Source organism: Bos taurus, chromosome 10, assembly GCF_002263795.3.
Source record: "Bos taurus isolate L1 Dominette 01449 registration number 42190680 breed Hereford chromosome 10, ARS-UCD2.0, whole genome shotgun sequence".
NCBI classification, from domain to species: Eukaryota; Metazoa; Chordata; class Mammalia; order Artiodactyla; family Bovidae; genus Bos; species Bos taurus.
Window position 1 is genome coordinate 21748442 of NC_037337.1, and position 139007 is coordinate 21887448.

The 139007-nt window shown below is 47.2% G+C and overlaps 9 protein-coding genes, 2 long non-coding RNA genes and 1 pseudogene across 34 annotated transcripts in view; 8 read left to right on the plus strand and 4 right to left on the minus strand.

Moving 5' to 3' along the window:
• Nucleotides 1–4248: 4248 nt before the first annotated feature.
• Nucleotides 4249–8849, plus strand: CIROP (ciliated left-right organizer metallopeptidase). Its single transcript, XM_024998181.2, is given in 8 exon segments — nucleotides 4249–4280; nucleotides 5147–5227; nucleotides 5577–5628; nucleotides 7793–7879; nucleotides 8033–8124; nucleotides 8203–8302; nucleotides 8408–8587; nucleotides 8589–8849. Coding segments are annotated over 8 exon segments (885 nt in total).
• Nucleotides 8850–11008: 2159 nt separating this feature from the next.
• Nucleotides 11009–13575, minus strand: C10H14orf119 (chromosome 10 C14orf119 homolog). Its single transcript, XM_002690507.7, has 2 exons — nucleotides 13484–13575; nucleotides 11009–12111 (listed from the first exon to the last, which is right to left on the minus strand). The coding sequence occupies exon 2, from the start codon at nucleotides 12108–12110 to the stop codon at nucleotides 11682–11684; it is 429 nt and encodes a 142-aa protein (XP_002690553.1). The 5' UTR covers nucleotide 12111; nucleotides 13484–13575; the 3' UTR covers nucleotides 11009–11681.
• Nucleotides 13576–13782: 207 nt separating this feature from the next.
• On the plus strand, nucleotides 13783–52266 carry ACIN1 (apoptotic chromatin condensation inducer 1). 8 transcript variants are annotated; one of them, XM_003586511.6, is made up of 19 exons: nucleotides 13783–14132; nucleotides 15737–15802; nucleotides 17677–17788; nucleotides 18212–18331; nucleotides 32292–32380; nucleotides 33080–34324; nucleotides 34760–34975; nucleotides 35445–35560; nucleotides 43275–43416; nucleotides 46871–46913; nucleotides 47774–47904; nucleotides 48037–48153; nucleotides 48679–48820; nucleotides 49132–49277; nucleotides 49531–49638; nucleotides 49777–49884; nucleotides 50096–50420; nucleotides 50530–50630; nucleotides 51330–52266. In XM_003586511.6, exons 1-19 carry the CDS (start codon nucleotides 13821–13823, stop codon nucleotides 51654–51656), a joined length of 3966 nt encoding a protein of 1321 aa, XP_003586559.1. In that variant the 5' UTR covers nucleotides 13783–13820; the 3' UTR covers nucleotides 51657–52266. The 8 variants fall into 8 exon arrangements, with proteins under 8 accessions (XP_003586559.1, XP_010807345.1, XP_059746769.1 ...); XM_010809043.4 differs by having other exon boundaries at nucleotides 13784–14132; nucleotides 47771–47904; XM_059890786.1 differs by having other exon boundaries at nucleotides 13788–14132; nucleotides 48001–48153.
• LOC112448635 (uncharacterized) lies at nucleotides 28692–28776 on the plus strand (annotated as a pseudogene).
• On the minus strand, nucleotides 34323–41093 carry LOC112448395 (uncharacterized). Its single transcript, XR_009496156.1, has 3 exons — nucleotides 41007–41093; nucleotides 35098–35202; nucleotides 34323–34488 (listed from the first exon to the last, which is right to left on the minus strand). It is a non-coding gene; the product is annotated as an uncharacterized lncRNA (long non-coding RNA).
• A 996-nt stretch (nucleotides 52267–53262) lies between the features above and the next one.
• Nucleotides 53263–63872, plus strand: CDH24 (cadherin 24). The gene is made up of 13 exons (XM_002690508.7): nucleotides 53263–53344; nucleotides 54876–55184; nucleotides 55367–55661; nucleotides 55843–55962; nucleotides 56036–56203; nucleotides 56380–56567; nucleotides 56897–57150; nucleotides 58166–58302; nucleotides 60811–60932; nucleotides 61014–61125; nucleotides 61733–61981; nucleotides 62464–63480; nucleotides 63571–63872. The coding sequence occupies exons 2-12, from the start codon at nucleotides 54930–54932 to the stop codon at nucleotides 62961–62963; spliced, it is 2400 nt and encodes a 799-aa protein (XP_002690554.2). The 5' UTR covers nucleotides 53263–53344; nucleotides 54876–54929; the 3' UTR covers nucleotides 62964–63480; nucleotides 63571–63872.
• Nucleotides 63873–67521: 3649 nt separating this feature from the next.
• PSMB11 (proteasome subunit beta 11) lies at nucleotides 67522–73379 on the minus strand. 3 transcript variants are annotated; one of them, XM_059890565.1, is made up of 3 exons: nucleotides 73261–73379; nucleotides 70218–70553; nucleotides 67522–68636 (listed from the first exon to the last, which is right to left on the minus strand). In XM_059890565.1, the coding sequence occupies exon 3, from the start codon at nucleotides 68586–68588 to the stop codon at nucleotides 67719–67721; it is 870 nt and encodes a 289-aa protein (XP_059746548.1). In that variant the 5' UTR covers nucleotides 68589–68636; nucleotides 70218–70553; nucleotides 73261–73379; the 3' UTR covers nucleotides 67522–67718. The 3 variants fall into 3 exon arrangements, with proteins under 3 accessions (XP_059746548.1, XP_059746547.1, NP_001092856.1); XM_059890564.1 differs by having other exon boundaries at nucleotides 72719–73379; NM_001099386.2 differs by lacking the exons at nucleotides 70218–70553; nucleotides 73261–73379 and having other exon boundaries at nucleotides 67522–68695.
• On the plus strand, nucleotides 73066–78585 carry PSMB5 (proteasome 20S subunit beta 5). The gene is given in 3 exon segments (NM_001037612.2): nucleotides 73066–73616; nucleotides 74347–74653; nucleotides 78077–78585. Coding segments are annotated over 3 exon segments (792 nt in total). The 5' UTR covers nucleotides 73066–73418; the 3' UTR covers nucleotides 78364–78585.
• A 12299-nt stretch (nucleotides 78586–90884) lies between these two features.
• C10H14orf93 (chromosome 10 C14orf93 homolog) lies at nucleotides 90885–110173 on the plus strand. Of its 9 annotated transcripts, none has more exons than XM_010808890.4 (8): nucleotides 90885–91019; nucleotides 101105–101922; nucleotides 102699–102842; nucleotides 104238–104558; nucleotides 108001–108062; nucleotides 108289–108392; nucleotides 109056–109168; nucleotides 109437–110173. In XM_010808890.4, exons 2-8 carry the CDS (start codon nucleotides 101320–101322, stop codon nucleotides 109854–109856), a joined length of 1767 nt encoding a protein of 588 aa, XP_010807192.1. In that variant the 5' UTR covers nucleotides 90885–91019; nucleotides 101105–101319; the 3' UTR covers nucleotides 109857–110173.
• On the minus strand, nucleotides 105553–113823 carry LOC132346347 (uncharacterized). The gene is made up of 2 exons (XR_009496157.1): nucleotides 113733–113823; nucleotides 105553–106465 (listed from the first exon to the last, which is right to left on the minus strand). It is a non-coding gene; the product is annotated as an uncharacterized lncRNA (long non-coding RNA).
• A 310-nt stretch (nucleotides 113824–114133) lies between these two features.
• Nucleotides 114134–123586, plus strand: AJUBA (ajuba LIM protein). Of its 2 annotated transcripts, none has more exons than NM_001192517.1 (8): nucleotides 114134–115213; nucleotides 117991–118092; nucleotides 119737–119804; nucleotides 119926–119988; nucleotides 120687–120817; nucleotides 120901–120952; nucleotides 121772–121840; nucleotides 122288–122835. In NM_001192517.1, the coding sequence occupies exons 1-8, from the start codon at nucleotides 114178–114180 to the stop codon at nucleotides 122411–122413; spliced, it is 1647 nt and encodes a 548-aa protein (NP_001179446.1). In that variant the 5' UTR covers nucleotides 114134–114177; the 3' UTR covers nucleotides 122414–122835. The 2 variants fall into 2 exon arrangements, with proteins under 2 accessions (NP_001179446.1, XP_024853313.1); XM_024997545.2 differs by lacking the exon at nucleotides 114134–115213 and adding an exon at nucleotides 117406–117484 and having other exon boundaries at nucleotides 122288–123586.
• Nucleotides 123587–138470: 14884 nt separating this feature from the next.
• The window catches only part of HAUS4 (HAUS augmin like complex subunit 4), a 9286-nt gene continuing 8749 nt past the window's right edge, over nucleotides 138471–139007 (plus strand). Inside the window, exon 1 of one of the 6 annotated variants that reach the window (XM_005211388.4) lies at nucleotides 138471–138811. The gene's annotated coding sequence lies outside the window, so the exon portion shown is untranslated. The other 5 variants (XM_005211391.5, XM_059890628.1, XM_005211390.5 and 2 more) reach the window with 5 other exon arrangements.

A 139007-nucleotide genomic window follows, 5' to 3' on the forward strand; every position in this document is an offset into this window, starting at 1 on the left:
GTGTTCCCTTGGCTTTACAATCCACACTTTGGCCCACTTTTCCTTCATGAGCAAAACTGGGACCAGTGTAAGAGTCCTAAGTTGACAGCCCAGATCGGCCCCAGGGAAGGGGGAGAAGGGAGGATGTTGGACATACCACCAAGAGGGAGGAAGTTGTCCAAGGTGAGCCTGCCAAGGTCAGTCCGAGGTGGCGGTGGCAGCTGCTTGTGAAAGCTGCTCCCCCTGCTTGGTGCACACCTCCCCACCCCACCCCCCACGGATTGCCACATGCCCAGGCCCCCAGGGCCCCCATCCCAGTGTTGCAAGATCCCGGTTGGGGTTGTGGGGGTAGAAAGGGGCCTCTTCACCTCCACCCCCTATCCTACCCTGCCCCAAGCCAGTGAGGGGACCATGGGATGGAGGGGGCCATATGCGAGATGCTGAGGCAACAGTAGCCAGGGCCTGTGCACTCCTCCGGGACGGTCACTTCCTGTCACCACCAGTGGGCAGATCTTTCCTTTCAGGACTCAGCTGGGCTGGTCCCCAATGGGAAGGATCCAACCTGGACAGGACTCCAGGCTGGCCTGTCAGCTGCCCCCATAAGCAGACCTGGCTTGGCCCCAGAAAAGCACCAATGAGAAGTTCACTGAGGAGGCACATCAGAAACTCCCTGAGGCTACCTCATGGGAAATGATGGGTATTTTCAGAGGAAAATGGCTGCACCTGGCCATCAATTCTGACTTCATGGAGCAACAGAAGAGTTCGAGGACTTGGGAGAAGGAAGTCTTCCTACTAGGGAGAGACTCCCCATGCAGAGCTGGAACCTCCCCTTCTCTTTCAGAAACCCAGATCTGAGTTAGGTGGAGGCAAGCCGTACATAGCATGGATCCCCACACCCCACAAGCCAAGCTTCACGCTGAAGCCCCAAACTGTCCAGAACCCGACTGCTCCCCACACCTAGCACTGGCGCCCTGGCCAGACCATCCAGCCCTGCTGCAATCGGGACGGTTTGCAAAACGCCTGTAGCTCCCGCTTTGTCACCATCTGAGGTTAGGACTGCGCTCGGGAGATAAGCCCAGGCCCCACCCGCCGTCCCGAGTGAGACTGCTGGCCTGCTGCAATCGGGACGGTTTGCAAAACCCCTGCTGGCTCCAGCTCTGTCACCATCTGAGGTTAGGGCTGCGCCCCAAGATAAAGTCTAGTCCCGCCCACTGGCTCTGCCTTCAAACCTTACAGGCAGCAGGGCCAAGAGACAGAGCTCCAGGGAAGCCTACTCAGGGTCTGGAAGCCTTAACCACACCCAGTATGAGGACCCCTTCTGCCTGTCCTCTCCCTCCTCTTCTCCCCTTCATCCCCAGCCTCACTTTTGCACCCTGTCCTCATCACCATCCTTTCCCCTCACTCTCCATCTACCTTCCCACCTCCCTTCTCTCTCAGCACTCTCATTCATTCATTTGCTCAAACAATACTTACAACCCTCTGGGCATTTTGCTTGTTTTAGGAGCTATAGGATCAGCAAGGACAGTCCCTGCTCTTGTGGGGTTTACAGATTCACAAAGGGGACAGACAAACATACCCCCACCAATAAATAGATGGTTCTAAATTGCAGGCAGTGCTATGGGACAGAAATAAAGTGTGATTGTGACAGATGCTTATAAGAGAATCTGATTTAAAAGTGAGGGTCAGGAAAGGCTTTTGGAGGAAGTAACATGTAAGCAGACACCTCAAAGGTGAGTAGGAATCACTGTGGCCAAACCTGAGGGCTCCCAGCAGAGGCAGGAGCTCCCCAAGCAGGACCTTCCCACTCACTGGCAGACGCTGGGGTTGGAAACAGACTAGACTGATGGGGAGAGGTGAGGTCAGAGAAGAGCTGAGGCCAGATCTCGCTCTGAGGGGATGCAGAGCATCCCGGGGAGGAACCACCTTCCAAAGGAAGAAGACATTTCCTCTCTCCTAAGGTCAAAGAGGAGAAACACAGCAGCAGACACAGACCCAAACAGGTCTGGAGTCCGCCGAGGTTGTTCCCCTCTCAGCGCTTCTGTCTTCACTATGAAAGAAGAGGTGATTGCAAGTGACTTAGTAGGAAGCTTCAAGGAAGAGGCTTAAAGGTGTAAAATCCCATTTGCTGACAGTGGAAGCGGGAGCTGAGATCTCTGATCTTGGGAGTGGCCAGTTGAAGTCAATGATGACAATTTTAGGTGACAATAGTCTGTCCTCTGGAGGGACTTCCTTCAGGGGTCCTTACTTACTTGGGAGCAAGTGTGGACAAGACAGATGTTGGGTTCATCTGGTCATGGGGCTCACCCAGGGAGGCAGGATGGATGGGACAGACAGGGAAGGGGAGGGATTTTGTTTTGAATCTGGAACCTAAGGCGAATAAGAAGAGGTGAAGAGACAAGAAGGGCCATGGTTCTTCAGTGAGCTTTAGAACAGCGGCAGTAAGCCGGCTTGAGCAAACAAACCATAAGGAAAGGAGATCATATCAGAGAGTGGGATGTTTGATTCAGTTATTTCATAGGTACTGCAGTTTCTAGTGATAAGGCCTGGGTCTGACCCTGGGTGGGAGTGGGGAGGGCTTGCTAAGGTGGATGGACAGGCATGTTAAGATGAGAGGATTCAGGAACTGAGAGGTGACCGCACTGGACGGAGCGCCCAGCTGGATGACACTACCTAGGATGACTTCTGTGCTCAACCTCACTTTCTGTCCACAACCCATGACCCACATCCCACCTCCACCCTCCATTAATGTCCCTTCCCATCCAGTTTCCCACCTCCATGCCCTCTTTCTCATCTCCATCCTCATCCTCTCCAACTCCATCCTGTCTCAACACTTTCATCCTCTCCTTACCCCTTTCTCTTTCTGCACCCTTATCTTTCTCATCCTCTTCCTTTCAGCACTTTATTTCTCCTCCACACTGGGCACCTGAAAAGCTACTACATGGTGGATTAAAGCCTGTGCTGAGGAGCCTAAATACATGGATTCAAATCCCATGGATACCACCTACCCATGTTGCCTCGGTTGTAAAAATGGGGTAATAATAACAGCTACCTCATAAGGTTGTCAAAAGGATTACCTGAGTCTAAAGTGCTTGAAACAATGTCTGGGCACAAAGGAAGTGTCAATCACAGGATTGTTGCCCTCCTCCTCTCCTTGCTTCATTACACTTTCCTTCCTCCATCTTGGGCTTCCCCAGTGGCTCAACCCAATGGCTCAGCAGGTAAAGAATCCACTTGCAATGCGGAAGACAACAGGAGACATGGGTTCGATTCCTGGGTCAAAGATCCCCTGGAAAAGGAGGTGGCAACCCACTCCAGTATTCTTGCCTGAAAAAATCCCATGGACAGAGGTGCCTGGCAGGCTATGTCCATGGGGTCACAAAGATTCGGACATGACTGAATAACCAAGCACGCACACACCCTCCATTTTCTCACCTCCATTATCCCTCCGCACCTACTTCATATTTCTTCTGAGATGCAGAGATGAATCAGCCTCAGCCCCTACCCACAGTCTGATAGGGAAACAAGCACAAAAAGAAATGTCAGGAGAATATAATAATAAGCACTACTTCAAAGATGCGAAGGAAATGCCCTTGGAGAATAGAGGATATGCAAACTAACACTGCCTGGGGAACTAAAGAAAAGTCTCAACAGGCAAATAAACCTCTCAGCTGGATCTTGAAAGATGAGGAAGGATTTGCCAAGCAAAGGCAGGATGAAGTTATTCCAGCCAAAGGAATATGACGTGTTTCCTGTGCGGCTTGTGTTAGAATGTCTGAAGTTGTGCAAGCTTATGAGAAGTCAGGATGAAGCCCTTCCCTGGAGAGGGCACGCCCTATCCCAGTAAGGCCAGAAGGGGGCAGCAAAGCTTTAGGAGCTGTGGCAGCCAGAGCCCAGAAAACCTCCAGAGCTGCAGAGACCTTGAACCCTTCCACAAGCCCTGACACTGAGGATTTTCCCCAGACTGGGCCAGCCAGGCCAGGGTGGTGGGAGAGGGGGGAAACAAAAACAAGATTTCTGACATTTGGAGAAAAAAGACTAGGTGTGTCTCAAAGGAAGAACTGAAGTCCTCTAAATATGCCCTCTAATACATGTTGAACATCTTTGAACATCTATTAGTGTTTTTTGAGAGTTTACTTTTCCTCTGGGCAGGCCTCTAAGCAGCTTCTATGAAGCCTCACAAAGCTAACACAACAGCCTCTCATAGGTGATGTTAGTCAACCTACATGTGTTTAAATGGCAAGCACCATGCGCTCTACATAGGTGGAGGAGATGCCTAAGTCCTACAGCTTAGAGTTCACCCTGTACTGACCTGGGAGCTAGTGGAGTGCAGGAGCCTTGTTTGTCCAACTCCAATGAAACAGGCAAGCATCTATGGAGCAAAGAATGCCCCTCCCCCCACCCCATATACACCATTATAGTAATCCCAGTTTTTTGTTTCTGAGGTTTCAAGGTTGTTCACTCAGAATGACAGGAACTTAGGCTGAGATGAAAGAGGGTTAGGAGAGAATTAGGAAGTAGGCTTCTCTTTGGAAAGGTCAGTTGAGGCCTCAGGAATTAACACTGCTCCACTCCAGCTCTGCTTCTGGAACCCCAGCGGGGAAGGGTGGGGGCTGCTGCTTGGCCCTCGTAGTTCACATTGGATCTCCTAGCAGTAATTACAGACTTAGTCAACAACACTCAAATCTTGAAAAAAAAAATAACTCAAGCTTGGTGGAGGGGATTTTGAGATGGTAAAGAGAAGAAAGCCAGATGTAAGTGAGGCAGGGAAGAAGGGAACAGAAGGCTAGATCCAGAGCAGGCTATGGAGAGACGTTTATAAGATGTGGCTGCTGCCACTGCTCCTCCTGGGGATCTACTCCTCCTGGGAGCTGCTCCTCCTGGGGATCTACTCCTCCTGGGAGCTGCTCCTCTTGGGGATCTACTCCTCCTGGGAACTGCTCCTCCTAGGGGGCTTCTCCTTCTGAGGAGCTACTCCTCCTGGGGGGCTACTCCTCCATGGGCTACTCCTCCTAGGGCCTGCTCCTCCTGGGAGTCTACTCCTCCTGAGGGGCTGCCTCAGGCAGGTGTCTACATGATGAGACACAGAAGTCTGAGCCTTCTCGGGCCTCCTTTCTCCCAACTTCCCCCAAACTTATGTTCATCCTCCCTCACCTTCCCTGGTCCCCAGGATCCTCAACCCCTCCAAACCCAAACCTGCCATGGTGGAGATCCTGTATCAGAGGGAGCTTGGAATCCTGAAGGAGATGAGGTGAGAGGGGAATCCTGAGCCCTGGCAGCAAGGACAGAGGCTGGAGAGAGAAAGCTGAAGAGCACAGGAAGACTAAAGGGGCAGAGAAGGGTATGGCAGGGAGACCACACAGAAAAGGAACGGGATGTCTAGGATGTGGAGGTAAAACTGCCCATCTTGCTAAGTCCCTATAAGGCAAGGACCCCTGCTTCTGAAGCCAAACCCTGCACAATACTGCCATGCTGTCTGGGGAGACCCACACACCCCAAACTACCACAGTTAAGTTCATGTGATTGACAGTATATACAGTACTGCTTCAGGAACACCCAGAAATGTCTCCAGCTCACCTACAGCTGTTCATTCTTGTCAGGCACAGCCTCTTGAAACCAGGATATGAAGGAGAGACTTGCTTGGAGGTGAAGGTGAAAATGATTTCTCAGATTTGGGGAACTAAAGACCTCTAGACTATCTAGCGGAGAAGGCAATGGCACCCCACTCCAGTACTCTTGCCTGGAAAATCCCATGGATGGAGGAGCCTGGTGGACTGCCGTCTATGGGGTTTCACAGAGTCGGACACGACTGAAGCGACTTAGCAGCAGCAGCCTATCTAGACCTCTCCACACCACCAGCATCAGAATTACTTAATGCGCTTCCTACCAGGGCAGATTCCTGAGCCCCTCTCCTCTGGCAATTTATTAAATCAGAGACTGGTGGGGAGTTGGGGGGAAGACTCCCTGTTCTAACCATCTGCCTAGACGACATTCAGTTCATCAGACTAGAGACTGAACTGCTCCACCTCTGGCTCCTATCCTGGTACCCAGCTTCCTGTCATCCTCTCCCGAGCCCAACCGCTAAGCTAGATGAGACATTTCACTCCCTACTATACCCCTGACGCCCATCTCCATGGTTATGCCTTGTGATTAGGGCAGGAACCCCACTGCTGACCTATCCAGAAAGGGGGGCCAAGGATCCAAAACACTGATTTCTCCTGTATGTGTGGGTTGCCCACACTTCCAAGTGCCACCAAGAGGGGAGGATCAAATCAAATCCCTTTTCTTGGCTCTGCATCTCAATCTTAGATGTCATGGGAAAGAAAGGGAGCATACAAGCCGTTTTCATTAAATTGTGCTTAATTGGAGGAATTCCCTGGTGATTCAGTGGTTAGACCTCTGTGCTTTCACTGCTGAGGGCCTGGGTTCAATCCCTGGTGGAAGAACTAAAATCCCAGGAGTTGCATGGTACAGCCAAAAAAAAAAATCATGCTTATTTGGGGTAACTTGGGGGCATGCTGATGAAGTTTGGATGGGCACTGAAAACCTCCCACACCATCCCTTAGCACCACCTCTGCCAAGTTTCCTAGGCCTCCATTTTCAGGGACAGCTCTGCATTACCCTAGTCCCCTCCTTTCTGCCCCCACCTGACCTGGCCCATGAATATTCATCTATCAGAGCCCCCACTGCCTGCTGCCAGCTGGACTAAGAAGACAGGCCCCTTGCTGATACCACTGTCTACTGCACCCTGCATTTTCCAGCCTCAGCCACAGTGTCGTGGTCATGGTGACTGCTGCATGATGAACAGGAAGAAGCAGACAGGCTGAGGGAGGGGGCTCAGGTCACTCAGCTTCCCATGAAGTGGAAGGACCTCCTCAGGGTGGAACAGAAGGTGCCTCTCAAGCTCTAGGAAGACCCTATTGGGCAGAGGGGTGAGAGTGTGGGTCCATCCTGCTGCAGTCCCTTCACTTTGCCTGATGTGTCCTCAGGCCACACTCTGTGAACTGCTCCATGCCCTGGGTTTCTCTAGATGGCTCCTTGAGACATGGAAGGAGGGACTGTCTGAATGAGGGCAAGGTCCCCCCACCACGTCAGCCAGAGGGAATCACTGATATCTCACCAGCCCCTTCCTTCCAACTCTCCCTCACCCTTCTGAAGTTTCCCTCTCATGTACCATCTCTCCTTTCAGTCTTAGAGAGAACTGTTCTACAAAGCAAGTGACAAGGCGAGATGAGTAGGGACAGCTGCTTTCCACCACAGCCTGGCCAAGCACTTGGAACTGTAGGAAGCTCACTGGGTGCTTCCTTGGAAGAAGCGGTGAGAATAAGAACAGCTTAGGGTCATGGAAGGAAGAGGGAGCAGTCAAGTGCTACCTCCTCCCGTGGGGCCCTTTGTCTTTACACTGGGAGGTCCGACTATTCCAGGACTGTAAATGACTGCTACCTATGACAGCACCCAATGTCCTAGGCTTGACTCAATCACTTGCTGCCTTCAAAGACTCAGGCTGAGGGTTCCCTGGTGGTCCAGTGGTTAAGAATCCACGTTCCAATGCAAGGGAGACTGGTTCAAACCCTAGGACAGGAAGATCCCACATGGCACAGAGCAACTAAGCCAGTGCTCCACAACTACTGAACCAAAACTCTATAGAGCCTGCGAGCCACAGCTACTGAAGCCAGTGTGCCTAGAGCCTGCACTTCGAAAGAAGAGAAGCCACCACAGTGTGAAGCCTGAGCACAGCAACTAGAGAGTAGCTCCCGCTTGCTGCAACTAGAGAAAGCTGTGTAGCAACGAAGACCTACTACAATCAAAAGGTTAGATCAGTAAATTTTTGAAAAAAAAAAAAAAAGACTGGGGCTGGGACCAGGTCAACCACAGCACTGCAGAGGTGCTATTGTGGGGCCGGGTGAGAAATAAGGGAGAATTGTAGAGGGCACTCATGAGTCAAGTCATCTGGGGGGAAGTGGAGAGGTTGGAGGGGGTTATCTGCTGCTAAAGTGGAATGGAAACTGTAAGCATGGCTGTCCTTGAGGAATTTGGGGGATTCATTTGTTCTGAGGCCTCTTTGTCTTCCTGCCTCTCTGGGCCTGGCCCGGAATTTGGCCCCGTGGCCACCTGTGGGAATGGCGCCTCAGGCTTCTCCTGTACTGGCTGATGTGCATGTGCTGCGGGGCTGAGGGACTGCACAATTGGCTGTCCCCCTCGTGTCACTCTATGATCCCCCACACACAGCGGGCCGGGCTGCCAGTATCTGCACCCGGATGAATGAAGCTGCCCCCCAGACCCCATGCTGGGAGGCCCCTGCAGGTTCAAGCCCTTGGTCAGTGGGGTGGCTGGACTAGAGAAAGCGGAATGAAACAGAGGTGGCCCGGACAGAAGTCTCCTTCTGAGGCATCTGGACAAACACTACTCTACCCTCTGCCCTGCCCTTCAGAGTGAATACTCAAAGAAGGGAAATGGATTCCCACCTGGGGCCGAGAATCCCCATGGGGAGATCTACCATCCCTAGAGTCGGTGCTTCCTTGCCCACCTCACTTCACAGCTGCTACCTGGGGACGAGACCAGGCATCCCTCTCAGATGCCACATGTCAAGGAAGCAGAGCTCACTGGCTTGCTGCTGTTTACATCAATGCATAGAGAGGGCAGTGTACAAAGTGCAGGTGGAGGGAGCATCCTGGGCCCCATTCCTTCCAGGAAAGGCTATTCAGATGAGTATCAGAAGTGGGCTAGCTGTGGTACACTGGCAAAAAGTTTGGAAGTGCTCTTATGGTAGTACCACACAACGTGTTTTTATGTACATCTTTTTTTTTTTTAATCATTGGAGTATAGTTGTTTTACAATACTATTTTAGTTTCAGGTACATAGAGCAACATTGAAAACAGAGTGTTTCAATATTTTTATAGATTATACTCCATTTAAAGTTACTATACAATTTTGACTCTATACATTGTGCTGTACAATGTATCACTGTAGCTTATGTATTGATGTTCACTCATTTTTTACTAAGTACCCTGCTGAGTCCATGACTGATTTAGAATGAACATTTTCCTTAGAAGGAGGGCTTGAGTAAGTAACAGGCTGTAACTGTGCCCTGCTACGTATTTCCTTGCAGACACCTGGCTACTATGATCTTCTGTCCCTCGTGCTGGTTGTGTTAGACTAATGAAGTTACCAATGCTATCACTTACAAACCTGTAAGTCTTTCAATCCGAGACCTGGATTGAATTGGATTAGTTGGGCCTCCAGGAGACTCCCTGGGGAAGGAAGAGTGAGAAACACTGACAGAAACAGTACTACAGGCTCTAGTGAGCAGAGAAGGCACTAGCAGGTAAAGAGATGCTTCTGGCTAAGGATTTATACAGGAGGCCAAGGAGAATGCTTAAGTCCTTTACTTCATAACCCTCCTCTGAAGACCTTCCCGTTCATCGCACACCTGTTTCACGAGATATACTCTTTCAGGGACTATACTTCCATAAAAAGAGCCAAGTGTCCAGAAAAAAGAAAAAAAGATCAGTCCTTTTAGGTGCTATATCCACAGCCCCTTACCACTAGTCTGGTGTTCACTGCGCGTATGTGGAAATCTGGCTGCCAAGGGCCTTCAGTTGGTATGCTGCCTAGGGCTCTGACCTTGACTCTCCAGAAGAAACCTCTAGAAGTATCATTATGAAGGAGCCACCCTTACCATAAAATACAGCAAGTAACAGCAAATAAGGTAACATTCCAAGAAGTCTTCTTTCAAATTCCGGAATCTAGGTATTTGAAATTGTATTGATTACACATTCATAACACATACTGTCCTGTGGACTGCTGTGCTGTCATTTCAGTCATGTCCCACTTTGCAATCCCATCAACTGTAGCCCGCCAGGCTCCTCTGTCCATGGGATTCCCCAGGCAAGAATACAGGAGCGGGTCGCCATGCCCTCCTCCATGGGGACATCTGAGCCCAGGAATCAAACTCACATCTCCTGCATTTTCAGGCAGATTCTTTCCTGTTGAGCCACCAGTGATTATACAAAGCTGTATTTCTGAAAACAAGGATCCCTAACATGGGGCCTTTTACTGTGGGACACCTCTCCCCTCAACAATAATGGAGTTTACCCATCTCTAGGACATAGGGCTCCTAGTCCCCTTAATGGATTTTTTTTTTTTGCCTGCGCTGCCTAGCTTGTGGGATCTTAGTTCCCTGACCAGGGATCAAATGTGGGTCCCCTGTAGTGGAAACAGAGTCCTAACCACTGGAGCACCAGGTTGTCATCACCTCAAGCATGACCAATGCACCTTGCCTAAACACCATTGTCTAGCTCTTCCCCTAAGTCATTTCCCTTGCTGCCAAGTTCTCCTTCCAACAATATAAGTTCCTGGCAGTCTTGGATCTTGGTCTCATTCATTTCAGATTGTGTATACCCTTTTATTGATTTCCTGTTCAGCTTACCATTTAGAAGGAGATCTAAGGTAGGAAAAAAGAAAATAGCTGAGTGAGAGAGGGTCTGAGGGAGTTCTGAGTGAGGGAAGGTCTGAAAGAGTGTCGAGGGAGGAAAAGAAAAGAAACATAAATAGGAGTAATTTCGAAAAACCAGAAATAAAAATAAAACAAAGGTAAGACCCTCCACCACCTAGGCATTATTCCAGGCCACATTATCACCTCTGCGTTCCTAGGTTTTTGGCTACTTTGGACCACAATTCTTTCATGACCCACCAAGGTCTGTCTGTGGGATTCTGCCCCATGTTGTTTTTCCTGTGGATGCACTGGGAACCACAGCCTATCAGAAAGAAGCGACTCTTCAGGTGGGACCTCCTGCCCTTTCATCATTCACCAGAGCGCCAGTGCACAACAGGGGGCCCAGTGGAGGGATGAGAAGGTGTGATGCTACCTGGAGCATGACAAGGGTTACAGCAGAGATGATTTCTTAAGAGACACTCGATGGAAAGTTGATCTAATGTCTATACTTATGTTCTACTTTTCTCAGAATGTCTCTTTCTCTGTATATCAACATTACACTAGCCTTGCAATTAAAAAAAAAGTAGAGACTTATGGTTCTGAAAATTCGTTCTTTATTTTGATATAAAAAAATAAATCCTTCAGCCTATAAAGAATGTTACTTGTTTTCATATTGTTGTAAAGCAAACTTATAAGATAGGAACATCTACTACCAGTTCGAAAGATGCCACATATACTTTAGAAAAAAAGTCACTGCTATTTGGATTCAAACAAACATCAGAGTGAAGGGAACAAACATCTCTGTCTCCTGATTTTTCCATAATTTTACTAAATCATCAAGAGGAAAGCTAGTAGTGGGGATGTTACAAAATTATGCCAGAATTTGGTAATGATAGTGAAACCAGCCATTCAAATCCAGCTAGGTCATGACCTTGTACAAATGTTCTACTTGATACACTACAAGCCGGGCTGGTAATAGATTTGAGTTATAATGTATAGATTTCTTTCGGTTACAGTTGCAAAGGAAGTCTTTAAATTCTTGAAGTAAGCTAGGAAGCAGGCTGCTGATCTGGATTTGCTCAGATGGAAAACACTTCCAGCAGGAGTCCAGTTGATAGGCTGTTGGAATCACCAGGCCTGTACTTGTCAGGTAGTTTCAGTCAGCTGATCGGGACACCATCTCCAGATCTTTGAGATACGTTTGAAGTTCTCACAGTAAAGTTGTGGCCATGGCTACATTAGCTCTGCCTATCTTCTTTGATTTTTAATATCATTCTTTACCAGCTGTAGCAGCCACTGCTTGGTAAAACTTTGCCACAAAGTCTGGCTCACTGACCTCCAGCTGCCTGACAAATTCATTGCGTTCCTGCTCAGCCCAACCTCGAAACCACTGATCCCAAAGACGTAACTGGCACTCAAAGATACAAGGTGGTCGGTTTGCTCCAGACACACTAAGCTGCTCCAGACTTTCCAGCAATGGCTGTAATTTTCCTGGTACTGCCTTAGCTACCAGGTCCTGAAGGAAACGTTCACGCTGAGGACCTGACCAGCTGGCAAACCAGTGAAGAATACACTTCATCTCCTGGGAAGTGATGTAAGACATTGGGGGAGGAGAAGAGTTAGAAATATTGTCTGGTACTGGGGGTAAGGGAGAAGGGAAGGATAGCGGCATTGAAGATGAAGATGATTCCAGTGGCATCCTGAAACATAAAAGCACTGTTATGTACTCTCTGGATAGAGCAATGAAAATAAAGCTTCCCAACAACATGGAATCTTACCACACTTAACCAGCATCTATTACTTTTCACCGATTTGGTTTACAGAAAAACAGGGTCCTTTGTTTATTATCCAAATACCTTACAGAAAGCACCCAAGAATAACTTGATTTCATATCTACCAACTTTCCTCTTTTTCAAACCCATTACCCTCCCCAACCACTGCCTCCCTCCATCATTCCTACAAAGAATCTAAAAATAACCAAAGTATCCCTTGTTCATTCTTTCCCACCTAATTCTATGTTCCAGGTTGAGTAAAGAAAAAAACAATGATTAATACTGGTCCAATATATCTTCCCTAAAATGAAAAAAAGGTATACATTTTTAAATTTACCAAGCAGCTGGTCTGGACCCAGATGCTAATCATTCCTGAGCTATCAACAGTAGGTTAAAAAAAAAAAAAGAAGAAAAAATCTTATACAGTGAAAGAGCTTCTCTACAATGTGCATGTAGCCTCTGAAATAAGAACTTTATAACTGTATTATTTTCTTATATTTCCTGTAAAGCATCAGGAAAAATTGAAGAGCAGAGTTAGTGAGGGTGTCTTGTCCAAAATGAGATGACAGAGTAAGAAAAACAGGAAAAGCAGCCAATTGTTTTTTAAGGACTGAGAAAATGGCCTAGTTGGTTTGCTGTCTTAGGGACCTAACAAGTGTTATACTGCTGTGACAATCCATGTATGAACACTTTTCCTTCGTGTTTAATAGAATACCTATTGATGACCGGCCTTAGCATCACTAATGCAACTAGGAGGTCAACCAGCTTGAACAGTTCTCAAATCCCACAGTTTGAGTCTCAATGAAAACAAACTACTTGTTTACGACATATTTTACTGTTTGTGTTTCTTCTGCTCTAAGCTGGAGCGTTTCTACTGACAAAGGAACCCAGAAGCAATTAACATCAGTTCACTACCAAAACAACTCAAGGAGGTTGCTTTTTCACAGTGGCCCTACAAGAAGCAATTCCTCCTAAAGGAATTTTATTCTCTTATTCAGAGAAAGGGAGAACTTTCCCCGAGTCTTGCGACATAGCTTCAATGGCAAGTTCAATGATCAAGAATTGGTTCGTAGAACAGGTCCAAAGACACAATGCTGCCACCTCCCACTTTGGAGGCCACGGAACCTGGCATTCCGAGGTCCCAAACAGCAACGTAGCCCTAGATGGGAGTGGCGGAGATTCGGAGATGGGAGGCGGTAGCTGTATCCGTAGGAGAGTTGGAGGTTTGGCACACTAAGGGTAGCACGCAAACACTGAGTCTGACCCGGCCCAAGGAGGGAGGTACTTCTACCCCGCTTACCTCCCTTTTTCTCTCACAGGGCACCCGGAGACCGCCACAACAGGGTTTAAACTCCGACTATCACGGCTGCTTCCATGTTTCCTGAAAACCCTAAGGAGGGCCAACCCGGCAGCCCACGCACTTCCGGTCCCGGACCCGCCCCAAACACCCAAGCTCCACAGCGCCTCAGCCTTAGGGCCGGAGATAGCCGAATAATTCCGATTATGGCTAGCCCAGAGTCGACAGCTTCCGAACGGATTCGATTCAAAACCTCGGTAAGACGAAGAGAACCGAGCTCTGAAAGGAGGATGCGGGAGGAGGGAGAGGCTGGGAGGATGGAAAGAATCAATTGGTGCCGATGTGTAGACGGAAACACCCGAGCACTTCCGGAGGAACCCGGGGAGCTCTGAGTGGTAATCGAGGGGTTGACTATGGCAGTGGGCGGGGCCAACTCGGTACGTTCGAAGGGCGTTGGCGGAAATTACCGAAGATGCCCGAAGCCGTCGGGACGGACCCGAGTACCTCACGCAAGATGGCGGAGCTGGAGGAGGTGACTCTGGACGGGAAGCCTCTTCAGGCGCTGCGGGTGACCGACCTGAAGGCCGCACTGGAGCAGCGAGGCCTAGCCAAGAGCGGGCAGAAGAGTGCCCTGGTCAAGCGGCTCAAAGGGGTGAGGAGACGGCGTTGCCGGGGTGTCGGAGGGAAGCGGACCCGGTAGAGCCGAGTCTCTGCCGCGGCGCAGGCGCAGTGTCCGGGCTCGGCGCGAGCGAGCTCAGGCCGCCAGCGCGAGCCTCCGGATCCGCGCGCACGGTGGTTGGCGAGGCTCGCGCTGGAGTAGAAATAGCGCCGGTTCCCGCCTTAACGGTAGCGGCGCGAGCCCAAAATGGGAGGGTGCGCGCTACTCTCCTGGAGTGTCTTAAGCTCCTTCCTCGTTCCCCCACCCCCTCCTTGTTTGTGTCTGTGGTTTCGGCGCATGCGCTGCAGAAGGAGTTAAATCCCACTACAACCACCGGCGTTGCTGGCCTGAGGGGGGCGAGTTGGGCTGGGTCGGAGTTAGGGGTATAGTTGGCCGGAGGGGTTGATGGGGTTGGTTATCGGTATCCGAATGAATAGAATTGGGGTAGGGCAAAAATGTCTGTTTGACTAGGGTAGGAGGTGAGATGAAGAGAAGCCTTGATTTGAAGGACTTGGTTAGGCAGAGATGTATATTTTATAGAGCATCCAGAAGCAATTTGGGTGGATAAGAGTTTGGTGAATATTGATGAGAGAGGTGAGGTGGGCTGGTCTGTATTGGGGATTTTGAATCTGCTTAAGTAGATTAGGGTGGGATTGCCAAGAGGTAGACGGATGAATTGGTGTGTTTATTTGGTGTAAATGGAGGGAAGATGAGGATCTCTTGGTTTTAATTTGGTAACATTAGTTAGGATACGTGAGTAGTAGTACGGTTTTGGGGGCTTCCCTGGTGGCTCAGAGGTTAAAGCGTTTACCTCCAATGCGGGAGACCCGGGTTCGATCCCTGGATCGGGAAGATCCCCTGGCGAAGGAAATGGTAACCCACTCCAGTATTCTTGCCTGGAGAATTCTTGCCTGGTAGGCTACAGTCCACGGGGTCGCAAAGAGTTGGACACGACTGAGCGACTTTACTCACTCACTCAGTATGGTTTTGGGCTGGGTTGGCTCAAAGGTTAAGTTGGCAGACCGTTGCTTACACTGAAGCTGACAGTTTCATGTGTGTGTGTATTGGATCAGAACATGATTTATAGAGTCTATGGTCATTTTGTTCTGTAGCCTCCTCTTTGAAATTTTTATAAATTTGGTAAATCTAGTTGCCACTCTTTTGGAAACAAGACAGGTTCACTTGAGTAGATCTAATCCTGGGTAACTGATCAAATAATTCACTGAGGACAAAATCATGGTTTCATGTATTTGAACCTGGTTTGAGTATTTGAAGTGAAGGGCCAGATTTAGAAGGAACACTGGTCAGAAGTGCAGAAGACAATAGCGATTGTAGTACTGTCAGATTTTATTGCATAGCCAGATTTCCTCAATATGCCTGCATTTTACATCTGTACATTTGGTAGCAGTAACCGTGGCTACCTTTAAGGGTCTTCTGAAGATGAATGAGAACAGTATTAGTAAAGGGCATTTAGGTCCTTGGAAAAGTACAGTTTAAGTGTGTATGGTTAGTCATTGCATTTGATGAAGAGATTGGGGGAGGGGTATTTTTTGCTTTTGTTTTTCCTGGTTTCTGACTTTTGCCCTTCTCTGTACCAGGCTCTAATGCTAGAAAATTTACAAAAACACTCAACCCCGCATGCTGCATTCCAGCCAAATTCCCAGGTAAGAAAGAAGGTTCATTACCAGGGGTGGACTCTGAATGCACAGAGACATGGAAGGACATGATGTATGTGTGGTGCTTGGTTTCTCACCAGTATTTCCCTAAGTTCCTTGGGTTGAAAATGTTTTCATACTGGGACAATTGAATTCTAATAAAGAATTCAAGAATCAGAAGAGCTATAAGTTAATTTCTGATTCTTGAAATGGTGTGTGCAGAAAGATATGGTTCCAGTTGATTAAGTGGAGTGCAAGGGTCTGAAGTCATTTATTTGACATTGATTTGAGAGAAGTAGTTGATGTCCTTGTAGATATGAAGTAGACAGTCACCACGGCAGTATAGGAAAATACGTCCTGATCCAAGAAGAATTCTTGTGTTGACATAAATTTTCCAAGAAATCAGTCCTTTGGAGATCATCCACCATTATCAGTGTTAATATTAACTATGCAGTCATTCCTAAGCATTGTTAATTGCTCTGTTACTTAGGGCAAGAAACAACCTTTGGAGACCTTGATTTCCTCAGTTTCCCTGTATGTAAGATGAGAAAAGGTTGAACTATATCGATAGTTTTATAACTGCTGAGATTTTCTGGAGATGCTTTTGGAGGCTTCCTGTAGGAAATTTCTTTCCAAGTGAGCAGCAGTTCACATTCCCCTCCTAAGCTAGAATAGCATTGAGTTTCTGCATAAGATTTCTTTGAAAGAAACCATTCCCATTTTTTTTTTAAGTGTTAGACTAGGTAGTCTCAAGATTCTTTTCAGCTTTACCAATTCCTCATTATAGTGTGTCACGCACTTAAAGGAAGAATCCAGGTCTTTGTTAGTGCAATGGTGTGTAGGTCCAGTACTAGATGAAATCCCAAGATACTGTGGAAAAACAAGAGAGCTTTCCTACTCCCTTGTTATTAGCTTATTAAGCTGAAAGTATCATAATCTAACTAGCTTACAGAGGTTTAGTTAAATATTTTAGCAAACATAAGAAAATGCATGTTAATCAGTTTACCATTCTATTCCTTTTGCCCATTACATTTTTGTCTTTGAAGTTTTGCTTTTATTAACATAGGATTTTTGCAACAAATACGTATATTCTCTAATACTTGCAACCCACACTTGATTAATGTCCGATGACTACCAAGAGAACCTACCTCTATTAATTTAGGTGAAAATAAACTTTTACCATCTTTAGGAAAGATGACTAATGACAAAAAGTATTCAGGTTTTTTCCCTTTTCTGGAGTTCTAATAGGACTTGCTAAGCAAGAAGGTTCTTGAGAGGAGGACTTGTGAAGAAAAAGCTGAAGGGCTAAAGAGTGACATGGGAGTCCTGGATTTTAAATATTGTTACCAAAGATTTCTTCTCACCCAAAGAAGATGGAGTTAGAACTCTGTCTGAATGCTGAATGGACATCCCTTTTCTTAGTCCCTTGCTTTCAGGCTTTTTAAATCTGATACTGAATTTTGGAGATGTTTAAATGTTTCCTGAATAGGTGGAGATTGATCTTTTGTGTCAACTAAAGATGAATTAGTATGAACTAGTGTTTTTTCCTTCAGTTTTTAATATTAAAAGGAAAAATTAGATATATGGTTTAGAAAAGACATAGTTTTATAGGAGTTTATTTCTTTTTAGATTATTTGTGCATCACTGTTTGGTTGGGAACTGACTATTTAAAATAAAAGATTATGTGCAGCTCCTCTTTTTGCCATCTTTTGTGAATCATAGGGCTATATATTTTGGTCCTCAGCTTAGGAGTAGCTTAGAAAAGGGCCCTCCAGTATTATCTTTCTTTGATCCAGATATAATCCTTTGCTCCATGGAATTTTCTTCCTAGCGTTTTCCTGGTTTGCTTTTCTAGACTGTCTTTTTCCATTTCTTCTACACAGATTGGCGAGGAAATGAGCCAGAACAGTTTCATAAAGCAGTATCTGGAAAAGCAGCAGGAGCTGCTTAGGCAGCGTTTGGAACGTGAAGCTCGAGAAGCTGCAGAACTTGAAGGTAAGTTCAGACTGTTGCTTCTCACATGGAGTCCTTCCTTCTTATTCCTGTCACCGAGTAGATGGGCCTATTTCACTAGGCAGTTTCAGGAATATAAGTCAGGCTGAAACTGCCACTTACTTGCTTTGGTAGTTGGTGGATCCAAGTGAGTTACTCTTTATGTTTTGTCAGGGAAGAAGACACTTAATTTGACTTAATCTTGTTAGAAGAGGATTCCTGCCAACAGGAAGAGTTATATGTAAATTAAGCTATCCTTTGACATACTAGACTAGAAAAACCAGGGAGTTTTTCTCTATGTACAGTGCTCTCTTTAGTATATACTCTGTATCCATGACTTTGCCTGACCTCCTTCACTCCTCTACATATTCCCACATGCTGAGCCCTTCACTCCCTCCCTGCCCCGACCCAATCTGTACTTTGCAGAAGCTTCAGCTGAGTCGGAGGACGAGATGATCCATCCCGAGAGAGTGGCTTCCCTGCTGCCTCCTGACTTTCAGAGCAGCCTGGAGAGACCAGAGCTGGAGCTCAGCAGACATTCACCCAGTACGTATCTCCCTCCCCACTGCGCTGTTTTGACAGTCTTGCGTAGTTGGTGGGGGGAGGTAGTTACACCTCCTTTCATGCTAAGCTTCCATTAAAGTCTCAGGGCAGTTCTGTGACAGTGTTATTTGACATCTGTTTTTCATGGAAATTATGTCCTTTTTGAATTCTGCTTTCACCTCAATGTTGTGTTAACCTCTCAGAGTATTTTATAAGGCAGTCTGATTTTTCTTCTCACCTGTATACCTCTCTAACTTCCTCTACTGTACCTCTGAATTTAGCAGCAGTCACAACTCGTTTTCATCTCTTCACCAGTTGTATATATTCTGTGTCACACATCCAGTCAGTCATACTCCCAAATGGACATCTGCAGTTTATTAATTCATTCAGCAAGTTTTTACTGAGTGTCTATTATATGCTAGGCGTGTGCTAGGCACCAGAAATATAGTAAAAAGACAAGTCTCTGCTATAATGAAGCATACAGTTTAGTGAACAGATGGACATTAAACAAATTATTACATAATTAGAGTCATGCTGTGTGCTGAGAGGCAATGCAGAGTATTATGTGAGCATTATTACAAGGAATTCAGACCTAATGTGTGGAATTGGTTTAGGCAGGGTTAATTTTTTCACATTTTAGAAAGCATTAAGCACCCACTTCTGCATAGTATCTCAAACAAAAATCTGTAAATACAGCCTTTGTCTTCTAGAAACTACCTAAGTATACCTTTAGGAGAACGTGTATATAAGACATGTGGATAGTAGGTAGATAAAGGAAGCCAGTGTGTAAACTAACAAGTATTTTGAATAATTATTAATGTTAGTGGTAATGGGGAAGGTGATCATTCCATATTTTTAATATTTTTAGAATGCATGTTAGTTGTCAGTGTTCCTTCTCAAATAAAAATAAGCCAAAAAAATTATGTATTGAGTTCTGCTGTATACATGTCTCCATGCGGGAGTATGTGGTGGGGGGTCAGCACCTTGTACAGTCTGTTAGGGAGAGAGAAGACAATCACACATAAAGCTAACAATAGAAGATAGTATGTGTTAAGTAACATACGAGGAGTACAGACACAATGTACTGTCAGAATTCGAAAGACGAAAAATTCACTGAGGACCAGAAAGATTATAGAGAGCTTTATTAAAGGAGGTGTAGTATTTGAGCTGAGCCTTAGAAATAGGTAGGATTTGAGTTGGCACAGAGAGGACAAGAGGGTATTTTTAGAAAGGAACAGAGGCACAGGGATAGGAATGAAGGTGATATTTAATTTTAAAGGTAATGGAGGGACCACTGAAACTTCTTGATGGGAATATGATCTGATAAACTCTTTTGAAAAAGAGAGAACCTCTCTCTGGCTTAAATGTAATCTGAAGTGAAAATGAGGAATGTCCTGAAATAGATGTAGGTTTAAAAATCAAATAAAGATTTAGAATGAAGAAGGTGGCCAGTCTGTTCAGTGCTTTGAGTCATCAGTAGGACTATGCCTGTAGCTATAATTGATGAGGGGAAAGAGAGGGTAGGTGAAAGGAAAGAGGTGAAAAATTAGAAATGAATGTAGTAAATTGTAGAGTGGTTTGGTGATTTAGTTGCTAAGTTGTGTTTGACTCTTGTGATCCAATGGACTGTAGCCCGCCAAGCTCCTCTGTCCATGGGATTTTCCAGGCAAGAATACTAGAGTGGGTTAAAATTGTAGGGTACAACTAACAATTGCTCTGTGTCTTCTTCAGTGTACCCTGTCCATAAACTTTTCTACCTCTGATCTTGGCTAGAATATGAACTTTATTACAGATGTGGCATAAAATGTGGTAAGAGTCCTAAGTGGAGTGGTAGTTTTGGAGTTCTAGCAATGCTTGGTTGGATCAATAGCAATGCCTGGAATTTACCCAGAAGTTAGGTTTGTTTCAGGTATACAATGTCAGTCTGCCGTAGGCCAGTAAATTATTAGGATTCCAGTTTATTTGTTAGCTTTGGATGTTTGGGGTTCCTTGTTTCGTAACATTTTGATTAAGGTTCCTAGTAATATGTTGTTAATTAACAGTGGCACCTGAGGATTTTTGGGGGGGGGTATTGTTTTTTAAGAATATGAATTCCTGGTCCCTGCCCCAAGAACCTCAAGGAGTGTACGTCCTGAGACCTTTCGTTTTTTAAAAGTCTCCTGGTAGTTCTGTTGATGAACTCAGTTTATGAATGACTAAGTGAAAGAATAGCTTTTCAGTGTTAACAGTTAATCAGGATCCTTGTCTTATACTGCAGCAGCCTCCCATTAACGTCCTGTAGACACAGTCCCAAATAGGAAGGAAGGATTGGTTTATAAAATCCTCCCTGGCTCCCCTTCTTGACTTTTTACCTCTCTACCAGTTTCTTCAGATTTTTCTGCTCTCTATAATCAGGGGTTGCCTGGATTCCCTTCTAGGTCATAACTGGTTTTATGGAAGTCCTTATTATCTTCAGTTAATTCTTTTAAAAAAGAGACCACACTTGGACGATTAGGAAAAATACTAAAACATTAAAAAATGGGCAGTCAGAATATGGATTGATTAACAAAGGTATGAACCACCCCAGGGGGTTTTAACCAGCCTTTGGCTTACAAAGCATTTAGCCCTTATTCCTATTTCTTGTGTTAAATCTGGATGCTGAGATTCCACAGAAATGTTAGATAAGTTACTTATACAGCAGATACGAGTCAGATTTAGGTTTGGCATCCTTCTCTTAATTTCTGCTTCTTATTCATACCCAAGGATACTGTTTGGCCACAGGCTTTGCTGTGATCTCTATAGCTACCTAACTTGGGTCTTGTAGATCCTACCGAGGGATTTGTTTTCCAGATTGAAGAAACTTCCCTCCTATCTGGCCCTTAAACTTTCTTCACTTTAATACATTTTATACTATCTTTGCTCTCCTGAAGACTTCTGGCTTGGAATCTTAGAAATCTTACGTTCACCCTGGCTTACCTTTTAACACCTGAAATATTAACCTGTTACCAGCATTGGTTCCACCCTCTGCTAAAGGTGCTCATTTCCTTCACATATCAGTAACATCAGGCTGAAGACACTCATGTGGCCACGTGCACATAATAGATGGCACCTTTCGTAGAATCTTGTCTGCCTCACATCAGTTCCTTACGAGGAGCTCAAAAAAATGCCTCATCTCTTTCTTATAGTTTGTATTGTTTACTAGGTTCTTGTTTTCATGTCTGAAGGTCCCCTCCAGCTGTCGTTTTTGTTGTTGTTTTTTTTTTTGCAAAACAATGATGTCCAGAACTTTCTGAACAACTTTTCTCAGCTTTCCCACATCTCTTTGATGACTTACTAGGCAAGTGCTTCTGGAGAAGGGATTGTCTAGAATCCTGTCACTGCAGTTTTACAATATCAAAATAACATTACTGCCGGAGTCCAACTCCAGCAACCAGGGATTCAGCCTGAAGAGATGGACAGTGTCAGCGAGAGAAATGAGACAGCCTCTCAGTTTATTCCAAGTTTAAGATTCTCTTTTATACTTTTACAAAAACATTAGGCCAGAGGTTTGACATTTTCAGTTCCCCCTCTCCCAGATTTATCATCTCCATAAATCACTGTTGCTCTTCAAACAGAGTTCCTGCTTCAGTGATTCTCTGGGAATCAGCCTTATCATCTATTATCTACCTCTTGTAAGTGTCCCATAGTTAACTTGTGATTACATTGTAACTCATGCTACATTCCTCAGTTACTACTTATCTTCCTAAATCCTGTTTGCCCCTAACATCCTGAGCTCACTCTGTTTTAAAAAGGCTTCTAGCTATAGTGTCTCTAAAAATTCCTGACTTCTATAAGCTATAGTAAAATATGCTAACTTTACAACATTCCTCAAATCTTTAACTTCTAACTATTTTAATTATTTCTAAGCCCTAAATTCAGTAAACTCCTTTGCCATAAACTTTCTCCTCACAAATAGGCTTCAGATATCAATCCCTCCCATGGCCTCAAGCTACGGCCTATGTGCTCATCCTGGAACACTCTTTTCTAAAAGTCCTTGAACAAATGTCAGTGATTAACTTTATGAATTATTTTCTGAGCAATGCTGCAGAAGGCTTTGTGCCTTCTCATGCTCCTCTCAAGAACAATAAGCACCTTAATATTCCTTTTCAGTCAACTCAGCTGAGGAGAGGAAAAGACCAGTCAGAATTACAAGGCCTAACTCCTTCATCCCGGGATCTGTGCCTGCAGAATGAGGAGACGGGGCTGGGGGCTGTGCCTCCATTTTGTCAGTAATGCCTAACGCGGCTCCCGACATCTCCCCCTTTTTTATTTTTTAGAGCATAGGTATGAAACTCAGTAGATAGAGCAGAAACACTTTGGCTGAGTATCCTGAAAAGACACGGGGCTATTACACAAATCAGAACTAACAGGCATAAGCACATGGCAGCATTAATCATTATTGTAGAAAAGGATCCATGGGAAAGATACCCCTCCAGATTTTCAAAGACAGAATTAGAAAAGTCAGACTCCGCCTGCTTCATATTCTGAATATGCTGATGTAACTTAGAAATATCAATACTAAAGTCTGAATGATTCCAGACGCCTAAAATATGATTTCTAATGAGTTCCCAAGAGTGCATGGACTCATTCACTTGTAGAGGGGTAATGCACATCCATTTAAATTCAGCATGGCACCTTAAAGACAATTTAATTTTTAAATTTGTAATTTCTTGCCCCATAAACAGAACTGCTGCTTCTAAAGCATTGACCTTATATTCTATTTTCTTATCTATAATTTCCTGCGTAGTAAGAGCTGCGGAGACATTTTTGGACAGCTGATCGACAAACGAGGCCGTATGCACTTGTTTTGACAAGGCAACAGCAGAAACCATAACTGATGCAGTTATGGCAATCAAAGCTGTTATTCCCACAACCAGAGCTGCAATGAATTGCTTAGGTCGAGAAATTAAATTAAGTTCATATAAAACTTTCAGTGCATAATCTTCAAACCATTGTCCCTCTAATTTTACAGGAACCATCAAATATGGTGGTTGCTTTACAATCATCACAGCCTTATAATTATAATCATTCCCATCAACACAATTCTATATAAAACAATTCACACATATAACATTGTAAACAGTTTCTTCTTCAGAAACTTCCAAATCACTCTGATTTCTGGCCAACAAAAAGGCATAGGGAGAATGCATGCAGGCCCGTACAATATATCTTTGTTCATTTAAAGGTCTATGTAAAATCACAGGTGCCATAGCAGCCAATACTTTCCATAACTCAGGCTGCATGGGACCCGTTCCATCGAAGCTCACTAAAGGAGGAACCCATCCATTAGCATGCCACCTAGTAATTACTAAAGGCATAGGGAGAAATGAATTATTCCATGTGGACCTATAAGGTTCTACATAAATCAAGCCCCATCGTTGATTCAAAAGATTGGGGTACCCTCATTTGGTCAGAAAATGTCTGGTGGCAGCAATGGGAATAGATAACTTTATGGCGTACATGCATTCTTTCCAACTAGGAAAGCCAGAAATTCTGCTTATGCTTTCCCAGGCCTGTAGTCCTTGTTCATCAGAGTCTGAAGTTGGGAGTGCACAACTCGGATAGTCCTTTAAATGAGGGGCTGCTTTTTAAAGGCATCAAATAGTCTTTCTTGCGCCCCTGGCATCAGCAGCTGTAAAGACCAAAAGTCTCTCTTGCCATCGCTTCTTGGAGAATCAGTAAGCATGCCTTTCAAGGAAGTGCTAACGCATCCATTCAAAACTGGAGCTGCTTCTTGTAGAGAGGAAGGTATGGCAAAGCAAATAGGTGGATAAATGGACGCGCCCGAAAAATTGAAGGGAGTGCTGACCACTGTTTTAACATTATTAGGATAGATAGAAGCCCCGCCCAAAAGAAGAGTATCATTAACAAAAACACATTCATTCATCCAATCAGTAGGCTGGGAAGAAGGTGGATTAGGCAAATGAGCCCAATGAACTTTTTCTGTGCTGGAGGGCCTCAGCTGACAAGCTAACACAGCAAGCATAACCACAAACATTACCATAGGAGTGGCCTCATATGTCCCCCTTTCTATTAATTCTTCAGCCCGCTGAGCGAGATGTTTTAGCTGGCCCCAAGTTGGTACAGTGCTGGAGGTGATTGTTTAAGTACAATAACTGTGACGAGGTGGGGCAGAATATGGTTGAACTCAATCAGCATGTCTCTCCTGAAGCGCCAGGTGCCTGAAGCGATGTACTAGCAGTGAAGCCTCAGGCAAAGGGTCACTCGCCCTTTGGCGTTTCCTTGGCTCCCTCAGGTCTGGACTCTACGAGCTTCTGGTCTCTCCATCTTTCCTCGGTTCCGGACTCCAGGACCCCAGGGATTTTAGTAACCTCAGGGGTCCAAACAGTAGAAGTGGAATCCTGTGGAAACACAAAAGCATACCCTCTCCCACAAGTTAGCAGTATATCTGGCCTTCTCCATTCTCCTGTAAGGAGGTCTTTCAACTTAACCAGAGGCCAAGTCGTAGCCCCTTCAGGAGTCCAGTGTCTCGTCATTGCAGTCTGCCCCTGTGTGTCCACGTTTAAATGATTAATTACAAACAAAGCATAGTGTAAAACATGATGCGGAGAGGAATATTTAAATTCTCCCTGTCTTAATTTAGCTATCTGACTTTTTAAAGTCTGGTGCACCCTTTCCACTATGGCTTGGCTTTGGGGATTATAAAGTATTCCGGTTGAATGTAGTATGGAAAATTGTTGACAAATCTCTTAAAAGTGGCAGAATTATAAGCTGGGGCATTATCTGTTTTTATCTGTTCGGGGAGTCTTATTTGGGAAAAGCTTTGAAACAAGTGCTGAATTACATCTCTTGTTGCTTCACCTGATCTAGCAGAGGCTATAATAACACGAAAAAAGGTATCCACAGTAACATGCACTAAGGACAGTTTTCCAAAGGCCGCGATATGAGTTACATCCATTTGCCAGAGAGCATTAGGCCTAAGGCCTCTGGGATTTACTCCTAATGGTGGAGATGGATTAAATGTTGGGCAATTTGGACATAACTATTTGTCTAGCTGCTTCCCTAGGGATATGAAATTCGTACCTTAAACCAGCTGCATTTTGATGATGAATTTTGTGAGAATTTTTGGCCTTGTCAATCTTGTCATGTAAGTTTAAAGCAATGACTTTAGTTAATGCATCTGCCAAAGCACTTCCTTCATGCAAAGGGCCAGGCAAGCCGGAATGGGCTCTAATATGTCCCACAAAATATTTCTTATCTCTATGCTTAATCTCCTTCTGTAAATCAAATAACAGGGAGAATATAGTAATCTCATTTTCTAGAATATTAGTAGTCTCAGTATGAGGAAATAACCCTACAGTATATCGGGAGTCAGTCAAAAGATTGAAGGCGTGGTTTCTTAAATGTTGAAAAGCCCAAATAACCGCCCTCAACTCAGCTCTCTGGGCCGATGTCTCTTCAGTTACCTGAACATGGGATTTTCCATCAATAATTGTGACTGCTTAAACATTAGAGGAACCATCTGTGAAAACTAAAATTGCCCTTTCCAAAGGTTGAATAGAAAATTTCTTCGGAAAAAATCACTGGATGTGTTTTCAAAAAATGCAGTAGGGGGCTTGAGGGCAAATGAAACAAAATTTGACCCCTGAAATCTATCAGGGTAACTTGCCAATCATTACTATTTTGTAAAAGAAATTGCAGTTGATCCTTATTGAATGGAATCACTATATTTGCTACTTCTTTTTCAAAAAGTTCCACACTTCTTTTTCTACCTTTTATAATTAATTGTGCTACCAAGCTAGGATAAGATAAAATTATTTTTCTTGGGGTCACTGGTATATGGAGCCATTCCAATGGGCCTTCTTGCCACAAGCATCCTGTAGGTGTATGCTCTGTGGCGAGAATAATTAAATCTCATCCTCTGGTAATATTAATCCTAATTAACTGATCATTTAAAGCCTCATCCACTTTAACAAGAGCCGACTCTGCCTCACTAGTCAACTTTCTCTTAGAACTGGGATTAGGATCGCTTTTTAAGCAATCAAACAGAGGCTTTAAATCTGCAGTGGTCAGTTTTAAATGTGGGTGTATCCAATTAATATTTCCTAATAATTTCTGGAAATCATTTAAAGTTAGTAAAGGATTTCTCCGCATGACTCATGGTATGGGTATTTAATACCCTCCCTAAATAAGAAAAAGGATTTACTTGCATCTTATCTGGCACTATCTTTAAACCCCAGCTTTCCAAGGCCTCAATCAATTCAGATAAAATTTGTTGCAACAAGGCTCTATCCTTATGAGCTGCCAAAATATCATCCATATAATGTGTCACATATAGATCTTTATACTTTGTTCTAGCATTTTGTAGAGCTTGGTCTACAAAATTCTGACACAAGGTAGGGCTATTTTTCATTCCCTGAGGCAAAACCATCCGTTGAAACCTCCTGTAGGGCTGTTTAAAATTAGCTGAAGGGAGACTGAAACCAAACCGTTTATAATCTTGATCAGCCAGGGGAATGGCAAAGAAACAGTCCTGTAGACCTGTAACTATCACACTATACTGAGAAGGCACAGCCACTGGGGAAGGGAGGCCCGGCTGGAGGGCCCCCATGTCTTCCATAGTTGGGTTTATAGCTCTCAAATCTTGTAACAATCTCCATTTTCCTGATGTTTTCTTAATAACAAAAATAGGAGTATTCAGGGGCTATTAGAAGGCTCTATATGGCCGGCTGCCAGTTGTTCCATAACTAAATCCTCAGCTGCCTGTAACTTTTCAGCTGTTAATGGCCATTGCTCCACCCATACCGAGTCATCAGATTTCCAGGTAATAGGGTCGGCAGCAAGAGCAACAGGCCCTAGGATAAATTTGAATATCCCAGACCTTCTGTATTTTTGTTAAGAACCGTCTCTAATGGAGAAACAATTTCCTGCTGATCTTTACCAAGCCCTTTATCAGGATTATAGCTCATTTTCAGCATTTGATTAGTAACCTTTTCATCTGGGCTATATAAAAGCATTCCCATCTGAGATAATATATCTCTCCCCCATAAAGAAAAAGGTAGTGAAGGAACCACATATGGACAAAGTGCTTTATGCCCCCTTCTCATCTGACCATGTCAAAATTTGTGAGCCCTTAGCAACCGAGGGCACTGACCCTATTCCTACCAGGCCGGCACTGGTCAAGCGTGTCGGCCAGGATGAGGGACAGTCTTTTCCAGCAATGCAAGAGACATCTGCTCCAGTATCTAACAGCCCTGACATTTTATTTCCTTGAATTAAAAGATCTTTTAAAGGCCTAGAAGCTGTAGTTTCCTGCACCCAAAAAGTTAGATCACTAGATCCAAATCCTCTGGGGCCCCTAGCTTGAGAAGTCAAGGTTTTTCCTGTCTGATAATAAGGTGAAAGCAAAAGCTGTGCTATTCTTTGACCTTAATTAATTTGCACAGTTTTAGTAGGTGGCGAGATCAAAACTTTAATTTCCCCAGTATAATCAGAATCTACCACACTAGGCACCACCGAAGTTCCTTGAAAAGAAAGCAAGCTACGCCCCAGCACAAGTCCTACAATGCCCTCAGGTAGGGGGCCAGCCACTCAATGTCAGGGGTTAATATTGTTGCTGTGGTGGAACTGAGGTCCAGTCCTGCGCTACCTGGGGTTGATTGGCACAACTTGTTGTCCCTGCTTGGCGGGACATTGCTGGCAAAAATGCCCCATTTGGCCACAAGAGAAACATTTTTTATTTGTAGAATCGTTTCCATTACGATTAATTTTTTTTTTAAGCCTGGGTGAGGCCCCCTGAGGAGGTTTTCTCCAAGGAGCAGGCTCTGTATATTGTGCATGCATCTGCTTTAAAAGCTCCTTTGTTTCAAAAAAAACTCTATCTTTCTCAGCCTTAGGTAATACTCTGGGAGGCTTTGGAGGCAAAGTGGGGAACTCCTGGGCCCTGGGAGGCACAAGTGGAGGTGGCGGTAGTCACCTTAAATCAGTTGCGTAGAGGAAGAAGGGGCTCGCCAGGGCACCGGCCGCAGCGTCCTGTAAGCCCTCTCCTTCCTCGGGAGGCAGAGCACAGTCTCCCTCCTTTACTTCATCAATGGCAGAAAACATGATCTGCACAGAAGGTGGAGACCCACCACCATCCACCACTATAGCCTCCCCCATAGACTATCTTAACAGCCTCATGACGAGGGTCCAGGACATTTCTAATCATATTCCACAGAGCAAAACCATCTACGGGAACCTTTTCTGGCCTATGCAAAGTATAAAACAAATGTAGAAATTTAGACGGTCTTCCTGTGCTTGCTTTAACACCTCTATGGGCTAACATATGAAATAATATTTCAATAAACATTTGTCTATTCTTAGATGCAGAGAAACCCATTCTTCTAAGACTATACTTTCAGGGATCATTTCTATAGTTCGTTACTAGAGAAGTTTCTCTGATCGTGTAGAGCACCAAGATTAGCAAAGGCCTCAAAAAAAAAAAAAAAGAAACCCATTCTTCTAGAGAATATTCTTACTGATTCTATAGCCTCCTCACCCTGCCTAAACTGCAAAGGGGTGCCGGCCACCCACAGGTACAGTCCTAACCGTCCCGCGTTACATTCCCAGAATCACTTACTCTTCAGTGTCCCCTGTTCTGGGCGCCACTGGCCGGAGTCCAACTCCAGCAACCAGGGATTCAACCTGAAGAGATGGACGGTGTCGGCGAGAGAAATGAGGCAGCCTCTCAGTTTTCTATGGACTGCCTGTTTATTCCAAGTTTAAGATTCTCTTTTATACTTTTACAAAAACATTAGGCCAGAGGTTTGACATTTTCAGTTCCCCCTCTCCCAGATTTATCATCTCCATAAATCACTGTTGCTCTTCAAACAGAGTTCCTGCTTCAATGATTCTCTGGGAATCAGCCTTATCTATTATCTGCCTCTTGTAAGTGTCCCATAGTTAACTTGTGATTACATTGTAACTCATGCTACATTCTTCAGTTTACTACTTACCTTCCTAAATCCAGTTTGCCCCTAACATCCTGAGCTCACTCTCTCTTAAAAAGGCTTCTAGCTATAGTGTCTCTAAAAATTCCTGACTTCTATAAGCTATAGTAAAATATGCTAACTTTACAACATTCCTCAAATCTTTAACTTCTAACTATTTTAATTATTTCTAAGCCCTAAATTCAGTAAACTCCTTTGCCATAAACTTTCTCCTCACAAATAGGCTTCAGATATCAATCCCTCCCATGGCCTCAAGCTATGGCCTATGTGCTCATCCTGGAACACTCTTGTAAAAGTCCTTGAACAAATGTCAGTGATTAACTTTATGAATTATTTTCTGAGCAATGCTGCAGAAGGCTTTGTGCCTTCTCATGCTCCTCTCAAGAACAATAAGCACCTTAATATTCCTTTTCAGTCAACTCAGCCGAGGAGAGGAAAAGAGAAGTCAGAATTACAAGGCCTAACTCCTTCATCCCGGGATCTGTGCCTGCGGAATGAGGAGGGGGCTGGGGGCCGTGCCTCCATTTTGTCAGTAATGCCTAACATGGCTCCCGACACATTATGGTCTAATAGGATAGTATGTAGTTTATAATTGATGGAGATAAAGGCTATTTGCTTGTACATAATTTTAAAATCATAACTAAAAAACTATTTTTTTGACCTGTTTAGCACATTTATGACTAACTGTATGCATACCTTTCTCCGCCTCCCCTTAAAAATCACATTTATTTATTCAGAGCATATATGTGTTTATAACGCTCACTTTTTAAGTTGAAATAAAACAGCAGAGAATGTTTCTTATATAGAATTTGAAGTGATAAATGCAAGTATTTGGGATGGCTAGACCTGTGAATTTTTCCTGTTTATAGTATTTGAGGTGATTGGAGAATCTCTTCTGTAGGTTTTTCCTGCAGAGTATAGGATTTTATCATTTTAAAAATGATTGTTTTATTACAAAAAGTAGCATGTATTCTGTAGAAAAATTCTTGAAAAACTAGAAGAAAACAGGTGCTTTTATTTTATTTATTTGTTTGGCTGTGCTGCATGGCTTGTGGGATATTATTTCCCTGACCAGGGATCAAACCCCGGCCCCAGCGATGAAAATGCTGAGTCCTAACCACTGGACCACCAGGGAATTCCCTAGGGTTTTTTTTAAATTTGGAGTATAGTTGAATAACAATGCTGTGTTATGTTTCAGGTGCACAGTAGAAAGAATTGGTTATACATATATCCACTCTTTCTTAGATTCTTTTCTTGTAGAAGTGCATTAAACAGGTTTTTAAATCACCATAAGTCCCACAAACTAAAATAGCAGCAACTGATACTTTGGTGTAGGATTTTCTTTTCTTTGTCTGTAGATAAGTTTAAGAAATCTGCAATATTTAAGTTTTTACCTTCCTTCCAAATTTTTTTTTTTTTTTTAATTCTTGAGCATCTGGATAGTGTTTTTGTTGGGGGTTTTTTTAAGATTTTTTTTTTTTTGAGTAGTTTTAGGTTCACAGCAAAATTGCTAGGTACAGAAATTTCTCATGTGCCCTCTACTCCTCCCACCTATGTATAGCCTCTCTTATCAACATTGCACACCAGAGTGGTATACTTCTTACAGTGTGTGAATATTCACTGACACATCATAATCACTGAAGTCTGTAACTCGCTTTAGGGTTCACTTTTGATGTACTTTCTGTGGGTTTGGACAAATGTATAATGACACGTATCCATCATTAGAGTGTCATACCAGGGTGTTTTCACTGCCCTAAAACTCTTCTGTGCTCTACCTGTTTATCCCTCCCTCTACCTTCTGCCTTTTTAAAAATTTCTTGTTAAACTACAATAAATCAGCTTCTTTCTCCTATGTATGCAAAAAAGTCTTTTTTCTCTAACCTAGATATGAAATGTTTTATATATTCAGAGATCCTGTTAATCAAGTGATCATAGAATAAAGTTTTATAAAGTATATGCAGTCTTCTAGTTCATTTTGTAAGTTTCTTTTAGTTACAGAAGCCCAGACTAGTTCACTTTAGATTGCTGAAATATAGAAATAAGAGAAAACTTCTCTTTTCTCACACCATTTGCCATTATTTGCACTAGTTTAAATACTGTTAGTGTAGAACAGGTGTTTGTGCATCATTTAAACCTTTTGTACTGTATTGTACCTATTTGGAATGTAATTATCTTTAGGCTATTTTCTAAACTGTTTCTCATCAATATTTGCATTTCTGCTCCGTGTAATATTTTAATACTGGTAGGAAACATAGAGATCTTCCAGCCCCTCACTTCCATTTTCTGTCAAGACACTGAGACCCAAATTATTTAAGTGATTTACATGGAACGTAAGTGAACATTTTTTCCAGTTTTACTTGGAGTTATTAATTGGAATGACCTACATTGGTGATTTACAAGCTTTCTTTTAATAGTAGAACTTGTTTTTCTTTAATCTTACCTTGAGTTCCATATATAAAACATAATTGAGAGGCCTGTTTCCAGAGCCCTGTCCAGTTGGCTTGAAGAAGTTTTTAGGAACCTTAGGGCCCTGAAAATCATTTCTCTTAAGTAATCATGAGATTATTGTTTTACAAACCAGTGTGTTAATCATGAGGTTTTGGGCAAAAGTAGTGGCAATAGGCTGTCCAAAAAAATCAAATGAACACAATGAAGTCTTTAGCTTTGATTCAGTGACAAAACATTTAACAGAAATAAATGTACTTTGTGATAGACAATTTGAAGCTACTGGTAGTTATTTTACATTTGTTTGAATTACTTGTAATATGTGAATTGGCTTTGAGATAGTAAAACATTCCAGATGTGCATAGCAGGAATTATCAACATGTCCTGACCTTCTGGGCTTCATATGGTCTTTTCTTCTACATAGAGATCGGGGAAATTAATATAGGTGTGTGTTGACCAGCTCATATGCTTTGATTGATTGAATTTTAGAAAGCAGTATTGTATGAATGTTCGTGTTTTTAAGTCTGACTTGATTTTCTTTCATTTGATAGGAAAAAGCACCTCTGTTTCTGAAGAGAAAGGTGAATCTGATGATGAGAAACCAAGGAAAGGAGAAAGACGATCATCCAGAGTCAGACAGGTAACTCTGTTGTCTCTGAAAGCATCCTTCACTTCTTTGCGAAATGCTTTGGATATCTCCTCCTCCTCTTTTTCCTCAACTTATTTTCAGAGTTGAATTTTTCTAGTTTTCTGTATAGTCACCTTCTTTGCTTAACATTTTTCTCATTTTGTGTTTTCTAATTTATATCTACTTTGGCCTTCAGATTTCTAAATGAATATATAAAAATTAAAACTTAATTGTAAAAGTTAGCAGGCTGATCTGTATTTGGAAGGCAGCATATTATTAGAAAACAGACAATTCATTATTTAAAACCTTAAAGCTGTATGATATGGTGTTAAGTGAACAGAATACAAAAGTATATGAATGGTTAATTACGACCTTGGAAAAATAAATAATGGGGACAAATTAAATATATCCAAAAAATCAAAATAATCACATTTACTGAAAATAGGTCAGGCCCGCCTCCCCACACTTTCTAGATGTTCACTTCGTATTTTAAAGCTTGAAATTAGCAGATGAAGTACTAGCAGTTTCATTATTGTATTTGTTTTGATTCCCATGAAGTCCATATTAAGTCACACATGTCTGTTGTCATTCTGTGTTGCTGAACGCATATATCATCGAGTTTCTCCATCATGTGTATCCTGTGAGATACTTTTTCTCTTCTGTTGATAGTGAGCAAATATACCTTGAACTGTTGAATATCTTTTCTTTCAGGCAAGAGCAGCTAAACTCTCCGAGTGTAGCCAGGCTGCAGAGGAGGAAGAGGATCAAGAAACACCTTCTAGAAATCTGAGGGTCAGAGCAGATCGAAATTTGAAAACAGAGGAGGAAGAAGAAGAGGAGGAGGAAGAGGAAGAAGAGGAGGAAGAGGAAGATGATGATGATGAGGGACAAAAATCTAGAGATGCACCAGTCCTGAAACAGTTTAAGGAAGAGGGAGAAGAGATACCCATAGTAAAAGTGGAGGAGGTGACAGATGAGAGACCCCAAACTATAAGATCCCAGGAACAGGAGGGGTTAGAGAGAGGAGGGAGAGTTACAAGGTCCCAGGAAGAGGCCCGAAGAAGTCATCTAGCCAGACATCAGCAGGAGAAAGAGATGAAAACAGCTTCTCTTGAAGAAGAAAGAGAAATAAAATCTTCAAAAGGCTTGGAGGAAAAATCCAAGTCTCCTTCCCCTCCTCAATTGACTGAAGATGTGGCGAAGGCCCCGGTTGTGCTACAACCAGAACTAACTGCCAGTGAGGAGGAGACTCCCCCACCTTTACTTACCAAGGAAGCATCTTCTCCACCACCTAATACACAGCTCCAGAGTGAAGAAGAAATAGAGCCCATGGAAGGCCCGGCCCCTCCTGTCCTTATTCAGTTATCTCCTCCTAATGCAGATGCTGAGGCCAGGGAGCTATTACTATCTCAGCATACTGTGCAGTTGGTGGGAAGTTTGTCTCCTTTGTCAGGTCCTGCAGACACCAAAGTTGAATCTCCAGTAGAGAAAGTGCCAGAGGAGAGTGTCCTGCCTCTAGTTCAGAAAAGCGCACAAGCTGAATCCTCAGCCCAGAAAGGTCTTGAAACTGAATCAGAAAAATCCACTCAACCACTCCCTCTAAAAATTGAGGAATTCACGCTGGCCAAAGGGATCACTGAGGAATCTTTGGAACAGAAAGAAGGCAGGAGGGCTTCTCATGCCCTTCTTCCAAGCCACAGATTGAAACAGTCAGCTGACTCCTCCTCTAGCCGATCCTCCTCATCTTCATCCTCCAGTTCTAGGTCAAGATCTCGCTCTCCTGACAGTTCAGGCTCTCAGTCTCACTCACCTCCAAGATCCAAGCAGAGAGATGGATCTGGGGTACGTGCTCATGCCAACCCTCATGATAGATCCAAGGTGGGCTCCAGATCAACATCAGAGTCCAGGTCACGTTCCCGTTCTCGTTCCCGGTCAGCATCAAGCAACAGCAGAAAAGTAAGTGTGGGAGATGTTCTGTCTGTACTGCACTGTTTTCAACCCCTACAGAGCTTATGATTTCCAGCAGGAATAGAAAAAGGTTCCTTTAGTCCCCAGTTCAGTGATTACTTTTCATTTTGCAGTCTCGTTTTCAATTCACTGGTTCTTTTTCAGTTTGATTCCTATTGATTGTAAAGAAAGGTCAAGCCATCTACCCATTTCCTCCACTAGGCTATGAACTTCTTGAGGGTATGGTCATACCTTTTTATGTGTATATCCCAGTACCTTGCACCTAACTTGGAGTTAATAAATTTTTGGATAATCTAGGAAATAGGGAAATCACTAAGTCAAATCTAGGGATAAAAAGATCTGAAGTATTAAGTTGGAAAACTCAGTGATCTACTGAATACATACCAAATAAAATAATTTGGCTAATGTGTTTCATTTCTTTAGTCTTTGAGCCCTGGAGTCTCTAGGGACAGCAGCACCAGCTACACTGAAACCAAAGATCCCTCTTCTGGTCAGGAGGTTGCAGCTCCACCATTGCCACAACTGCAGGTCCTTGAGCCAAAGGAGAGGACTTCCACCCCATCCTCTGTCCAAGTGAGGCTTGTGAGCCAACCTGAGCCAGCTGCAAAGCATGTGACCCAGAGGTTACAGCCTGATCGGGTAGGGTATTATGCCCCCTCCCTAAAGGAAAACAGGATTAGGCATGATTTTCCCTTCTGTCTTAGCTAAAAAACTGAAAATGCAGTCTGGATAAAGCTCAGTAGAAATGTAGAAGGGGATACCTGTTAGATTCTCCTTTATTTCCCAATTCCTGGTTAATGGAAGTTCTCCATGAGGCTGAGCATCAGGGTTCTCATCTTCAGCGCTCTTGGGATCAGTTCTTCTTCCTGCCCAAAAGGAAGCCTCTTCTCAGTTCTCTCAAGAATTCTAATAAAATGTTTCCTACCATAGAAATTCTGTAAGCAGTATTCCATTCCACTTTTTAAAATTAAATAAATAATAGGGCCGTGTCTGGAGCTGGTACTATATATGTCGTACTCTGCCTTTTATCAGCTCCATGTTAAAGAAGAGGAATCAAGCAGACTTAAGTACGTTGGCTATGTTTGTTTTGGTGTGTTTGTCCTGACAGGGGAGCCCAAAGAAGTGTGAAGCTGAAGAGGCAGAGCCACCGGCTGCCACACAGCCCCAAACCTCAGAGACTCCGACCTCTCACCTACCAGAATCAGAAAGGATTCATCACACTGTGTAAGTGATACCTCTCAGTTGGGATATAACTCGATTTGTAGGATAGTTCTTGGCTCCCTGGGGTTTTTTGGCTAAATCTTCGTTGCGTTATAAAACACAAAGGCAGAGCTGTATCTGGTCTAAGGCTAGACTTCAGTTATACTATCTTGATAGCTGCCACCAGAACTCAATGTAGTCTGAAAAGCAGTGGTGGGAGTAAAAGGAAACCCATTTTCTGGGATCATCTGACCAAAACAGTCAATTCCTTTAAGGAGGAAGCAGAAATTGATTCAGGTATTTTAACTCACATTTGCCAGCTGCTTGTGAGCCTGGGAACACAGTTTAATAAAGGATGTTGAGGATCTAAAAAAAAACAAGGGTGCTGTTTTTTAGTTTTTGTGTTTTCTCTGGTTATTAGCTACAATTTTATTAGCCACAGTCTACCCTAGTTACTTCTCACAGTATACAGTACAGCAAAATATGAAGTCCATATCAAGTCAGAAGCTTCTCTCTTCTGAGACCCTTGGATTGATTTTACCATTTATGCAATTAATGTGAATTTTTTATTCCTTACAAATCTAGCTTTAGAATATACTCTTATATGAAATTAGTAATTGAAAATTGTCATTCATTTGTTGAGTGTATGTATTACAAATTAAGATGCCATTGAACCAGAATTCTTGGCTTTGAAGTCTCATGGGAAATGACAAAGCATTGTGGAAATAAGATTGCTTACCTTTTCAATGTCAGAAAATGTCTTGAGTAGACAGTTGGCCTAACTTTGTTCCATGATTGCTTTGATAGCATTAACACTAATACTAGCAATATGATTTTCATTTTTATGTATATGTCTAGTAATGTAAATTCTTAGAACTTCAGACTACCTTTTGCCTTTGATTTTGGAGGGTGGTGGGCAATGACATGATTGATTTATTATCTCTTTTTTTTTTTGAGACTTTTAACAATAGTTATGTAATCATTGGACTTCCCTGGTGGCTCAGACGGTAAAGCGTCTGTCTACAATGTGAGAGACGTGGGTTCAATCCCTGGGTTGGGAAGATTCCCTGGAGAAGGAAATGGCAACCCACTCCAGTACTCTTGCCTTGAAAATCCCATGGACAGAGGAGCTTGGTGCAGGCTACTGTCCATGGGGTTGCAAAGGGTCGGGCATGACTGAGCAACTTCACTTTCACTTTCATGTAATCATTATATAGCTTTTGCCTTAGGATATACCCTCGATACTGCCTATACTAATATTGTTGTCTCTGCTGCCATCTTGTGGCCATTACATTTTTGGTTTGAAAGCTAAAAGTTCACTCTATTGCCTTTGAAAAAAGTTTTTGTTTTTCCCTTTTGGAATTGGTACATTATCCTTTGGAAAGGGGTTTTTCTTCTAGGACCTTAAAGTGAAAACCCAGCGAATTCTGAACGTGTTCAGGATTTCCCAGCTACACCATCGATGAGGAAATGGGGTGACACCTTCCCTTTTCTATCTATCAATCAGAGATAATACCTGCCTTTCCCTCCTCCATCCCATGGAAGTACAATATGTCTTTTCTGTAATGGCAGTTTCAAAGTATGTATTGAAAACCTGCTACTAATTGGGTCTGAGGAACTGCTTCCTGTGCACCATGAGAAGCAAGTGATTTTATGAAAGGCTTCTTGCTTACCATAAAGTCCTATAGGTCTCTGAGATCCTGGCAACAGAGTGGCACTGTATGCTGTTTTAAAGCACCTTATTTCTGGATTTTTGCATGTAGGTCCAGGGCAAATGAACCTTGGAGTCTCATACAGAGTTTTTCTTCTCAGGTAAAGGGGGCTTTGACCTGTATTTTAAGACTGAGGTCATCTAGTCCCATTGATTCTGGCAAGGAGATAGCAAATGGCACCTGGGGCAAATCCTGAGATTGCCCATTATTGCCCAGGCAGATTTCCGTGGAGCAGCCCATAGATTAGGAATGCAGTCTCAGCTCAAGAGTGGCTCATACACATCCCTGGTTACCTGCTTTCCTTCTATCTGCCTTTCAGATGGTCTATTTGGCAGCCTAACAGAATTACATGCCCAAAACCTATAGGATATTCTGGCACTGGATTTGGTAAATGAGTCTTTGAGAAGTTTGGCTACATTTCTGGAGGCCCTGCTAAATTGATTCACAACACTCCTCCTGGTCTTTCACCCCTCTTGAGTGCTGGTGTTTAGCCTGGTAATCTCTGGAGCCTGGCCAATTTTAAAAGTGAGATGAAACAACAGTGAGTGCTAAATGAAAAAGACCATTTGTGGCTCAACCTTGGTTTTCCTCTCTGCCTCAACAAGAAGTCACATGACTTTTAAAAAATAGAGCTAGGGCCCATTGATTCAGTAAAGTGTTAAAAAAAAATTAGACTTCAAGGATCTCTCACCACTTGGAAGAGATGACCTAAATTTTTTTTTTGCTGTGGTTGGTTAAATCCATTGTGATTCTGATTGTTCCCTGAGGGATTCTAGATTTATGAGGTAAGGTATCTTTTTCATTTCTTGGGGCAGGAATTTGTGAGCCCTCAGTCCTGTTTAATTTGAGCCCTGTTCCAAAATCCGGCCCTGCCTGCTATAGATAGAACAAAAATTTACTCATACACAGGAAAAAAGGGTACTTTCTTTTTTACATTAAAAAAAAGGCGGGGGAGAGGAAAAAAGGAAAGGGAAAGGAAAAACTTTGTGTGGACAACTGTATCATCCAGTAGTAGTTAATTCAAACCCCAATTTTTCTAAATAAAACCTTCCTGTATATACAAACCTTGCAGGCAGTAGAATTGTTGGGTCCTTGACACTGTGTTTAGTTGTCCTTTTGCCTGAATAGCAGGAAGGAAATGGTCCTTTAAACCAATATGACAGTGTAATTGATAGGGGACCTACAGTGCCAGTATGCCTAATGATGCATAATTTTTAAAAAGTAGAATTTATTGTTATCAATAGAGTTCACTCACTGAGAAGTTGGTATCTAAGGACATATCCTCTTAAACCATACTCTCCTTGGTTATCTTGGAACTAGTATGCTCCTGAGGGTATGCTGTATTTAAATCTTACTACCAAAGGTAGTCAAATCCCACTATTATTTAAATTTCATATCAGTCCTCAGCTCTTTGTGAATTTTCTACAATAAAGTTCAAACATAAATGTCTATAGAAATTTCCCTTTTCCATTAGTTTCTTTGAATCTCATTCATATTCGGATACAAACTCTAATGTGATGTTATTAGCCCTCAACTAGTTCTGTCCTTTTCTTCTGGGCTGCAAATGCTTTGTTTGCTGTTTAATTATGGGTAGGTATCACCCTGGTGGCTCACTGGTAAAGAATCTGCCTGCCAGTGCAAGAGATAGGTTCCATCTCTGGGTCGGGAAAGATAACCCTGGAGAAGGAAATGGCAACCCTCTCCAGTATTCTTGCCTGAGAAATCCCATGGATAGAGGAGCCCGGCGGACTCCAGTTCATGGGGTACAAAAGACTCGAACGTGCCGTACTGACTAACAACAACATCACCCACCCCCAATCCCCATGCAGTTTCACTTTCTTTTCAAAGGTATCAGAAACATTTGTGCAAGAACTTAAATAGTGGAAAAGGAGATACCTTTTGTCTAAAAGGGACTACCAAGAAATGCTGCGTGGGGCTCTGACACATAGCTAAGAAGACTTTGGGACTAGTCCTGCAAGTAGATTGAGTCCCCTTTTTGGGGACAGTTTCGAAGTTTCCTCTTAGAAAAGTTTTGGTAATTCTTAGATCCCATAGGTTTGATCATGAGGGAATAGATGGCACAAACCCATATCTCATGAAGGCCAAGGATAGCATCATAAAATTCTTATGCTTGAAAAAAATGACGTAGAATTGCTATTAAAATTCTTCCTCCAAGAAAGCCACTTTTGGAGAGGCGTATTGGAAGCTGAAAGTATTTTAGGACAATTGATGGACAGGGAACATGTATTTGAGGATGTTTGAAGGTGATGTTTCTCTGTAGCGTAATGGTCTTTGTGGGAATTCTGTCTAAAAATATTAGGAAAACTTCTAATGTAGCAATCATTTATTAAAGTATCTTACTTGGACCCACAATGACAACCTAGTTTAGAAATATTTACTGAACATTTCTTTGTGTTAGGCTCCAGGCTAGGTGTCCCTGACCTTGAGGAACTCTGCAGGGTAAGGGGCAAGTAACCAGAGGGCACTAGACAGTGGGAGGGCATTAGTGGAACCCAGCAAACCAGTTATTGCCTTTACATCATAGAAAGAGCAGTCTACACTTAGAGGACACTCTTTTAAAAGCTCCATAGGTAGTCTCAGATGAGATAATGGCCTGTTAAACATACATGTGTTTTACGCATATCCTTGCCTTGACTTGGGGTGTCTTCCAAACCAGGTTCCTAAGAGCAAATCCTTATCACACTATTAGATGAGATAGATATTGTTATTACCCCAACTTTACAGATAAAGAAACTGATACACAGAGAGGATCAGAAACTCGCTCAGTATCACTTGTGTGCTCCTTGTGTGAGGTGGAGCTGGGGCCTGGATTGAGCCCTAGGCCATTGACTCTAGACTCTCAATCTTACTGAGCAGACAGGGACCGCTAAGGGAAAAGGAACTGTGTGATGTTAAATGCGACTGCTCTAGCATGCAGTTGGTGTGTACATTTAAGATTTTAAGCAGCAGGGAGGAAATTTCAGTCCTAGCTAAAAGCTCTGGTATCACGAATGAGATAATATTAAGCTTTTGGTTAAGAATCCAGAAGTTTGTTCTAATGTTAAACCTTTACTGCGACTAGGCTACGAAAGGAGCACTTTTGTAGTCAACAGATGAGCATTTTGAGCATCTACTGAGTGCTGTTTTGAATGGGTAGAGACAGCTTCACATTTTACATTAGTTCGGAGATGCCCATAATTAATCATTTCTGTTAAGTTCCCAATCACTTTTTGCCCAACAGATCTGCACACACACCCCCACCCCACCCCGTTCCCAGTAACAGCCCTCTCACTTCCCTTATGTACTCCGGAGCCCTCACTTGGGAGCCCTTGCTCCAAAACGCGGCCTTCATGCTTTAGGCAAGGTCCCCTTGCCCTGCTTATCCTTTTCTTTTTGGCTCCTGCAGACCCTGGGGCAGGGCGACCTTATTAAAGACTCTGTGAAACAAAGTTGTCTGTCTTCTCTTTAGAGATACCTCTCCCCTCCTCTACTGGTAATTCAGAAAGCACCTCTGCTTATCCTTTCCTTTCATCTCCTGAAGTAGTAACACGTGGTCATTGCTGCCGTAAGCGGCCAGTTACTATATAGTGATTAGATAGTGCCAAATCTTATCCTGCCTTCCCACCTTGAGCCTGCTGATCAGTTTTCAATGTTCCATGCCTGGCTTCTGGGATAGAGGAACATGGACACCTAAAAAATTGCTCATGACCCTCCCCCCTGTCTCTATTCAACTTTGGCCTTGTTATCTTCCTTCTTACCATTTTTTCACTTCCAGTTCTGCTGTTTCCTTTCTTTCTATTCTCTGGAATCTTCCAAGCAAACAGCTGTAACTTTGTCCTCTCCACCCAGCCCTCTCCCCCGCCCCCGGGAAGACAAGGAGAGAGCACCCTTCCCCTTTGGGGTTAGGCCTCGTTAGCTGCTGTAACCTGAGAAAAGAAGGGAAAGGGCCAGGCCTATCGAGCCAGCAGTGAGCTCGGAGTAGCTTGCCAGAGGATAAGAACCTTGCTCACTCAGCGCCCTCCCTCTCTCCTTTCCCCTCCCCTGCTGCAGCAGGGCCCTCCCCCATCCGCACACACGGGCTGCTGGGTAAGTGGCAAGATGGCTCCCCTGCATGTCTCCGGCTGATCGCCACCGCTCCGCCAGTACAATAGAGCCAGCCACTACCAGCAGCCTGGCCCTCCTCCTCCTCCTCCTCCAGAGAGACCAATCCAGCCGAATTCGGGGTTTGCCGTGAGGACTTAACGCTTATCTCTTAAAATCCAGATCTATTTTAGCCTCCCCTCACCACCACCACCTCTCCTTCCATTTACCATTTTTTGGATCCCTAGTTGCTGCATCTCGATTTTCTCTCTCTGGATCGGGTGGCCGGGGAGGAGGTGGTGGGATCTTGGGACAAGGAAGGTGTTTTGTTTTGTTTTTTTAAATTTTTTAGGATTTTTTTGTTTGGTTTTTGTTATTTCTTCCATTCCAGAAAGGGATAAACAGCACTTCCAGGGGGAGAAAAAAAATCATGTTATCAGAAAGCAAAGAAGGGTGAGAGCTTCACATTTCCATGTATCCTTTTTCCCTACCGCTCTAGCCCCCCTCATCTCCCTTCTCTTTCCCATGGCTTTCATTCCGTCTTTGGTTTTGGTTTGTTTTCAGTCATTCTGCTTTCCCCCTTTGTCCTTCCTGCCTGATTTCTAATTGGCCTCACTTGCCCTCTCTGTGTGGGAAATAGGTATTTTTTGGATGAGCCTTTTCTTTAGATTCAGGCAGTTGAATCTCGTGTTTCTGTGGGAGCCTATAAGCTGGGGGCACAGTTCCGATTTTCTCTCCCCCCCCCCCCCCACCCTTCCCGTGCATCCCTCCCATGCTCTGGGGAGGCTGTTCTGACCTCTGAGTGTCAGGCAGCCTGTCGAGAATGCCGAATTTTCGGTGCTGGTTATCAGCCTGTGGAGGCTTGGCTTCCCCTCTCTTGAGACTTAGAGAGGGGACCCTGTTCATCTTGATTTGTTCCCCGCCCTCCCCTCCCCACCTCGGTGTTTGGGTGGTAGTGGGGGTGAGATTAGAGATACAAGTTAGGGATGAAGACAGAAAAAAGAAGTTGGGAAGCTAGTTTATCTGAAGTGAACTCTGAGATTCATTGCCTGCAGTGGGACTCTACTTGTGTGATTCGGAGGGGTGGGGGAGTGGGTTCAGTGTTGTGGAGGGGCACCGGCGGGTGGGATGCGTGGTGTGGGGGAGGGTGTGTCCTGACTGGGAGGCCTGCTCTCTTTATCTCTTGGAAGTTGGAATAAGGGAGTGGGAGAAACTGGGCGAAAGCTGAATGTAAGAACAATTCCTACACCTCTGAGCAGGTAAAAGTGGCCTGGTTCTTCTCTGAGCTTTCATACTTTGGCAGTGTTAATTTTTCCTTTTGGATTAGAGTCCTTGAAGCTTGAACCCTCACCAGCCCTACTCTCCCTACAGCCCGCACCCCACCATTTCTCCATTCCTGGTGTCTCCAGATCTGTAGGTCATTAGGCTTTTACCCTAAGCAGTTGATTAAACAACAAGGTTGGGGTCATTTGCCACAGCCTTGGCTGCTCTTTCTCATCTTTTTAGGACTTGGGCTTCCCTTAGTTTCTCATGCAGTTTGGTTAAATAAGAGTGCCCGTGACCATGGGCTGGGGAGGCCCTGGGGTTGTGGGCAAATAACAGTCACTTTTGAGGGACTTTTCAGAGAGGGATGTTTCTCCTCTTCATATAAGAAGAGTACTCTGGTGAACTACCTAAGAGCATTGGAGTCCTGACCTTACACATCACAGCTTTATCCCATCTGGGCAGTGGGAGGACGTGGTTGGTGTGATCTGTGCTCTTTCCCCTAGGGAAAAGGTTGTCTGCATTTCCTGTGGGGGCAAGGTCTCTAGTTTGATCTGAAAAGCAGCCCTCCCAATCCCACCCAAGTATTGAGGCATGGAGGTTTCCTTGACCCAAAACCTAACATCTTGTTCTCTCTTCCCCTTGGTTCTTTCCTGCCCCCCAACCTATCCCCATACTGACAGTGAGGAGAAGGAGGAAGTGACCATGGACACAAGTGAAAACAGACCTGAAAATGAGGTTCCAGAGCCCCCCATGCCTATTGCAGACCAAGTCAGCAATGATGATCGCCCAGAGGGCAATGCTGAGGATGAGGAGAAGAAAGAGGTAAATATCCAAGCCACCTACTGGGGTGGGTGGGCAGGAGTGGATGTAGGGGAAAGAGTAGAACACTCCAGTGATCCCTCTTCCACAGTGGGATAGTTTAAAAAAGGGACTAGGCAAAGATTTGGATCAGGACAGGGCCAAGGGAGAATTCGCTGGTTTAGCCAGGGAGACCCCGTGTGATGGGACAGGGCTCCTTCATCCCCCTTTCCTTGTTGGGGAAGTAGTGCAGTTGGGGAAGTTTGTTACCACCCAGAAAGTCAGTTAATGGCCCTTTATCCAAGACCCAGGTTTAGCTTTCCCTGCTGCCTTCTCTAGCTTCTCCCTGTGGTAGCCCCCTAGCTTTCCCTCCTTTTTAAAAGCATGTTGGGGCTCAGCGCCATCTAGTGGGCTTTGGTGGATCTCCGCTGAGCACCATGCTGAGGAATTTTTGTTGCTGATCTGCCCCCAAGTGGTCTTGTTGCAAGATGAAGCTACTTAGAAGCCAGCTCCTGGGGTGATCCCAGAGGCCCCTTGGCTATTTTTGTGAGGCCTCAACTTACTTTTTGGGCATATATGTTATCTTGTGTCCTGCACCCAATTCAGGGGGCTCCTCCCATCAGAGCCAGCGAAGTCTTCTTGGCTCTTAAAGTAATTAGAGAAAGAATTAGCTGGGTTTGGGACGAGAGTAACAGGGTGGGAGGGACTGTTGTGTGTGTAGCCTTTCTTTGGTGTGTGTTGCGGGGGTGGGGGCCGGTGAAAGTGATTTGATGTGCAGAATATTATTTATTACAAGGTCCTTCTTCCCCGTAAAACTTTGTCCAAGTACCTCATGTACGGTAATCCGCCCGTAAAATATAACCCTGCCCAACTGGCCAATCGCTGATGCCGCCTCTTCCTCTGGACCCAACCGCTGCTACTGAGCTGCCCAGTCAGAGCCGAGTCTGCTATCCAGGTGTCTTGGCCAGAGGGGGGCATGTGTATGGGATCCTGTGATGGGCCCCCTTTTGCCTCCCTGCCTTGGCTTACATCAGGGGGCCAAGAAGAGCACTGTTCTGGAGAGACTTGTATTAAGAAAGCAAAAAGCATTTGGAAAGGGGTGGACTTGCATCATCTCCCTCTTTGGGACACCCCAAGAAGAGCTTGTGTCAGTGCTGGGGCGCCTGCCCACACACCCTTGCCCTTTTGAGGACTGTGGGTTGCCTTGTTTGCTGCAGACTGTTGGGATCCCCAACTAGGGCACCAAGACCTCCTAAAGAGTCAATGTTTGTGATCACAGTGCCAGCTGTAAAATACCAAGTGGGGCTCTCGGCTTAAGCTGTGACGACTAGGAACCCTGCAGAGAAGTCTAGGGTCTGAGCCCAGGGATTTAATGCTGATGACAGCCCAGCCATGTATCATCATTTGCTCATCAGATGGACTTTCCTTTGGTCCCTGTTGTCCATGGTGAAGGGCAGCATGTTGGTTGCTCCAACTTCTCCTCCATCCCTGGAGGCAGGGGCTCATCCATCCACCTGACTGGAACCACTGTCTCAGCTGGAGTCCCTGAGGAGATGCCACACACCACTCAGAAGAAAAGTATTCTGACCTTGCTGCTGAATGTGTGCCAGGTCCTGGGGCTATCCACCTACTACCCCCAGGCTGCCTTCAACAGAGGCTTCATGAACCCACTCGGTGAGAGGACCCCCTCCCCAGTTACAGGCAGAGGAGAAAGGGACTCTGAAGTCATCACCTGGATTCCAAGCACTGGGTGGTGGTGTTGCTGCAGCTTGCCACTGGTGGACATAGGGTCCTGCCTGCCTCTCACGATAAAAGGCCAGGACCATTCCTGCTACTCACAGGCCATCTCATCAGGGACTACAGGATGATGCCCCTGCAGGGCCAGAACTGATGTCTCTGCCCCTGTTCCCCCGGTACCCCTCGCTGAGCCTGGCCACCGCCAGTGAACTGTCTTGACATCATGGAAACTGGGCAGCGTCCCCCCACACGTTTCCCTCCCGCCCCCGTGCGCCCCTGGGAGGACTCTGGCAGTGCCGTGCCGACCACCACGCCGTGCGCCCACCTTTTTTGCCAACCCAACCCCCCACCAATTGCACAGCGCCTAGCAGGGAGGGCTCATTCTGATTGGACCGGCGGTTGACTAGATACAGTACACAGTGAGGTGCGATTGGCTGAACTGAAGATCCCAGGTGTGAGATGGTACCTGGAACATTTGTCATATTCCTAGTTTATTTTCCTCTTTATTTTCTTCTTTCTCCTCTTTTTTTAATCTTTTATTTTGATTTTTTTTCTTTATCTTTATTCTGATTTCTTTATTGGATTTATTTATTTGGTTCATGTTCTACCTGTTTTAATTAAGACTTTTTTTTTTTCTCACTAACTTACCCATCAAGAGCGGCCTGGCTAGGGGTCAGGCTGGCCCTTAAAGGAGACCAAGGAGACTTGGTTAGACAACACAAACGGGGCTGGGGGGCGGATGGGGGAAAGGGATTTCATCCAGAGGGCTCCTGCCCTACCCTTTAGAAGGGTGGTAGGTCTTAGTTTTTCCAGAAATAAGCACTTAAATCTGAAAATGCTCTATTCCCCTTTTTGCTCTCTCTTCCTCTTTTTGCTCTGTCCACAGTCTTCAACTGAGTGTTTGGGGGCAGAAACTTGCTCAAAAGCAAGTTGGAAAGTTTCTGGTCATTGATAGAGCCCCTAAGGCATAAGCCCTGTTTGGAGACAACGTAGTAGGGCTCTGCTAGAGCTTAGTACAGTGGTCAGAAAGTCTGAAACTCTTCCTGGGTACTGTCTGCCCTTCATAAAATCTTGTCTTTACCAAAGACACCTTTATATTCTTTGTGCTGGCACTTGGCTTGAGAGGCTCCTCTCCAGTGAGGCTGGTGCCGCCCTTTTCCACAGTGCGGCAGTGACCCAGGCAGCTCTAAGTCTGCTGTCCAAGCTGCTCGGATCTGCTGTCAGTGGATGCAGGCTGGGCACTGAGTGGAGGAGGGTTATACTGTCACAGTTGCCATCCCAAAGTTGGTTTTCCTTGTTTACTCATATTTTGCTCCAGTTAGCAAGGAAGACCTTAGAAGGACTAAATAACTCAGTTTTGGGCATAGCTTGTTGGGTTGGCATCCTCTCCATCCATAGAGACCAGTGGAAGAGGGCATGACCAATGCTTTTAAAGGGCTGGGAGGTTATTGAAATTCTTCTTCCAGCTTATTTCTGGTTAAGCTAATACATAGGTGTGGTATGGACTAGATGACTTTTCCCTGCTGTGATGTTTGGTTTTATTTTTTTCTCTAACTTGCATTGATTCTGCTTCGTTTTTGCCGTTTGCCGCTTCTGTTTTGGTCTCTGTCTGTCTCTGTGTCTCTATCTCTCTGTGTCTTTGGAACCTATGCTGAGACTGCCCCATCTAACCTCCTTTCCACCTCTCTGTGGGGTGTGTCTCTTTCTCTTTTTTCCCCCCACCCCTTTCTTCTCTATACAGAGCTTGCTGCCCAAATCATTCAAGAGGAAGATCTCCGTTGTCTGTAAGTCTAGCCCCAAATCCCTGATACAGGTCCAGAGTACCGTAAAACTCAGAGTTCATAGAGAAATAGACTCCCATTCTCTCTCAGTGGCATTCTTGGGTCACCCCTTGCCATCCCAGCAGCTCCACCCAGCAAATCTATGGCATAGTTAAGGCTCCAGTTTATAATTCAGAACTTCATAAACAATTCTTGTCATTTTTCCCCCATTTCTTTCTTAACCCTAATGAGATACACTGTGAAGTGTCTCACCATTACTTATCTATAGTCCTGCTTTTTTCAGGAGTAGGTTTGAGGGATTCCTATAAAATGCTTACCAGTTTATGCCTTATTATAAGAGCACATCTGAGAAAACGAGAGTTCCCACACCTCAAACAGTAACAACTTGAGCATTTTTCAGTGAGGAACTCTTTAAGTTGACAAAAGTGTAATATTTAATAGATCTTTATGACTTAAATATCAATCTATTAGTGTGAATATTAACCTAAAGCATAACCAGGTCATGTCATGATCTAAAACTAACTTGAATTTTATTTTCATACAGTCTTTTCTCATTCCCATGTCATCCTCAGTATGTCTTCCCCAGTGCTTTAGGGTTTTCTACCAGTAAAAGTTTAAATGCTCACCAGCCTAGTTACTTCTCCCTTTTTGCCTTCAGAGATCAGTAGTTTTAATCTTTCAGGAAGTGGCTCCAGGCCTTCTGTTTACTCTGAAACACGATTTCCCCAGTCCCCAAAAGTGATATCTTTAAGTTAACCTTTTACTAAAATTCCAGTTGAAGGCTACCTGTGGGTATTGTGGTGTGAACCAGCAGAGAGCCTGGGACCATCTAACTGTGGGGTCCTGTTTCTTGGGGACAGCAGCTACCAAGGGGGTGCCGGCTGGAAACAGTGACACAGAGGGGGGCCAGCCTAGTCGGAAGCGGCGTTGGGGAGCCAGCACAGCCACCACCCAGAAGAAACCCTCCATCAGTATCACCACTGAATCACTCAAGGTGAGGTGGGAGGGGCCGGGGAAGGGAGGACGAGACACATGCGGTGGGAGTAGACATGGGCCCAGTGTAACGGGGTGGGGGGTATCTGTGTCCCAGAGCCTCATCCCCGACATCAAACCCCTGGCGGGGCAGGAGGCTGTTGTGGATCTTCATGCTGACGACTCCCGAATCTCTGAGGATGAGACAGAGCGTAATGGTGATGATGGGACCCATGACAAGGGGCTGAAAATATGCCGGACTGTCACTCAGGTAAGGCTCCTGTGCCCCACTTTGGGGGAGGGGGGCCTGAATGCAAAGTGAGCAGCTAAGTAGGGAGCTAAGGTGGAGCTCTAGAAGGGAAATCTGTCTGTGCACAGGGTTGGCTTAATTGACCTTTGTATGGGTCAGGAGAATACAAAATCTAACCTGTTGCCTGTAACGAAGTTCTGTTAGAACAGTTATACCAGTTCATTTACTTTCTCTATGGCTGTTTATGTGCTATAATATCAAGAATTGGGTAGTTGGAACTGTATGGCTCACAAATTCTATAATGTTTACTGTCTTGCTCTATACAGAAAAAATTTGCCAATTTCTGCCTTAGTTTTCCTCATGGACGAGTTAAGGTATTACCAATCCCAGGACCTGGCGGAGGTGAACCTAATAATGAAATCTCCCCCACTAGTGGAAAGAACACTTCAGGCTGACTACCACCATCTCGCCCCAAGAAACCAGAGGCAGAAAAGAACATGCCAGTTTGGTGTTTAAGAATCCCTCTGTTAATCTGATACCTTACAGGTGGTACCTGCCGAGGGCCAGGAGAATGGGCAGAGGGAAGAGGAGGAAGAAGAGAAGGAGCCTGAAGCAGAAGCCCCTGTGCCTCCCCAGGTCTCAGTAGAGGTGGCCTTGCCCCCCCCTGTGGAACATGAAGTCAAGAAAGGTGGGTGCAGCACTGAGTGAAGCATGTGGCTCCCTGAGTTCCCAGAGCACCTGGTTTGGACCTCTTACAGCATCGAATGCCTTCTGCCTTGTGTTGTAGTATTTTACACATCTGTCTTGTCGTCGTCTTGTTACCAAGCTACTTGAGGGCTAGGTTTGAATCCGTTTAATCTTTGCGTCTCCATAATGAGGTGATCAGCCTGGACTGTACCTTGCACAGTGCAGGTGCTCAGCACATTTAGATGGAAGAGTGACTGCTGGTAGGGAATATAAAAGTCCTGCTGAAAACGATTCATGTGCTCTATTTGATAGTGACTTTAGGAGATACCTTAACTCGACGTTCCATTAGCCAGCAGAAGTCAGGAGTTTCCATTACGATTGATGACCCAGTCCGGACTGCTCAGGTGCCCTCCCCACCCCGGGGCAAGATCAGTAACATCGTCCACATCTCCAATTTGGTAAGTCATCGTTTCCAACAGTGCAGCTTGATGTAGAGTCAGAGCTGTGGACTTGTGTTTCTTAGGTTCACCTCCTACATCTGCTGGTTACTCACTCATTGACTATGAGTGAGTTACTTAACCTCACAACCTGTCTCATCTGAAAAATGAGAAAAAAGTATCACCTTGCAGGGTTGTCTCGAGTTTGTAGAGAGCCTGACCTGAGCATCTTCTTGTCTTCTTTGAGACCCTGAAGTTTCATTCTCGTTGGCAGGTTCGTCCCTTCACTTTAGGCCAACTGAAGGAGTTGTTGGGACGTACAGGAACTCTGGTAGAAGAGGCTTTTTGGATTGACAAGATCAAATCTCACTGCTTTGTAACGGTGAGGGGAAGAAGCCGGTTCTCTAGGTTGTGCCCTGTATCTCCTTTTGTGACCAACGTGGGCAGGTTTGAGGCCTTATGGCAAGTGGGAGGGAGGGAAGGCCCGTTGTGACCTTCTGCCTCTCCCTTCCTCCGTCAGTACTCAACAGTAGAGGAAGCAGTTGCCACCCGCACAGCTCTCCATGGGGTCAAATGGCCCCAGTCCAACCCCAAATTCCTTTGTGCTGACTATGCTGAGCAAGATGAGGTAAGAAACCAAGGGAGAGGAAAGAGGGGAGGGGCAGGGGAGGCCGCCATCTGCGAGACTCCAGCTGAGACCCTGGCGAAACCCTTGGTCTCTGAGGGTCCTCCTCCCTCCACTTCGGTTCCCTGAGTTGAGCCGTGAGTCTGTTCGCCAGCGCCTGGGCTCCTTCAGTGGGGTGATGTTGTCTCCACCCTTGTTCCTCCTCTGCCCGCAGCTGGACTATCACCGAGGCCTCTTGGTGGACCGTCCCTCTGAAACTAAGACAGAGGAGCAGGGGATGCCACGGCCACTGCACCCCCCGCCCCCACCCCCAGCCCAGCCACCACAGCACCCCAGAGCAGAGCAGCGGGAGCAGGAGCGGGCGGTACGGGAGCAGTGGGCAGAACGGGAACGGGAAATGGAGCGGCGGGAGCGGACTCGATCTGAGCGCGAATGGGATCGGGACAAAGTTCGAGAAGGGCCCCGATCCCGATCCCGGTCCCGTGATCGCCGCCGGAAGGAACGCGCAAAGTCTAAAGAAAAGAAGAGTGAGAAGAAAGGTACTTAGCTGCGGGGGCACAGTACCCACCTGTAAGTGGGAAAGGGACCCAGATGGGATGGGCCACAGGGTCACGTGTGTCAAGTCTGAACCACTTCCTTCCACCTCAGAGAAAGCTCAGGAGGAACCACCTGCCAAGCTGCTGGATGACCTTTTCCGCAAGACCAAGGCAGCTCCCTGCATCTATTGGCTCCCACTGACTGACAGCCAGGTGAGTGGCTGCCTTCCCGCCCTGCTCAGAAATTCATCAGGCTAGGGGGCACGGAGGGCAGAGTCATGTGACTGCGGGAGCGAATAGGCCTAGGTATCCTATCGGCTTAGGATAATAAGGCAGAAGAAGCTAAGCATCATGGAAAGAGGCAGTTTCAAGACCCAGTTGATTGTATGATAGAGAAGCCAGACCCCAAAAGGTAGAAGGTAGACATGGAGATTGGAACTTTGTGTGTGTATCCAAACTGGCTGTGCCAGCCACACTTCTTGGAAGTTGATTTTAGTTAGCTGAAAAATTTGTGTTTTATAAACTCAGCCATTTTTCTGCTTTTTCCTTTCTAGGGATTTTAGCTTTTTTAATGGGGCTTTTTTCTTAATGGGCCTTTTGGGAATTTTAGGCTTATGCTACTCCACTGAAGAAAATAGAGAATTTTTTCACCTCTAAGTAGCTTGGGAAATACAACAGGCCAGGCATGGATGGTGCTGCTACCTGTCATGGCTGTAACAGGTGAAAACTGGGAGGGCTTGGGGCTCTGAGACAAGGACAGGTGTGACTGCTGGGCCCTCCCCCTTCCTGCGTAATAGCAAGGCGGATGGTGATCCTGAGCTAGGTGTGCAGGGTCCAGGAGCAGGGGGACCAGGTGGGACTGGTGTGAACGGGTTTGAGATGCTTGTTCTCTGCCTTCCCTGCCTGCTACAGATTGTTCAGAAGGAGGCAGAGCGGGCTGAACGGGCCAAGGAGCGGGAGAAGCGGCGAAAGGAGCAAGAAGAAGAAGAGCAGAAGGAGAGGGAGAAGGAGGCAGAGCGGGAACGGACCCGGCAGCTGGAGCGAGAGAAGCGGCGAGAACACAGCCGAGAGAGGGACAGGGAGAGAGAGAGGGACCGGGAGCGGGACAGGGGGGATCGAGATCGGGAGCGGGACAGGGAGCGGGAACGAGGCAGGGAGAGGGACCGCAGAGACACCAAGCGCCACAGCAGGAGCCGGAGCAGGAGCACACCTGTGCGGGACCGGGGCGGGCGCCGCTAGCTAGCCGGGAAAACACTAGGGAGAGCTGCAGGTGTGAGCCACCCTCCCCCAGGGTGGGTTCAAGGCCACAGAGGGATAGGTACAATCTCCACCACCCTGGAACCAGGGTCGTTCACACCATTTGCCCAGTGCTGAAGTCTGGCTGCCACCTGTCCCCAAATACCAAATGGAGCAGTGGCCACCTTCCCACCCCTATCCCCCCTCCATAATGTATCTCGGGACTCAGCCCTTTCCTCTCATTTCCAGTGAAGTCTGTGAGAGGGAAGAGCTAAGTTAGGGAGGGAGGTATTGGCTGAGAAGTGGGGAACAGCCAGGAGCCCCAAACCTCCCTTGTTTTTTCCTCCATCCTGCTCACCACCTCTGGTACTCGAACCCCCCTTTTGGGAACAGCCGGGGCCAGGACTGGGTCACCTATGAGCTGAATCAGCATCTCCTCCTGAGTCCCAGGGCCCCTGCAGTTCCCAGTCTCTTCTGTCCTGCAGACCTTGCCTCCTGCCCACCGGTTCCACTTTATATCCACCTTTTCCTTTTGTTCAATTTTTATTTTTATTTTTTTTATTATTAAATGATGTGGTCTATGGAAAATAATAAAAATCTGACTTAGTTTTAACTAGTGTGTGATTGAGTGGCTTTCCTTGGCCAGGGCCTGGGTGAGAGCCAAATTGAAGTGGAGGCTGTCTCCTGTAAGTGCAGCCAGCATTACCTGCATTCCATATACTAGGCTGCTGCTTCCCGGAGAGGGGACTCCCCACCCTCCCTCCATCCCTGCCTCGGCTCTGACCACACCACAGCTGTGCGGCTTTCCCTCCCCGCAGTGAGGAAGACCCCCTGGGAAGATGACGGGCCTGTCCTGTTGCTAGAGGCAGTTGGTCACCTGCTCACCACCTTCAAGGTTTTCCCATAACTGCCACCAGGGGGCGGCAGCAGCTCGCTCAGTAGGCTTCTGTAAACGAGCTTCCCCAAAAGGCTCCGTGCCCTCCCGCGGATGTCTTACCTCGGTCCCTGACCTGTTTGTTCCCTGGGCCCAGCCCGCGGACTCCCTGGACCGGTCAGCCGTGCCTAAGGCCCCCAGCCGGCCTGCTACCCTGCCCTGCACAGGTTTCCAAAATGCCGCCGCCTCACGGCCGAGGTCCTCCGCAGTTCCCAAGGCCGGTCCGGGAGCGGCGAGCCGGGCCTCCGCAGTGGGTTCCAGGTTCCCGGGCTCACCGTGCGCTCGCCCTTCGTCCGGCTGCGGGCCGCTTCGCGCCCCGCGATGCGCCCTCCCCGCTAGCTTTTCGGGAACGGCCTGGCACCGAAGCGTGGACGCACCCACACCCGAGTGCCCCTCAGGGCGCTGCAGGCCCGGCCCGGGAGGGGCGCCGCATCTGTATGCGCCCGGCGGCCAGCAGCGCCGAGGGGGCGGGCACCAGGCGCCGCCCCCGCCCTCGCCGCGCGGCCCGGGCTGGCCGGGGAGGGTCGGAGGCTGGGCTCTCCTCTCCCGCGCGGCGCGGAGCCGCCTCGCTCCTCCGCAGGCGGAGCCTCCTTCCCCCGCCCCCTCCGTCTCGCTCCCTTGTTCTCGCCGGGGCCGCTCAGACCTGCAGCGGAGCCGCGGCGCCCGCTCCGATCGGCTCGGGGCTGCGCCCCCGGGACCCGGCGACGGGGGCGGGCGGGAGCGCTCCCCGCCAAGCTGGGCCCCTAGGCACTGCCAGGTAAGGGCGTCTGCCCTGGAGCCCACGGTCGGGAATCCGCGAAGGGGCAGCAGGGGGCCCGCAGCCTGCGGGTGTCTTCAGAGCGGTGAGCGGTGCGCTCCGCGGCTGGGAGCCACTGCCGGCTCCCTTCTCCCGCGCTCTACCGCTTTCCCTTTTTCCCTCGTACCTCTTTTCCTCTTTTTCCCATTTTCCTCTCCCTCGATTTCTCTTCATCCTGCCTCCTCTTCTGCCTGTTTGCTTTTTGTGCCCCTTCCCTGTCTCCCCAACCCTTCTCTCTCCCTCTTGTCTTGCTCCATCTCCTCTTCCTCTTTGCCTTTTTCTTCCTTCACCTTTCTCTCCTTTCCTGTCTTCCTTTTCCCGCTTTCCTTTCTCTCCCCGATCCTTCCCTCTCCCCTCCTCTCCTCTTCCCTTCCCGCTATCCTGTTTCCCACTCCTCTATCCCCTGCCTTCTCTTCGTCCCGCCTCCCTCCCAGGTCCCCGGCTTCCCTCCGGCTTCCCTCTTCCCTCGGGAAGGAAAGGACTGTCAGGTGTGTGTCTGCTCTGGGGGAGGAGGGGCGCAGCCACAGCCACTTGAGGGGTCCCCCCAGGAGGAGAAGGGGGAGACAGCGGTGGGAAGGGTCCTCTCTCTACCTTCCTTCCCTCATCCCCTCCCAGCTGCCCCCTCTCCCAGAATGAAGTTCTTAGCTGGGGCGGCCTGGTCTGACCCCCGCAGTTGCAGCCGCCCCTTTCTGCTTATCACAGTGCTGGCCGCCCTTCCACCCATTCTGGAGCCTGGTACCCAGGACTCCTCTCTGCCTTTCAGACACCCAGACTACCTCCTTTGATCTCTTTCCTCCTGTCTCTTGCTGCCATTCTTTCTCTGTCTCTGCGGACAGTCCCTGAGTCTTGTTCTCACTCTGCATCTCGCTGTGTCTCTAGCCTCTGGGTCTGCCTCCCGAGTCTGGCTTCTACCGCCCCCCTTTTTTCAGCTCCCCCCTCCCACTCTGTCTGTGAGCCCGGTCCCCCTTCAAGGACTTCAGCTAGCAGTGAGCCAGGGAGCAGATTCTGGAGAGGAGGGGTTCCTGTAGAGGACAGACTTTCACAGGTTCTCAACCCTGTCTGAGGCAGCCCTCCTTATCATTTCAGCCTGACCCTCGGCACCCTGAGACCACACCTCCATGAATCCCAATTCCTGGATTTTTAAGCCCTTTCCATGGTAGCCCCCATCTCCTCCATCACCTAGCTGCACACTCACCCTGGGAGCTCAGGGGCCAGATTTGTGCTTCCAAGCCCTCCCAGCATCCCCTCTCCTATTTTCTTCCCAAGCTTTCCTATTCAGAGTTGACTGGCCAAAGATTTATCAGCTTAGAGGGCCGGAGGTGAATACAGGCAGAGAGCCTGGGTGGAGGGAAAGATCAGACTGCTCTCGTTCTCATTCTGGGTTCTGGGCAGTAGGGTATCTGGTTCCTTGGAGGTCTGATCTTTGGAGCGTCTAACTTTGGGAGGAGATGGTAAAGGTTTCCTCAACCCTGATCAGCTGCCTATCCTGCAGGTGTGGATCCATGGGGTAGCCCCAACGCCTCTGCCCCTCTGCCCCAGCCAGCTCATGCATGCCTCAGCACCCAGGAGCAGTGAACAGAGCCTTGGCTGGAGCCCAAACATGTGGGGCCTGGTGAGGCTTCTGCTGGCCTGGCTGGGTGGCTGGGGCTGCATGGGGCGCCTGGCAGCCCCAGCCCGGGCTTGGGCAGGGTCCCGGGGGGGCCCAGAACCATCACTGCTTCGGACCCGAAGGAGCTGGGTGTGGAACCAATTCTTTGTCATTGAGGAGTACGCTGGACCAGAGCCTGTCCTTATTGGCAAGGTAAGGCTCAGCCCCTCCCACATCTCCCCTGACTCTCAAGGCTCTCCTCTGCAACTTCATCACTTCTGCAATGACCTTGGTCCCTGAGGATTCCCAACACTGTCCGCAATCCTAGAGGTAGACTCTTTAACTTTCTGTCACCATTCTTGGAACCTGCTGCCATCTTTCCCTGACCCCTGCAGCTGCACTCAGATGTGGACAGGGGTGAGGGCCGCACCAAGTACCTGCTGACCGGAGAGGGCGCAGGCACCGTATTTGTGATTGATGAGGCCACAGGCAATATCCATGTCACCAAGAGTCTGGACCGGGAGGAGAAGGCACAGTATGTGCTATTGGCCCAAGCCGTGGACCGAGCCTCCAACCGACCCCTGGAGCCCCCATCGGAGTTCATTATCAAGGTGCAAGATATCAACGACAACCCACCCATCTTTCCCCTCGGGCCCTACCATGCCACAGTGCCCGAGATGTCCAATGTGGGTGAGTACCCTAGGTCTGGACATCCTGGAGTGCCCTCACCTCTCCTTCCCCTACTGCTTTCTGCCCCAGAACCCATCTCCTTCAATTCAGCCAGCCCTGCTCGTGTCTAGGTCCCACTCATCTGCTTTTCTTCCCCACGTGGCTCTGTCCTGGCTGAGTGGGGTGCCGGAACCCCCTGCAGGGACATCAGTGATCCAGGTGACTGCTCACGACGCTGATGACCCCAGCTATGGGAACAGCGCCAAGTTGGTATACACCGTGTTGGATGGACTGCCTTTCTTCTCTGTGGACCCCCAGACTGGTGAGGCTAGAGCTCGGGAGCCAGGTGAGGCAGCTGTGGGATCAGGCAAGCCTGACCCATCGTCTCTCCCTAGGAGTGGTGCGGACTGCCATCCCCAACATGGACCGGGAGACGCAGGAGGAGTTCTTAGTGGTGATTCAAGCCAAGGACATGGGCGGCCACATGGGGGGGCTGTCGGGCAGCACCACGGTGACAGTCACCCTCAGCGATGTCAACGACAATCCCCCCAAGTTCCCTCAGAGTAAGGGGCCAGTGCCGCCACCTGAGCCATCCTTTGACCACCCCACCCCACCCCTGTCGCCTCTGGAGAAGCCTCCTCCCACCCCTTCCCCCAGCCAGGCCTGGGAGAAGGACGTGCTGGGGGAGGGAGGAGGGCTGGGAGCCTCTCTAAGAACATCTCCCTCCATCCACCCCAAGGCCTGTACCAGTTCTCTGTGGTGGAGACTGCTGGGCCGGGCACCCTGGTGGGCCGGTTGCGGGCCCAGGACCCAGACCTGGGGGACAACGCCCTCATGGCATACAGCATCCTTGACGGGGAGGGGTCGGAGGCCTTCAGCATCAGCACAGACTCCCAGGGTCGAGATGGGCTCCTCACTGTCCGCAAGGTGAGTGCTTCAGACCCACTCACACCTGCCTCCTGCCCCAGAGGACAGGCTTCTCACCAGGCTAGAGCAGACTTGGGATCTCTGTGTTGGAGCTCAGAGATTGTGGTCCTCTCCTCATCCTTCAGATGAGAGTCTGGGGCTCAGAATGGGCGAGTGACTGGCTCGAGGACTTTGCACAGGGCAAGTCTTTGATGGAACTGGGGGCAGACCTGGAGTTCTGACCAAGTAATCTGCCCCCCACCACCCTGACCACTGAGGCCACTGCCCCTCTGGTGCCCACCTCCCTGAGGCCTGCACCTCCCTCAGTAACTTCATCTCCCTCACCATAGCCCCTAGACTTTGAGACCCGTCGCGCCTACTCTTTTCGCGTGGAGGCCACCAATACGCTCATCGACCCAGCCTATCTGCGGCGAGGGCCCTTCAAGGATGTGGCCTCAGTGCGCGTGGCTGTGCAGGACGCGCCAGAGCCACCTGCCTTCACCCAGGCTGCCTACCACCTGGCAGTGCCTGAGAACAAGGCTCCTGGGACCCTGGTGGGCCAGGTGTCAGCCACGGACCTGGACTCCCCAGCCAGCCCCATCAGGTGAGCTGGTGGGGGCAGGGCGGGGCCTCAGGGAAAGGGCCCAGCCGCAGGCTATTCCCACCCAAGGATTCGCCCCCCCCACCCCACCCCCACCCCCCGTTCCCTGCCCATCACACTCCCCTCCTGGTAGAAGTCTTCCCCACTGCAGGCCTGGGAGCCAGGGGAGGGCTGGAGGACCTGCTAACCAGACTCTCCACCCATCCCTGCGTGGATGGCAGTGGCGCCTCCCAGTGGCCGTGAGAGCGGATATGGCGTTTCACCTGATGAGTGCGCCAGATCAGCTGATGGCTGTGGCTGTGGCTATTGATCACTCCCTCAGCGCCTCACATTTTACTCACTTGATAACATTTCATTTTCACAACAACCTGTGAGAGAATTGAAGATAAGGGTAGGAGTCTTCTCAGTTCCAGCTGCTTTAGAGGCTCAGCCCTGAGAGGTTGCGTTAAGGTGCCCCAGGTCACACTTTCAGTAAGCAGCAACGCTGGAATTCCAATCCAGACTTGTCAGCCTCAAGAAGACCCACTCTTTCCACCTCCCCAGCCTGCTGCCCAGCATCCCTGTCACAGCACTGAGGGAGGGGCCAGTGTCATTCTCCTTTGATAGTTGAGGGAACGGGTTAAAAGATTTGCCCAAGGTCACACAGCTAGTCTGAGACAGAGCAGAGACAGAACTCAGGTCCTCGGTCCCCAGAACAGAGCCCAAGAGTCAGAAAGACAGGCAGTGTTTGCGCCATGCCACCTCTGTCTCTCTTCCCACACCCCCATGAAACTCAGCACCCCATGTCATAGGATAGGTGTTTAATATTGGTGACTGCCCAGAGATATTTGTCTTTCGAGGGGACCCTAACGTGAATTATGGCTCCAGGTGCACAGGGCAGGCCCTGCCTGGTCAGCTCATGCAGGCCCTTTGCCCAGATGAGCCAGGAGGCCCAGCAAGGTGAACAGGTGGGAGGGAGGGGTGGCCGCTAGCTCGGCCCTGCCCCAGCTCAGCCCCGCACCTGGCTCCATCTCCCCAGATACTCCATCCTCCCGCACTCGGACCTGGAGCGCTGCTTCTCCATCGAGCCTGAAGACGGCACCATCCGCACAGCAGGGCCCCTGGACCGAGAGGCTCGTGTCTGGCACAACCTCACAGTGCTGGCCACAGAGCTTGGTGAGGAGTCCTGGGCCTCCAGGAGGGCCGGGAGGAGGCGGCAGCCTCCTGGCAGAGGGGCCGTCCCTGGGGATGGGGTGAGGGGGGTGTTAGTGCCACACACCCCCACCCAGGGCATAACGACTAGGTGCCCAGCCTGGATCCTTACCACCAGGCAGGCTCTCTGGTCTCCTGGGCTGGACTGGGCACGGTGGGTTGGCTTAAGCATTTCCCCTCACCTTTAATTTGCTCCCATAGCTGACTTTCCCCAAGTCAAAATAAATCTAACCTCAGATAGCTCTCAATCCCTAAGAACCCCGACATGCACCCTGGGACACCCTGCTTTGCCCAGTCTCTGCTTCAGGCTAAAGTGGGAACGGGGAGGAGCTGGGCCCTCCTCCGGGAGCTGACCGGGGAGTGCCAGCAGCCTCTCCCTGGGAAGCTTTGTGGGAAGCCCCCACGGGAGGAGAGAGGGGCCAGGTCCCTGCACTGCCCATGTCAGTCAGCAGTCATCAGCAGCATGGTTCAGCCGCCTCTGGGCAGCTGTGGCCCGCGGGGGCAGGGAGGCCTCCCCTCCTTCTGTGAACCTGTCCTTGCTGTGCCTGCTCATGCTTCAGCGTCTCCCACGTTTGCTGTCCATGTCCTGTCTGTGGAAGTTGTCCCTGTGTGCCTACATACTTACACCACGTCAATGAAGAGCTAAAGCGCAATGTGTACATATGGGTGCACACTTCATGTGTGTGAAAAATACATATACATACCTACACATATGCTTATGAGTATATGTCTATAGTTGCATATATATGTGTATGTAGTTGAGTGTATAGAGGTATATTATTTGTGGATATATGTAATTGGATATGTATAGTGAAACTTGGTAGCTCAGCTAGTAGAGTCTGCCTGCAATGCAGGAGACCCCGGTTCCATCCCTGGGTTGGGAAGATCCCCTGGAGGAGGGCATGGCAACCCACTCCAGTATTCTTGCCTGGAGAAAACCCCTGGACAGAGGAGCCTGGTGAGCTACAGTCCATGGGGTCACAAAGAGTCAGACACGACTGAGCGACTAAGCACAGCACAGTGATAGACGCAGTAGCTGTTTGTATACATTGTTTTGTGTATGTGAGTGTTTGTGGACAGGTAGTAATAATTTACTACTTACTGTATATCGGACACTGTTCTAAGTACCAAATGTAGATGCATTCACTTCATCATCACCACAACTTTATGAGGGATGTATGATTTTTTTTCTCCCATTTTAAAAGGAGGAAACTCAGACAAAGAGAAGTTAAGTAACTTCCTGAGGTCACGCAGACATTAAGTGGTGGGGCCTCAGTCGGGTTGCAGTCTCAGCAGTTATCTCCTCCACCATATGTGTTGAACTATATGTGGATAGGTTTATGTTTATGAGCGTGCAGCTGTGTGACAGTGCGTGCATGTCTGTCCATGTGAACATCCCTGTGTGTGCTTTGGCCGTCTGTTTACGTAGCCCTGTGTGTGTGTGTGTGTGTGTATTTCTCTCACTGCCTTCTTACCTCCTGTCAAATCCTGCTCCCTATGCCCCCAAATCCCAATATTGAGTAGCAGGCCCTGAGCCCTTACTGCAGTGAAGGACGGACCCCAGCCCTGTCCCATCTCCCAGACCCTTTAGCCAGGCAGTCCACTCCTCTGCCTGGGCTGTGACCTCAGCCCCTTCCCAAGAGCCAACCAGCTCTCCCTCAACTTGGCGGAAAGACTAAAGGAACCAAGACATTTAGCCTAGGGGAGATGAGCGCTGGGGAGGGCAGGGATGCACACTTTGCATTTTCTCTTGGATGCCATTGGCAGTGAGGAGCAAGGCAGGGTAATGATGGGGGCCACCCAATGACGAGGGGGCCTGTCTATGGCTGTGGTACCCAGGCTGGCCTGGCTCTGCGCCTGAGAATCAGGTAGCTCCTCCCTCCCTGAGGTCAATTCTAAGTGATACTCATTGCTATACCACAGCCTCCCAGACCTCTGATGGGGCGTGTGTGTGTGTGCACGAGTGCACGTGTGTGTATGTCTGTCCCACTGTTTTCATGCACGAAAATGCGTTCTCCACATCCTGGGGGTGGTGATGCTACATTCACTGTACATGTGGAACATTCCTTTTGTGTGTGTTGTATTCGTTTTAAACACTGAGCACATCGAATGTGTGGTATGAATGTGCTGCATCTTTCATGGCTGTTGTCTGGTTTGCATCGTCTGTCTACCTTTGCTTGACGGTGCCTGTGCCCTGCGTGTGGGTTATTGTTCATGTATGTCATGGGTGCTACACTCCTGTTGAATGTATATGGGGTATGTATTCCACATATTCTTGGGTACCGCATGGATGTTATATGCACTTGTTCCCTTCACTTCACAACATAGATGCTACCTGCATATCGCATGCATACCTCATGTGTCTCACATGCATGCCATGTTCTGGATGTGACATTCACACACCATATGTACTGTGTGTAACTGTGATGTGTGTGCTTGCGTGGGGTGCACGTGTTCGTGTTCTGGCTTCAGACAGCTCTGCACAGGCTTCCCGGGTGCAAGTGGCCATCCAGACCCTGGACGAGAATGACAACGCTCCCCAGCTGGCTGAGCCCTACGACACCTTTGTGTGCGATTCTGCAGCCCCCAGCCAGGTCAGCCACGGAGGCAGGCGGGTTAGGACCTCAGGACCTCCAGCTGCCCACTCCATACGAGGTTTCTCTTCTTCCTCTCAGCTGATTCAGGTCATCCGAGCCCTGGACAGAGATGAAGTCGGCAACAACAGCCGTGTCTCCTTTCATGGCCCTCTGGGCCCCGATGCCAACTTCACTGTCCGGGACAACCAAGGTGGGTAGCCTCCTACAGCTGTGCCCTTACCTGCTTCCCTCTCCTCCTCCACCATCCCTAACTCTACCCACCTATCTGGAGCTCCACCCTACAGAATGTACGTGCAGTTTTGGGAGTTCCTTGATGGCCTGGTGGGGTGGGGGCAGGGGGGATGTGTATGTGTTCAGTTGTATCCAACTCTGTGACCCCATGGACTGTAGCCCACCAGGCTCCTCTGTCCATGGGATTCTCCAGGCAAGAATAGTGGAATGGGTTGCCATTTCCCATTCCAGGAAATGGAGATGCCGACTTCATCTCCAGGGGATCTTCCTGACTGAGGGAGCAGACCCACATCTCTTGTGTTTCCTGCATTGGCAGGCAGGTTCTTTACCATTGATGCCAAAGGATTCTGGGATTTAGGGCTTTCACTACAGGGGCCTGGGTTCAGTCCCTGGTTGGGGAAATGAGATCCTGCCAGCCACGCAGTGTGGCCAAAATAAATAAAAGAAGGTGGCTGTAGTTTTGCTCTTTGCAAACCTTCCCCACAGATAGCTTTGTCTCCATGGGCTGCACCGACTGTAGTGGGAAGGTATCCCAGGGGGTGCCCAAAGACCTGTTTTTCCTACAGATGGCTCCGCCAGCCTGCTGCTGCCCTCTCGCCCCGCTCCACCCCGCCAGGCCCCCTACTTGGTTCCCATAGAACTGTGGGACTGGGGGCAGCCAGTACTGAGCAGTACAGCCACAGTAACTGTCAGTGTGTGCCGCTGCCGGCCTGATGGCTCCGTGGCGTCCTGCAGGCCCGAGGCTCAGCTCTCACCTGCTGGGCTCAGCACCGGGGCTCTGCTTGCCATCGTCACCTGCGTGGGCACGCTGCTGGGTGAGTCAAGCCATAGATGGGGTCATAGATGTGAGGTCCAGGCCTTCAGAGGGTGTGGAGAGAAGCAGGACCTTGGACATAGGGAAGTCCACCCTAGGTCATGAAGGAACCCTCATGCCTGGGTATTCCCACTGCCTGATACACCCAAGAGAAACACTCTGGCCTCATATCCCTGACCTGCCAGGCTAAGGACAGTCATGAACCATAAAAACTATTTACTGAGCCCCAACTCTGGGCCATATGTGGTGCTGAGCACATCACTTGGTATTTCATCCTTTCAACAACCTTAAGAGGTAGATATGTTTCCCCTCTTTTCCACACAAGGAATCCAAGGGCCAAAGAGGTTCAGAGAGCAACTCTCCTTGGTCACACAGCAAGTAAAGGGTTGAAGTCAGGAATTCGAAAGCATTTTGCCAAAGGTCAAAGCTAGGGCTTGCCATCCCTAGGCCTTTCCAAATGGAACTTGTGCGCCTCTCCCCCAGCCCTGGTGGTGCTCTTCGTGGCTCTGCGGCGCCAGAAGCAAGAAGCCCTGATGGTGCTCGAGGAGGAGGACGTGCGCGAGAACATCATCACCTACGACGACGAGGGCGGCGGTGAGGAGGACACGGAGGCCTTCGACATCAGCGCCCTGCAGAACCCTGACGGGGCGGCCCCGCCGGCGCCTGGCCCACCCGCGCGCCGCGATGTGCTGCCCTGGGCGCGGGCACCACGCCAGCCCCGGCCCCCCGGCCCTGCCGACGTGGCGCAGCTGCTGGCGCTGCGGCTGCGCGAGGCAGACGAGGACCCCAGCGTGCCACCCTACGACTCCGTGCAGGTGTACGGCTACGAGGGCCGCGGCTCTTCCTGCGGCTCCCTCAGCTCCCTGGGCTCCGGCAGCGAGATCGGCGGCGCCCCGGGCCCGGCTGAGCCGCTGGACGACTGGGGGCCGCTCTTTCGCACCCTGGCCGAGCTCTACGGGGCCAAGGAGCCCCCAGCCCCCTGAGACCGGCCTGGCCCTGCCCCCGCTTCCCCCATCGAAGCGGGGTGGCAGCGTAGGCCCTCTGAGTGAGCCCCCCGGGTCCAGGCAGGCAGCAGCAGCCCAGGGGCCCCCAGGCCTCCCCAGTCCCTGTGTCCCTCCTCCCCACCTCCCCAAGGCAACCGCCTCCTTACGTCCCTCCTCCCCAGTCGTCTGTTCGTCTCTGTCCAGGGATCTGTCTGTCTCTGACACGCTCCCTGTCTGGGTCTGGGTTGTGCGGCTCCGACTCTGAACCTCCCACTTCTCTCACTGTGATTCCACTCTTTCGTGGCTCTGTTTTGGTCTGCTCCATTCTGAATCTGTCACACAGATGTGTCTCCCTTGCACACACACATGCTGTCTGTCTGTCTCCTGCCCACATCTGCCCACATTCTCTGTGGGTCCCTGTGATTGGCTTTTTGGTTTTTTCTGTTGTCCATCCCGAAAGCAAGAGAAACGTCCAGCCACTGCTGCCCACCCTCCTGCAGGGGACGTTCTGCCCCAGGTCAGTGTGCCTAGACCTCGTGGAGCACCAGGCTGGCCCAAAGCCTTCCCCCACTCACCGCCTCTCACTCTGGCTCTCCTGTGTTTACAGACCTGCCCGCATGGTTCCATCCATCACTCATGGCCTCATCCTGGCTCCACTGGCCTCCAGCAGAGAGAGGGAGCCAGCCGACCTCCCAGGGCGAGAGCTCCAGCCCCCTACTGTGGCTGCCTCCCTGGAGCTCTGCCCAGCTGTCAACCGGCCTTGGGCATCCTGGCTCTGGGCATCGTCTTGTATGCTTCCCAGCCCCTGGGGGAGGGGAAGGAAAGAGGGAGGCTGCTGGGGAAGGGGAAAGAGGGCGGAAGGGGAGGGGCCTCCATCTCTAATTTCATAATAAACAAACACTTTATTTTGTAAAGCTGGAGCCCTGCTTTCCTTTCCACACTCAGGTGTCTCTCAGAGCGTGTCGCTGTGCTGAAGGGCTGGAAGAGAGGCCTAAGCCCACCCCCTTGGCTCATTCTCTTTTCTCCTTTGGGGGACAGTCTGCTTCAAGTCCCTTTCACAGAGGAGAGTTTGGGTTGATTCCATTCTGGGACTAAGGAGATAATGACTCGTTCCCCTGCTCTCACCACCTCTGGGTTCTCTGTTGGTCTCAAAGTGTCCAAGGAAATTAAAACGTGGGGCTTGGCCAGAGGGGAGAGCAGGAAGGAGAGTGTGGAGAGAAGGAGGAGCTATAAAGAGACTAAGGAGAGAGGAAGAGGGGTTCTAGACTAGGACAGTGGGCAGGGGACAGCAGAGGGGAGCAAGCCAGTGCCTCCTGGGGCCTGTGGTCCCAGCTGGAAAAAGGCTGGGTCGGGGTAAGGTGGCACAGTCACAGTGGATCTGCCACCTCCACCCTTCATTCTTCCCAGTCTGTGGTCTTGTTCTTCATGGGCACAAAGGAGGGGAGAGAGGGACTCCAGGAAGGTGGGCTGTTTTAGGGGTTGAACCAAAGTCAACCGGGACGGGAGCCCAGCGGGTGGCCAGCGTCTCTCACCGTGGGCTCCTTGAGTAGAGAAGGGGTCCACCCAGCAACAAACATTAGACTTGGCCCCGGTCTCGTAAGTCCAGCCACGGCTCCTGGGGAGTAGATAGGTCAGGACAGGTCCTTGTGACCTTCCCTTCCCAGTGCGAGGCGCGCATAGTCAGGGGAGGCTGCTCCAATGGGAAGGTGCCTTCTTGTACCTTACGTTCTGTGTGGTTAAGGCAACCAGGGAGGACAAAGACCCCACTCTGACGGGCCGCCTCCATCCTGTCAGATCCTTTGTACATGCAGCTCTGCTTGAAGAGGCCTTTGGCTTCAGCCAGAAAACAAACAATGAAGGGAAGGATGGAGGCAGGGAGGGATCAAATAGGTTAGTACAGGCCTCCATTTCTTGGACACAGTTTCTGAGAAGAGATTTGTTCAGTGAAACAGTTATAGTATCTTCTCCCAGGAAGCTGTGAAGTTGATGGGTTCCTCCAAACCAGGCCTCTGGAGCAAGCTTGGCATTGTCATTGACTCTGCTGAAGGCTGGAAACTGGGCCCTGCCTGCCTGAAGGCCTGTATGAGAGCAGTCTGTCTGCCCCAGAGGGAGACGCTTAGGAGGGCAGCACCGCAAGCAGGGCGTCAGGACAGGTCTTCCGGTTCAGGGCTAGATTGACCCCTATGGTCTCCCCTGATGTCTGAATCAAACCTTTAGGAATAAGGGGAGAAAAGAAGGGACTGATGCATGGGCTGCCCCTGGCTAGTGAGCGGTGCACTGAAGTGGGGTGCGGGCCTTCGCCTGCTCTGCCAGCCCTCCCTAACACCCTCCTGAGGTCCTTCCCAACTCATTCAGCTGCCAGGAAAACAGTGTAGGGAAACAGACTTTTCAGCTAGACCCTTAGGCTTATCTCTGGTCTTAAATATCTCACCACTGGAAAGAGAATTTGTCAAAGGAAGTGAAGAGGGCAGGACCAGAGAAGGAAAAGAGAAGAGAGAGAACAGAGAGCTGATGGGAGGAGATGCAAGAAGAGAGCCCTCCCTATCTGGGTTCAGTCCTTCTTCCCTGATTAATGGGAAGGGGAGGGGGCTGGTGGGGAGCTGCATGTGGTTCCCAGCTAGCCTGGGGGTCGGTTCAGGTGGCAACGTCGGGCTAGCCTGCCTTCCATTCCTGCCTTTTCTCACTCCCTGGTTGGGTGGGTGGGGGTGTTTGTGGGGGGCTGGGGGTGGGCAGTGAGGCTGCAGAAGTAGTGAACCCCTGGGATGAGCCCTGCCCCACCTCCTCTCTACTCTGGACTTTTTCTCCTTATCAAAAAAGTGATAAGGCCTTTCTCCCTGATAACTGGCCGTGCTCCTTACTCAGGCAGGGCTCTTTCTCTTGTAGCCCGTTTCCTGTCTCTGCACATGGGAACCACCACTTATCTGGGATCACTCGCTTACGATGTCACAGACCCACACTCATCTCCACACGTGGAGGTGCCCTTCTTATGTCTGAGTCAATCAAACACTTGAACCCTGGGCAAAAACTGCCCTTCCTCCTGTGTTCCTCCAGGAGAAACCTGGCCTAAGGATCCTTGACCTAGAGTTATCATTCCCGAGTCCTGCACCTCCTCACCTGAGGCTGAGGGGAGGGTGAAGGATGAAGGATTGCATAGAGGCCACCAGCCAGATTCCCAGACCCCAGCTCAAAGGCTTGTTCTCCTGTACTGGGCATCTTTCTGCAGCAACCCCCCTCATTTCCTTCCCTCCCCTACTGCTTTCCTTCCTGGGGCTCCCTCAGCTTTCCTGCCTTCTCCCCCATCATCCCCTGAAAGCCAGAGCCTACTGGGGCTCCTCTGTCTGGCCCAGCTCCTGCCTGGAGGAATTCTTAGCCTTACGTGCAGAGTCGGGGCTCAGGACTGGGCCAGAGGCTGGGAGGAGGGGGTCCAAAAGGGAGAAGAGATGCTGTTCATCTTGGGACTGGAAACAGTAGGAGTAGGACAAAGAAAGAAGGTTCAGGAAGCTTCCTTCCAGTCCCATCTCCTAGGTTGACCATGCCTTCCCCTCCGCTTGGCCTGGGGAGGGGGGCAGGGTGGCATCCCTCCTGGAGTTGTCAGCCTGCATCGCCAAGTCAGGGCTCACAGGGGAGCAGCAGCAAGCAGACAGGAGGGGCGGGAGAGGACACGCTAACCCAGTAGTTCCCCCTGGCACAGCCATCTCCCTCTCTTCTTTATGCCCAGAGGGAGCTACAGGAAGGAGAGGCTGGGGAGAAGGCAAAGGGACGGCAGGAGAAGTCTGGCAGCAGCCACGACAGGCCCAGAAGCCAGAGCGCACTGGTTGGGATTGCGGGGTACCGATGACTCAGGGCTTGGTAAGAAAGAACCCCTCAGAGGGGGCTCAACAGGGGATGCTTCTTGGGCTCAGCCCTCCAGGCCCTTGGGCTCCTCCAGGTTCCTTCTTCCCTGGCCAGCAGAAAGGCGCCCGGCCCAGCTGCTCTCTCCCCCACATCACTCCCCGGCCGCAGGAAGAGGCCCTGGGAGAGAAGCTGTGCCGAAGGAGCACAGCCCTGGAGTGGATGGCCTGGATCCCAGCCTCATCTCTGGACTGACCGCGTCACCTCGGGCAAGTCACACATCTCTGAACCTGTTTCGTCTTCTGTCAAGTGAGGATCACATTAACCTTAAACAGTTAATCATGAAAACTGCGTTCAGGAAAGGAGTCATCATCAGAGTCATTAGGGTCAGGTGGGGGGTGGTGGCAGAGGAGGAAAGCAGTAGTGGGAGCCCATCACTTACCCCCAGATGTTCATGCTGCACTGTCCCTGTCCCTTCCAGCCTGGGTCCCCAGGGCTACCATCCCCCCCTCACTCCCCTCCCACTGCTCCCCCATCCAGGTGAGAAAGTGGCAAAGACTCTGAAGCTGAGCTGAGGACTAAAATGAGAGGAAGAAGAGAGACTGGGGATAGGATGGAGGAAAGCAGAAAGGAAGACGGCAAGAAAAGAGGGTCTAGCACTTAGCACAGCATCTGGCGTGCAGCTGGTGCGCAGTATTTGCTGAAAGACGGACTCTGTGCTGAGAAGGAGGCTAGATCAATCTATTGGGTGCCAACAGGAACAAGTCGGACAGAGAGTTCAATAGCTTGGGGAAGAGAAAGGGGTAGAAACTTGGAACAAATGAAGCCAGCAACCCAGGAGAGCAGGACCCCGATGCTGGGAGTCTGCTTCCCCTGCGGCCCCATCTCCCACCCTGGGCTGAGCCCCCCAGATCCTGCTGCTGCTCACAGCCTCTCTGTGGGCACCTTCAAGTCCCCAGGTGCCAGCCCCACAGATGGTTCTCTGCCTTCGCCAGCTCTGTCGGGGGTGGCCTCCTCCTCCCATTCCTTCTCTGGCCCTGGAAGCTTCTGCAGTTCCGAGTACAGCACCCAGGCATCATGGCGGGACACATACTCCCATCCACTCTCCCGCACGTGGAAGAGGTCCACGGAACCCCCAGAGTAGGCATCGCGGCGGGTAGCATGGGCCACAGCACAGCGGGCCAGGGCGTAGGCTTCCTGGGTGCTCATGTCGTAGCGGTAGCCGCGATCTAGCACTCCATAGGCGTAGGGAGACCCAGAGCCCACCGAAAAGATGTTCCCCTGCAGGCAGGTGCCATCGCTATAGACATAGAAGAGGGCAGGGCCAGAGCGGTCCCAGCCACACAGGGCCGTGGCCACGCACAGATCCAGCCCCCTGTAGCGCGACATCATGACTGATAAAAGTTTGGCAGCACCGGCCACGCTGGGCAGCTGCCCCTCCCTCAGTGCCCGCAGTCGCAGCTCCCGCTGCAGCACCCGGTACCACGTGACACAGTCAGCCGAGGTGCCAGAGGTGGTGCCCAGGAGATGCTGGTGCACAGGGATGACCTTGCGTGAGGCTGGACACTCCACGTAGTTGCCACAGGAGGACCGCGTGTCGGCCGCAGCGATGACTCCATGACGGAAGCGGAAGGCCAGGGTGGTGGTACCATGTGCCAGCCTGGGGCCGTGGGTCTGCAGGAAGGCTTGAGGGTCCCAGCCTCGGGGCACAGCCCAGCTGCCAGCCTGAGGCAGGTGAGGGGACGTTTCCTGGGTGTCGGGGGCCTGCCACTTGCACACATCTTGCAGAGCCATCCCTGGGGTCCAGCGAAGGTTGGAAGGAGCAAGGCAGGGATCTGTGAGCTGGGTTGGGTGGAGGAAGAGAGATGGTAAGGAGAAGCCAGGCTGCAGCCAGACCATACAGGAAGGTGTGTGATCTGTGGCTTCTCCTAAAACCCAAACCAGGCTTTGGGACTGGCTGATGGAGCAGTGCCCTCCCCCTCGGAGGACTGCTCGGGTGGGGGCAGGATGAGGCCAGTGGAGTCTTCAGCGCTGGGGAGACGCTGCCATGACACACCTGAGCGTCACCGGAGGAGTCACCTGTCTGTCATCCTGCAGGCACCTGGAGTTGGGTGGGGGCTGGGTAACTGCAAAGGACAGGGGGCACCAGTGGAAGAAGCAGAGCTGGGTTCCTCTTGTTTTTCCTGTGGGGGGCACTGGGCACAGAGATAAATGAAGCCCTGTCCCTGCCCTGAAAGGGCCCCCAGCCTAGGGAAAGGTAAGACTAGTCAGTGTAATGGCATAGTCAGACTAGGTTCCCTGGGATGCCAGGCTTTCACTGCTATGGCCTGAGTTCGGTCCCTGGTCACAGAGCTGAGATCCCACAAGTCACAGGACATGGCCCCAAACCAAAACAAAACAGAATAGATTGCCATGGATCCCCTGTGGCAGGAGTCCCTGATGCTGGGTTCACTCTTCAGGGGCATGGGGTCAGGGAGCAATGACACTGAGCTTACTGGTTCACCTCATGATCAACGTGGGGAAAACGAAAGGGACTGGGACAAAGACAACAGAAAGAAGAGCAAGAGAGCCTTGTACGGGGCGCCCAGACACCTTCAGAATGACAGAGCACCGTGGGCCAGGTCAAGGGGAACTAAAACCTGGAGGTCGTCTTCTCTGCTTTGGGTGTGATCATGAACTTCCATCTGCATACAGTCTGGCACACCTGACGGCTCTCTGGCAGGACAGCTTCTCTGACTGGTGCTAAAGTTCTGAGGAAGTAGCTGAAAGGATCTATTGGTCTCCTTTCTGCCCAACAGTTCACAATGGCAAGAGATTGGTTTGCAGTTTCAAGGCAGGAGAAACAACTGACTTTGATACCATCATACTGAGTCCAAGTCTTAGACCAACGAGGGGTGGAGACTGACAGCTGGCCCTTCAGAAAGAGAAACTAGATTGGGGCGGAGTGACAAGCTACATCTACTTCTGGAACCATATGGAGTACATTTTTCTAAATATTACAGCTCCCCTTCTAACCTCATCCTCCAAGCTGATATGATTTCCTAAGGTATCACTCAAATCCCATGTCTCCTCTACTAAGAGAGCTTAAAGGGCTGTAAGATCAAATCCACCCCAGGTTGGCATTTAAGGCCCACTGTGACCCAATCCTAATCCATCCACCACAACCTCTTTTCATGTTATTCCCAGCACATCTCCCACCTCCCCTTCATCTTTTTGAATCTTATCCTCCCAAGTCTGGCTTACATATCACCCATTCTGAAAACCCTCCCCAGGTAGGGGCCGAGAGAGAAGAGGCTCTGAATTTGAGAAGCAATGGGATCTAAGTGGTATTTAAGGAAATGAATCCAGACAAAGAATGAATCCTTGACAAAGCCTTCCTTGACCCCCAAACTCACCCCAAGCTATACTGACCACCTTTCTCACCTGTGAACTATAGCACTTATCATTGTTTTCTTCTCCAACATCTGCTTTACTGAGATATAATTTATTTGTTTTTGTTTGCACTGGGTCTTCATTGCTGCACGTGGGCTTTCTCTAGTTGTGGCCGGTGGTGGCTTCTCTTTGTCGCAGAGCATGGACTCCAGGGCACACAGACTTCAGTAGCTGTGGCATGTGGGCTCAGCAGTTGCAGCTCTTGGGCTCCAGAGTGTGGCACTCAGTAGCTGCCCCACGGCATATGGGATCCTCCCGGACCAGGACTCGAACCTTTGTCCCCTGCTTTGGCAGGCAGACAATCACTGGACCACCAGGGAAACCCTACTGAGATATAATTGAAATATAACATTATTTAAGTTTAGTGTGTACAATATGATGATTTGATACTTCTGTGTATGTGTCTCTGTATGTATCACAAAACATTTACTGCAATATGGATAGTTAACAAATCCTTCACCTCACATAATTGTCATTTTTGTTGTTATGGTAAGAACATTTAAGACCTACTCTCAGCAACTTTTAAGGATACAAAAGAATATTGTTAACTGTAGTTACTGTGCTGTACATTTGATTTCCAGAACTTATTCCTCTTATAACTGGAAGTTTGTACACTTTTGACCAACATCTTCCCATTTTCATCAACTCCAAGCCTCTGACAACCACCAATCTACTGTTTCTAAGAGTTTGGCTTTGTTAGATCCTACATATAAGTAAGCTCATATGTTATTTGTCTTTCTCTGCCTGACTTCTTTCACTTAGCATAATGCCTTCAAGTTTCATCCATCTCATCACAAATGGCAGGATCTCATTCTTTTTTATGGCTGAATAATATTCTACCACATATATAACACTTTATGCGTTCATACATTGATGATGGATATTGTTTTCATATACTGGTAATTGTGAATAATGTAAACATTGAATTGCAGCTATCTCTATGAGATAGTGATTTCATTTCCTTTGGATAAGTACACAGACATGAGATTACTAGATCATATGGTAGGTCTATTTTTAATTTTTGGGGGTGGGGGTGGGGACTCCATACTATTCTCCATGGTATGTATCAGTTTATATTCCCACTCATTGCAGCACTGATCATTTGTATCTCTCCTCTTTGAGGTCTCCCTGAATGGGACCTTGGAGCAGAGAACTAATATAAGGTAAAATGGGAACAGATTCTGGAAGGCTTTAAATGTCATACTGAGGAGCTGAACCTTACAGACCATTATTAGGGAGGTAAAGATCAAGAAGATGTTTTAAGAAAGTCAACCTGGTACTGTGTAGAATTAATTAGAAACATAGTTTGGGCCCAGAAAAATTAGGAGAATGTTTCAGTAATTCAGGATTGAGAAGATAAGAAGCCAAAGGCAATATCAATTGCAATGAAGAAGAATGTGAGCAGCACTGTGAAGGGAGAATGAACAGGACTTGGCATCTATTGGATGTGGAGGAAAGGAACAGGAGCTGTCAAGTATGAGCCAGGGCGTCAAGCCTCTGTGACTAGAAGAACAATATTGTCATTCTTTCACATGTTCATTTGAAAAACATGTATTAAGCAAATAGTGGGCACAGAGAAATACCTGTCTTTACAGATTTTTTTTTTTCCTTGCCACACAGCTTGGCTTGTGGGATCTTAGCTCTCTGACCAGGGATCAAACCCAGGGCCCTGGCAGTGAAAGCACCAAGACCTAACCACTGGATCACCAGGGAATTCCAGAGAAATACCTGTCTTTAAAAACTCACAATCCAGTGGGAGATAAATGTATATTTATAACCAGGTTAAAATATAAAAATGCTTTAAGAAAAGTACAGACACCATTAGTAGCAGAGGGAAAGAACCACTGAGAGAAGTCAGAAGGAGGATTAGTTGCAATGCAGGAGTGACTGCAAAATATTATGTGCTCAATAAACAGAGGCACTCTGCACTTTCCACACCATCCAAGTGTGAGACCCACATAAAGATCTTCTGCTTCATTACATTCTGATGGTTGGGTTTGGAAAGAGTTGCCGAATTTCAGCATTAAAAATACAACATATGCAGAGTCTGCTGGGAAGAGGAGGGGCTGAGTTGGGCATCAGAGGAATGAGGAATTTAGATATTGATGGATGTTGCTGCTGGAATCCAACAAGGAAGACTAGACACTGACTTCATAGAAACGTAAAGCAGGAGGCAACAGTTCATACATTTGCCCACTTCTTTGCTTGTTATAGTTCCCAAAAGGGTTGAAAAACGAAGGTGGGTGGAGAGAGGGAGAGACAATGAAATACAGCAGGTTCTTGAATAAGGGCTTGTCTTAGCAAGATTAAGTCTGGAAACCTCTTGGTACATCTTTATGGAGCCTCAACTCTCCTCCAGGCTCTGAAATGGTAAATTACTATTGACTCAGTTATTCAGGAGCTGAATTGCGAATCCAGTCTGTGAATTAACTGGGCCCTTTGCTTTTCCTTCTTTATTCTTCTATCTGCCTTTTGGGCAATTCATTACTTACTAGAATTTCCACCAGGGGTGGGAGTGAAGACAATACTGAATCTTAAAAATCGGTTGCTGTTAGAGAACCTGGCTATTGTGGCAATTGATGCTATCAAAAAACCAGAGGTATAGCACTCATGTTTGTTGCGCTTTCTAGCTCAAACTACTGCGGTTTTAGTAACTTCATAGGAAAATGGCCTCAGAGTAGATCATTATTTTACCCAGTATTAGAGAGTGCCCTTGAACAAAATGTCAATTTCAGTCTCATTAACAGACTGCTGAAAAGGTATAGATGTTAATTGTTGCTTGGACACCGGGCGGGGCGGGGCCGATTTACTACTACCGGTTTAGAACAGATTTTCATCCAGTCACGCCCTTCTCAAAGATGGCCGGCCCCACTTCCCTCCCTCATCCTGACGTTTGCGTTTGCTTCCTATGAATTTGAGGTTAATCTAATCCTGTGTTGGTTACGTGGCCAAAGTCAAGATGTCAGCCACACCCCTTTATAATTTAAGGGGAGTGAAGCCATTTATTTTTTCCCTCCTTGGTGAAAATAATTACCCGCGTCTGGCTCTTGTGTTTGGAGGCGTGGTTGCCAGGACTTAAAATGGCTCCTCCCTGGGATAGATTTAATAGGGAGTGAAGCTGTGACGGCGAGGCGTTGCCCGGTCGTTCTTTGCTAGGCGTTCTGGCAAGCAGTTCCCTTGCCCTTACTAGACATGGCGCTGGCCAGCGTGTTGGAGAGGCCGCTATCGGTGAACCGGCGCGGGTTTTTTGGACTCGGGGGTCGTGCGGATCTGCTGGACCTGGGTCCAGGCAGTCCCAGCGATGGGCTGAGCCTGGCCGCGCCCAGCTGGGGTGTCCCAGAGGAGCCAAGAATTGAAATACTTCATGGAACCACCACCCTGGCCTTCAAGGTGCAGACACAGCCGCCGTGCCGGGCTGAATCCCGCCCGCCCGCGCCCTTCCCAGCCTCCCAGCGGGTCCAGAACCCGCGTGGCCGCGGCCGCGAAGCCCAGGCGGAGGCTCGGGCCTCTTGCCCCGACCCCGGCAGTTTCGCTGTCTCATTGTCCCGGGAGGCCTCGGTTCTCGCTCTGGCGGGAGCGGGGTGGCGGTGGGGCTGGGGAATAGTGGGGGTAAGTGGGAGAAGGATTTCGAGGCTGTTTAGATTGATTCCCAGGCGACCCCAGGCTGCTCCTGTCCAGGAAAGAGGCGGCCGAAACGACAGTGAACTCTGGCAGAGGGAAGGCTGTTGTGACCGCCCAAGGTTTTGGAAACAGTGGCCCGGATAGGTCAGGGTAACTGAAAAGTTATGGCTTGAGGAGTAAAGTTGGTGGGAGGAAGCACTCTTAATAGGAGCCAGACAATTGGGATTCCTGGCCTAGCTTTGTAATAACTGGCTCTGTTGTCTTGGGTAAGTCATTCGATCTCATTGAGCCTGTTTCCTCAGCCAGCAAGTGAAGGTAATCTCACCTCAAGCTATTGATGTGAAGCTCCAGTGACATATAAGTGGGAAAATATGTTGTGAAGTATAAAACAGCAGCGACAGAGATGTTCTGGGGTTGTATCGATGAACAAAGAAATGTCAAGGTGATGTTTTTGTGGTCTGATGTGGCCCCTGGCTTGTGTTTTCTCTAATCTTAACAGTTTCGCCATGGAGTCATTGTTGCAGCAGATTCCCGGGCCACAGCCGGTGCCTACATCGCCTCCCAGACAGTAAAGAAGGTGATAGAGATCAACCCCTACCTGCTGGGCACCATGGCTGGGGGTGCAGCGGATTGCAGCTTCTGGGAGAGGCTGTTGGCTCGGCAATGTCGAATCTATGAGCTTCGAAACAAGGAACGCATCTCCGTAGCAGCTGCCTCCAAGCTGCTTGCCAACATGGTGTATCAGTATAAAGGCATGGGGCTCTCCATGGGCACCATGATCTGTGGCTGGGATAAGAGGGGCCCTGGTAAGTTTCGCTGCAACCGTGTGATTCTTGGGCTGCCATTACAGAGAGGTTGCATGAACAGATGAATCAAAGAGCATATGTCAGTGCTAAGGATGTGTTGATTAGTTCTCAGTCCTTCCTTCTCTTTGTTCAAGGAGGAAATGTAGTGTAGGAAAGGGCACAGAGGTAGATTAGCTGTGTCATTGATCATCCATGTGACTTAGGGCAGGTTATTTTCTCAGCCTGTTTCATCATCTTATATAGGTTCCATGAGGCAATACATGTCAAATATATCTAGTCTCTTCTGTAAAATGATAAGACATGCAAAGAGTTGTATTTAAGAATTGAGTAATAGACATAAAAACTCTAATCAGTGCAATTTGATAGAAATAATGTGAGCTAGATATAAAGAAAATAAATTAAAAAATGTGAGCTACACATGTAACATGTAATTTTACTTTTTTCTAATGGATATATTTTAAAAGCTTAAAGAAATGAGTGAAATTAATTTTAACAATTGTTTTAATCCATAATAACGAAAATATCATTTTGAGGTGTGTCGTCCTCATTTCAGGGGCTCAACAGCCACATATGGCTGGTGGCTACCATATTGGACAACAAAACCAAGTAACTACTCAAAAGTTAGTCATTTCTCTTCCCTTTTTCCCTGTAGAGAGTCTTTGGCCTAGAAGGGGCCCTTTGGGCCCATCTCCTTTCCTTGCTTGATACAATCACCTTGGTCCTGTTGTCTCTGAAAAGAATTCCTTAACCTATTTTTCTTCCTAGTATATAAAATCCTTGCCAGGAAATTCAGACTTGTATCTGATAGCAGTTCCTCTTCTGCCAATTTTGAATGTCCCTTTAGTCAAGCTGGTATACGGCTAGTCACATTCTGTGTAATTTTCCCCTTTGGTGCTTGAAAATAGTTAATCTTTCCTCCTGTTGTTTTTGCTTCATTCATTTACCCACTTCTTTTTTTTTTTTTTCCTAAACTTGTGGGTTGTGGGATCTTAGTTCCCTGACCAGGGATTGAACCTGTGCCCTCTGCAGTGAAAGTGCAGAGGCCTAACCATTGGACTGCCGGGGAATTCCCTCATTTACCTTTCTAAATGCCTAGTTTTTCTCTGTCGATAACTGTAGAATACCCACCACTTTTTCATTTGCTTTGGAGAATATTAGTTCGCCCCTTAATAGAGGATGGATGAGGAGAGACTTAAAAGTGCCTGTGAGAGAGGAGCTCAGTTTGTTACTTTGGAAATTGAGACATTTCTCTTTGAAAAGTGTGAAAGAACAGTTCCATACCTCTTGTGCAGTCTAGGGAGACATTTTGGAAATGTTGTTTTGAACTGTTAGCTCTTGGATTGGTCCCAGGTGGTGGAAAACAGTGTAAAAGAGTACAAAAACTGGCCAGCAAGGAAAACCCAGGAAACCAGAGCTTAACCTAAATTGTACTGTCTCAGAGAAGCCTTCCTGACAAGTTGTCCCATTCAGGATGAGTCAGCCCCTGGCCTCAAGCAGACTGAGAAGGGATCCCAGATTACTTCATGGGAGGCTGAATGAGATGAATACCACTTTAAAGAGAACCAGTAAAATGCTGAAAGAATTTAAGGAGGTAGGAAGAATTGCTTCTGATGGGAGAAGCTGGGGAGGGCTTCATAGGTAGGTCTCATTTTCCTGGATTTGAAAAAAGAAACATAATGAACAAAAGAGAAGGAAGAAGCATGAGGTCTTGCCAGGAGTAACTGGAAGTCTGGTTTAATTGGAGCTAAAGATGTGTGAAGCAGAGTAGTGAGCCAGAGAGCCAGAAAGGGAAATTGGAACCAGATGGTGCACTGGCTTGGCAAGGTAGTGGCAGTGGCCCTGGGAGGGGCTCCATGTTACAACCATCGGAACCTGGAAACTGATAAGGGGCGTACTTTTCAACCTGGCTTGTATCGTGATCACCTGAAGAACTTAAGAATCTAGCTCTGTGCTTGTCCCCCACCCAGACCAATTAAAAAAGAATACCCGTGTTAAGTCCTTGGCATCTTTTTAAAAATACCTGGCTTCCCTGGCAGTCCAGTGGTTAGGACTTGGCGCTTTCACTGCCGGGGGCCCAGGTTCAGTCCCTGGTTGGAGAACTAAGGTGCTGGGAGCTGCATGCCCTGGCCAAAAAAAAAGACTTCCTTAGATGATGCTGATGTATAGTTAGTGTTGAGACCCACTGAAATAGGAAAAATGTTAGTGATACATTGACAAAATTTGAAAATACAGAAGGAAGTGGATGGGTGGGGCAGAAGAGGGATGAGTTGGGCCCATAAGGGAGAACCACTGGAAGTATTTGAGGACAGGAAATTTAAATATGAATTTGGTGACAAAGGCATCCAGCTAGAGAGGTCCAGGGGGCAGATCGAAGTGATAAAAATTTTATTAAATCTGTGTCTAACTTTTTGTTATACCAGAGGTTGGCTAACTTTTTCATAAAGGATCAAATGTAAGTAAATATTCTAGGTTTGCAGGCTCTGTAATCTTTGTCTCAACTACATAGCTTGGTTTTAGCATAAAAGCAGTCCTAGACAATATATACACAAATGGTTGGTGTATTCAAAAAAAACTATAAAAATAGGCAGTTGGGGGAATTCCCTCGTGGTCCAGTGGGTAGGATTGTGTGCTTTCACTGCCCAGAGGTCCTGGGTTTGGGGAGCTAAGATCTGCAAGCTGCACAATGTGGCCAGAAAAAAGAAAATAAATTTTTTTTAATTAAAAAAAGATGGTTGGCCTGGCCAACTGTTTAGTCTATACCAGCACTGTCCAATAGAAATATAATGTGAGCCATACATGTAATCTTAAATGTTGTAGCCATGGTTTTAAAATTGAAAAGGAAAAGTAATTTTAATAATATATTTTATTTAACCTGGTATATCCAAAAGACTATCACTCCAGCATGTGGTAGGTACTAGCTTCATTTCAAGTGTTGAATCCCATGTGGCTAGTGGCTACCATGTTGGACCGTGGAGGTGCTTTACAATATGACTTAGAATTCTAGGCTTTATTCTCTTACTGTGTGATAGAAGAGATAGCATACTTGTCCAGATAATATTCCCAGATAGTCTGAACTCGGGAGGGTTAGGATTGTCTCAAACATTATCTCCCACAGTGACTAAAGTTCTGTGCTTGAAACCGAAGTCATTTGAATGACTTTTTTGGTTGTACAGAGAAGACAGACAGGGCAGTAACTGTAATGTGAGGTGAGATGGAGTGGAATGTGTAGAATCCTGAAGTCTTCATATTTAATTTTATTTCTTCACCTTTTTTTTTAAGCGATTTTATAGAAGTGCTATTTTCTTGAATTTCTGTTGGTCTCCCTGGGTTTCAAGAGGAAAGGAGAACTGTTGCCTTTAAAGAGGAATTAGATGTCCGAAGAGGTGCTCATTGTTTCCTTACTGGCTTCATCTCTCTTTCTAGGCCTCTACTACGTGGACAGTGAAGGAAACCGGATCTCAGGGGCCACCTTCTCTGTAGGTTCTGGCTCTGTATATGCTTACGGGGTCATGGATCGGGGTTACTCCTATGACCTGGAGGTGGAGGAGGCCTATGATCTGGCCCGTCGAGCCATCTACCAAGCCACCTACAGAGATGCCTACTCAGGAGGTTCCGTCAGCCTCTACCATGTCAGGGAGGATGGCTGGATCCGGGTCTCCAGTGACAATGTCGCTGATCTACATGACAAGTATAGTGGATCTACCCACTGAAGGAAGATGAATGTGGCTGCTTGCATTTCTTGGGGTGACTGTTGTTGGTAATAGGGGTACAGTTCCCCATCCTCTAGTGGAGGGGTCCCCAATTGTATCGATCACATTTTTTTTTAATCTCTGATGCATTGACCTCCATGTGTTACCAGCTGTTAATGAGCTACTGCAGAGGTAATTATTGGTTTTACTTTGTTGAATGTTAACATGACACTACTCGACCTCAGCCTGTGTTGCGTCTTTTCTCCACACTGTCCCTCCTCCAAGCACTTTACAGTCAAATGGGCTGGGACAGTGGGAGGGAAGGGACTGTAATTACAGGAAACAGTGGTGTGAAGACATTGTCTAGTGAATACATTAACATCCCCAGTCATGAAGCTAATAACAAAGGAGAGGGAGAGAGGCAGGGAGGAGGGAGAGACTTCTTGATTCCGTTTGCAAAGAGATGAAAAGTTGATGAGGTGGAAAGATGCACAGGGCTGTACCAGGCAGAGCTGCTGAGGAAAAAGCTTTCCCCCTGTGCTGGGGGAGGGGAGGCTGATGCCACATGCAGAGCAGAGAGGTGAGGAGGGTAAGCCAGTTGGGAAAGGAAGGCTTTGACCCTGGGAAAAGAGAGGACAGAGAGGTGTGTGTGAAAGCATAGTGACCACCATCCTGGTGATGCCTGTCCTTCTGGCCCTGCGATGTGTGTTTGTGGGAGACAGAGGGAAAAGATCGTGGACCTCTAGCCTCCTGGGCAGGAAACAGCACAAAATCGTTCTTGGAGCCTGTAGGTGCGGAAGAGTCCCTGCTAAGAGCAGAGAGATGGCTGATTTGTCACCCCTAGCACTTAGGGGCTTTCCAGGCTGTGATGGCAGCAGATGGCAAGGCCTTCTGTTAAGGAGAAGACAGGAGAGATGCAGGAGGTTGATGGGAGAAACCGTTAGAGAATGAAGAGGGTGTAAATGCTGCTTTATATGAGTTGGCAAGAAGCAAGAAAGTGGTTGGTGAGGGTGACAGTGGAGTGTCCTCTTTTGAGGCCAGGGGGCTGGGAGGGGTCACTCAGAGATACGCGAGCTATAAAGCCTGTTCTCCCCTGCACTGCAGCCACCTTCCCCTCCTGCACCTTCCCTGCCGCTCAGCCTCGCGCGGTCTCTGAAGTCTCCTTATTGATTGATGAGGGCTGTCGGCCAGGAACTGATCGAGGCTTGTTAATTGCATTTGTCAAATGCAGGGAAATTGGGAATTAGTGAGACCAGAGAAGGGAGTTTGGAAAACAAATGGCTCTCTTGCCTGAGGAGATTCATTTTGCTGAAAAGTACCTCCAGAGCCCCTGGAGCCAGGAGCTGCCAGTGTGGAGCAGGACCTGCTCTACAGGCAGAGCATGCAGGAGCCACACTACAGCTCCCTCTGCGTCGCAGTCCAGAGAGGCCCAGACACAGCTGTCTTCCTCTCACTTAGGACAGTGCTTTGCAGACCTTTTACAAAATTAGAACTCTTTTTAAAATGAACTCTTAGGAGAAAATCCCAGCCCCTGAACAAAATCAAGTCAGATTGAAGTAGAGTTGAAGGGTCCAGTGCCTCAGCCATTGAGCTTTCCCCTCCAGCCACTTCTCACACCCTGCTCTCCCCACACACACATACTCCCTGGCACTTCTTGGTACCCTAGTGAAAGTGAAAGTCGCTCAGTCATGTCTGACTCTGCGACTCCATGGATTGTCCATGGAATTCTCCAGGCCAGAATACTGGAGTGGGTAGCCTTTCCCTTCTCCAGGGGAATCTTCCCAGCTCAGGGATCGAACCTGGTCTCCCGCATTTCGGGCAGATTCTTCACCAGCTGAGCCACAAGGGAAGCCCTTTGGTAACCTAAGAAGCATAATTTGAAAATAACTGCCCTGGGAAGTAACCTGGAAGGTGAAAAGAGTTGAAGATTGGAAATCCACCCTGACCCCAGAGAGCAATGACTCCCTGGGCTCTTAGCCCATGAAAGAAAATTGAGTCTGGAGAGAAGAGAGTCTTGAAGTAGGGCTGCCCTTGTCCTGTTGCTATTCCACACCTGACCAGTGGTCTCTGTTCAATTTAACACATATTCTGCACTGCCAGAGTCCTGTTGAGGCAAGAAACATATCCTAGAGTCCTGTATTCTAGCATATCCTTGTTTCTCTGCCTTCCTGGATTTTGGATAGAAAAGACTGGCTTCATGGAAGAGATCAATTTGTGGTAGGTTTTCTGGAAAGAGCAGAGCAGAGGTAGAGCAAAGCTGCAAGTCTCTAGACCCAGTGACACCCATTCTATGATGGCAATTTCTTGCTGCTATGACTGGTAGGGAGCTGGCTTTGCAGTGGTCTGAGCCTCTGCTTGCATGGGGATGATGGATGCTGCACAGCATTGGAGAGATGCTGTTGAGTGGAGTGTACCAGTTCAGGGACTCCCATCAGATTCATTTCCCAGTGCAGTCCTCTTGACAAAGGATGATGGAAAAGAAATTGCCTTAAATAGGGGGAAGATTAATTTCTCTCGGCAGTTCCCAGGCGTCCAAGGGCCAGGGCTTTTTAAGTGATGTCTGACAATTTCTCCTCCTTCCACAGATAGCTTAGTAACACCAAAATCTGACTCCTCAGGGTAGGTGATGGGACTAATCTGATTAAATAGGGAGCAAAACACTCTTAGAGGCCCCACGCTTTCTCTTGCTGGCAGGGAATGCTGTGGGGTTGAAGACAGATGTGGCTTATAGCATCACCATACCAGGCAAGGGAGGGCTGCAGGGAGCAGCGGTGCCCTGTGGGGTGAGTAGAATGTTCAAGAGGGACGGTGAGAAGGTAAGCGAGGACATGGCAGGGAGGGAGGGAGGGCGTAGTTAAAGCAAATCAGGGACTGAAGCATAATAGTTACTGAGTGTTCCCTCTTTAGGCAAAACCAGAAGGTCAGTGTCTCTTGATATCCTCCTCAGCTAGCAAATGAGAAAACTGTCAAAGTCATTTGGGGAGTGGAAAGTTACATCCTTTGAGGGGAAATAAAACAACTGATTTATTCTGGTCCACGAGTTCTACGTGGTCTGTCAGGGGAGAGAAGCACGAGGTGGGATGGAAGGGTCAGGTGAGAAAAGGGAGGGAATCTGGGGGGGCAACCCCCCAGAAGGAGCATCGTGGGGTCAGTGGCAGTTTACATGCATGTATCTAATTTGCTGAGTAGAGTCAGGTATTTCATTCTTGTTGGTTTTAATTGTTTTGTTAAGAGCCCTTCCCACCAGGGTTCTAACAGATTAGATGCTTGAAAACTGACCAGTAGCAGTGACCTCAAGACAGGATTAAGAGTTTTATGATTTAAAACATATGTATATTGCAACTAAGCATCTCTGCTGTTTGGGGGATTTCTTTTTTTGTTTTTTAAATTCTAGTTTCCCTTTAGGAAGTCAGATCATATTGGGAAAGCTTTAATTATAGCGGGCAAGATTAGAGAGCAAACCTTCATCAGAACTGCCCTGATCAGCAGCTGCTGGCACCTCCTGCCTGACCCAGGCCACCCCCCACCCCCCAGCAGCCAACTGTCCACATCTCTGCAGCACACCTCAGGCCTGGCCTCAGAGCCAAGTTCTGGCTTCTTGGGGCTATGCCCCACTGAAGCATTTCAATAAAAACCATTTCTAAAATGTCCCATTCGCAGTTGTTAATGGGTCAGGCAGAAGAAATTCTACCCACGTCAGCTTCTTGGGTTTATTTAACCCAACTCGTTTCTCCCTGAAGCTCTGCCTCTGAGTTAGGGGCCAAGCCTGACTTGGTGCTTAACCCTTTATAATCCAGACTTAGCTGTCATCAACCATGAAGATCCAAACCAGTTTATTTAAAAGGAAATAAGGCAATGTCAGTTCAACCTCTTCTGATGCTTCCGCTCCTCCCCCTCCACCCCATCCTCTCAGACTGCCCCTTCTTTCTGTTCTTCCTTTGCTTGATTTCATGTTTTCTCTCTGCTCCCACTGTATAAAAATTCCCTTCATCTCAGAATTTAAATAAAAACGAATCCATCAATAAACCAAATGCTGCTGATGGACTTTAATATAACAAGAAAAGGTTATCGCTAGCTTCAGGGTACCCAAAAAGCTGGTATTACAGAGGGAAGCACAGATGGAATGTGAGAGAGAGAGCTAGAAAAAAACTAGACAAATGAGAGACAGAAACAGAAAAGCGACTCCTGGACAGCAAGAAGGAGATTGAGCAAAGCGGAGAGGGGGACTGGGACGTGGCAGAGAAGATGGATGGAGACATTGATGGGCAGAGCCGAACTGTGAATGGGGGGGTCAGGGAGTGGGAAGGGAGCCTCCGAAGGACAGTGATAAAGAGAGTGGGCAGAGAAACGGGGAAGAAGCAAGCGGCGAGAAGCTAATGCACAGTGAAACATGTGCCCCTGGAGACAGATAATTTCTCCAGCCATACATGATGAACACGCGCCTCTGTGCGCTGCCCCTGTACTGTCACAGCCGCTTACATTCTGCAAGAATCTCTGTGTCTACACTGCTTGTGCAAGGTTGGCAAGAAGGTTGGCGCTCTCTCAGAACCACCTCCTCAAGCCAGCCAGGTAGATGGGAAAGGACAAACCTCTCTCATGAGAAGCAGCAGCATAAATGAGGCAGGGTCACAGATTCAGTGCCTTTTTTTCCCCCAGTACCTTTTTAACATTTTATTTTTAGACTCACAAAGAGGTCCTCTCTTCCCTCACCTTCCTACTCCCTGGCCACTCACCTCACAACATCCATGTCCACAGGTCAGGACAAAGGCTATTCAAATGGCAAGGAGGAAGAAAGAAACACAAGCTCCCAGGAAGACAGGAATAGCAGGCACTTCCAGTAAGAAGGAAATAAGCAGGTCCACATGGGAATTTGTGTAGCCCACAAGGGACCAAAATCAAAGGGGTATTTTTATACCTACTGCAGTTGTTTTCCCAGCCTCGCCTCAGCTACTGCTCTCCCAGGGACATCAGACATGCTTAGCCTTCCCATTCATAGAGCTCCACAGAACACATTGACCCTTTACTCATAGCAGCTCTTTTGGAGTGGTGATGTGTGTTGTTGTCTGATTAGAGGGACTCCGCAGAGCACCAGGGTTCTGTGGGAGAGCTCATAATCACCTTGTTTCCCTTGAGTCTTGAGGCTGCCCTCCCAGCTTCCTCTTCAGAAAAGAAAGCAGTGGAGCATTTAAAACCAGAACAACAGGTTAAACACAGTCTCTAAGTAGTACCTCCCAAAGAGGGAAAAGTCACAGAAAGGTGGATCAGCCTTCAGTCAGTAGAACCCAACTGTGATCCTCAGCTACCTTGGCTACATCCAAGAGCATCTATGTAAGGTCTCATATTGTTTTATGGTATCTGTCTTCCTTTTCAGTTAAGCATTTACTCTACTATACATTTTGTTTATTCCCCTATGGCTGGCTACTAAGTAGCGTGGTGCACGCTACTTAGTAGAGATAATATAATGTATTTTTAATGAATAAATGCATAAATGAAGGATTTCACTATGGTATCTTAATGTCAGTGATTCTTACCCCTTCTTAGCACTGCTATTACTGCTAAGTCACTTCAGTCGTGTCCGACTCTGTGTGACCCCATGGACGGCGGCCCACCAGGCTCCCCTGTCCCTGGGATTCTCCAGGCAAGAACACTGGAGTGGTTGCCAGTTCCTTCTCCAATGCATGAAAGTGAAAAGTGAAAGTGAAGTCGCTCAGTCATGTCCGACTCTTCGCGACCCCATGGACTGCAGCCTACCAGGCTCCTCCATCCATGGGATTTTCCAGGCAAGAGTACGGGAGTGGGGTGCCGTTGCCTTCTCCATAGTCTTAGCACTATGACTCCCTATATTATTATTGCTCCTCTGAAACATACTATGAAAATTTTTAAATGAATACAACTTAAAATTACTTGCTTTATGAATCTTTAAAAGATGTTATGCCACCCCCTGCTTGTAAATGACCACAACTGGTGCCATCAGTTCAGTTCAGTTGTTCAGTCGTGTCCGACTCTTTGCGACCCCATGGACTGCAGCACGCCAGGCTTCCCTGTCCTTCACCATGTCCTGGAGCTTGCTCAAACTCATATCCATTGAGTCAGTGACACCATCCAACCATCTCTTGGATACCATAGAAAGCAGTTTTAAGAAGCATTCCGGTCCATCCCCACCTTGCCTGGCTCATGTAGTCCTGATACCTTTCTCTTTAAACTGCAGGATTAGTTGCACACAGAATACGATCAGCCCGTAAAGAATTGAGCTGCGGGTATAGCTCTGTACATTATCTCCCTTAGTGTATTTTGTTTTATTCTGCTTTTCTCTTCAATCCATGGACAGAGGCTTAGCCAGTATCCAAGCCTGGTTCCTGGGTATCAGGCACCTGAGTGACTTGCTTTTTATAAGGAAAAGAGTCCTGGTGAAAGAGAGGAAGTTGTATCACCAAGCCCCATGCCCAAAAATGGAGACAAGTCACCTTTCTTTGGGTTTGGGTTTCCTTCAAAATCTAGCATTGTGCCACTTGCTTTTCTTCCATTGCTTAAACAGAATGCCTTGACATCCTGGTGGTGTTTATTAACTTGTGCTTTGGAATCTTCTGAAGCGTTATAATGGAGTCCTAAAATAAATCATAGAATTCCAGAGTCCTTGAGACTGTAACCTTGTTTTGAGAAAGGGTTGAATCTAAATGTTGTTGTTCAGTCACTAAGTCGTTTCCAGCTCTTTGTGACCCCGTGGACTGCTGCACGCCAGGCTTCCCTGTCCATCACCAACTCCTGGAGCTTGCTTAAACTCATGTCCATTGAGTCGGTGATGTCATCCAACCATCTGATCTTCTGTCATCCCCTTCCCCTTATGCCCCCAATCTTTCCCAGCATCAGGGTCTTTTCCAATGAGTCAGCTCTTGGCATTAGGTGGTCAAAGTATTGAAGCTTCAGCTTCAGCATCAGTCCTTCCAATGAATATTCAGGGTTGATTTCCTTTAAGATTGACTGGTTTGATCTCCTTGCTAAAGCAAAAAAAAAAAAAATTATCTATTTTTAAAAATTTTGAAATGCTTGAAAACTTCAAAAAAGTTGAAAGAATAGTACAATGAATACCCACTTATCCTTCACATATGTTCACTAATGTTATTCTGCCATGTTTGCTTTATATGTATTTATCCATTTACTTATTCTTTTCCATTTACTTATTTACTGAATCATTTGAAAGTACAGAGATCATGTTACAGAGATTATGATATTTTACCCCTAAATATGTCTCCTAAGAGCTAAGATATTCCCTTACAAAACTACAATACTGTTATCACACTAAGAAATGTAAATGATCATATTATCTAATATCCTGTCTGTATTCAAATTCACCAACTGTCCCAGTAATGTCCATTATACCTTTTTTTTTCTCCTGATCCAGAATTTAATCAAGGCTCACACATCACATTTAATTGTCATGTCTTTTCAGTTGCCTTTAATTTGGAATAGGTCATCATATTTGTGTGTGTCTCTTATGACATTTATACTTTGAAGAAGAGCACAGACCATCATATGTCTAGTGCAATCTGGATTTGTCTGATTCTTTGCTCATGATTAGATTCAGGTGAAACATTTTTAGCAAGAACATTGCCTGGGTGATACTGTATACTTCCCGCTGCACTGCTGCCGAAGGGACATGATGCCAGTTTGTTACATCACTGATGGTGCTGAAGTGTGCCTGCTAGGTTTCTTCTTTATAAAGGTACACTTGCCCTTTGTAATTAACTATGAGTAAATGAATAGTAAGTAGAATGATTATTTGAAATCATGGGAGTATCCTATTCTCCCACAGTCTTGACCCCACTGGTTTTAGCATCCACTGATGATCCTTCCTGAATCACTTTTTGCATTGGCGGTTGCAAATGTTGGTTTTTCACATTCTGTCCTTCTATCTATATTAGCTGACATTGATCTTTTTTTCCTCTTCCTCCTTTTACTTTGCATTTATCAATCTTTAATTTGTTATGTTATTGAATTTTAATTTTTTTGTATTTTTTCTTTTTTTGTTTTTACATATTCTATGTGAAGAACTGACTCATTAGAAAAGACCCTGATATGGGGAAAGATTAAAGGCAGGAGAAGGGGACAACAGGGAATAAGATGGTTGGATAGCATCACCAACTCAATGGACATGAGTCTGAGCAAGCTCCGGGAGATGGTGAAGGACAGGAAAGCCTGGTGTGCTGCAGTCCATGGGGTCGCAGAGAGTAGGACATGACTGAGCAGCTGAACTGACTGAAAGGAAGACATCCCAGCTGTTTATACTGTTTATTTTGCATTTAACAATCCACCAAATCCATAACTTTTTCCCTTGAAAACCTAATTGACTCTCACTCCTGCTACAACATAACTCCTTTCTTCACTCTTCCTTGAGTACTATGTCCTTCTGCCTGTCTTCCTTATCTTTTACTTTGTATTATCTTCCACCTTTCTGTAATCTCTCATTTCTCCAACACTCTCAGACTCTTCCCTCTCCAGGGTCTCTGAGGACACAGTCCCAGCTGACTCTGGGATTTTCTTCTACTTCTGTTCTAAAATGCTCTCCGTGTGCTAATGACTGACTGTCAGAAACAGCTTCCTGGCCTCATGCCAGGAGAAGCTAGATTTCACTGTATGGAGGGGCCCCTTTGGGATCTCACTAAACAGAAACAGCTTAAAATACTAAAGAGATCTGCTTGATTCAAAGCTAAATAAGTAGCTTTTCCTCAATCGACAAGTCATCTGTGAAGTTTAACATTTGAAATCTCAAATGCTTTAGAATTTTAAATTGTAATTAGATGAAAACGGTGCATTTTCTCCCTATTCTCATTACGTAAGAGCACAAAAATGGTTTACTCGAACTTTCTACCAAAGATTCCCCTGTGACCATAGGGGGAAAAAAGAGAAAGAAAGAAAGTTAAAAAGAAATGACTGGACTTCCTTGGCGGTCCAGTGGTTAAGACTCTGCTTCTACTGCAGGAGGCAAGGTTCAATCCCTGGTCAGGGAATGAAGATCCCACATGCTGTATGGTGTGGGCAAAAAAGAGAAAATGGCTTTTCCATCTTAACTCTGATCTTTGTAGAAATACACTCATAATTAAAGATATATCCCAAGGGATGTTGTATGGGGGTTATGAACATTCTATTGATAATCAGATTGAAGACAGATTTCTCTTTCGTGGACTCAGAACTAGAGCAAAAGAGGATAACATAGCAAGGTAGAGTGGATTGAAATTTAGTCAGAGACTAATGAATGACCAAGAACACAGGCCCCGGAGTCAGAAGACCTGGAATCAAGTTCTGACTCCACTGTTTAATGAGCTCAGTAACCCTGAGGTATATAACATCTTCCCTCTCTAAGTCTTAGTTTTCTCATTAGTAAAAGGGGCAGTATATTAGTACTTATCTCATAGACTGGATTAAATGAAGTAGAGTGTCTAGCACCTAGTAAACCCTCAATGTTGACTACAATAATTGTTGTTAACAATTCTGTTTTCCCTTTATCCTAACATTTTTGAAAATGATCACCTGTACAACTTGAGGATATACGATGTTCTAGTATCTTCCTATCAAATGTTTTCCCAGTGATTTCCTGGCTGGCAGGAAATAATTAATGGAAAACATGGGAAAGGAAACACACAAAGTCTATAACCCTTAAGAATATAAGCAAGTGCAACCTCATTTTCATATAATAGGCACAGTTGTTGCCTGGGTTGCTGTATAAGCCAGAGTGCTGCTAGGGTGGAAAAAAAACCACTTGGAGGCAATAGGCCTTTCTGCTGAGAAGCAAATCGTATCAAGAACATCCTGGACTTTGAGAACCAACAGTGAATGCAGGAGGCATTTCAGCACTGGGAGGCTGAACAAGACAGCTGCCTTGGGGGTCCAGGTCAGTCATCTATTAAGCTATGAGACCTTGTAATAACCTCTCTCTGATCCTCTGTTTCTTATAACATGGGGATGCCAATAACCTGCCTGTTCACTGCTAATACAGTCATGTTATCTAATTTCATATATTTCATCGCCCATATTCAGTTTTCCCCAATTATCCTGATAGTGTCCATTATAGTTTTTTTTTTTTTCCTGACCCAGATTCAATCAAGGATCACATTTTGCATTTTGTTATTGTTCAGTCACTAAGTCCTGTGTGACTCTTTGCAATCCCATGGACTGTAGCACACCAGGCAGGCTTTCCTGTCCTTCGCTATCTCCTGGATATGTCTCTTTATTGTCCTTTAATTTAGAACAGCCCCTTCACCTTTGTATGTGACTTCATTACATTGATATTTTAGAAGCGTTCAGGCCATTTGTCTTGTGGAATGTTGTGAGGATGAAATCAGATAACAATATTTTTCAAACCTGTACTGTTGAGCCAGTGAGGCATAACCGTTAAGAACTTGGGCTATGGAGCTAGATTTTCTGAATTCATGTTCCAGGTCTATCTCTTACTAGCTGTATAGCCTTAGTCAAATTATTATACCTCTCAGTGCCTTAGTCTCATCCACTGATATAAAATGAGGATAATGAGTACCTCCCCATAACTGTGGAGATTAAATAAGTAAACACATGTAAAGTGTTCATAACAGTCCCTGCATAGTAAGTGCTCATTGAACTGTTCCTAAAGAAGGCAAATTCTTGTTGTGGGATCTAAGTTTCAAGATCTGTGTTTAGCTAGGAAAAAAATTCACTCAATTATAAATGATTTTTTTTTTTCGGTGTTTACTAAATGTCTATAATTATACCAGCTGCTGCAGTAAAAAAAAAAAAAAAAAAAAAAAATTTAATCTCCTGAATGGAAAAAAGTTTAAGAGATGATCTTCAGTTTCCTAGTGTGAAATTACTAAAATATGGGAAACAATCAAGGTAGGGTTAAGTGCTGCTAACCTAAGTAAACATGAAGATCATGCTGATAGAAGAGAGAAGGAAGTGGTCTATGTTGATTCAAACAGCTGAAGAATGGATAAAAACTGACTAGTCTTGTTGCAGGGGGGAAACCAGTTCTGACTCTATGTTGGAAACTATTTCTTTGACTTGCTTTTATTATTATAATACTACTCAATGGTTTGTCTGGAGGATCCTGCCCCTCTGCTTGACTGTAAACTAAAGCCTTTGTTCAGCTCAGGGAGAGATAGTTTGTCCCTGCCCACCTGTGAATAGAAGAGATTAACTCACTCCTTCTGAAGGCTGGACATTCCCTTGGAGATGGTTTGCAAGACTGAAGACCCTTTCACTTTACTTCCCCACTGCATCTCCCTTTCTATTCTGTCTTTTGACTTTAGTGCCTCATTGCTTCTCTCTGATCTATAAAACAACCTGGCATCCAGCCCCCAATAAGATGGTTATCTTGAGGCACTAGCTTACCATCAGTTCTGAATATTCATTGGAAAGACTGATGATGAAGCTGAAGCTCCAATACTTCGGCCACCTGATGCAAAGAACTGACTCACTGGAAAAAACCCTGACCCTGGGAAAGACTGAAGACAGGAAGAGAAGGGGACGACAGAGGATGAGATGGTTGGATGCGTCACAGACTCGATGGACATGAGTTTGAGCAAGCTCTGGGAGTTGGTGATGGACAGGGACGCCTGGCGTGCTGCAGTCCATGGGGTCGCAAAGAGTCGGACACGACTGAGCAACTGAACTGAGTGTGCCATCTTCTCGGTGTGCCAGCTCCCCAATTAAAGTATGTTCCTTGCCTCAACACCTCCTCTCTCAGATTCATTAGCCTATCATGCCACGAGCAGAGAGAGCTTGGACTGGGTAACAGTCTGAGAAGAAGAGACAGGCATTATTACTCCAGGCAGATGAGACCACGTGAACAAAGGAATATTACAGAAGTGAAGAAGAGCAGTGGGAAATAAGTACAAACAGGGGCTTAGGACCTGCAGATTATGAGTGGTTTATAATGCAGGTATAACCAACCAGGTCTTCATGCAGGAGGTAAAGGGAGACGATTTTAGGTTCTTGAGAATGCAGTGTTAACCAAATAGAGAAAAAATTTGGGGAGAAGATTGAGCAAAACCACGCCAGAAGTGTAAGGCTACTTTGCCTTTCCCCTGAAGGAGGGCACATACGTGTGTGAAGGTTCATTTAAAGGCGGAAGGGTTAACAGCAGACGTGACTCAGAGAGTTCCACCTGGAAATCATGAACTCGCCCCACACACCGGCTGCCTGATGTTTAATCCTATTCTAGAATTTTACTGACTAGTTAACCGAATTTAGCAAACTGTCAGAGAAGGTGCTTACTGGACTGTTATTTATGCTGGTGACAAGGGCCAGGGTTCACTGGTAAAAAAACATGGGAAAGGGTGAGAGGAGGCTGAAAAGTGAAAGGAAGGGGAGAGAGGTGGGGAAGGTGCCAAGCAGGTCGCCCGGGTTGGAGAGGAAGGTGGCTGGGGTCGGGGGTCGAGCGGCCCTTAGGGGCCCCCTGGGGCCCGCGCCTCGGGCGCTGCGCGTGTGCTCGCGGGCGGGGCGCCCCGCGGCCGCCAATGGCCAATCCGGGCTGGCGTCCGGGGAGGGGCGGGGCTTGCTGGCTCGGGCTCCGCGAGTCCTCCTTTTTGCACACACACGAATACAAAGAGCCATACGACCTTCGGGTATCCTTTTTCCATTTTTTTTCTCCTTAATCTTGTGTGTGTATTCAAGTTTTTTAAAAAATAGAGATCTGTGGCAGTGCTGGGGTGAGGAAACTGTTGCTAAGGGGAATGTGCGCTTTCCCCCATTTCTTTTTCTGTCTCTCTTCCTCTTTCTTTTTCCTGGTCAAGGTTTTAAATATACCAAGAAGTTGAGAAGCAGGATGGCCGTGTACAACTGTTTCCAGCCAAATTTATAGAGATTTTTTTTCTTTTTGCTATCACATTTTAAGAACTGGTAAATTTTTATAGTCGAGGGGTTTTTAAAAATTTAGCCTCTTGGGAAGTAGAGGTTTCTTTTTGAAGCCGGCCGAAGGGATAATGTAAATTTCTGCCACAGGCAACGTCGAAGTAAACAGATTTGAGGCTCCCTCACAGAGCTGTTTGCGTGCGTTTTACACACCCTCTTCCAGAACCAAAACCAAGTGGCTTGAATGTGGCAATTGTCCAAGGCCAATAGGTTAAAAATGTTTGTATTTTATAATTGTGACACTCATTTCCCTGGGGGAGGGGTCAAAGCCCTTTTTACAGTGTGTCTTACCCACATTTTTCATAAAGACTGTGTGTGTGTGTGTGTGTTTTGAAGCAAATAAGTTCGTTAAGATTTATCTTGGGGTTTTGTGCTTTGTGTATATGTACAGTGTGTATATGTGCCGTATCAGATTTTGTTTTTAAAAGCTACTGCCTTTGGTTTTATGTGTGCAAAGCAGCCCCTAGAATGTGGATTTTTTTTTCTTGTGTTCCCAAATGTGATCCAGACAGGATTTCATGCGCAAACTACAGCCTAGAAGAAATCCTATGCATAAAATTACTTAGGTACTTTGATTCTACGTGCATTTACTGTATTTTCTGCTTTTCTAAAGTATCAGCTTACTGAATAATTAAATAATTGCTAGGGAATACACAGTTCACGTGGCAAATGAGGGTAAGCAATTTATTGACTCTGTGGTTTAAAGCCTTCTTTAGTGACTGTTTTGCCTAAGTGGTTTTGCTTTTTATTGTCTCACGTTCCTAAATGTACAGCTGTGTATATTTTGGCCTTTATGTGTGGTTTGGTTGGTGTGTTCAGAAGGGAAGTTCTCTCTTGGCTTTTTGACAAAAATGGTCGTTTATAGGTTGGGATTTGTTTGAATAACTCCACAGCTGGCAAAATATCAGGAAAATAATCCAGTCAAGTCCAATTCTCTAAAACCGTTCTTGATGGTGGTGATGGGGGAGGGGCCAAGAGGAGGCAAAGGCAAATAATACATAGGAGGGATAAGAAATGCATTTGGTTACCGTGTTGCGTTTTTGGAATGAAAAACGTTCTCCCTAAGATAAGAGTCATGGACATAAGTGTATGAATTAGAGGGCAACAGGCTCAGAGCAGTACCTCCGGTTACAGGAGCCATTTTCTCACTTAATTGTTATAGAACCACTGTCTCCTATTAGGAGTCATACGGAAAGCGTATTCAAATCTGTATTGGCAGATTGGAGTGAAAGGATAGGAAATATATGGGGGTGATGAGGGAGAAACTAGAATGTCACAAATTAAATAGTGACCACGAGATAAAAAAAAAAGATCTACTGTAGAGTTGAAATTTCAGGAGAACAAAACCACTGTACGATGATAATACAATTCCATCCCCCAGCTTGCGTCCCACTCAGTTTCAAGCTGTATTTAGGACACCTAACAACGGCGATAAAACTATTTGTACAAGTCTTGACATTCACTGTAATGAATGCAGACTGTGAGCTCTCTGGGTTTCTTAGCTGTACTGAGTGCATTTCTATTCCCTAACAATACAAGTTAGATCAGTCTCAAATGTGGAGCATTCCACAAGTTTAGACCTGCATATCTGAAATCTAGTCAGAGTTTTAAAGTAGCCTTTGTGATGGCAGTAGTGCTGGGATTATTAATGGAATTTTGCTCTTTCTTATTCTTTTCCCCCTTCATTGTACGTCATCACGTATACTTTTTACCGTCTCGGAGAAGTCAGCTCTTCTTAGAAAGGTACACAGCCCAAGCCCCTGTCTTCCTAGGTTAATTGATTTTTACTAGGAATTTAGGCTCTTAGCCAGTATTCTTGCTTTGAATTTGATGGTAAGAGAATTCCTCCCACGAATATATCGTTGGCTTGGCCCTCCTACCAAGGCAAAGCAAAAGCTAAAGTCGGTTGATTTTGCCCTGGCATCTGCGGGGCCCACAGCGATGAAAACTTACTTGAACTAAAGGCAACTGCTACCTTGCTAGTGTTATCTGAAAAATCTGTAGCTGAGGCCGGCAGGAATGAAAAGCCTTCCACCACCAAATGTATGAGGCCGATCTGTAGCCAATGTACCTATAATCGTGTACACGCAGCTCTATGAGCAGCAGGGAACAAAAGGGAGTAAACAAACAAAAAAATCAAGCTAAAGATGGCGTTGGGCGGCCTTGAAAAAGCCTCGCAGTCGTGTCCCTCCCTAAAGAGGCCCCTCCCCTCCCTGACTTGTTGCGTGATTGTGGATTGCGGCCAGTAAAGTCCCCGGCCTTGCTCCGCCCCATCGCCCAACCGCCAATCATCAGGAGCCTGGAGACTGGTGAGGCGGGGCCTCCCCGCGTGCGCGCGCTGGCAGGGTACACGAGGAGACACTGCTTTCCCTGGCAGTGAGCCGCGCGACTCGGAAAAGCCGAGGCGGCTGGAGCGGCGCGAGGGGCACACGCGGTGGGACACCAGTAGGGCAGCCAAAGCTAGACCTCCTCGGGAATTCCCCCGCCATCCTCAGCGCTTTCTTGGCCCCGTGGCAGTTACCCGCGGTGATCCAGCTAGATCTCCTCGGGTCAGTCGTCTGTCTGCGGCGCTGTGAGGAACACCCCTTCCTCGAGACCCCCAGGGCACACCGTCTACCCGGGGGCTCAGTGACGGGTCGCCCTGTCCCCTGCGGCCCCAAGGGAAGAGCTCAGCTCTGTTCCCCCTTTGCGCTGCTGCGCTCGCCCTACCTGTAGTTGAAACACTCTCTTCGGAAATGGTTCTGTTTTCCCTGGTGCCCACCTTGTCATCTTTGACTAATATTTAATCAGCTAACATTTACCAAGGGCTCGCTGGGCATACGACGCAACTTTGGGAGCTAGTTTTTCATTTTTCAGTTTCTCCGGAAATGCCGGAAGAGCCGTTTATGTCAGGTATATGGTTATGAAAACCTTACACAGGTCATTTTAATCTCACCAAGTTGCATTTTAGCAAATATAAAGAAAAGAGACGGTTTAACACTGGGTTGAAAACTCTGGTACTACTATACAGATGTACTTGAAATTTTCGGATTATGTGAAATCCTTTTCTTAGGATCTCACTCTGCCCTCTGGGTCCACATCTCTTTTTTACCCCTAAAAAACAAGGTCTTAGATTTTCTTTGTTGATCTCTATTTGGGTCAGTGTTTCAAAATGTAGAAAAAGACTATTAATGATATTTCCTTGCCTGCTCTTGTGTGATAAAGAGCTCATCTCTGATAGAAGTAGATTTTTTTGAGAAGTGAGACATTTTTTAGCGGATGAGACATTTTGCACCTTCAGGTGGAGGAGCAGGGCTGACTGGCACAGCAGGAGGTTTAAGTGGCCATTTTCCTTTTTATTTCTTAAAATGAAGATTATGGTATGAATTGCTATGCTTTCAGTAATCGCATTTAAGGAAGTCCATTGCTGGCATGACCCTGAATGAGTCAAGGGCCCATTATAAAAACATTTATCTTCTGAGTGATACCATAGACTACACATCTATTAGACAGAAAACTTTTATTTTTCCTAGTTTGGAGGTGAACTCAGTCATGCAGAAAATTCAAACTCAGAATGGGTTGAAGCAAGCAAGGGAGCTGCCAAGAGTATGATATATTTAGTTCTAACAAAAATACATGTGACTTGGGAGGAAATGGATAGTTAAGATTATGGACAGCCTTACCCTGAACTGTCTGTCCAAAGATGAGTTTTCATTCTTTATCTAAATATTTATGAAAAAATACCAGAAGTATTGAAAAGTACATTTTCTAGGCTTATTTCACATTATTAAAATTAGACTGATACTGATGAACCCCAAACACAGATTTTATGCACGCTTAAGTTTGACAGCTGCTGTCATTTTGTGTTGGCAAGTCATCATAGGATTGAAGATCATTTTCTTAACATTCCAATTCTAAAAGTTGATAGCATTTTGCAAAAGGCATATATATTCTTCAGTGATGGTCAGTCTTAGTTCATTCCTCTTGAACAAAAATGCAAACTTGGTTTTAAAATAAATCAGCAATCCGAAATTGCCAAAGTTGACAGTATTAATGTTTAATAATAATGGTATAGACACTGCTTGGATAATTTATTAACCGTTGCTTTGCCAAACGTTCCATGGATTGCTTCACAGGTATTAAACAGTTACACATTTTGAGAAGTATAATAAAGATACCAGAATAAATAAAGATACCAGAATAAAGTTTAGGTATGTTAATAACGTTGGCCGAGTTAAAGGGGCTCTGAAACTTTAAACTAGTTATGGAAAAAAGCAAGAATGATTATGTTAAGTCTGCAGTGTTAGAAAAGAAGGATTTAATAGGTTGTAACAGCAAATAATGCAGCACTATCTATAATGAAATTCTCTTATCAGTTTGAATTGTTCATACTGAGGAAGGTCCGTAAAAAAAGAATGTCTCAATAGCGTACATATTTGTCTTCATTGCGCCACATCAGTGAATCTTTGCCCCGATTCATCTTTTTTCTTCTCTGCTGACTCAGAGAAGAGCTCACCTGCCTTCCTTCTCACATTGGGAGGATCCTTGCTAGAAGAAAACCTAAATCCTTTCCTAATACGTTCATCCTTTCCTTTTTCACTGACCTTATTTTTTTTCTGCTTTTTAAATATACTGAGGCTGTAGTGCCTCTTCTGACTTCCTGCTTCCTTCCTTTCGTATCTATACTCTAGAAAACTTGACTTCATGTCTTGCTTCCATATTCTCTGCATCAATTTCTCTTTCATCTAATGCATAGTATTACTTCCACTACCAAAAAAAAAAACAAACTTACTAGTCAGTGCCAGTGACCATCACAGACAAATAACATGCATTTCCTTAATTTTCATCTTGTTTTAACCATTCTGCTGCACTTGTCACAGTTGACTAGACCCACTTTCTTGTTATTCTTTCTACTTTGGTGTTCCTAACACTTTTTATTCCATCTTACTGACCATTCTTTTTTAATGAAGACTCTTTCAAGGATTGGCTCCAAGTGCTGTCCTTGGCCCCTGCCGAGGACCTATACGTACTCCTTGGAGAGCTCATTCACTCTCTGAGGTTCAAATTAACCTCCTGCTAAAGTTTCCAAGTCTGCATTCCAGCTCTGACCTTCCTCTGTTTTTGTTTTTCAGTCCTAGTCAGTTGCTTTCGGAACATTCCATTTAAAGCTGCTGCCATCAGTTTGATATTTTAACATGTTATATTAATACACATCTTTTCAAACATGCTGGTGCTGCCTCTCAGCTTCCTCATTTCTGTCAGTGTTACCATCTTCTGACCCTTAGGTTTACAGTCTTGAAGTTGTCTTAGCCAATCTCTCTATCCCGCATATTTATTAAGAAATAAGATCAGTCCTTTCTCCAGGGTGTTGAACCTTCATATTCACAAAAGTTCATTCTTATCACCTCTCTCCAGGATTAAACAGCCTTCTAATCTCTAACTGTTCCACTTTAAGTGCTAAGACAGAGGTCAGTAAACTATAGCACGTAGTCTTAAGTCTGGCATTACACCTGTTTTTGTTGGTTCCATGGGCTAAGAATGGCTTTTATATTTTTTTAATATGAATATTAAAATTAATATTTTGTGACATTTCTGTATTAATAAATAAAGTTTTATTGGAACACAGCCATACTTATATTTATGTATCATCAATGGCCCCTTTGTGCTACAATGGGAAAGTCGAATGGTTGTGTCAAAAACCACATGGCCGGCAAAACCTAAGTTTCTTTAGTCCTTTCCAGAGAAAGGTTTGCTGACCCCTGACCTAGGAGTTTCCTTAACTTGGTTTTCAAAGCCCACTGTCAGCTCTCTGTACTTTGTATATAAGCCCTTTTGCTCTGACCTCTCACGTGTACCCTGTTAATGCTGTAATATTTGATTTTTTTCCTCTCACTCACCTTCTGTTCTTACCATGGTACCAGTTCATTCTACACCTTGCTCAAGTGTCAGTTGGAGACTTTTCTTTGATAAGACCCCTTTCTCACGTGATTTCATTCTGTTGATCTTTCTATAATTTTGAACTAACTCAAGATATTTCTATTCTGTACTATATTTTTAGCCACTTGTATATATTTTGCTTTGTTCTTTAGACTTTAGTTCTCACATGTGCTGTAAGCTCCTTGTGTATAGGGACTTTATCTTCCTTTCTCTTGAGTACTTGGAGGTGGCAATCCATTTTGGTGACTCATCCTTTAGCATGGCCTTATATAGACAGAATTTTTAGAAACACTTGTTTTTATATATATAACTTGCTCTTCTTCTCTAATGAAGATATATGTAGCTAATGATATTAGCATTTTAAATTGGTATCTGGTTAGTAAATGTAATTGTGAAATGTTCCTGTAATACCTGCCAACCCCAGTTTCCTTATCTTTTTATTCAGGGTCTTAGAGGTTATGTGGGAGACTCTAGCAAGACCCAGGGAAACTAAATCAGAAATGATGTCCATAGATACCCCAAAAGAGTCATTTGAATGCCCGCTGTGCTACACTGCACTGTACCAGGTTTTTATAGACAGAGTGATTCAAGAAGACATGTATTTGTTGCCCTGAAAGTAGCATTCTAAAATGGATGAAGTTAGGTAATACCCAAAGTTGAAAAGCAGAAAGAAACTGAGGGACAGAATTGTAGAGCAGGTTAGTATCATGATATTTTATGTCAACACAAATATGAATATATATTTAGTACATTAAAAACGAGCAGAGTTGGGAATTCCCTGGTGGTCCAGTGGTTAGGACTCCGAGCCTCCACTGCAGGGGGCACAGGTTCCATCCCTGGTTGGGGAACTAAGATGTTATATGTAGCACAGTCAAATAAATAAACAAAATTAAAAATGAGTAAAGTTGAACAGTATCGTTAGTCTAAAGCCAGGTCATGATAGCAAGTAGTTACAAATACTGTTTTCTCAATTACCTTTCTAATTTGCATCATAAAAGGTTTTGTACTGATAAAAGGCATCTTTGTAGACTTGAATTAATTTCTTACAAATTTGGTATTGAATTTAGAGGGGAAGCTCCCCAAATTCTATTTCAAGCCATTGCCTTTTTTTTTTTTTTTTCCAAAATGAGGACATCAGCATGGATGTTCAAGATAGGAACACAAAATGTTTCAGGAATCCAGCTGTTATGTGTGGAGCACTGACTATGTGCCAGCACTCTGTTGGTGCCTTTATTATAAATAATCTTCACAAAAACACTCCAAGTGGGCAGAGAGGAGGTAGATAGCCCCAGAGAACACTGAGGCCCAAGTTCAAATAGCCCTTAAGTGGTACCGCATGATGAGAACCCTATTTTTTATTTTATTTACTTATTTATTACTCCCATCTCAGTGCTGTTTTGGGAAGATGACCTAAGAAAGACCGTTTAAAGGGACAGAAGGGCTTGAGACAGGTACAAGGCCAGCAGGGGAGAAGGCCCCCTGTAAGAAAGAGTGTAGCAGTTGTCAGTTTGATTGATCCCAGGAAGGATACCTACACAGAGTCCCAACCTGATGCACCTTCGTTTTTAAAAAAATTTTTTTAAAGTGAGGTTTATCTGATGTACAATATTATAGGTTACAAGTATATAATACAGTGGTACATAGTTTTTAAAAGTTGTACTTCAGTTATAGTTGTTATAAAAACTTTAGCTACGTTCCCTGTAAAGTATATTCTTGTAGCTACGTTCTTCTGTAAAGTACATTCTTAGGCTTCTCAGGTCCCGCAGCGGAAAAGAAGCTGCCTACCAATGTAGGAGACTCGGATTTGATCCCTGGGTCAGGAAGATCCCCTGGAGTAGGAAATGGCAGCCCAGTCCAGTATTTTTGCCTGGAAAATTCCATGGACAGTGGAGCCTGGCATAGTCCATGGAGTTTCAAAGAGTTGGACATGACTGAGTATGCACATACGCACATATCCTTATAGCTTATTTTATACATTACTGATTTATTAAATTTTGGGGGGTATATTCCCTGGTGGTCCAGTGATTATGACTCTGTGTGCTGTCACTGCCCAGGGCCTGGGTTCAATCCCTGGTTGGGGAACTAAAATCCCACAAGCTGAGTGGTGCTGCCAAAAAAGTTTTTTAACTGAATTATAGTTGATGTAAAATATTACATAAGTGGCAGGTCTTAATTTCTTACTGTACCAATCCTAAACCCAAGTGAGCGATCATTTGTATATTATCATTTACATAACTTTCTTTTTCTTACGGCATCCACGTTTCAGGTTAAACTCTGTGCATGATGTTGGTTTTAAAAAAGTTAAAACCCCACAGGAGCGTGTAGGCCCTTATTTAAGAAGGAAAAGGATATATTAATGATTCATTCATAATTGACTTGGGAATTGCTTAGTGCTTTCCTTTAACCTTTAGTTTTAATTTGGCTTTAACCTTTAGTTTTTTAGGTTTAGCTCTGCTTTCCAGTGACTCTAATGACAGAGAAGCAGTAAATGGATTTGAGTTAACGTTATTTCAAGAAGTGAATATCTAGCACAGAAAAGCATTTCTTCGATATAAAGGGTAGAAAGAGCAAATTAAAGACTATTCTTTAATAACCAAATGTAATTAAAATGCATTGTCAGATTTACATTTTAGTACCTCAGAGGCATTGATATTGCCTATTTCTGAAATGAGATTGCTGATTCAAAAAAAAAATAAAACCCCAAATTTCTGTATGTGGGAAATTCTCCTAACCTCCTCCTCTCCTTTTAATTGTGGTGTTATGATATAATTTACAGGGTAAGATAGAAATGTATCTCTTGAGGAAATTGTAAACATAAGATTTTGTCATTTAGGGAGCTTCAGGCAGAAAGATTCTTTTTTTCTATAATCAAGTGTCATTTAGAAAATGACAATATGAAGTTCCTTGGAGTGTTCTCAGTGGTACAAACCCTCCCACACTTTTTTCCTTCTTTTTTTCCTGGAGTTTTAGTCGTTTAACTACAGTGATTCAGAGGAGAGGCAGTTTGGTTTATCATTGATATTCTGATCTCTCTTTTTGGGGACTGGTTGTGTGGGCAGAGTGGCAGCATGGAGCTACTTAGAAACTCCCGTTCAGCTCTGCCGCTCCCTTAAGCAGCATGAGAAGTGGAGATGAGGGGCCCTGGAGGTGATTTTTCTGGGCTTCCAGCTGGAGCATTCAGAACAGTTAGCTTCTATTGCAGAGGCTGGAGGCCCAGGTGTACAAAGTGTGAGAGTAGGGGTCTCTGCAGCCCTGATTAGGGAAGCTCAGTTCTCCCATCCAGGTTTTCCTTTCATTTCCCTGCCCATCCCCAAAGCATTAATGATATAATAGTGTGAGGTTGGCAGCATCTTGGGGGCTGCATTGATTGGCCTCTTCCTCATTTAGGAGTCTTACTCTGAGTGCATCTGTATGCAAATTATAGAGACCGTAGAATCATCATTCTTTATGTCAACAAAAAGTGGTATCAGTTTAAGAAAAAAATCACATGCACACTAGATTGAAAGTAGCAATAACTGGTTTCTGCTGTCTTCCCCTGACCTTGAAAAAGATATATAAGTTCTCTACATATCTCTTCCCTGGCCCTGGGTTAATATGTGTTTCCTAGAGCTGTTGTGTGAATGAGATTAACCTACGTGAAGTGTTCTGAACTCCTTAAGGAATGATGTCAAAGCAATAAAATGCAATACTGTTATTACAGCCAAGATAGAGAGGCGGAGAAGACAGATCTACATTTTCTTCCTTAATCTTCTAATCTTTCCAGATGCCCGTGGGTCCTTTAGAGTCCCCTCTCTGTTCCTTAGTGTTGGAGTGGTGGGGGGTTTCATGCCTTCCACCCTCTGAAACCAAGTTCCTCGGGAAGGCCTTCGTGGGCCCACCCTATGGGGAAGGGGTGAGGGTGACCCCTCAGTGTGGGGGACTAGGGCAGCCCAGGATCTGCACAGAGAAGGCCCTCTCCACTCTGCAGGACGAGAAGAGGCAGCCATGGACTGTGTGCGCCTTCACGGCTAGCCCACTGCTCCTTCAGAGAACCTAACCCCGGGTGCCCAGGCTCCTCTGACCACCCTCCATGAGGAAGGAAAGTGAATCCAGAGAGGCCAGCGCTTCCTGCGGTCCGGTCGGCTGGGGACACTTTTGGAGCAGTCCAGGAGCGTGAGCACCGCCCTTCCCGCCTCGACAACCATGTCCTTCAGCGCCACCATTCTCTTCTCCCCTCCCAGTGGCAGCGAGGCCAGATGCTGCTGCTGTGCGTGTAAGAACGAGACAAGCGGGGCCAGCTCAGGCTGTCAGGGCGGGAATCCTCCTCCCAGCACCCCGATCACGGTGACGGGACACGGTCTGGCCGTCCAGAGCTCCGAGCAGCTCCTGCATATTATCTACCAGCGGGTGGATAAGGCCGTGGGTCTGGCTGAGGCGGCGCTGAGTCTCGCCAGGGCCAACAACGAATTGTTAAAACGACTCCAGGAGGAAGTGGGTGAGCTGAGGCAAGGGAAGGTGCCCGCCGCGGATGAAGACAGGGAGAGTCGGGCACACGGCTCCCCGCTGGAGGAGCCCGGGCCCCTCAAGGAGAGCCCCGGGGAGGCCGGCAGGGCCGTGCCGCCGGCTGTGGAGGAGGAGTGTGACAGTGTGGGCAGTGGCGTGCAGGTGGTGATCGAGGAGCTGCGGCAGCTGGGAGCGGCCTCGGCTGGGGGGCCCGGACCCTTGGGCTTCCCGGCAGCTCAGAGAGATGTGCGGCTCCCGGGATGCGCCCTGACTGCTGGCGAGGGGCCCCCGATGCTCAACCCCGTGAGTACACAGCACAGGACAGGAGCCGAGCTGCTCCCTGTGCCCTTCCTGGCCTTCCTCTCTTTCTCTCTCCTCTCCATCCTTCAGCCTTTCTTTTGGTGGTATCAGTGATGCAACAGCAGGGTACCCAGTTTCCTTTGTCGTCAGGGAGAGTTAGCCCTCTGTTTTTTTCTGACCCCGTGGCCTTTCTGGTAGAAGGTCATTGCTGGCATGAGTGGCATCGGGGCTGCCCTGCCCTCCCACTCTGTTGTGCCGCATGGCACCTTCTCCACAGCTGCCTGACAGCTCCATGGGCTCTGCCTCTCCTGGCGAGGATGCCTGCCATGCAGACGACTCATTCATATTTGATCACGGGCCCTCTGCTTGCCAAGAGGAATTCAGGACTAGGAGAGAGATGGGGATGTGAGGAGAGAGAGGCAGAGGTGGGGAGGGAGAGCAGGGAATGAGGGAGGGAAAGGGCAAAGCTGGTAGCCAACAGGTTCAAGAAGGGAAAGAGGCCATTGGAAATGAAGGGTTCAGAAAGGAGAAAAAGTGGAGACAAAGAGCAGAGGAGAAAGATGAACCTAAGTGGAAGAAGATTTGATGCAAGGGAGAGAATATGAGGTAAGGTAGGAGGGAGGTAGAGGAAAGGAAATAAAATGAGGAAAAATGGGCAGTCGAGAGTTTACCTAAGAGGATAATAACGCATACGGAGGAAGAGGGAAGCCAACGAGCCTGTTTTGTGAGCCGGAAAAGACATAGAAATACACTGATATTTCAGCTTCTTTACTGCTCAGGGCCATATGAGCAGGAAAATCCTGGCTGAGTCGAGTAAAAACCGAAGAATGTCACATGGAAGTCTGGAAAGGAGATGGAGCAACTCTAGAGATCTCAGAGATGTGAAGCTAACAGATGTGTTGCCACTTGAGAGACAGTGGGAGGTCTGTCAGCTCCCATCCACCCTCTCCTCCACCGCGTCCTCCTTCTGCCCTCTGTCTTTTCCTCCACCCCCAACGACAAGGCCTAGACACCCAGGAAAGAGTAGAGCAGCAGAGCAGGGGGGCTGAGACTCTGAGCCCATCTGCTGGATCTGAGCAATGAAGGCCGCCTCCAGGGTCATACTGAAACTGGTCACTGCTCCACCAAGGCCTAGCCGCACGGGTGGGTGATGGCCCCGAGGCTCGCCCCAGTCTGCCCGGCCAGGGACTAGACTTGGTTTGGGGCTGTTGGAGGAGCTGCTGGGAAGGTGGGAGGAGGCAGGGAGGCACCAGGCCCGGCAGTGCCCTGAGCTGTGGTTCTTTCTGGCAGGGAAGGCTTCCAAGCCGACAGGATGGAATTAGATTTCACAGCACAGAAAACAGCTCACAGGTCTATAAATCTCAGCCTCCTCCCCCGCTTCTTTCTGTGTTTTTTCCCCCACTTTCACTGTTTTGTTTTCCTGGCTGCAGAAATCCCCCTCCTTTCTTCTCCTCTCCCTCTCTCCCTTCCTCCCTCCTTCCTTCCCCTACCCTGTGTGTCCTTGAGTGAGGGCACAGGCAGGCAAGCCGATGTCAGGGCAGCGACTGTCAGATGTAGCCAGGGCAGGATCAGGGTGAGGGCACCTGCTGGACCCGCAAAGGGAAGAGGTCAGGGCATGGGGAGGGGGAAGGCAGTACCAGCCTCTCTAGAGGTTTCTGACTTTATATCTCCCTCCTTTGCTCCCATTTTTCTATTTCTCCTTCTTGTTATTTTATTTTCTCACTCCTCTTGCTTGGTTTTCTTATCATCGCTTTCTCCCTCAATCCCTTTCAAGCAAAACACTTACCTAGCTACCTAACCTATACTCAGGTGCAAAGCATCAATGACTACTCACAAATAGAGCATCAGAAACAAGCCTTGTCCTTACAATCAGTCCTGTGGTAATGACCCAAGATGAGAGGCCCCGTTAAGTGAAAGTTGCTCAGTTGTGTCTGACTCTTTGTGACCCCATGGATTCTAGCCCGCCAGGCTCCTCTGTCCATGGGATTTCCCAGGCAAGAATACTGGAGTGGGTAGCCATTTCCTTCTCCAGAGGATCTTCCCAACCCAAGGATGGAACTGAGGTCTCCTGCATTGCAGGCAGATTCTTTACTGTCTGAGCCACCAGGGAAGCCCAAGAAGCCCTGTATCTGCAAGAAATATTTGCCCCACGCTCCCACCGGAGTCCCAGAGAAACAAGCCATGAACCACTGAAGACTGGGCTAGACTCCCCCCTGTTCCCCACTCCTGTTCATCATACTTACCAGTGAATGACAGTTGACCAGGTTCCCACAAGCCCGGCTGGCTAATAGAGTTTTTTTTTTCCCGTATGTTCTTAGCTGGTGGACGATTATGTGGCCTCTGAAGGTGCAGTGCAGCGGGTGCTGGTGCCTGCTTACGCCAAGCAGCTTTCACCAGTCACACAACTGGCAATCCAGCGGGCAACCTCAGAGACCGGGCCAGAAAATGGAACCAAGCTACTGCCACCCCGCCCTGAGGACATGCTCAGTGCTGCTGCCACCCTGGAAGGGCCTTCGGAAGAGTCAGGCCCTGGGGGAACTGGGGAGCTGAGACAGTCTCTAGGGTTCACTGCTTCCCCATGCAGGACCAGAGGGAGTGGGCAGAAGAACTCCAGACGCAAGCGGGATCTGGTCCTCTCTGTGAGTGAGCTCAATTGCTATACATTTTTCTTCAGTTTGGAGAGATAAGTGAAGAGTGAAATGTGGGTTGATTTTAAACGTCCCATGGGGAATGAATGGTATCCTGAAGCCTGCTGGAGTGGGAAGGGCAAGAAGGAGACAGACTGTTCCCTAGCCCCAGGGACAGACAGTCCCTTTGCTATCAGTGGAACTTGTTTAGGCTTTTCCGGATAGATTGATATCGTCCATTTAAAGATAAGGGAATTATGTCCTGTCTCCTGGTGATCTCATAATTCTGATGGGAAGATCTTTATGGAGTTCAGCAGATTGACTGCAGCAGGATAGCATGGAAATTGCCTGCAAATAACCAGTGTTCAGGGCAAGCAGCAAGGGGCCCCTTGGGCAGAAAGGCCAAGGTGTCCTGAGGTGGTCCCATCCCCCAAAGATGCAGAGGACCATTAGACACTCAGCTCAAGGATAAAGGTTAGAAGATTCTGGTGATTCTCAAAGCTCTTGGCAGGGAAGGTACTGGCCCGAATCAGTTCTGCCTGAAACCTTACAGTGGCTTGGAGCCCTAGTGCATCCCTAAACAACCCCACCATCTACAGGATTCCCCGCCCCAACCCCAACCCCGTTATCCAGCGTCGTTAGAGTCGAGGTTGAGAAACCCTGTTTTAGGGTGACTACAGACCTTTGGATCAGCTCTGTCATCCAAGACGTCTTTCTAATGGAGACTGTAATGGGTCTCCATTCTCTGGATAATAGTTTATGAGGTAACCTGAGAGTTCTGGTCAAGGGTGGTGGTCACCACTGACATCCAGAGAAATCTCATCAGAGTATAGAACCCACTTCTCCTTGTTACAGCCTTAGTAAAGATTGACAGCGGCTGACTACCATTTATACCTCCTTTATTTATGTTACTTCTTTCTCCTTTTTTCTAAGATATCCTACTCTTTTTCTTTGATTTGTTTTTACATTGATATTTTTTTCTCCCTTCCAGAAGACACCATTCATAATCAGTATCAACTGATTTCTAATCTTTATTTCAGATTTTGGTTATGTTTAATGCCATGTCACTTATCAAGAATGGGGAGTAGGTTTAGTTTCTCTGTCATGGATTTCTAATCCAACAGGACACTGTTGTTGCCAGTGGCAGAAATGGAGGCTTATACCTAGAAATACATTTCAAGAGAATTCCCCTGAAGTCTTAGTGTTCAAATCAGAATATATGTGTGATAATTACAATTTGCATAAAATCAGGGTTTTCTTGGTCAGTTCTATTCCTCTTGTGCCTACTGCCTACTGTGCGAGGTCTAGTGGTGAGGCCGGGCTTCCTCCTGCCCTCTGGAGGGCTTGGCACGGTGCCTTCTGGGAAGCATGCTCAGCCATCATGCTCCATGTTGTAGGATGTGAAGAGGGGCAAGTGGACCAGTCAGGGAGTCTTGCTGCCCATCACAGAGAAAGATATAAAATGTTCTTGTGTGAGTCTGTAGGTTCAGAGGGAGAGGGATGGTTGCAGATCTTCACTGTTCCAACCTTTAGCTCTGGGAAGGAATCTGAGAGGCATTTCTCCAATCTGTTGAGGCTGCTGTGGGTTGCTGCTCTGCCAGGGATCCAAAAGGTCCAAATCAGAACCTTAATTCCTTGGACTGCTGCAGATCCAGCCACCCATTGGAGAAATTATTTATTTTTAGCTTGCTCGGGAGGCAGGTGAGCCAGCATCCTTTAGTCTTAACACTTATTATTGGCTAGAGTATTTTCCCTTTTCACTTCAAGCTTGGTTTGATTTTTATCAGCTGATCTCTTCCAAGTCAATTGAATTGGAAAGCTATGCAACTCCTCCTCCATCTTTTTTCTTTCTTTGCAACTCTTTCAAATTCTTTCTGAAGCATTCACCCATCCCCTTGTGATTTCTCAAGTTTGGACTTCTAAAAGGTAAAATAACTATATCAGATATGAAGCTAGTACAACTCTTTTTTTTATAGAGTGGAGAACCTAGTCATAAAGAGTTAACAGTAATTTCCTAAGTTGATATGGTGAGTCAGCCATAGGAGTAAGAAGCGAAATTGGGCATTTCTGAATACAAAGCTGAAATCCTGAGATCAGCATCCCATCAGTTTGGGACTGGGTAATTTCCATTGACTAAAAGACCTTGGGATGAAAATATAATCAGAAACAGCAAAACTAAATTTAATAGGAAGAAATGTAAAATCCTGCATTAGAGTACAAAAAAACACAAAACAGTTGGAGAAGGGTGGAAATAGTAACCTGTGTGAAAAATGGACTTGAGATGACTACAGGCTCACTATGAATGAACCCTGTGACACTGAGTAGTGATGGGGTTGCTAAGAAAGGTAACAGCGTCTTGGGTTTCATTCCTAGAAGTTTAGAGTTCTACTCAGGGAAGTAATGCTCCCTTTGGCCAGACCTCAGTGGCTGAGTTAGATTCAGTTCCAGGTGCCATGTTGTAAGAGGAACACTGGCAAACCAGAGCGTCATAGTTTCATGAGGAGTCTGCCTGGCAACTATGTCGTGAGGACCGGTTGAAGGACTTGGTGTTTAGACCAGATAAGAGAAGACCTCAGGAGAACATGGAAGCCGTCCTCAAATACTTGAGGTACTATTAGGGCAAAACTGGGGTCAGATTTTGGAGTATCTAAGGCAATTTTTTTTTTTTTTAACAATTAGAGATGTTCATAGTAGCTGAGTCAAAAACTAGTGAGAAGCCATCATTAAAGTTATGTAAGCAAAGCTGAAAGATAGCCTGTTTAATGATGTAAACGGATGGTTGGGTGACAGTGTCTCCAAGTTCCCTTTCATTTCACATTTCTGTTATTTCAGGTTTGTGTTTTTTTGACCATGATATGAGGACCCCTGGGATTTCCGGTAATGTGCAAAGGCATATACCTGGGACATTTTCCTGGGTCACCAATTTTACTAGAAGATTTTGGGAGACATTTTCATGTTAAGAGAAATACAAAATGGCAAACCACTCCAGTATTCTTGCCTGGAGAATCCCACAGACAGAGAAGTCTGGCAGGCTACAGTCCATGGGGTTACAAAGAATCAGACATGACTGAGCTACTGACTGACTAAAGGGGCTTCGAGAAATGTCTACTTGAAGTAGCCCTGTTGTATATTTGCTCTCTCCTTGCTATTAGAAGTATGTTTGTGGAAATGTTTGAAAACCTATATTCTAGTGATCATACTCCCTGAGAACAAGAGTAAGACCCGGAATAATTCTGAAAGCTCCACATAAATTAAATGAAAAGGAAAAAAAGTGGGGAGGGGGTGTCCATTAGAGACACTAACATGGGTAGGCTCTCTGGCTAAAAAAGGGCATCAGCAGAAAATGGTACCTAGGCTATGGGCAAGATTCATGCAGAAAACCCCATAGGGACCAGAAAAGGGTTTCATCACATTTTTTCCTGGCTTGATTCTGTGTTTTGTTTGTTTCCCCTAGAAATTGGTCCATAATGTGCATAACCACATCACCAATGACAAGAGATTCAATGGGTCTGAAAGGTATGATCCTCTTGAGGGAAAAGATCATAAGGAACTTTGCCAAGGAGAGGGAAGTAGAGGGGGGCTGCTCCAATATAATACTTAGGCTAGGGCTTCCACCTCACCATTGCGCTTTGTGTCGTGCCTTAGGCCATGGAGGACTTTCCCACAAAGCTGATTAGTGGAGGAATCTCTGTCTAGCTTTTAAAATGCTGACTGTCTTATTTACTTTCTTCTCTTGCGGCAGCATCAAGTCCTCTTGGAATATTTCCGTAGTGAAGTTCCTTCTGGAAAAGCTCAAGCAAGAGCTGGTAACAAGTCCCCACAATTACACTGACAAGGAGCTGAAAGGTGAGAAAGACCGAGTTAACTTGCACCCCAGCCTTTCATCATCCCCTGTTCCTGACCAGAGGAGAAGAGGCCTATGGAGATGATTTAGGTGGTTTTGAAAATAGTGGACTTAAAAAATTGGTTTTGGCTATTTTTTCACCTAGGATTGTCTTTTTATTCCCTTTCTCAGTCTGAAATGAAAATGGGAGAAGGAAGGGGCTAGAACACCATCATGCATGATGCTTATACAGAGCCCAAGTCTTGGGTATTATGAAAAGGAGGTTAGAATCCAGGCCTCCCCTTTTGTCCCTACATATCGAGTCCTGGGTTTCCTACTTCTCGTGCCCTTCTGTTATTTGTCTGTAGCATTAAGAAAGTGTCTGCTGAAAAAGTACTTGGGATCTGCTGTCAGCCGAGCAGAATGGGGTAGGTTTGACTGTGGTTGGGGGAGGGGAGTTGCAGAAGCATCAGAGTTGTCTTTTTATAGTGAGAGGAGTTCCTGTTAGAGATGTAGAGGGGCAGAGAGAGCTACACCAGAGAGGAAGGAATAGATGCTGATGGATATGCCCAGAAAGCCCATTGTGTAAAAGTGGTTCTCCCCTCTTCCACCTGGTAGTGTTACAGCAAAAATAAAAGGGGCTGAGGACCTCTGCTCTCTGCTGCCTCCCTTCTCCCCCCCACCAGGAGCCTGTGTAGCCTACTTCCTTACTAAGAGGCGTGAATATCGCAACTCCTTAAACCCCTTTAAAGGCCTGAAGGAGAAAGAGGAGAAGAAACTTCGAAGTCGCAGATACCGGGTAGGTTTCTAGGCTTTCCTTTCAGAAAAGATGCTAAACTCTAAACCCTAATAAGCCACAGTGGGAGGGTGTGGCCTCTGAGAACAGGATTGAGTGGAGGAGAAGGAAGACAGGAGCCAATTCTCTAAGATCTGATTTGGGTTCTCTTGGGAACTTAGTTCTCTCAGGCACAGATTTTTCACAGCTTTCCTCCTACCCAAACCCTTTCCCCAAACCTAATGCGTGGTTTGTTGCTCTCCCTAACCTCTGTCCTGGGCTCCTACCTTAGCTTTTTGCCAACCGATCCAGCATCATGAGGCATTTTGGCCCTGAGGACCAACGTCTATGGAAGGATGTGACAGAGGAGCTGATGTCAGATGAAGAGGACAGTCTTAATGAGCCAGGTGTCTGGGTGGCCCGGCCTCCCCGTTTCCGGGCCCAGCGCCTCACGCAGCTCTGCTACCACCTGGATGCCAACTCTAAGCATGGCACCAAAGCCAACCGTGTATATGGGCCTCCCTCAGACCGTTTGCCTTCTGCTGAGGCCCAGCTTCTTCCACCGGAACTTTATAATCCTAATTTCCAAGAAGAGGAGGATGAGGGAGGTGATGAGAATGGCCCTGTCTCCCCATCTTTTGACCAAGCCCACAAAACCTGCTGTCCAGACTTGAACTCATTCATTGAAATCAAGGTGGAAAAGGATGAGTGAGATCTAAAATCAAGAATAACTCTGGCATATGCCACTCCCCATGTCCCTGAAAGGGGTGGCCACAGGGCTTCCCAAAATGAGATGTCTTCTGCAGTCTGAGGAAGCAAACCCGCCTCTCTTAACACAGTCTCCGCTGGAAGTAGAAGCTAGCAGCTCTGGTGGGATAAAAGGACGTATTTTCATGGGGGGAAAAACACCCCCCACTGTGAATGGCAAGCCAGAAAATGCTTATTCCTAAGCATAAACAGTGCCTCGGAGGAGCCTAGGATGAGAAAAGGAGGAGTATGGGTCAAAGAAACAGGCCTTCTTGACATGTGCCCTGGTCTCTGAGTTGTTTTTTCTGCTAGTTTCACTCAAAGCTCTGGGGAAGCAAGTGGCCCTGGTGGTAGCTTCGACTTCCCCCAATTGCTGGTCTTGCTCTGCAGTGGAGGCAGCACAGCACCAGGCCGGGGTAATACTCCCACCTGGTGGACAGTTTCAGTCATGGACTTGATGCTTCTGAGCAGAGCACAAGCTCCGTACCTATTTGGGAGTTGGGATCTAGAAGTAATAGCTATTGTTTATTCAATTATCGGAGAAGGCAATGACACCCCACTCCAGTACTCTTGCCTGGAAAATCCCATGGACGGAGGAGCCTGGTGGGATGTAGTCAATTATATAAGGAAGCATTTATTATTCCTGCCTTACACATGAGGAAATTAAGGTTTAAAGAATTCCTATGTCTCACCAACAGCTGCTTTCCCACCGTGTGACCAAGCAGTATATGCAGCTTGGTAGCTATTTCTTAGTTCTGTCAGCCAAACTATTTTGAAGAAGGTGGTGTATGTGGGTTTGTGTACGCATAAGCACAAATTCAGAACATACACACAAACACAGAGAACGTGTGCATTTTTGGATAAACTGAGACATAAACATGGCTTTCTCTTTGTTCAGTCCGTCATATAACATATGGACTGCTTACTAGGTGTCAGGTACTGTGCTAGGTGCTGTGGATACTCTGTTGAACAGGCTAGATGCTGAGCAGTTTTATCATTTAGTCAGGAAACCAGGCATTTAAGTAGGCAATGAAATGAACTGGGATAAATGTGATGATGGGGGCGTGTATGTGCCATGGCTGTGTACCACAGGGGTAGCTAACTTGCTCTGGTGGTCTGGCAAGGCTTCTCAGAGGAGTGTTTAGACTGATGCTTGGAAGACGAGGAGGAGTTAACCAGGAAGGAAGAGGAGGCAGAGAGAGTGTTCCAAACCTAGGGAAAACAGCAAGTACAGAAGTCCAGAGGCAAGAGAGAGCGCAGTTCTGCTGCAGAACCATTTGGGGAGGGGATGATGCGGAGAGAAGAGAGTGGAGGGGCAGACAGACTCTGTAAAATATTTATTTTTGGCTATGCCACAGGGCTTACAAGATTTTAACCTCTCCCAACCAGGGATGGAAACTGGGCCCTTAGCAGTGAGAGCATGGAGTCTTAACCACGGTCAGTGAATTCGCTCGTTGACAAGTTTTTAACAAGGAAATAAGATGATCAGTTTTGTGTTTCTGAAGAATCACTTCACTTCAGTGTATACAATGGATGGGAAGGAGAGAAAGCCTAGGCAGGGAGACTTATGCAGTGGTCCAGGAGAGAAAAGATGGTGGCCTGAGATACAGGACACATACATATAGTAGTGATGAGGAAAGGATAGGTTTGAAAGATACTTCAGAAGCAGAATTGATAAATGGTGATAGGATTCAGTGGGATTTGAGGTTAAGGGAGGAGGACATAAGGTTGATATTCAGGTTTCTGGCGTAAGTAGCTAAGTGGTTAAAAAAATGGTATCATTCACTCAGGAAATGCTGGAGGAGCCAGTTTTGGGAGGCAGGGAAGGTGAGGTCAGTTTAGAGTGTTGTGTGCCTTTGAGACAACCAAGTAAAGATGCTACTTGTCAGCTGAGTTTTTTAAGTCCAAGAAGGTCTGGGCTAGAGAGGTGGATTTGGGAATCACCATTGGAGAAGGAAATGGCAACCCACTCCAGTGTTCTTGCCTGGAGAATCCCAGGGATGGGGGAGCCTGGTGGGCTGCCATCTATGGGGTCGCACAGAGTCGGACACGACTGAAGCGACTTAGCAGCAGCAGCAGTGTATATAGAGCTTAATTAAGGGTGTGGACAGTAGGGCCTGTGGAGCTCCTAGCTCCAGTTCAGACTATGGAGTGTCTACTCCAAGGTCATGAGCACTACTGGAGCATACCCTGTCAGCACACCACACCCTCCCCTCATCTGTGTCTGCTTTCTGTTATCCCCTGAAAACACAGGTTGTTGATCCCAACTCTGCCCCATTGCTGTACCACCAACTCCTGGATGGGCCTCCTTTAATGGCATCTCAACTTTTCATAAGATCTACTCTCCCATTCTAACCCCAGAGGAGCGAAGTTCCCAAATATTGGAGGATGTAAGTAATTGGAAGGAAGAATCCAGGTTCTCCTTCCCTATGTGGAGACAGTAGAGGAGGGAGAACCTTATGGTAGACCCTGAAGATGTAGCTCATGGCAGGTTCTAGATGCAACCTGATAGCTCTCTTACTAATGGTTTCCTTCTCCATGCTTCCAGTCTGAGAGTAAACTCTCCTCTGGATCAGAGAAAAGCTGTAGGCCTGATCTGGGAAACAGGCTGCTTTTCCAGAGAGATGAGGTCAGAGACACAGTACAGCTACGACAAAGAAGCCTAATAGTTTGTGCCAAATTGATTTCCCCAAAGATATTAACCTCCTTTCTTTCTTCATTCCCTAAGGCTACACTAAGATTATAAAAGGTGTTCAAAATGTTGAGATGAAAATATATGCATGATTTGTTTGCATATCATTTTCATACTAATTTACTATCTAAATACAAAGGAGTCATTTCTTTCTCCGTTCCCCTCCCCCACGCCCCATGTGCTAGTCTGGGCAAAATCAGTTGGCTGATATTTAATTAGGTGCATTCAGCTTCAGCCATGGTTTCCTCTTTTCCTTATTCTTGATCCTCCAAGATCAGCTTCTTTTCCTTATCCACCTTGATCATTTTCACTTGCTATCGCCTCTAAATGACTTTTTTTTTCTTCTTCCTCTTAGGTTAGTACTTACTCTTGATCAACAGTCTCCTATGGGTCAACCAAGGGTGTTCGCTAACCCTCAAACCAGGCCTTCTATCCCCAGTTGCTATATTTGCTAAAAATCTCATTTTCCAACACCAGGGGGTGTCTGTCTATCCTTCTATCTGTCCTACCCTGAAGGTAGAGATTAGTCCCCAGCCTTTTCCTCTCCTTTTTCACACACTAAAGCTCACTCCCACCCATTACAGAGCTCTAGGTTCAGAGAGTTGTCTTTTTATCTCAGCTTATCTGTTTTTCTCTCATTCTCCCTGGATTTGCGCGAATTTGTCACCTTCTAGGTCTATCCAGCCTTCGATCCCCGCACCACTTACGATCCCCTTTGGTCGTTCTCTCCTCTCCATACCTGTCTTCCACCACCTCTCTATATAAGCTTCCTCGCTTTCCTGGGCTCTTGCGCGTCTCTGAACCTATGTATCTGCCTTTCTTCCGTCTCTCTATCTCACGACAGTACTTCTGTATCAGCCCCTGCTCATCTCTCCCACAGTCCCCACACTAGGAACAAAGTCACGGTGTTTGCGCAGAACAAGCCTCGCGTCGCCGGGTCTCGCCTCGCGACATTCCACCGTGCCCCTCCGCGCATTCCAACTGCGAACAAAGAGTTCCCCTCCCCTCCCCCACTTTTTCCTGTCCTAATTCTTGAGTGATGTAGTAGCAACTGCCTAAACTGCCCCCCGCCCTCCTTTCGCCTCCAGTCGGCGGATCTCCAGCTCCGGGACACTTAGCACCAGCACCCGCCCCCCCTCTACCCCTTACCGGTGCACAGGATTCCTGCGCCGACACCCCTGTTCCTCTCGCGTTCGGCGCTCCGCCCTCCAGGAAAGTAGATCCGGCCAGGCAGACAAAAGTTTGGGAGAGAAGTTGAGTCGGTGCTGAGTGTGAGCGAGGGGGGCGGGGGCCGGAGAGAGTGGGGGCTGCCGCGCGAGTCTACGCGTGAACAGATAGACCTGCGGACGGGACAGCCGCGGCCGTAGGCCCTTCTAAGCCCCGCTTAACCCCTGATGCGCGGGGGGACGAAACCCCTCTCGCTGGGGGATGCTGCGGGATTCTTGGCGCCGGGCATCCGGACCGCCCGCTAAACCCCTGTGCCTATCCTGTGCCCCTCGGGATCCGGAGTCCGGCCGCAGGGAAAGAGAAGCGGCCGCCGAGACGCTGCAGGGTGCCGGGCGGGGAGGGGGCTGGACGCCCCAGACCCGAGGGCATGGAGCGTTTAGGGGAGAAAGCCAGTCGCCTGCTGGAGAAGTTAAGACTCTCGGACTCCGGCAGCGCGAAGTTCGGCCGCAGAAAGGGTGAATCTAGCCGGTCTGGGTCTGATGGGACCCCCGGGCCGGGCAAGGGACGCCTGAGTGGGCTGGGGGGACCAAGGAAATCAGGGCCCCGTGGAGCTGCTGGGGGACCTGGGGATGAGCCGTTGGAGCCAGCCCGGGAGCAAGGCCCCTTGGACGCTGAGCGGAACCCGCGCGGCTCCTTTGAGGTGCCGCGCTACGAAGGCTCCTTTCCGGGGGGACCGCCTCCCTCCCGGGCCTTGCCTCTACCTCAGTCGTTGCCCCCCGACTTTCGGCTGGAGACCACGGCCCCAGCCCTAAGCCCCCGCTCCAGTTTCGCCAGTAGCTCAGCCAGCGACGCGAGCAAGCCGTCCAGTCCCCGGGGCAGTCTGCTGCTGGACGGGGCGGGGGCTGGTGGAGCCGGAGGTAGCCGACCCTGCAGCAACCGTACCAGCGGCATCAGCATGGGCTACGACCAGCGCCACGGCAGCCCTCTGCCTGCCGGGCCATGCCTGTTTGGCCCACCCCTGGCCGGGGTTCCGGCGGGCTATTCCTCTGGAGGGGTGCCGTCCGCCTACCCCGAGCTCCACGCTGCCCTGGACCGACTGTGCGCTCATCGGCCCGCGGGGTTCGGCTGTCAGGAAAGTCGCCACTCGTATCCCCCGGCCCTGGGCAGCCCGGGAGCTCTAGCCGGGGCCGGGGTGGGAGCGACAGGGCCCTTGGAGAGAAGAGGGGCGCAACCCGGGCGACACTCGGTGACTGGCTACGGGGATTGCGCCGCGGGCGCCCGATACCAGGATGAACTAACAGCGTTGCTGCGCCTGACGGTGGGCACAGGTGGGCGAGAAGCCGGCGTCCGCGGAGAATCCGCGGGGATTGAGGCGTCGGGTCTCGAGGAGCCGCCGGGTGCGTTTGTTCCAGAGGCCGCCCGGGCCCGGATACGGGAGCCAGAGTCCAGAGAGGACTACTTTGGTGAGTGAGAGAAGTGGTTAGGGTCGGGAAAGGACCGGTCGCTTCATTCGGTTGCCGGTTGCCCCGACGGCTGACGCTGGGAAGTCGGAGGCAGAGACGCGGGGCTAGGAAAGAAGCAAGAGGAATTTCCCACACCCAGTGGGTTTCAAATGGACCACGGGCATCTTATTCCTGTTAAATTCACCGCTTTCCCCTCCCCACCTCCGCCCCGATGATCTCGTGAATCCCAGTTCCTCAGGCTTTAGAGCCTGGGTGTTTTCGCGGTAGGAGGCCTTGCGGGGGGTGGGGGGCAAATGAGGCGGTGAGAGCATCCCCCTTCATATTCCCCCCTCGACGGCCGTGCCCCTGCAGGCTCCTGCGCTCCGCGCCCCCACCCGGGCCCAGGCTCCACCCGCAGGAATTCGGGGAATGCGAGGGTGGGGGGGCGGGGCGGGCGGGCAGCGTGCGTGCCGGCTCCTGCCCGGGCGCTCCAGGTGCCCGCGGGCGGGGCCGGCCGCGCTACGCTGGGCGGAGGTGGGGTGCAGGGGGTTGGGGACCTGCTTCCTAACACGCGCGGAGCTGTGGCCGCTGTCGGGGAAATGGAGCCTGGGGGGAGGAAGAAAACCCTGGACGGAAAGCAGGGACCCTGCTGCTGGCTGGCCCCAGTCCTGCTGGCTCCGTGCGTGCGTGGGCATTTAAGTCCAGACCCAGTGGAGTCAGCTTCTATTTTTCCCATCATCCGGAAGTTAGGGCAGGAGCCTTGACCACCCGGGACGGCATCACCCCTGGATGGCCCTGGATGGATGACGACCGTGTGTAACTGCCAGAAATAACCTGGCCATCAGTTTTGGTCATAACCTGCTCAGAATCCTTACTTTTCTGTTGCTAAAGAAATCTGGTCTCTGCCCCTCTTCCGACGCAGTTAACTTCAAGAAATATTAACTATTGTACGTCTCAGCTGCGGGAGGGTATTGCGGTCTTGAATGATCTTTTAGCCAAGACCCACAGACACCACTTCACTGTATTAAAAAATGCGGATCTGGTTGCGATAGGAAGTACAGAAAGAAGTTGGAGGGCTCACACCCAGGTCTGTGAGCCTGTTCAGTGTTCCCAGCGCCTTCTCACCTTTCTTACCATCCATGTTCCTGCGGTAGACCCCAAGCTCTAGAACTCTGGCTAGAAATGTAAATAGGGAGAGGAACCCAGCCAGGGAAGGAAGACTGGGAGGAGGTTCAGAAGTAGCAGGGGCTAAAGGCTGAAAGGGCCCTGCTTAGTTCAACTCTAATCATTCCCTGTTTGCCCCGACCTGAGAAAGCCCAGAGCAGATAACCCTTTTGTCAAGGGAACCTTTTAGCAGTTTCCTTTTGAGGCCAGGACACCCGCTGATGGGTGGACAGAAGTCTCCTCAGCTAAGCCATCGGAACCAAAAGGAGGAAAGTTGCTGGGAGAAACTGCTGTAAAAATGGCAGGAAGAACTTAGAGGTGGGATGTGCTAGGTTAGAGGTGGTGAGTCGGACATGCCTGAGCAGTTGGCTCTCATCTTCCCATAATGTCCAATGCTTCCCCCAAAAGTGGCTCTAATAGGGCCCCCTGGCACGATGCTCTTGGCAGGCAGAGCTCCCCTCCCTACAGAGGGTGGGTGGGGAGGGACCTCTCTCCCTAGGGAGGGGTCAGTTTGCCTCCTCTTGACAGAACCCCCAACCTAACTCTGCCCTCCCACTCCTGTGCCTAGTAGGGGCCCTCTTCCTTGGCTCCAGCCTTGCCCAGCTGCCAGAGGGTGGGTGGGAGCAGGGCAGGCCTGGGCCCATCAGTTGCTGCAGCTGCTGCACGGGCTCCCAAGCCCCTGGGCAAAGATTGGGATGGGCCCCAACAGGCAAGGAGTGTGGCAGTGTGCCGAGGGGGAGAGGTGGGGCAGGGTGAGGGGTGAGGCGGGCCGGTTGGGATCTGCTCCCCAAAGACAAGCCCTGGCCCTCACTCATGGGCCTGGAATTGGGGAGTGGAAGGAGGGAAGAACACACCCAGGAAAGGCGGGTGCCAGAGCCTAGTGTTATGTATCTTAGGAGAGATGTTGGGGAAGAGCAGTTCAGCTTTGTTTCTTCTATTATAGAAGATGACAGGGAGACATTAGGGGTTCTGCCACCTTCCCCCCTCTTCCTCTGCAACCCTCAATCCTTGGAACACACCCTGCATTCTAAGCAGCCACCTACCCAGAGGAGTCACACTCACATGGCCCTGTCTCCACAGGGCCCTCTGCTGAGCCACATCTTTCTCACCATCTTTGGAGGCTTAGAGGTATGGAGCAGAGCTCTTTCTGTAACTGAACAGCAGTTCATTTTACAGATGGGGAAACTGAGGTCCTGGAGAGGCTTTCTGGGCCTGGCCTCCTTTCACTAGGACATTTTTTCCAGGCTGCTGCTGGGCCCTTATGAACTTGCATCTCTGTCTACACAGTGCCCCAGGGATCCGACCTTGCCTTTTTAGTCTTTTCTCCCCTACAGAAACCAGTGTCTGAAAGCCGGAGACCTTTGACTTTTTCCAGTTTTCCACAGTGCTGGGCACAGTGTTTTTGCTTGGCGCTAAATGGATGTTCAGATAATGTCTGTTGATTAATCAGTCAACAAGAGTGAGTCTGTCCAGCCAAGCCCTGGCTGCGTCCCATTTACTCGTTCTTCCCAGAATGGAGCCCATCAAACAGAGGTTGTGGCTGGTGGTCTTCTGCCATCAGGAAAGATGGCGACTGCCTGGGTTTGAGCGGGGGGCGTGGGATGTGATGCTGACAAGCTGTTCTCTCCTCTCAGGCACGTGTATCAAGTGCAACAAAGGCATCTACGGGCAGAGCAACGCCTGTCAGGCTTTGGACAGCCTCTATCACACCCAGTGCTTTGTCTGCTGCTCCTGTGGTGAGTGCGGCCCCCAGAGAGACCTTCTGGACAAGGCCCGAGGCCTCGAGCGCGGACACACGCATGAGTGCCCAGGGAAAGCAGAGCTGTGCCTCTGCATTTGCTGGTCTGGCCTTCGCCTTCTTTCCTGCTCCCCTACTCCGTGCGCTACCTGGCTCTCCCGCCGCACGCCGGGTCAGCTTTCTAGCCAGAGTCAGCGCTCCGTCTCTTCGGCCTGTTTCCTTTGCTCTGTTCCTCCTTTCTTCTGCCTTCCTGCTTGCCCAGGCTGGACTCCCTCCCAGCCCTCTGGCCTCTCCTTGGTGGGGCTTGGTCTTGGGCAGCCCGAGTTGCCTGGGGCGACAGTGAAAGACTGGAATGTGGGAAGGGTGGGGTGGGCTGGGGGAGTGGGGAGCTGTGGGGGGCGGAGAGGGGGGGTTTTCTCTTGGCTGGTCAGAGTTCAGCCACCTCGCTGGAGTGCAGGCCACCAGGCCATGCCAAGCTGATGACATCACGCTCCAGGAATGCCCGCTGCTGTTAGCTCAGGAGGCCCGCCTGGAGGGGGGTGCTCCCAGTGGCTTCAACTCCCCAGCCTTCCCTCACCTCCCTCATTACCACCCCCAACCCCCGCCCTTACCCACTCTGATTTCCTTTGCTGAACCTTTTAATCTCCTATCTATGCCTGTCTGACTCCAGCACTCAGCTTTTCTTTCCGCGCCACTCCCAGCCTCTGCCTGGCTCTCTTTAGGTTCATCTGTCTATTTGTCCTTCTGTTTATGGAGCCTCTTCTGGGAATGTCTGTTTCCCTCCTTCTACTCCCTTGTGTCTCACAAGTTTCTAAATCAACTTTTCTGAACCACTGGGGAGAGCTGGAAGTGGAGATTTTGATGAGAGGAGGGCAGATATGGGCAACTTGCCCATTCTCCGCACTGGTCTCATTCCTCCTGATCCCTGATAATTTAGACACCCTGGAGCAGTTCCTGGGTGTTGGTTTCATGGGGAATCGTCCTGCCTTGTCTGCTTGCAGAAGATCCTGGGCTGCTTCTGACCCCAGAGACTCTGGGTTCTTCTAAAATTGGGGAAACAGTCTAGTGTGGCAGGAAAGGGGGCCAACTTTGCTCCCAAACAAAGCACTTTGTCCCCAGTGGTAGTTCCAGTATGTCCTGACCTCCACGGAGCTTATCCCTGGGAGACAGGGCTCAGAGGAGAGCTGTGTGGAGGCTTCTGGGTTGAAAGGTCCCAGAGGGCAGAGTCCATGACAGTGTGATTGCGTTTGAACACATCGTATGGCATCTTGTTCAGAGCCCCTGAACCTTGTCCCCAACCTGTGGTGGGCTCTGCTCTCCCAGGTGGCTCCCTGAGCAAGCCCAGACACTGGGGAAGAAGGCACTCGTGTAAAGCAGGGCCGTAGAAAACTGGTGAGGAGGCAGAAGCTGGAGAAGTAATAGCAAAGGAGTGGGGAATTGGCAGGAATGAGACCAAAGCAAATGGGAATTGCATCAGATGGGGTATTTGTGTGGGGAAGTGGGGCAGACAGCAGTTAGGAGGACAAGCGCTAAAGTCCAGGTTTAAGTGAATCATGAAACATCAGAGAGCAGTGACCCTGCCATGGGGATGCCCTGTGGCTGGACCCCGGAGAGACTCCAGCGTCTTCTCTGCTGCTTCTAGGGCGAACTTTGCGCTGCAAGGCTTTCTACAGCGTCAATGGCTCTGTGTACTGTGAGGAAGACTATCTGGTGAGTGAGAGGTCCCCTGGGTCTGGAATTGGCTCCCACGCCTTGCTCTATGGCCAGCTGGGGTTCCACTCCTCAGGTTGTTCTCAGCCTGTAATGCCCTCCCTTGGTCTTCTCTTCCCAGTTTTCAGGGTTTCAGGAGGCAGCTGAGAAATGCTGTGTCTGTGGTCACTTGATTTTGGAGAAGGTAAGCAAACTGTCTTCAGCTGAGACTGTGAGGCTGCTGGGCCGAGGGGCGGAATCAGGAACTAAATGGATCCTGAGAAAAAGTGGGGGGAGAAACCCATCAGCAATCACTTGCATCCTATTCTTTGCCCAAACAACTGTTTATAGTGGCTTCTCTTTGCTTGTGGAATCAAGTCTGGACTGCTCAGCCTGCCATCGAGCCCCTCCCTAACTCTGCAGGCACAGCCCCGCCCTCCGCCTGAGCCTGGAGTATGGGGTCCTGAGTCTTAATCCCCTTTCTGCTACTGGCTGAGATCAGTTGAAGCTCAGTTTTCTTTTCTGTAAGGAGGAGTTGGTTTGGCTGGTGGTTCCCCGCCCTGGCAGCCTAGTAGATCACCTGGGAAGAACAGAAGAAAATACCAGGGCTGGGTCATCTCCAGAGACTGTGGTGAATACTTCTGGGTGGGACCCAGGCACGGATGGGCTTAAAATCCTCCCTGTGTGATCCTGATATGCAGCCAAGGCTGAGAAACACTGGCCTGGATGCTCCCTAAGACGTTTTTCAGCGTTTCTGCATCCATTTTTAAGACTGCTTGGTCCTCCTGGATTCCACAGTGGAGGGAGGAGAGCAGGGGCTCGGATGAGGTTAGGGGGAGCAGCAGGGAGCCTCATCAGTAGCTGAAGAGCAGAGACTGATTCTCCGCCCACCCCATGAACCAGATCCTCCAGGCAATGGGAAAGTCCTACCACCCCGGCTGCTTCCGATGCATCGTTTGCAACAAATGCCTGGATGGCATTCCCTTTACCGTGGACTTCTCCAACCAGGTGTACTGTGTCACCGACTACCACAAGTGAGTCCGGCCCGCGGGCTGCGGTGTGGAACCCGGCTCAGGGAGCCCCCTACCTCGGCTCACCTCTGTCTTCTCCCTTACAGAAGCTACGCTCCTAAGTGTGCAGCCTGTGGCCAACCCATCCTCCCCTCAGAGGTCAGTGTGTCTGGGTTCTCCTACAGGGCAGCCAGGGCTGCCGCCTCTGGGGAGGGACTGGGGACTGGCTGCCTGGCCTCTCATGGGAGGCGGTGGTGCTGAGGAATGCACTCCTCGAAGATTCCCGTGTGACTCTGCTCTCTGGGTCATCACCCTGACCCCAACATCCGGGCCTGGACTTGTCCGACAGCCTCGCTGGGCCCAGGCTTCATCTCTTTTCTCCCAGTCCAGAGAAGGAGACTTTCTCTGAAGTCAAGGTCACCAGCTCCCAGATGTAGGGGCTGGGAAAAGGTGGGGAAGAATCCTCAGGGCTGCTAGGAAGGGGTCAGCCATGATTTACACTGTGTGCCGTGGGAAAAATGCCAAAAGCCTGTGAGGACCCAGACCCTGCAGGGTCTCCTCGTCCCCGGCTTAACTTACTTATGCTGCATGCCCCTTCCCTCTGTAAGGCCTGAGCCCCCAGACAGAGGGGAGGCTCCAAGAGGGGACACTGCGCTTCTGGAGGTGGCGCCAAGGACGGGGAAGGGGAAAGTTCCCATAGGGTTTGCAAAGGCCATCGCAAAGCTACAGAAGGGTGATGTCCTTGGTGGTCCAGTGGAATCTGAGCTTCCCCTGCAAGGGGCTCAGGTGCAACAGATCCCTGGTCGGAGAAGTTCAGTGTGCCCAGTAGTGCAGCCAAAAGAGGAAAAAGCTACAGATGGAGGCAGAGAGGATCTGGAGGCCTCTGTGTGATCTTTCGTTTGGAGGGGGCCAGGTGGGGAGGGCGAAGCTGGGGTTGTCAAGCTGCTTTCATGCCCACGGGGGTGTGCATTATTTCAGGGCTGTGAGGACATCGTGAGGGTGATATCCATGGACCGAGATTATCACTTTGAATGCTACCACTGCGAGGTCAGTGTCAGGGGCCGGGGCACCCAGAGCTGGAATGGGGCTGGGGGAGTGAAGTCTGAAAACTGTCGTTGTCTGTAGGACAGGTATAGGCCGTGGGAAACCAGGAAGGTGCTCTGACCCATCTCTAGTCTCTGTCTCACCCTTCAGCCACTCTCTCTGGGCCTGGTCCTTTAGTCCTTTCTAAATCAGGCGTCACTTAGAGTCAAGACTCCTAAAACAAGGTACTCCTGGTAACAGCTGGAAATGGGATCCTGTCTCATTATTTCTGCTGTAGCAGCGACACCTGGTGTCCAGCTGCGGTATTTCCCCAGGTTTCTCTGGGTGTTCATCCCCTCCAACCCCACCCGCTTTCTTCCAGTCACTGGGAGTTCAGTGCTGCACAAGGCAGACTTCCCCAGATGTTCAGGGTGCCCGGGCTGAGTTGAACTAGGTGTCTTTCTTTCCTAGGACTGCCGGATGCAGCTGAGTGATGAGGAAGGCTGCTGCTGCTTCCCTCTAGATGGGCACTTGCTCTGCCACGGCTGTCACATGCAGAGGCTCAGTGCCCGGCAGCCCCCTGCCAATTATATCTGAGATGTAGTCACTACTGCTGCCAACACCACCACTGACAAATTCCTCTGGCCAGTGGGCCCCTCTGAGGCCAGCCAAGGCAAGAAAGGCACTGCAGGCCTGGCAGGAGAGTCCCCTAGGGAGGGCCCCAACGGCCAGAGACCCAAAGATCAAGACATTCCAAATGGGGGACTTCCCTAGTGGCCCAGTGGCTAAGACTCGCAGAGGGCCTGGGTTCGAGCCCTGGTCAGCGAACTGGATCCCACAGCTGAAGATCCTGCGTGCTGCAACTAAAGATCCCATGTGCCACAGTGATGATCAAAGATCACGTGTGCTGCAGTTAAGACCTGGCACAGCCAAACATAATTTTTTTCTTAGAAAAAAAGACATTCCAAATGGATGTGGAGGAGGAGCCCTCTAGTTGCCATGGTAGGGGTGACTGGCCTTCGTTCCATGTGTGCAGACTGCGCTGTAGCATGTGACGGGCACATACAGGTGGGTTCCAGTACTTTCTAAAGGTCTGATTCTGGTCTGTGTCTCTAGTATGCATTTGTGTGCACACACACTCTCTCCTTAGTGACTGTTACACTTGGTTCATTAGAAGTAGCTTATCTCTCTGGACCTGCTGCCTCTTAGAGGGAACCAGGATTGTCCATTGCAGCTCCCAAGCTCTGAGGTTCTGGGAGCCAGAGAGGCAAAACTCTTGGTTCTAATGTTTGGCTAGACCTCTTAAAATCAATTCACTGAAAGTTTACTTAAAGTTCATTTCTCTTAATGACCAGGTTGCCAAAAACTGAGTTCTCTTTTGGGTATTTTTATAGCCATTTCGTTGTTCTGTTCTGTTCTTGGGTATTTCAGATTTATATCTTTTTATCAAAGAGTACTCTTGAGTTATCAGCAACATAAATTTATCAGATTTGCAGCACTTTGTAAATGATTGGATTGCTTCTTACCTTTGTGGATAATATCTTTTTCTATGTTAACCTACTTTTCAAACATTAAACAAAATGTTTTTTTTTTTTTTTTTAATTTTTTGACCACACCATGTGGCATGTGGGATTAGTTCCCCCACGAGGATCAGACCCATGCCCCTGCATTGGCAGCTCAGAGTCTTAACCACTGGACCACCAGGGACATCCCAAACTTTTTTTTTTTTAAGTATAAAGTTTCCAGCAATAAATATAATTGGTACAAACATTTCGTGTATCATTTTTTGTGTTTCTTAATCCAATATTCTTTTCCAAATTATATGCCTTGAAAAATACAACTCAATATGATTTTGATGCCTAGGTCTGTCTACTACATTCGTTCTATTAAAAGGCCAATCAATATATTCTCAACAAACAAGCATGTGGCCTATTCAGTTGACTAACAAAGGTTGTACAGACAACAGCAGTAGAAAGTGAAAGGGTGAAGAAAGATGCTGGTTTTCTTTGTGATTTATACTTGCATCCTGGGTCTTCACAAGCTTAAGTGACTTTCCCCAGTACCAGCAGTTTGTAAGTTAGGGGACCAGCATTCACACTCAGCGTACTCACCTGACTCTAGAGTCCGTGTGTCTAGCTGCTGCACATGCTGTGTTGCTTTACTGGTCAAATGATGGTTGCTCTGGATTATGACAAAGTAAGGGGAAATATCAGATATTTCTCAATTTCCTATTCACATGGCCCCAATTGCATATGGAAGGGAGTTCTTCAGAATAGCATGTGAAACTAATGACAATTAATAGAGGTGGAATCAAGCACTCTCTCGAGAGGTTGATAAATATGAAAAACCTGCTGATGGCTGTGATTTCTGACCTACCCAGAACAAGGAGGCAGAGGGCTAATGGCAACAGGACAAAGTGTTTTCCCACACGTAAAACAAATTGTTTACCAGACCAAATACAAAATCCTGTACTAAATCAGGTTTCCACATTTGGCTCCTGAGGTAACAAGTTAAATATCGCTGGTTGCACTTTGGCAAATTAGATGGTATTTACTTACTTTTTTTTAAAGCATAAACTTCTTGTCAGATTGATTTTTTTTTTTGGTCAGGTTGATTTTTAAAACTACATGCAATCAAAATAATAATATAGTAAATTGTTTGTTCCATAGTTTAAAAATTTATACCAGTTGGCATTTGTAGAGAGAGAGAAACTTTTGTCATCAATGACTAGTATTAAATATTTTTTATTAATAAGTTTTATTCTTTAGTTTGGTCCAATATTGTTGACTGTGCAAGTTTCCTTTTTCAAATGCATTTTTTTTTTGTGGCAATAAATATGATCAACTTTCACAATTATTCAGTGAAGGCTTGCAAAGACATATCAATTTTGTAAAAATTAAAGTTTAATAAATATACATGAAAGCTATTTTATAAGTCATAAAAAAGTGAGAGTGAATCTGCTAAATTCTTTTGAAATGCTGCAGATTTGATAAATATTTGAGACTCTAGGCAAATTGGTTTTAGGCAAATTAACCTGATAACCTTCGATCCTTAGTCTTCATTCTATGCCACTTAGTTTCATATTGGAAATAACTCACATTTAGGGATGATTCTAATGACTTTGCCAGCCAACCTGGGAATTGCATAATAGATGCCTCTGAGCAAGTGGAAGAGATTCACACCAGAGTGCCAGAAAGGGAGGAAACACACTTTGTTTTTGGTGGGATAAATGTTCTGAAATTACTTGTTCTACAGCTGGGATTGAGCCTCCGTGGTGGCTCAGATGGTAAAGAATCCACTTGTAATGTGGGTCGAGACCTAGGTTTGATCCCTGTTGGGAAGATCCCCTGGAGGAGGGCATGGCAACTCTCTCCAGTATTGCCTGGAGAATTCCACGGACAGAGGAACCTGGCGGGCTACACAGTCCATGGGGTCGCAGAGAGTCAGACACAACTAAGCGACTAAGCGCACAGCACAGCACAGCTGGAATTGCTTCTTCCGAACTATTGTTATTAAATAAGAATACAAAGATTCTGTGACCGGGAAAATTTCTCATCAGGGTACTCCAGGCCTGGGAAATCCAGACAAGCATGTGTAGCCTTACCTCCATCCCTTCAGTTTTTTTTTTTTTTTTTTTTCTTTTTTAATTGGAGGATAATTGCTTTACAATATTGTGTTGGTTTCTGCCATACATCAATACGAATCAGCCATAGGTATAATACATCCGCCCCTTCCTTGAACCTCCCTCCCACCTCTCACCCCATCCCACCCCTCTAGGTTGTCACAGAGCACCAGGTTTGAACTCCTTCAGTTCATTTACTCTTGGGAATCTTGACCTCCATCACTGACTGGCTGATTCCTTTCCAGGTCTGTACTTATATGTCCTACCCCTGTTTGTGGGGTAGGATTCTGTCTTTGCCACAGGGGCCACTTTCTCCCTCCTTTCTGAGGAAAAACAAGTGGTAAGGTCTGATGAAGACGGGCCCAGGGAAGGCAGACCATGGCATAAGAGCAGCTCCGGCCGTCCGATGGCATCACAGGCAAGCTCCAAGCATAGCCCACATGTTAAGAGCTTCCCTTCTTCCTGTTCACGGGGAGATGGCTCATCTTTAGTAGTTCTGTTTGCTATTTCCTGTTGGTGCTGAAAGGTTCATGGGATGCCGCCAAGAACACAGCAACAGGTGGACCTTGTTTGGCCAATCCACCACCTGATTTTCATCAACAGCCACTAGGCCTGAGATGGGGAGAGGAGAAAAGGAAGAATTATGAATCCATTTTGTGTCTCTTTAGATGAGAGTCATGGACAGGGGTCAGGCTTTCATAGCATGCTTGAGCTATGTGCTCTGGCTGGCCAACCCTATTTGCTACAGGCCCAAATGTGGTTTGTGAATAAGGCAGCTTGGGGGAGGGTCTGTCCCTGACTCCTTAGAGACTTGGCTGCTTCCCCCTTCCACCTGGAGTGCTCAAGGCCACTGAAATGGTAAGGCTCCATTTATCTCTTGATTACGCCCTCAGTCAAGGTGGACCTAATAGCTGTTACTGGGTACAGAAAGCTAGTTGGATGAGGTTTCTGAGACTGCACCTATGTGGAAGGGAACAAAAAGAGGGGAAGGAGACTTACAGGACTGAGAGAAAAGAATTGGGAAAAAGTAGTGAGCTAAAGCATTTTTATTTTGTGTTTTTTTTTAGAAGGACCCATACCCCAGAGCTGACCTAGGGGCATTCAGAAGCCTAAAGGCGAGACACTACAAGAAGGACAAGAGTATAACCAATCTCAGTTCTCTCCATCTCCTCCTCCCTTGCAGCAAGGAAGACCTAAGACTGAGCCTCTGCTGTGCCAACTGCTTGTGTAGGGCCCTTGGTATCCACACTTGGCTCTGGTTGGGAAGGAGGTCCTAAGGTTTGACCTGGGAAATCTGAGCAGACTGTTCCTGGGATACATAGATTCAGTTCAGTTCAGTTCAATCACTTAGTCATGTCCCACTCTTCATGACCCCATGGACCACAGCACGGTAGGCTCCCCTGTCCATCCCCAACTCTCAGAGCTTGCTCAAACTCATGTCCGTCGAGTCCGTGATGCCATCCAACTATCTCATCCTCTGTCATCCTCTTTCTTCCTTCAGTCTTTCCCAGCGTCAGGGTCTTTTCTAATGTGAAGTCAGCTCTTCACATCAGGTGTCCAAAAAAAGTATTGGAGCTTCAGCTTCAGCATCAGCATCAGTCCTTCCAATGAATATTCAGGATTGACTTCCTTTAGAATTGATTGATTTGATCTCCTTGCAGTCTGAGGGACTCTCAAGAGTCTTCTCCAACACCACAGTTCAAAAGCATCAATTCTTCAGTGCTCAGCCTTCTTTATGGTCCAGCTCTCACATCCATACATGACTACTGGAAAAATCACAGCTTTGACTAGACGGACTTTTGTTGGCAAGCTTTTTAATATGCTGTCTAGGTTGGTCATAGCTTTTCTTTCAAGGAGCAAGTATCTTTTAATTTCATGGCTGCAGTCAACATCAGCAGTGATTTTGGAGCCCAAGAAAATAAAATCTCTCACTGTTTCCATTGTTTCCCCATCTATTTGCCATGAAGCGATGGGACCGGAAGTCATGATGGGACTGGATGCCATGATCTTTGTTTTTTGAATGCTGAGTTTTAAGCCAGCTTTTTCACCCTCCTCTTTCACATTCATCAAAAGACTCTTTAGTTCCTCTTTGCTTTCTGCCATAAGGGTGGTTTCAGCTGCATATCTGAGATTATTGATATTTCTCCCAGCAATCTTGATTCCAACTTGTGCTTCATCCAGCCCAGCATTTTGCATGATGTACTCTGCATAGAAGTTAAATAAGCAGGGTGACAATATACAGCACTGATGTACTCCTTTCCCAATTTGGAACCAGTGTTTTGTTCCATGTCTAATTCTAACTGTTGCTTCTTGACCTGCATACAGATTTTTCAGGAGGCAGGTAAGGTGGTCTGGTATTCCCATCTCTTTAAGAATTTTCCACAGTTTGTTGTGATCCACACAGATAAACGCTTTAGTGCAGTCAATGAAGCAGACGTTTTTTCTAGAATTCTCTTTTTCTATGACTCAACAGATGTTGGCAATTTGATCTCTGGTTCCTCTGCCTTTTCTAAATCCAGCTTGAACATCTGGAAGTTCTCCGTTCAAATACTACTGAAGCTTTGCTTGGAGGATTTTGAGCATTACTTTGCTAGCGTGTGACATGAGTGCAATTGTGCGGTACTGTGAACATTCTTTGGCATTGTCTTTGAGACTGGAATGAAAAATGACCTTTTCCAGTTCTATGGGCATTGCTAAGTTTTCCAAATTTGCTGGCATATTGAATGCAGCACTTTCATAGCATTATCTTTATGATTTTAAATAGCTCAGCTGGAATTTTATCACCTCCACTAGCTTGCTTTGTTAGTAGTGATGCTTCCTAAGGCCCACTTCACTTCACATTCCAGGATGTCTGGCTCTAGGTGAGTGATCATACCATAGTGGTTATCTGGGTCCTTAAGATCTTTTTTGTATAGTTCTTCTGTGTATTCTTGCCACCTCTTCTTAGTATCTTCTGCTTCTGTTGGGTCCATACCATTTCTGTCCTTTATTGTGCCCATCTTTGCATGAAATGTTCCCTTGATATTTCTAATTTTCTTGAGCTCTTAATCTTTCCCATTCTATTCTTTTCCTCTATTTCTTTGCATTGATCACTTAGGAAGGCTTTCTCTCTCCTTGCTATTCTTTGGAACTCTGCATTCAGATGGATATATCTTTCCTTTTCTCCTTTGCTTTTCACTTCTCTTCTTTTTTCAGCTATTTGTAAGGCCTTCTCAGAAAACCATTTTGCCTTTTTAAATTTCTTTTTGGGTTTGGTTTTGATCACTTCTTCCTGTACAATGTTACACATCTCCATCCAGAGTTCTTCAGGCACTCTATCTGTCAGATCTAATCACTTAAATCTATTGTCACTTCCACTGTATAATCGTAAGGGATTTGATTTAGGTCATACCTGAAAGGTCTAGGGGCTTCCCTGGTGGCTCATCTGGTAAAGAATCCACCTGCAATTCAGAAGACCTGGGTTCGATCCCTGGGTTCGGAAGATCTCTTGGGGAAGGGAATGGCTACCCACTCCAGTATTCTGGCCTGGAGAATTCCATGGACTGTATATCCATAGGGTCACAAAGAGTCAAACATGACTGAGCAAATTTCACTTTCACCACTTTTTCATCGAATGGTCTGGTGGTTTTCCCTACTTTCTTCAGTTTAAGTCTGAATTTGGCGATAAGGAGCCACGGTAAGCTCCCAGTCTTGTTTTTGATGACTGTATAGAGATTAGACCAGTCTACTTATGATGGTCAGGAAGTCATCAGAGGCAAATTCTGTCCACCATGGGTATGACTTCATCTCATCTTAGAAAGGATAGTGTTGACCCATATAAAGGGAGCCAAGGTACTACCCAAGCAGGGAGAGATGGGTTAGGAGGAGCACCTACTAAAAGGTATTGGTTAGATTTGTATCTGAGACTGTTAGAGCCAAGTGAGGTGTGAGTTCAGAGATAACCCCGTCACCTCATTTTACTGAGTGAAGACATAGAAACTCTTAAGTGATGATGGAACTTACCCAAGGTCACAAAGCTGGAAATGGGCTTTCCAACTTTTGAAGATTAATAAAGGGCTTATTTCCCCTCTTCCCTCCTCCTCATCACAGGGACTCCCAGGGCATAAGTAAATGAGACAAGCACTTCATTATGACAGATAATTAGGACAAGTTTTAGTGGGAAAGCCAGGGAACACAAGAGACAATATGAAAATTTGGGGTTCTTCCTAGTACTTTTTTGTTAATTAGAATTAGCAATCACCAAAGTACCTTTAAGAGCACATTAGGAGAAGCGAAGGAAATATACTGCAGGAGAGTCCCTGTCCTTGAGGAGGTCACAGTCTAGCCAGGGAGATAAATATACACATAAAAGGCGGTGAGAAGATTACAAACAACATGTCAACAAGTGCAAAGACATTGAGTGTTACAAATTAGAGACCTAATGCACAGGGTACTGACGACAGTGGTGAGACTGGTCTGGCTTAAAGTGTCGATCAGAAGGTAGCAACCCATAGGCATTGAGTTTGGCCCACTGGGAGTTATTTTTTATAGTATTAATTTGAATCCTAGTTGAAGAGGGAAAAAATGCTAATAAATGTAGAAAAAATGACAGAACTGGAAAAACAGCATTTTGTGAACTCTAGAAAAACTTTTGGTCCTAGCAAAGATTATTGAAGTGAAGTGAAGTTGTGTCCAACTCTTTGCGACCCCATGGACTATACAGTCCATGGAATTCTCCAGGCCAGAATACAGGAGTGGGTAGCCATTCCCTTCCCCAAGGGATCTTCCCAACCCAGGGATCGAACCCAGGTCTCCCACATTGCAGGTGGATTCTTTACCAGCTGAGCCACAGGGGAAGCCAGCAAAAATTATTAATTAGTGTTTAAAACTATAGGTGAAAAGACTGGAGACAACTGTACATTCATACAGCGCCAAGTAACACTATCAGTTTATAGTCTTGAAGCCAAAAATGTAAGTGTATGTTGGAGGGATCAGACTGTCATCACTCATTTCCTGGAAACCATCCTGGTATTGCTAACCCATAGACTAGTTCTGGTGTGAGGCAAATACATAGCCCAACCTAGCATATATTCTCCCCACCCCAAAAGAAGTATTAGATATAACCTGCAGTTTACAGGAAATAGAGGGAGCAAACTAATGGACACTAGGAGGTGAGGCAGTCTGCAGGGGAACTTGCCTGCTCTCTTCAGCAAGTCAGTAGATATATAATTTTAAGCCTAAACTGCTAGATTGAAGAGACTTAAGGTTCACAATGGGTTTCCCAGGTGGCTCAGCGGCAAAGAATCTGCCTGCAGTGCAGGAGATGCAGGAGACTCGGGCTGGATCCCTGGGTCATGAAGATCCCCTGGAGGAGGGCATGGCGACTCACTCCAGTATTCTTGCCTGGAGAATCCCATGGGCAGAAGAGCCTGATGGGCTATAGTCTATAGGGCTGCAGAGTCAGACACGACTGAAGCAACTGAGCACATGCACAAGGCACACAATAGCAAGAAAACACATAGTCCTGGATTCCCTACTGGTTTAAACAAATTGCTACAAAAGGAATTTGTGGTCAACTGGAAATGTTTTAATATGGAGAGGGTATTAGATGAGGTGAAAATGTACTGAGACGGAAAGGTCAAAATCATTAATAAAATACCAGTTCCAAAACCACATGTGCAGGGTAATCACATTTTGCTTTTAAAATGTCTACATATCTAAGAATAAAAAAGACCTGAGAGGATATGCAGTAAGGTGTTAACGGTGGTGCTCTCTGAGAGGTGGAAAAATGTTTTGCTGCTGTTGGCCTACATTTTTCTATTTTTATACAATGCATGTGTCCTGGCCCTGTAATAACAATAAGCTGTTATTAATAAGATAACTGGTGGCCAGCATTCACAGTTCAAGAGATTTCACATAAAAATCTGGATATTATATACAAAGAGCAGGGTTTCTAAGGTTTTTTGCATACTGAGAAGATCTGTCACCTCTGGGCTTCCATTCCCACAAGGCAACAACTGGCTGGAACTGAATGAGGCTGCTCCTTTATCTGATGTATTCTTCCCTTGGTTTGTTACAGTCCCCAGCCCTCTTTGGACTGTGCACACTTTAATTACCTGCCTGGCTCCCACGGACTTTTGAGTCAGTAACCCTTGATTTGGAAGATCAAGGGCTCCCCGTCCATAGTTCAGTTCAGTCACTCAGTCGTGTCCCACGCTTTGCGACCCCATGAATCACAGCACGCCAGGCCTCCCTGTCCATCACTGACTCCCGGAGTTCACTCAGACTCATGTCCATCTAGTCAGTGATGCCATCTAGCCATCTCATCCTCTGTCGTCCACTTCTCCTCCTGCCCCTAATCCCTCCCAGCATCAGAGTCTTTTCCAATGAGTCAGCTCTTCGCATGAGGTGGCCAAAGTACTGGAGTTTCAGCTTTAGCATCATTCCTTCCAAAGAACACCCAGGACTGATCTCCTTTAAAATGGACTGGTTGGATCTCCTTGCAGTCCAAGGGACTCTCAAGAGTCTTCTCCGACACCACAGTTCAAAAGCATCAATTCTTCGGCGCTCAGCTTTCTTCACAGTCCAACTCTCACAACCATACTAGAGCCTCCCATTATTAATCATTTGAAAATACCAATAAATTAGTTTTGAAAAGCTACCCAAGAAAGGCATGCTTTCCAGAAATATCTGTGCCTGGGTTTTTATAAGGCAACCCAGTCATGAGAAACCCAGATGTAACTCTTAATCTACTTAGCTACCGTGGTTGAACACTATAAATTAGTTTGGCAAAATTTCTCTTTGGTAATGGAATATAGAAAGTATACCACATTGCTAACTTCCTCAAGGTTTTGCTTTTTTTTTTTCCCCCATAACACCTTAATCATAGGAGGCATTTCAAAATTTACAGTGTGTGTTCTTCCCAAGCATGAAACTCCAAATGCCCTTTGTAGGTCTGTTTCTCCCACTGCTTCTGACACAATTTTTAAAGGAGAAAATCTCTTTCATATGCAGCTCAGTATGAGACAGTGTCATCATCAGTTTAAAACCCAGGGAAATACTTTATCAGCCTGGCACGTGTTTGCGCATTACAGCAGCACACTCGGTCGGTTATAACAAGAACTGAACACGTTGTGCTTCATGTCTAGCTTTTCCAAATGATAGGAGTCTTTTTCTGAATCAATTTCTTTTAACTGTCTCATATTCCTTTGGTAAAAATGGTTTCAATCTGTCCCATTTTTTGAGCCAAATTTCTCAGCTTTTCTTTGAGATCCAAAATTTCCTATTGGGCCTTGTTTACATGCTGGTTTGCAGTAGTGTCTCAGAGTAAAACCAGGCTCATTCCAGTCTGCATAACCAAAGTTTCCATGAACAGTCAGGCAACCCTTGAAGCCACAAGGGCTGGGTTTCAAACCCCCTTAGAAGGGTTAAGCATTTGCAAAAATGGCACATTATGAACATTTGTTCTTAAATTTTCATTTGATGTCATAGGTTGATTACATATTTTCTTTATTCACTTGTTTTCTTCCTAAATCATGTACTTACAATGGGCATGAAATTTTCTAGCTTAATCATCAATAGTTGCGGCTCTGAATACCTTCATTTTCCAGTGAACACCCTTGAAAATAATTCTGAAATCTCTTGACTGTCTGTAAAATTTTTTTTCCTGAAACTAGCTTCTGAGTCCATAATACCATAATACTCTTGCTACTCGTCTTCAGATACTTTCAAAGTGCTATGAAAAGCTCAACATTCAGACAACGAAGATCATGGCATCTGGTCCCATCACTTTCTATGGGAAATAGATGGGGAAACAGTGGAAACAGTGTCAGACTTTATTTTTTTGGGCTCCAAAATCACTGCAGATGGTGATTGCAGCCATGAAATTAAAAGATGCTTACTCCTTGAAAAGAAAGTTATGACCAACCTAGATAGCATATTAAAAAGCAGAGATATTACTTTGCCAACAAAGGTTCGTCTAGTCAAGGCTATGGTTTTTCCTGTGGTCATGTATGGATGTGAGAGTTGGACTGTGAAGAAAGCTGAGCGCTGAAGAATTGATGGTTCTGAACTGTGGTGTTGGAGAAGACTCTTGAGAGTCCCTTGGACTGCAAGAAGATCCAACCAGTCCATTCTAAGGGAGATTAGGCCTGGGTATTCTTTGGAAGGAATGATGTTAAAGCTGAAACTCCAGTACTTTGGCCACCTCATGCGAAGAGTTGACTCATTGGAAAAGACCCTTATGCTCGGAGGGATTGGAGGCAGGAGGAGAAGTGGACGACAGAGGATGAGATGGCTGGATGGCATCACCGACTCGATGGACATGAGTTTGAGTGAACTCCAGAAGTTGGTGATGGACAGGGAGGCCTGGCGTGCTGCAATTCATGGGGTTGCAGAGTCGGACATGACTGAGTGACTGAACTGAACTGAACTGATGAGGCATGTGGAATGGTTCCCTGAACAGGATCGAATTCAGACCTCTGCACTGAAAGCACCAAGTCCTAACCACTAGGCAATCAGGAACTCCCTAAAATGGTACAGCTTTTAAAACATTCTTTTCTAAACAATTGCTCAGTTAAGCATGGTTCCATAATTCAATGGCTATTTTTAATATCCTAGCTGTGAAACTGGTTATTTAAGCCCAAATTTTCAGTGGGAGAAAATATTCTTCTTAAACCTTTCCATTAGTTAGATAAGTAGGATACTAACTGCTCACCCGAAATCTCTATCTTTGGAGCATGGTTTTGTTTCCTGGCTATAGTATGGGAGGCAGAGTCCCTGCAATATTCTCAGCAAATCTCTACTCTTCTCTGTAATTCTAAACAATGCAGCAAAGGGATGGCCCAAGTCTGAAAGGTTAAATAGACTTTTTCTCAGACTCCCACTTACATTTATTATCAAGTTAAAACATATTATTTTAAAACTTGATCAAGAGCAGTGTCTTCAAGAAGGTAGAGCTACACTGGGAGCAGGAGTGATGCCTAATTTATCTTTCTCCACCACCCCCCTGACACCTTCCCCCTTCCCCCAGAGTCTAGCTCAAGAATACTTGAGTATGTTCTTGGCTTTATCATTAAAAAACATTTAAGAAGTGAGTGGTTGTTATTTTGCATATGGTATAGCAGAAGGTGAGATGAACACCATCATGAAGAGACAGGCCTACAGAGACCAAGCATTCCATGGAACAAACAAAACTATATAAGGTATTAGGCACTGTTGAGGTGGTCAAAATTCATCCCTTCAACAAATAACGTGGGAATTCCCTAGTGGTCCGGTGGTTAGGATTCTGCTTATCCACCCCAGGGGGACATGAGTTCCATCCCTAGTGGGGGAACTAAGATCCTGCAAGCCAAGCAGCCCCATCAGAAAAAAAAAAAGTGCCTCTGTGTGATGCTAAGTACCTTGGGGTCATGGAGGAAGCACTTCCTTAAATACAAACTCAAACAAATTAAGGCTTTAGAGGATCTATAGTACTTCTCAACAATAGTAAGACAGGAACTGAAAAAAAATGAATCATTGAGAAGAGCAACAACATGCATGAAACTCAAAATTAACTATGCTGAGTGAAAGAAGCCAGAGAAAAGAGTACATCTTTATTTGTTTCCATTTATGTAAAATTCTAGAAAGTGCAAACTGATCTATAGTGACAGAAAGGAGATGGGTGTTTGGGAGGGGCCAGAGAGAGGTATTATAAAAGGGCATGTGTAATCACTTAGGGAATGATGCTTTTGTTCACTGTGTTGATTATGGTTGATGGTTTCACAGATATATAGTTATGTCAAAATTTAATGAGTGGTATACTTTAAATATTGTATGCCAAAATACCTCAATAAAGCTTTCTTTTTTTTTTTTTTAAGTCCATAATAAAGCGATAGGAAGGGAGCGAAAGAGAATGAATTCTAGGGCCTCTCTTGCAATTCTTTCTTCAAGGACACCAGATGATGTTGTTTAAGATTCTTTTTCAGTATCCTGCTGCAGGGGTTTTTGGTTTGTTTGCCTCAATACATGCACACAGCATGTGGTATCTTAGTTTTCCCACCAGGGATCAAACCCGTGCCCCTTGCAGTGGAAGCGTGGATCCTTAACCATTGGACGGCCAGGGAAGTCCTTCTGCAACAGTTTTAACTGCAAGGATGGTCTATAGGCTTCAACTTTCTTGTCTTACTATAAAGTTTTTGGCTTCACCTGGTCTGGTCTCTTGGGCCCAGAATGCAGCTTGGACTCCCTGTCTCTGCCTCCACTTGCTGTGATGTTTCCTTCATTCTAAATGATCTAAGTTTCCTCTCTGTTCAGGCCTGGCTGAGAAGATTCATTTCATAGTCTTCCTATCCATTCCTGCAGAAAGAATTCTGTACCTCCCTCAGGTTTCTCTGGTATTTATAATTTAAACTGCTCTTTTGACACCTTTTTGTTGCCATGTATTATTTGTTTTTCATGTGTATGTTTTATTTTCTGAACTAGATTAGGAAATTCAGGGAAGGGACTGAGTTCTATTTTTCTTTGTGTCTCTCCCAAAGCACTTACTAAGCGCTTAATAAGTGTCAATTTAAAACACCTCACTTTGATAGTGTTTCCAAAGCACTTTCTCAGCCATTATCTCATTTGATCATTACATCAACGCTGTGAGATGGATGAGCTAGAAATATGTTAGTTCCTCCTTCTGACAGATAAGGAACCTGAAACCCAAGGTCACACAGTTTGTTAGAGACAGAGATGGAACAGATAATTGCATATGAAGATTTGATCCAGTTCACGACTTCCCATGGCACTCCCCTCCCGCCTCCTACCTCAAGACAGGCCTCTGTATCCTTCACCCCCTCACTCCTCCAGTACTTTAGAGCTACTTAGCCAAAGCTTTGTAGTACCATTTTAGAAATTTTGGCAAATATAGGATACATGAAATTTCAGTAGATTTCTGATCAATTCTGAGTCACCAAAACATCCTTGCTATTTTGTTCCAACTGCCATTTGTTAGGGACATTATGCCTGGTATTTAATGATGCTGCACTACAGAACTGAGGAAGCAGAAATGATTTTTAAAAGCCTCAGAAAATGACAGCACTTTAACATTAAGCACGAAAGGTGGCAGTTGACAAGATGACCAGGGACATAAAATTTTTGCACTGGATCACACTATTTCTCTATGTTTTGCTGCTACCAGAATTCTCTAGTTGGTATTAAAAGAAAAGGTTAAATTCTCTGCCACCCAGCACACCAAGCCCTGAGAGTTCTTTCCCACCTCCCCACCTGCTTCTCTGATGCAAGAAATTTCATAATGTTGGTGCAATTTACTTAGCAATAAATATTTTTAAAATAATTCACCTAATAACCAGTCCATCCTAAAGGAGACCAGTCCTGGGTGTTCATTGGAAGGACTGATGCTAAAGCTGAAACTCCAATACTTCGGCCACCTCATGCAAAGAGTTGACTCATTGTTAGAGATGATGGGAGGGATTGGGGACAGGAGGAGAAGGGGATGACAGAGGATGAGATGGCTGGATGGCATCACCGACTTGATGCATATGAGTTTGGGTGAACTCCGGGAGTTGGTGATGGACAGGGAGGCCTGGCGTGCTTCGATTCATGGGGTCGCAAAGAATCAGACACGACTGAGCGACTGAACTGAACTGAACTGAACTGAACCTAATGACTAGATTCCAGTTGACTTTGAAAAAAGGGTGGGGGGGTGGTTAAAACTGAGAGATGTGGGGGGAACCTTAGCCAGCCTGAGGTCAAACCCAGAGAGGATGTCAGGGGAATCATCCTCCTCTTCCCATCATTTCTCTCCCTACCACCTCCTGCTGGGATTCCCCCATTGACTGAAACCAGTCAGAGAATACTGATACTGAGTAGTTCTTACCTTCTACATAGGGTGTTGAAGAGTTGAAAGTGGATCTAGGGGGCAAATGGAAGACATCCAGCTCTCTGGGCTAAGGGTGGGCAGGTGACCCAAAAATGAGACAATGAGACATATGGAAAAGTCATGGATGCTTCTGGAAAAGATTTTCTTCTCAGACTGTTACAGGAAGAAGGCTCTTCTTCCTTCCTGCTCAGGATACTGTTGAGAGAATGTGATGTACTTCTTGGACTTCTGAAGCCACCTTTTGACTATGAGGGGATTGCAAAGAGAACTGCAAACAATCTTGAGATCAGGGAGCTACTAAAAAGTCTTAAAAAGTGAAAGTGTTAGTCACTCAGTTGTGATGGACTCTTTGTGACCCCATGGACTGACTGTAGCCTGCCAGGCTCCTCTGTTAAGGGGGTTTCCTAGGCAAGTAGAAGCCATTCCCTTCTCCAGGGATCAAACCCAGGTCTTCTGCATTGCAGGTGGATTCTCTACCAACTGAGCCACCAGGGAAGCCTAAGACGTCTTAGGACTCGCCCCCCACCCCCCCAGCTCCAGATTTCTGGTTAAGCAAACAATAAATGTCCGTGTAGTTTAAAAAAAGAAGACAGAGGTTTTGATGAAGGATGAGAAGAGAGCAGAGGAGGAACCTGGGGTAGCAAAACTGGAGAAGCCCATTCAAGAGACAGGGCTGGCAGCGCCTGAGCAAGGAGACTTGCAGATGGGCGGCATGTCTGGGACAGTTCAGGGGTCCCCGAGGCTTACACTGCAATCAGCGACCTTGAATAAGCCAGTTAGCCTCTTTGCGCCTCAGTTTTCCCCTCTGTAAAATGGGTATGATAGTGACTTCCTCGTAGGTCACAAGAACTAAACGGGGCAGGGCAAGGCAAGTAAAACATTTAGCGTAGTCTGACTCATTGTGGGCCCTCAGTAAAAGCTGGCAATTATTACCATCTTCTCAACATTTTCCCTCAACGTGGGGGAGGTGCCTTGGAGAAAGGGCAAAGAAGTCTGCCTACGATGACTCCCTTTCCCAGTCCGGACTCCAAACACCCAGTCCTCTGGCCGTTGGAGGACGAAGGGCGCGCGCCCAGCTGGAGGCGGAGCCTGCCGTTCCCGCCTTGAGCGTGGCGCCGCCCCTCCCTCCCACGCGGCCTCTTGGGCGTTTGGGCCTTTTCCCCTCCCCCGACCTCCCGCGCTGGCTGCCCAGGCCTAGCTTCCCCCAGCCCCAGCGCCCGGCCGGATCGAGAGGTTTCGGAGGCCGGGCGCGGGCGGCGGTCCAGTGTTGCGGCCACCGGCTGCCCACCTGCCCGCCTCAGCCCCCTTGGCCCCGCCTCGGGAGCTTCAGCTGCCCCTTGCTGTGCAGGTTTGCTCCGGAGGGTCAGCGGGTGGCGCTGCGGGGAGAAGGAGCTCTGGGAGAGTCAAGCCGGCCAGTCCTCGGTCTCCGGCCGCCGAGACCGCCCTCGCCCTTGGGAATCCTTGGCTACCCAGACGGAAGGAAAGTAGGCGCCGGAGAGCCCGCTTCGCATTTTGATTCATCTCGGGCCCTGTAAGGGTCACATCTTGTGAAAATACCTGTAAAATCAATTTAACGTTCAGTGCAGCGTGTAAAGACAGCTCTAAGAATTTAAAAGACGCCTGAGTCAGAACATTTAAATGCTTGGGTCCTTGTAGGAGCGTTTTAACACGTCTGAGTGCAAAGGGTGGAGAATCGAGCCTGATTGCCCCCACCGTTCACGCCCTGT

Coding starts and splice junctions, on each gene's coding strand:
- C10H14orf119 (XM_002690507.7), bottom strand. CDS start 12,110: ATGCCACTGGAATCATCTTCATCTTCAATGCCGCTATCCTTCCCTTCT.
- ACIN1 (XM_003586509.6), top strand. CDS start 13,821: ATGTGTAGACGGAAACACCCGAGCACTTCCGGAGGAACCCGGGGAGCT. Junction 46,914..47,770: donor GAGGAAGATCTCCGTTGTCT/GTAAGTCTAGCC, acceptor TCTTGGGGACAG/CAGCTACCAAGGGGGTGCCG. Junction 49,885..50,095: donor ACTATGCTGAGCAAGATGAG/GTAAGAAACCAA, acceptor CTCTGCCCGCAG/CTGGACTATCACCGAGGCCT.
- CDH24 (XM_002690508.7), top strand. CDS start 54,930: ATGCATGCCTCAGCACCCAGGAGCAGTGAACAGAGCCTTGGCTGGAGC. Junction 55,963..56,035: donor CTCTGTGGACCCCCAGACTG/GTGAGGCTAGAG, acceptor GTCTCTCCCTAG/GAGTGGTGCGGACTGCCATC. Junction 61,126..61,732: donor CACTGTCCGGGACAACCAAG/GTGGGTAGCCTC, acceptor TTTTTCCTACAG/ATGGCTCCGCCAGCCTGCTG.
- PSMB11 (XM_059890565.1), bottom strand. CDS start 68,588: ATGGCTCTGCAAGATGTGTGCAAGTGGCAGGCCCCCGACACCCAGGAA.
- C10H14orf93 (XM_010808890.4), top strand. CDS start 101,320: ATGTCCTTCAGCGCCACCATTCTCTTCTCCCCTCCCAGTGGCAGCGAG. Junction 101,923..102,698: donor GGCCCCCGATGCTCAACCCC/GTGAGTACACAG, acceptor TTTACTGCTCAG/GGCCATATGAGCAGGAAAAT. Junction 108,063..108,288: donor AGATTCAATGGGTCTGAAAG/GTATGATCCTCT, acceptor CTCTTGCGGCAG/CATCAAGTCCTCTTGGAATA.
- AJUBA (NM_001192517.1), top strand. CDS start 114,178: ATGGAGCGTTTAGGGGAGAAAGCCAGTCGCCTGCTGGAGAAGTTAAGA. Junction 115,214..117,990: donor GTCCAGAGAGGACTACTTTG/GTGAGTGAGAGA, acceptor CTCTCCTCTCAG/GCACGTGTATCAAGTGCAAC. Junction 119,805..119,925: donor ACTGTGAGGAAGACTATCTG/GTGAGTGAGAGG, acceptor TTCTCTTCCCAG/TTTTCAGGGTTTCAGGAGGC.